Source organism: Diadema antillarum, unplaced genomic scaffold (genome assembly GCF_040938485.1).
Source record: "Diadema antillarum isolate AM-2024a unplaced genomic scaffold, OU_Dant_1.0 seq00000807_RagTag, whole genome shotgun sequence".
Lineage (NCBI taxonomy): Eukaryota > Metazoa > Echinodermata > Echinoidea > Diadematoida > Diadematidae > Diadema > Diadema antillarum.
The window spans coordinates 1,895,866-2,018,167 of record NW_027271688.1 but is presented as its reverse complement, the minus strand read 5'-3'; the positions used below and the strand labels follow the sequence as shown (position 1 = coordinate 2,018,167).

The window sequence follows — 122,302 nt, the reverse complement described above, 5'->3', positions numbered from 1 at the left end:
ATTTTTTTTTCTTTTAATTTCTTTTGTTTTAACCAAAACTAAAGAGGGGGGTGTGCGCCCGGTGCGCCCCCCCTCCTGGATCCGCCACTCTCCCTTACTATTCCTTCCTATCTAAAGTATCCGATCCCACACAATCTTGTCTTCCCTACCTGATCTAGTTTGATCCTATGCTACCCCATCCTATCCACTCCTATGTGATCCTATGTTACGCTATCCACTCTATATCTACCTAATCAATCTGATTCCTATTCCACTCTATTTTATGCATTCCTATCTGATCCTATTTCAGACTATCCACTCTATATCTACCCTAATCCAGTCTGATCCTATCTCACCCCATTCTATCCATTCTACAATGCACAATGTATCTGATCCTATTTCAGGCTATCCACTCAATATCTACCTAACCCAATCTAATCTAATGCCCCCCCCCCCCCCCCCCCATTCTATCCCACCCTATCTGATCCTATTCAAGGTATCCACTCTACATCTACCTAATCCAATCTGATCGTGTTTTACCCAATTTTATGCAATCCTCTCTGATCCTACTTCAGACTATCCACTCTAATCTACCTAATCCAGTCTGATCCTCTGTCACCCCATTCTATCCCATTCTACAATGTACAATGTATCTTATCCTATTTCAGGCTATCCACTCAATATCTACCTAACCCAATCTGATCTAATGCCACCCCATTCTATCCCACCCTATCTGATCCTATTCAAGGCTATCCACTCTATATCTACCTAATCCAATCTGATCGTGTTTTACCCAATTTTATGCAATCCTCTCTGATCCTACTTCAGACTATCCACTCTATATCTACCTAATCCAGTCTGATCCTCTGTCACCCCATTCTATCCCATTCTACAATGTACAATGTATCTTATCCTATTTCAGGCTATCCACTAAATATCTACCTAACCCAATCTGATCTAATGCCACCCCATTCTATCCCACCCTATCTGATCCTATTCAAGGTTATCCACTCTATATCTACCGAATCCAATCTGATCGTGTTTCACCCAATTTTATGCAATCCTCTCTGATCCTACTACACGTCATCCAGCAATGCCTCATCCAATTCTACGGTATGGACCGTACCTTCGCTGAGCCCAAGTAGAGGTGCATGCGGTAGTTGGCTCTGTCCATGAGGTGCAGATCAAAGTTACTCATCCTATTGATCTCCAGCTGGAACGCCAAGGCAGGCTCCAGATGGCGGTAGATCCTGTCCTCGTGGAACTGTAGCAGGGTTGGGGAAAATAGTTTGGCCAGTCAGCAAACACTGGTTCGGACAAAGCAGCTATCAAAATTCTACCAATGGGTAAGGACTATCATACTACGGGCACGGGGAAGCAGTTCACAACATTTTCTTTACCTTAATTCATCGTGAGAGATTAAAAATTTCTGAAACACTTTATTTCTAGCATGGAAGACAAACTCTTTAATGACACTTCTAAGGGGTATTTCACGAAGCATTTTGTCCGTCAACTTTGTCAGACAAAGTTGCTCTCAGCCAATCAGATGAAAGGATTTCAGTAGCTTTTAACAGTTTGTCAGACAAAATATCCGACAAAACGCTTCATGAAATGGCCCCCTGGCCACAACACAATGAGACATACAAGCGCAAATTGACACATCTGAAGAATGTTTGCACAGGTATAAAAATTTGTATATGTTGTTGACCAAATAGAATGGGTGTTCTTTTTCTATCTAATGGAAGAACGTTAACTAATAGTCTAATCTTCAATCTTCCCATCTCGGTTCTGCGATATTTTAAGACTTTCAATCATTTAGATCTAGTTTTGGACTACCACAAATGCTGGAGGAAGTAATGAATATGGATGTTGATGTTTACGGTTTGTTTGCTTTAAGAATCATCAATCGACTATATTTGGCAGATAAGTAGTAATCTTAACTTTTCAAAATTCAGTCAACTTTTAGAGCACATGAAAGTTCTCTCCAGCACAGTGCTGAATTCAATGTTACAAAACAAGGGATTTTGCAGCGTGTATCTTTCATCCCATGTATTATTAAACACAAATCAAGCAAAGCAAATGGACAAGTGAATCTCTGATAAAGAAACCATAGCATACCACTGAAAAATGTGTTTCAACCAAAAATCTTCAAAGGCTACCAAGTTTGAATTTTGACATGGATCTGGTCGGCTGTTACTCACATCCAACCTAGCCCGGTAGGTGAAATACTTGGGGAATTCCCTCCTCTGGAAGATGACGAAGGTGAGACGACGGATGTCTCGCTCAAACAGCTTCCTTTTCTGTAGAGAGAGAAACAGATTGGAAACTAAAATATCAAGGTCTATTCATCTCCTTGATCGATTAACAACTGTTAAAGTGTATAGAAACAGCACTTTTATGCAAGCTGGCCATTTCTAGCACATGATGTACAATTGTATGTTTACAATGCAAAGTAACCGTCCTCTTGCAGTGTCTACATGTATTGAAAGTGTGGTTCTTGACCACAATTTCTTACTTGATACTTTTTTAACAGCTTGAACAAAACTGATCTATTAGGCGACAGAGGTTGATCTGTGAGGAACGCAAAGTCCAGTTTTAAAACAGAAAGCAAGTTTCCTGTGTACACTACCCTTAAAAGAAGTGCAAAGCCAATGAACAAAAATGTTTTCAGAACTACATGTGTAGGGAACAATAATATGATATCTTACAATGTATTCTCTGTCTATTCTGAATATAAATAAAAGTTGGATTTCCTGCAGATATCACTTTCTACAAAGCAAAGCAATGGTTGTTGGTATTGTTTTGAATACTGTATATGCCATATATTTAGCGAGTCTAACTTTTCGTGAATCAAGACTTCGTAACAATTTCGCAAGCGGTTAAATTCGTGATTGTGGAGTACAGTACAGAATGGAGAAATGCATGCATGCACGACACATTCATGCTGGGATCTGAGTTAATATTTTTTTGGCGTGTTTTTGAATTTGCGAATGGCACTCGACTCGCAAAATTCGGGAATATAAAAACCTTAGAAAATATTCAGCATAAACAGCAGTTTGGTTTCTAGCCACGCATTTGATTCTGGACCAGTATTAAAGTAGCATAAAGATTACCTTTTCCTGAACAAAGGCCAGGAACATCTCGGAGAGGTGGGCGTCGCTCTGAAGCTCCTTGTACTGGATGGCCACGTTGACGATGTGGATGGGCTCGTCGATCTCGCAGTTGTTCTCTGGAATGTTGTCGGCATTGCAGCCGGCTGAGAAGTTGAGGTGCATGTCCCTGAAGCGGTCAATGACCTCATCGAATGACCTGAGGACAGATTTGATTTTTTTTTTTTTGCATCAGTATGTACAAGGCATATATTGTCACGATAGAACGAGTCTCTACGCATGTAATAAGATGCAGCATATGCACAGAGCTCATCTCTTTCGGAACTGTATACTCCATTCACAAAATTTTGCAGGAGTATGGACAATTTCTGCCAGAATACATTGTACCTTCAGTAAAATCTTACACTAAACAATGCACAACCTAAACAAAACATGATCATACAGAATGAACAATACAAATCACTTCCTAAAATATAAAATGTAAGCAAGTGCATGGGAAGGGGGGGGGATTAAAACAGGGAATAGAAACGTATAGTGTGGGAAAAAGACTAGAAAAGACTAAAACAGTGAGACATAAAGTTAAAAGGAAGAAATATTTGACAGAGAAGCAAAATATATGCATCATAGGACTATAAATCTGATGGCAAATGAAAAAAACAAAACAAACTCCATCAAAATAAAAACATATAAATAAATGCAAGTAGAGAATTACTTCCCAAGAGGCTCGCTGGTGAGAAACAAGCCTTTATCAGTCCACAGCAATATGCGACAAAATATCCCAAATGCCCGTTTGTTGCTTGGCTCTAAAGGGCATCACCTACAACGCATGACCTGCTCCACTTTATAACCCTATGCTTAAAGTTTACACGCATCACTCTCTTCTCAGATGATGTTAATTATTCCAAAGCTTTGTTTATCTGAAAATGAAACAAGGTTTATTATTCCAAAGGTTTTAAGTATTCTGAAACACATAAATTCCCTATACCCACATGTCCATTAATCTGAAAATAAAAAGGGTTCATTAATCCAAACACTTGTGGTGTTATTCCGAAGGTTTGTTACACCGAAAATGAAATAAGGTTTGTTATTCTGAAGGTTCATTAGTCCGATAAGGAAATAAGGTTCGTGAATGCTCAAATGACAAGAGGGTGCATACTAACAAACCTTCTGAATTACAAACCTTCAGAATAAGGAACCTTTTTTCATATTCAGATTTAACTTTCAGAATAATGAACTTTATTTAATTTTCGGATCAACGAACCATCAGAATAACAAACTGTAACCCTCTTCTCAAACATCGGCCACACGCGTAGAGCAGTGAATGACTTACTTCTCAAAGTCGGCCATACTGGCGAAGGCACACATGAGACCAGTGCGCTGGCAGGGGGGTAGGAAGGCTCCCGACAACTCCTCCCCGAGGCTAGCCACGCGGGGCATGCCGTCAGACCTGGGCGACTTCACGATCCTACCAATGTCAAGATGGAATTGAAACCAATTATAAAAGAGTTTTAAAAACGATGCAATATCCAGTGAACTTTACACATATATTTGTTTACTTTTGTTTGTGCATGATAAATCACAACCAGATTATGCCATGCAGATGGTGCAAAAAAGCGGTCTTACCTGTTTGAAACATGCAATTGTAAGAAAAAAAAAAAGAAATTTGGGTCATTTGTCTGTGCAGAAATATTTGTGCTATTTACAGTGTATGGGAGCAAACATACAAAGGTTCTAACTATGGCCACTATAAATAGCAGTACACATTACATCAACTAGCATGAGGATCTGATAGATGTGTGATTATACCTACAAGTATGCATTACTATTTATCACAGAAGCAAGCAAGCTCATTCATTTGAAAGCAGAAGTTTGACTCCACCTTGTCTTTTTTTTTTAACTCTCTTAATCCCCTTAACAGAGAATATGAACCAATCTGATCCATCACTTCAAGTTGTACATTCTTTTGAGAATTCCTTGCAGATAAAGTTGCTCCAGAAACAAGTAGATTCCCTTATAGCTGTCTGCACCCCCTTTCATTTTTTCATTTTTCCAGTGATAATTAACTTTAGCATTTGGCAAAAAGTTACCTAACCTCGGTTGACATTGTCACAGAAATTCAGTGCTAACCTCTTCTCTTTAATCTTAAAGCCTTTTTAAAGATACTGACTTTTAACAGCTACTGACATAGCAACTTTCAGTCAACCATGTACATGTACTTATACAGTCATGCATGTTGTTCAGATCTGCATTTTAATTGACAAGGTCATTGAACTTTTCAAAATGCCAGATGTACTAAACTCATGATGAAAAGATACAATATACACATGTATGACATCATATTTCATACATCCTGCTCACATGCAGACTAGGATAAATAAATCACAGAGAGTTAAATAGTTGGAATTATTTTCTTATCAGATAAAGTATTAAGTAAAATGAAGTGAAATGCTTAAAGAGATAATTCAAGAGTGAGGCAACATCAATGCATATATTTATGTCACTACATTGAATCAGAGGGAAGCTGCCAACATGCAAAAGCCAGATAAATAGATAAAACAAGGTGCAAAGACATGAAAAAGGTCCTATTTGAAGGTGAATTACTAATTCTCTACAGACCACAGTCTCCAAATATCATAGACACTGTAAAATCAGTTTGCCCATACACAGTGTAATAACATGAGAGTTAAAAGATCAGTGATGTTAAGACGTAGAACAGACTATACGGTTTTAAGTGAGCACATATGCTGATCATAGGTGATCCAGTGATGTGACATAGAACACTTCTGATTCATTTTGGGGCTTGTTTTTCCACTCGAGATGGCTGTGTGAGGAACAATTTCTGCAGACACCCAGGTCAGTAGTTTGAGGAATGAGTGAAAAGTGAAGCATTTACACTTATTAGACGTACAAACACAATTGTATGAAGATGACTTGTAGGATATTCATGATTAAATACACGTAGTATCACCTCCATGTTATAGAATTACTGTTAGTATACTGACTGTTTGGCATTGATTAGTAAAATGTAAAAGGTAATAATAGAATACACATAAGGATATTATTATTCCAAGTAATGTGTAACAACAATTAACACTGCTCACACCACCTGTAATGGTTGGTGAAAGGAAAAAAAAAAAGTGTGAAGTTCCCAAATGCAAATGATGGCTACGAACTCTTTTCCCCTGTTAATATGTTAATTTACTGCTAGAGCTTCATCACATATTTTGAGAAAAGTTAGGGCAGAAAAGACACCAAATTCTCTCCATTCCATACATGTAACTCATGAGACAAGTAAAGTGACGCAGGGAGTTAAACAAGTAGAGCACAATCCTGGTATGTGCATCTTTTAAACATGGTTAATCAATTTTCCCTTTGAAAAAAAAATTAAGAAGAAAGAAGATTTCTCATGTACAAATATTGATAATTATGTCAAATGTTATCACCTAAAACTTTCATATGTCTGCTAATGAAATTATAATATCTCTCTTTTCGATTCTGAATGGCTTCTGTAATGAAATCCATGTGAAGCAAAGTTCTACATAAAGCGCAGTAACTCACTTTAATCAAGCAAACTTTGTTATTGCAGAAAATTATCTCACTCTACGTTTAAGACAGAAAAAGACAAAGAAATGAATCATTACATGAGTTCAACAGTATTAAACTACACATACATGTGATAGCAGAGCAAGACCATATCACCACACCTTGTTACATGTGAACTATTCTGATGAACTCTTATAGGGAAAAAATCTATTTAATCTAAAACCAACAGCATGCCTGCCACTGAAAACAGAAGTGGCCATCAGATCTCCATTGAGGTCTTACTGTCAAAAGTAAAACATAGACACAGGTTGATGTAAATGAACATTACCATGCTTGACATATTTACATGGGAAGCATTGCCACATCATGCAAGGACGTTATCTTGAGACATCTTGTTATCAAAACTATCTATAGTAAAAAATTCGGTGACACGCAACAGCGAGGAAATATCAGTTTAGGAAACTAATCTTAACTAAATCAGAAAAACAAGACCAAACTGTTATAACACACTCATCTACTTGAGAAGAGCATTTGTTAATAATAATGTGTATTTAGAGTCGGGGGAAAAAAGGAAAGGAAATAAAAATATTTGCCAAAAAATTTGGTGATATGATACATCTTTGTAAATTACTCAAACAATCATGGAATGAAGTTAATCTGAAATGGTATTAAGAATATCTGCCAAAAATTGGGCATATGTTATGTCTTCAGAAATGATCAGGATACATGTACATGTTGTGTGAATGATGGTATCATGACTGATGACCAATGTTGACTATACATAAATCCTGGACTTTAATCACAGCCAATGTTTTTATGACCGAAAAAAAAACCCTCACACATGTCTGGATTTTAGCTTGACTGTTTTACATATTGGTATTACAATGACCTAAAAATTGAAACAAAAAATGTAGTAGTACTATTGTAGTAGTAGTATCATTACAAATAATAATATTATGATGATGATGACTGTTATTACTATCATTATTATTATCATTATTATCATTATTATGATTATTATTACTATTATCATTATCATTATTATCATTATTATTATTATTATTATTATTATCATTATTATTATTATCATTGTTGTTGTTGTTGTTTATTTTTGATATCAATACCATCATTACTATTACTATTGCACAATTCCTCAGTCAAAAATAATACAGTGTTATTCTGTGAGACTTTAACGTGTGTTTGTGCTTTAGTCATGAGTTATAGGTCAAGTCATTTGGTGGTCACAGGGTAGATATAACTAAAAAACAGAAAAAAGAAGAAGAGAGGAATGAAAGATTGCAGAGTCGTGCCATGCCATGCTATACCATGCCATGACTTACACACTATGAGTCTTGCCCCTGTGGAAAGAAACAAGCGAGTTTGAAAGTTGTCAGTTAGAGGAGACACTCAATCACTAAGGAACACAGTCTCATGTCGCCTTTGAAATCAAGCAGAAGTTTCAAAGGGAAAGCCATGTAAAACTAGTTTGTAGAATTAATCTTTGTCATTTTCATGTTTGATTTTAGACTGTAGTCTCTTCATGCAACAGACCTCTTACAAGAATGGGAAAATGTGAAAATAAACAGCAAATTTGACTACCGTAGCAAAGGATATTTAACAAATGTCTCAAGCAGCTCTTAACAGGATGAACATAAGAAATCTGTTCACATCTTTTTTAAAGTCTCTAGAGTAATCTCTATCATATCAGTATCTTGTACTTAAAGTAGGGTATGGATCAATGATTTGGATCAGCTGCAATTGTTCTCTTCTCTTTGGCTCTTTACAGTGACCATCTAAGTTCCACTGAATCTTCACTGCTTAATTTTTAGAAGGCCATACATGCCAAAGAATCAGCAAATATAAAATCTATGCAATCCAATCATGTGTTGTTGTTCCTCTGTAGTCACATGAGAAGTCTAAGTCAGCATTAACGCCTACATATTTTGTACTTTGTAGCTCTTCATTTTTGCCATCTCGGCAGAAATAGTCCCATCATGAGCCAAAAGCTTGTATCGTACAGATGAGAATCAGTGAGACATCTCTGCTGAACGTGATTGAAAGAATCTCCTTTCTATCTCTCTCCCTTTCAGCATAATTATATTGTTCTTCATATCCATCTCTAGTGTTAAAATTGTGAGATTGCATATTCTTTGTTTCCTCAAAATTGCTCAAAAATCATGCCATTCATGAACTGCTGCAGCCAAACTCTTTCTTATAGGACACACTTTGTGCATTAAAGGCATAGTGAGGAAAAAAAAAAGAAGATCAGAGTATCTTCCTCAAATATGGCACAAAAGGAAAGTTTTGAAGTCGTGACAGCACTCAGTGCGACTCTATGTATGCAACACCAACATTGCTTTTGAAATCCACACATGAACATGTACTGGAGACTGCATGATCACAAATATGTGATCATTGTGGTGCAATTTGAATCACAATGCCTGAAGTCCTAATGTGCAGCCATGTTGCCTCATTACATCACCAATATCTTTCCGTTTTTCTAAAGATCCAGTGAAATTTGTGGTTATAATTGTCTGAAGAAAGACTGAAAAAAAAAATCATGCCACAAAAAATACCAGAATTACTCTTTTTTTTGTTGCCAGCGACTCTTTACTTTCACTTGGTGTCATTCTAATTATATTTTAATATAAACAGCGAGTATTCAATTTGAGATGGCAGCATCTGTATAGCCTCATTTACTTTTAGATTGATTCTACCGAAAGACACATGATCAATAACTTCTGAGTATATCAGGTGTAGAACTGAATTATATACAAACATTTTCCATTCAGGACATAATACATGATAACACCCAGATTACATTTGAAATGAAGGGAAAGTTGTAAACTGCCATATGGCAGAGAATGTGAAATACTTGTAAATATAAATCAAAAAATAGAGTGCACAAGAAAATTTTAAGCATAGCAGAGATATTGAGCACATACACTGGGTGAGTGGGAAGACGAGGGTTAATGTCAGAAGTACAGAAAGACATCATTTCCTTTTGATGTCACATCACAGATAGAGGAATTGCAAGCTACTCCTTCATATTAACACACTGTGCCAAGGATGTCTAGTCTACAACACAATCAATACAGATGGAGGCAACTGAACGATTTTTTAAACAGAAAATACACCAAATATTTAGAAATAGAAATTAAAACAACTTCTGTGAGGACAGGCAAGAGAAAAAAAAAGAAGAAATCAGAGGTTATAAGACAGAAAATGCAAACATGGAAGACAAAAGTGAGAAACAATGTCTGACAAAATGCTACGTGAATTTCGTACAAATGCAACATGACAAAGACTGAAGTGGTGAGAATAGTGCAGTATAATCAAATGGCCTGCATAAATACTGGTTGGTGATTAGTCATATCAAAATCTTGTGCCTAGTACAGTGAGGATTTAAACAGTTGTATTGCGTGTAGTGGTGTTACGTCAGGTAATATAATTCCAGAATTTGACCCACTGCCTACAGGGTGAGAATGACACGATGCATATTTAAGTAGACCATACAATAAAAATACTGCCTTGTCTACGTTTGTAATATAGCACTTGTCAGTGACTTGGGAGTTATATTTTGCTCTCAAGAAAATGTTTTTCCCTCAGCATTTCACACTTCACGAAAATATAATCTCTTGAGCAAAATACAACTTTCCACAGGGATGTCAAGTGTTGCATATATTACACCTCTAAAATGGCAATGATCTGTGTAATATCCAACCGTTGATAAAAATGATGGAATATACATGTACAGTGTATATATTAGGAAAAATCAAGAGGAATACACGATTTGTGGTTCTGCAATTGACAGGCCAATGTGGCTAAAATTGATCCTTCAGTTTGAAATATGAATCAATCATATTATTGATATGAAGAAAGTAACAATATCTTCAGTAACTGCGCCGAAAACGACATCCTCATTCTGAGGTATGGCATAAGGAACAGCAGAGCCAATTTTTTACAGGGTGAGATAGCCCACAAGGATTTCCACTCCAGAGACAAGGCACCTCATCAACAACCTTGTTTCGAGTGGTGGTACTATATCATTTGAATACAGATGTCAAAACTATGTATAAACAGGGAGCTGCAAAGTTCCTGAAAATTTTTCTAGAGATCTCGATGCAGATCATCAACTTTTGTGGGTTTTCTAACTACTACCAAAACTTCAAAAAAACTTGATGAAAACTGAATGAGCTTTTTATTGACAGCTATCTACTTAAAAAAGAAATGTGCTTTATAAAGACATAAATAGTAGAAAATGAAAAGGAAGGAGATGATCATTCAGTGTAGAGTGGGATGAATACCCTCATGAAATAGCTGAGGTTTAGCATAAAAAAATGGGGGTATTAGGCAAGCGTATCTTCTTCTTTTTTCAAAGTTGAGAGAAAATACAAGCAAAGATAAGTTGAGTGATTCAAAAGTTAAAATGCTTGTTATACAAAATAACTGATGTGCAAATGCACTAATGTCAGTAATAAATAGTATTAAGAGAATTAGCAAGAAAAGCGGATACATTTCTAAATAAAAGCAAGCAAACAAACAAACAAACAAACAAACAAACAGTCCTGATTACTGGGAAAAAAGGTTTGTAGATGTATAGATCAAGTGTAGGGTAGGACCACAAGCCAACAAAGACAAATTGGGTATAACAGAGAACAGCTGAGGTTATGGTGATGTTGTGAAGAAACTACGTGGATAATCTTACAAAACTGTGAATCCACTACACTCAAAAACTTGTGAGGGGATTCGCAGGTTTGCAAAACTATTTTTAGAAGTTGAATCAAACTGCAAGCAGACAAAAGCTTTTTAGTAGTACTGCAATGTCTAATAGAGTGGTACTTGAAGAAGATATAAAGCAAGGATTACACGTGGACAAAAACTCATGCACTTTGAGGTTTTAGTACCGGTGTCACGAGAAGGAAGTGAGAAACAAGCGGGGGATAGGACCACAAACGGGGCTGGCTTGGGGACCAAACTTGTGCCCCGCCCCGTCCGTGGGCATCTCGTCTCTCACCTGGAGCTATTAGACTTTTTCTTTTTGACACTTTTAGTGCCTGGAACATTGTGCCCCCTGTCAGTTATAAGGAACCTTGGGATGCAAAACACAAGACAAAGGGGTACATTCGGTTATCAAATCCAATCCTTCCATCTTGATATCAAGACAGTTGTGACAGTACAAAACCCGTAATAAACCATTTGGTAAACATACATGTACCTTTTTACTGTTGAAGGTCATGGGAAGTACAAAATTGTTCCACAACTATAATTTACATAATGATATTTTTTCTTTTCCCTTTTTTTTTTGGGGGGGGGGGACCCTGTCAGCTACTAGGAACCATAAGATGTACAAAACAATAAAAAGGGTACATCTGGTTATGAGAATCTTCCATCTTGACAAGAGAATTCAAGACAGTTGTGACAGCATAAAGTCATAATATCCCATTTGACAATTTTACCTATTCAACATGTCAGATCTCAAAGGTGTAAAAATTATTGAGAGACTATGCAATCCATATTGATTTCTTTTTTATTCAAGAGTTGATATTACATATTAGATGGATCCACCTCCATAAAGTGTTGACATATTCTTCTGAAGTTGATTGATGTCGCCATATATTAGTAAAATATGTGGGTAGCAGCCGATGCAAAGTTGGTATTTTATAGATATGTGCTGAAATAGATGTTTTATTGTACCACTGGTATCTGAGCATAGCTGAATTATAGATGGCGAGTAAATGAATTAGATGTTTACTCCACAGAGGCAAATACAGTACACATGAGTTCAAATTCATAGGGATATAAATCTTTATCTGTTGGAACAAAGTCTCTAATGGCAGTGAAAAAAAAATATATTGAGATGGAGGGATTAAGGAACGGGTTGAAATGGTAAAAATAAAATCCAGCTGAAGCGATGCTTATAGCAATTGTCCTGCACATCTGTTGCGACTTCAACGACATTCTAAAGCACTGTTATATCTTAACAATGCTTATTTGCCGGAATGGCTCACCAGACTATTCTTACGCTGCTTCCCTTTAAAATATCACACAGCGATAAATTTTGATGTGTAGTTTGTTACCTATGGCGAGTACACCATGTGGCCTGCCTGCAAGAAACATTGCAGGCATTCGTTCTTCAATACTCTTTTGTTGGTGTGTGCTCTCAATATCATTCCCACATGTAGCTTTCTCGCATTGTTATGGAGCCCATTCCCGCTAAGCGCATATCCCTTGAGGCGTAGACAACTAGGTGAGCATGTCTCAGTCATAGATGGGCATATGTACATTTTGGCAGCAGAAAATTGACGCAGAATAAACTAGGCACAATGTGCAATTAAAGCACGGATGAAAGCATATGTACAATGTAGGCTAATTTGTAAATCACACGCATGCAACCAAAGAAGCATTGGCCATATGACTTCAGAGCATGTGTATAGTAGACCCTGCCTCTGTATTTTGAGTATAAGAGTGCATTATTAGATCTCCCTGTGACTATCTGCTTTTAACAGTGTTCCTTCACATGCGACACATCACAACTTCCTTCACTAAATCAAAATAAAGAATTGATATAATTTGGTATGGCTCTACATGTCTAATCACTTATTTGTTTAAATAGTAAGCTGTTTTACTGGTATTCAGTTAAAATCCTAGAAACTCTTAAAGCTTTATTGACCCAACCCTACTTGAGTGTTATGATGTCAAAGCATCATCGGGAGGTATATGTGATACAATAATAGTCAGGAGGATTACATAGCCATTTGCACTACGAACCAATGCAGGATATTTGTGATGATTGGTATTAAATAAAGCTCTTACTCTAATGTTTAATCAACTGAGTATTCCTTTTTAAACAAATACATGAGTACTGGACTTATAACACACCTCAATAACTGTCATGAGACAAACAGTGAACTGTATGTCTCTGTGAAAAAAAAATAGGGGGAAAAATGAGAATGAGTTGAATTTGAAAATACTTGAATCATAAAACTTGCACATCAAATTAAGAGTATCTGAGCAGAAAAAAAAGAAGAAGAAGAAAGGCCAATCTGCATACATTTCTTCAAAACTAATTTCTAGCTGCCTTGGAACATGGTTGAATAATGAGTTTTTTTGGGGGGCATATCATGAGTTCTCTTTTCATGCTATTAGCATCATGACTCTTTAAAACAGGATGGTGGGGAGAAAAATGCACCTCAAACAATCAAATCAAATTGAATGAAACTGGACATCATGAAAAAAAAATAAAACTGAATGATTAAAGAAAATCTTGCGCACACACCAAAGAGGACATAAAATTGTGAGACACTCCTTTTGTGTAGAGCTGTTCATTAATAAGAAGCATTTGCCACAATCATTCAAAAGCAACTAAACCATCAAACAGTGTCATTTTATATCTTGAGTAAATGAGATTCCCCTCCCTCCCCCCCCCCCCCCCCCCCCATAAAATATGCAAGTACACGTACGGTACATGCTTCAGGGATTTATGGTTGCATTTCATTCACTCCTTGGGGATATCATATCCCTGGCTTAATTTCACAAAAATAGGAAAGTGCAATGACTGTACCCAAACTTAATTTACCGGCAGTATTTGCAATATGGCTCTCTGATAAATAGGGAAGTGCAATGACTATACCCTAACTTAATTTGATGGCAGTATTTTCATTGGCTATCTGATACCATGCCAGGCCTCCCCTACGCTCAAAATGGATGAACCCCTCTTGACAGCATGCATCATGATTTCATTACACACAAAAAAACCCTCCGATGCTGGAGCGCTCCATTTACCTGTTCGGGTGAGATGATGGAAGCATGAACTGGAATTCCACCAGACAGAGTCCATTGGACAGCATGGCGTGGTGTAGGCAGTTCAAGTCATAGGCAATGTACGCCCGCCTCACATACACCTGTTGGAAATAGCACGGGCATGATTAGATCAGAGGACTAATATCTGAATTTGGATGTCCCAGTATTTTGCTGATGAACTATGCACACATGTTTTGCATTACAAAGTATTAAGATAGAAAGACAGACAGATCACGGCCCTGTTTTATGAAGAGTTATAATTGATTATATATAGTTTATTTCTGTGGTAAGTCCATAGCAGCCTGTGTGGTAAGGAAATGTATAATCGATTATGTCTTTTTATAAAACATGACCCACATCTTATTAAGTGGTTTCTTTCGTGGTGGTTTTATTTTCGCGCTTTTCGCGCTTTGAGGTTGGACCGCGAATTTAACATCATGCGAAAATATTTTGAACTCACCGCTTGTTACAACGTTATTGCGCACATGCACACACGTAGATTCCGCGCATTGAGTGTATTGATGGTCAACATGCACACAGCGATACCACGCAATGTAGGTACAAGCATGTCATACAGTACTCGAGAGACGGAATTTCAGATAAGCATGCATTTAATTTTGATTTCTATTGAATAAATAAAAGAATAATTGGATTATAGTTTGGGTTTTCATGTGCAAAATAAAGCAGTTTTTGCCGACTGCGAATTCACAGATTTTGCCGGTCGCGAATTTAAACACAGGCGAAAAAGTCGGCACCGATGGAAACCGCGAAAGTATCTGTACACGAAAGAAACCACTTTTACAGTACAACATCTGGAAATAAGCTCCACTTGCATCTGTACGATAGTGAATTGGTATCACAGAACTGTGTGTTGGGGATAGATTCACTGAACAGTAATACCTGATACATGCATCATCAAAAGGTATTAATGATAATTATGGTTTTCAATAAAGCATCATTAACAGAGAGGATAAAAAAAGACAAAGAGAAAGCAAGTGACAGAAACAAACAGACAGACAAACATGGCAAAAAGACAAAGAAGACAGGGAAGGAAAGGAAGGAGGGGGAAAAATATGCAGGAAAATTTAATCACTTTGAACTCTAGCTATGTTCATCAGTCAAACATGATGGTGCAGTTTTAGCTGAAGTCGACACACGAGATTTCACTTGTACAGACAAGCAGTATGCGCCAATGTAGAAACTGTGCACGTATGAGGGCGACAACCCTCAAATATGTTCTGCAAGGAAGCATTTCATTGAATCACTATCTATATATCACATCTTCATATCATATTATGATAAATTACGTGGAGGAACGCACCTCGAGGGCAGCCTGCCTGACCACACTGTTCATGTGGAAGAAGAAGTCGGGCAGCACGTCGAAGATTGTCGTCTCCGACATGATCAATTTCTGAAAGGGAAGCAAACGCAGAGACAAAATAATGTACAACATATCTCAATATTTTTTGCTTGTTACACGTGATATCTGAGAGTGAACCAACAGATCTTCTCCAAGCCTATCAAATAGTGCACCCTGGAACAAACTACTCCTCCGTAATGATGTACTCATTAGAGTCACACATTTTCATATTGTCTTCTATTTGTTGTTTTTTTCTATACAGGGGAAATCAGAAACAATTAGAAGTATAAGAAATTATTGATTAACAGGTGACATACTGTACCTGACAGAGGGAGGAAATCAAACATATGCACATGTGAACAGAGGAGTAAAAGGTTGGAGTGTCTACTACGGGTCACCAACAGAAGAAACTAGAACTATCACTCATTGTGATTAATATACCCCCACCCACAACTGAGGGAATTAGCTCAACCAGGACTAATTTCTTTTTAATTTTTTAATAGCAAAAAATGTTACCATGGCAATGCACTGTTCAAAAGTGAATAAATGTATTGCTCACTGTTAGTCATATGTCCCACATCTCAAGTCAAGTGCTCAAAAACTGAGTGAGCAAGATAAATAAACTGACAATTTGTATGGTTTTCATTAAAAATTGTGTGTTATCATGGCAACACAATGTTGGACATTAAGAAAAAATGAAGTTTGCACAATAGCCGTTACATGTGCAATTTCAAGCCAAATGATAAAAGGCTGAGGGGCTTAGTTGAATTCACAATACTAGTGTATCATTTTCATTCAAAATATATTGTTACCATGGCAACACATTTTCAACACTGACAAAAGATTTTTTGCACATCTACGTAATGTAGAGGTAACATATGCCAAATTTGAAGCCAAAATGCTATAACACAGAGTTAGGAGAATCAAAATGTTTGCATGATTTTCATTCAAAATGCACTGTTACCATGGCAACACATTGTTTCACAATGATGAAATACGAAGTTTGCATATCTCTGTACTATAGTGGTTGCATGTGCCAAATTTCAAGCCAAATGCTCAAAGACTGAGGGAGTTACCTGAATCCACAATATTTTTGTATGATTTTCATTCAAAATATGCTGTTACCATGGAAACGCATTGATCAACATTAACAAATGGTTAAGTTTGAACATCTACGTACTATAGTTGTCACATGTGTCAAATTTCAAGCTAAATGCTCAAAGACTGAGGTAATTACCTGAATCCACAATATTTTTGTATGCATTTTAGTGAAAAGATGCTGTTACCATGGCAACGCATTGTTCACCACTGACGAAAGATTAAGTTTGCACATCTATATGCTATAGTGGTCACATGTGCCAAATTTCAAGCCAAATGCTCAAAGACTGAGGGAGTTACCTGAATCCACAATATTTTTGTATGATTTTCATTCAAAATATGCTGTTACCATGGAAACGCATTGATCAACATTAACAAATGGTTAAGTTTGAACATCTACGTACTATAGTGGTCACATGTGCCAAATTTCAAGCTATATGCTCAAAGACTGAGGTAGTTACCTGAATCCACAATATTTTTGTATGCATTTTAGTGAAAAGATGCTGTTACCATGGCAACACATTGTTCACCACTGACGAAAGATCAAGTTTACACATCTATACACTACAGTGGTCACATGTGCCAAATTTCAAGCCAAATGATTAAAGACTGAGGGAGTTAACTGAATCCACAATATTTTTGTATGATTTTCATTCAAAATATGCCGTTACCATGGCAACACACTGATCACCACTGACGAAAGATTAAGTTTACACATCTACGTACCACAGTGGTTATGTGTGCCAAATTTCAAGCTAAATGCTCACAGACTACGGGAGTTAGCCGAATCCACAATATTTCTGTAAGCTTTTCGGTAAAAAAAACTCGTTACCATGGCAACGCATTGTTCATCACTGACGAATGATTAAGTTTACACATCCATATACTATAGTGGTCACATGTGCCAAATTTCAAGCCAAATGCTCAAAGATTGAGGGAGTTATCTGAATCCACAATATTTTCATTTGATTTTCATTCAAACTATGCCGTTACCATGGCAACACATTGATCACCAATGACGAAAGAGTAAGTACGCACATCTACGTACCACAGTGGTCACATGTGCCAATTTTCGAGCCATATGCTTAAAAACTGAAGGAGTGAGATTTATCTACACATTTTTGTATGATTGGTTAAAAAAAAAACTGCCGTTGCCATGGTAACAGATTTTTTAACGCACACACCAAAGATGTTTTGGCACAACTATATAGTACATTGATCACATATCCCAAATTCAAACTGAATTGTCACAAAACTGAGAGAGTAGTTCGATCCACAACATTTTGTAAGATTTTTATGAAAATCTGCCGTTGCCATGGCAACGCAGTATGAAATACTAATGAAAAAGGTGTCTTGCACATTGGCCTGTGGTAGCAGTCACACATGCCAAATTTGAAATTAATTGCTCAAAAAATGAGAAAGTTGTTCGATCCACAAGATTTTAGGAAAATTTGCCGTTGCCATGGCAACGCATTATGCCATATTAACGAAAAAGGTGTCTTGCACATCTACCTTTGATAGCGGTCACACATGCCAAATTTGGGGTCAATTGCTCAAAAAATGAGAGAGGAGTTCGATCCACAAAATTTTGCAAGATTTCTTTAAAATTTGCCGTTGCCATGGCAACCCATTGTGCAATAGTAACAAAAAAGGTGTCTTGCACATCTTCCTTAGATAGCGGTCACACATGCTAAATTTGGGGTAAATTGGTTTAAAAATGAGAGAGTAGTTCAATCCACAAGTTTTTATGAAAATATGCCGTTGCCATGGCAACGCATTACACGATACTAACGAAAAAGGTGTCTTGCACATCTACCTTCGATAGTGGTCACACATGCCAAATTTGGGGTCAATTGCTCAAAAAATGAGAGAGGAGTTCGATCCACAAGATTTTGCAACGGACCGACCGCCCGACCGCCCGCCCGACCGACCGACCGACCGACCGACCGACGGACCGACCGGCCACCCGACCTCAGAGTGATTCCTATATACCCCCCCTACACACTATGTGTGGGTGGGGGTATTCTTGCGGTCGGCTACACGTCACTTCCGGTTGACTGGAGTGAAAACAAACAGCTTGCAAGCGCTAAGCCTGCATAATGCGCATACTGCATGCTGTGCATGTGCGACGCGTATAATTTATGTGCAACTCTACGCAGACATGGGGACTGTTTTTCATTATTCATTTTGTCATTTGTGCCATCATTCATGAGATACATGCATCATGTCTTGCCAGCAATATTCTAATAATCTGGATCCTGTCGATCGATCGGTCCCGGTATTTTGCCAAGTTGAAGGCAGTCGGACTGGACCTGTGCCCGTATGAAATCGCGGCAGGACTCTGGATCAACGACCCGACAAAATGGCCAGATGTGCAGTAGAACCTCTTTGAGTAGGCCCTACCCCGATATCTACGCTTACTTAGTACCTCATAGAAACTTCAGGTAGGTCTACAGGCCTAACGTTAGTACTGTAGTAGGCTTAGGGTAGGGCCTAATTTAGGGTAGGCCTAGGGCCTAATCCTGCCGCCCGCACAGCTACAGTAGTACAGCTTGCGCTAGCGCTATGCTCGCGGGGCGCCCCGGCAGAAAACACGTACAGCGTTACCACTCCAGGCTCACGCGACTGTTTGTTTTCACTCCACCGCTATCCATGACCCCGTGACAAGCAAAATACCCGGATGTCCGACCATGAGAATAATAATTAACACTGATTTATACAACACTGCCGTAACAATCAACAATACACTTGCAAGTGCTGCACTGGTAAGTGCATGTGCTGCTATCTATTTGTGCTGATACACACATATAGTGATACGATAATATATGATATGCTGATATGTAATCCATTAAGTTGTTTCCATGAAGTAGCAAGTCTTCCACAATGCCAGCGACCATTATGAATATGCAGCAGAAATAATCGATATCATATGAATATTCACATTCAATAACTTCTAGCGTCTGTAGTGGCATTTGTGCATTGGCACACTTAAATGTGTATTGCGCCTTCCACTCTTTTAACAACTACTTCTCTCCGGTTACAGTAGAAAAGGAAGGGAGATGCTGTGTGACATGCCCCCAGTCGACATACTTACTCCTTGTGTGTTAAATGCACACAAGATTTTGGTACAAATTCTTAGTAGATTTTGTTTTTGTTTTGTTTCTGTTTTTTTTTTTATTTGCTGACTCCCAAAGTCAGGGTGCATCTTAAACATGAGTGCACTACATACAAAGGTTCTTACAGAACTTAAACTTTTCTTGTATCAAAATCTTTTACCTTGAGGCTGTCTGGGCAGTACTGGTGGCCGTACATGTCGATGGCCGAGAGGAAGATGGACTCCACCTGGTTGTGCCTGAGTTCGTAGGAGGGCTGGTGGGCAGCGATCAGGGCCTGGCGGGACCGCAGGGCCACCTTGGAGTTGTCCGTCTTATTGAGAGTTGTCAGCTTGCCCAGAATGGGCGTCAGCTCGTCTGTCAGACCCGACTCCCTGCTGCTCAGCCGATCCTGGGTCAGACAGAAAAAGGGAAATGTGAGAAGTTTTCTTTTATACATACTTTGCCCCATTTTCTGACTATTTCTAACTCTCCCATGAGTTGAGTGTTTGTTCATGTCATAATGCCTTGTAAGGGTCTTATTTTGTTGAAAAATATAAAAAATCTGCAACAGGAAAAAAGAAAATAAAACATATTCCTATCAAGAGCATCTGAATTACGATTTTCAGCTAAAACTAAGAGAAGTAAAATCACACGTAATATTCAAGAACTAACAAATTGTGAAAGTCCTCATTTCACTATTCTATCATCATTTGAATCAAAAGCCAGGAGTGTGCACATTTCCTATGAACCCTAGCCTATTAAAGCTGTAAAAAAAAACAATTAAAGTGCATCATCAAGTTATGAGAAAGTAGGGTATTGAAGAATACGAGTACTGAAGATGTGCAGACAAAGCAAGAGACTGCGACAAGCAGTTCTTGAGTTAAAATTTGGAAGGATGGAAATTGAGTCAACTGAAAATGAAGATACAACAAAAGGAGAGATAAAAAGGAGGGGCTGAGAATTGATTCAAGTGCTGCACTCACAATGAGTCCGACCACCAGCTTGTTCTTGCTCTGGACCTTGCAGTGCGAGAAGATGATGTTGAAGACGGAGGTCATGTCACCCTTGAACTCGTCCCGCAGGGCCACGATGCACTTGTCGTAGGGGCCCTGCTGGAAGCGGCGTTCCACCTCCAGGTAGCGCTGCAGCAGCTCCTGGATGATGGACTTCATGTGTCCCCGGATGCCGTTCCGATACCTGGCGGGAATTTGTGTTTTTTCAATTTAATTCTGCCAAAGTGGAAATATTTGCGCATTTCGAAACTAGTGTGCAAATAAAAGTATGTGAATATTTTTGCTTGTTAATGTAACAGCTTTGGATGTTTTCATTCCAAGGAATTAAAAATGGGCAAAATCAACTTTACCCAGCTGAGCACGAAACGTTACTTCAGCAAAAATTTCCGCTTTTACAGTATACCACACTTATTTATACAAACCAGGGTGATGAACTAAGAAGTGTGGTTCTGTGGACCAAACAAATCTGAATATCTTTTTTTCCCCCTTGCTCTCTTTTAATTTGTTACCAGAATGATCACATGATACTTTCATGAAATACTATTCTAAACATGTAGAAATGGGAGTGGATTTGAAACCGTTTGAAATCCTCAAGAAGGGGGAAACCACATGGAACTTTACAGGCAGAGCTTGAGAAACCTCCGCTAGCATCATGCTGTCCCTGATTTTTCATTTCCCCTTTCAGAAGATTCCCCCATGGATGGAAGAGTTCTTCTCACCTCTGAACCAGCTGCACGATGCCCTGAGTGTGCATGAAGAACGTCTCTCTGTCCGCCTTCTTCTGGAGTGTGGCTGCATAGCGATCCAACACGTTGGCGATCTGAAACAGGATGCAGACATCAGTTTCACAAAGCAGCTCAATAAGAATGAGTCAAGCCCAAACCACATAAACATGAATACATCTGTCACCTCTCCTGCAGTAATGGGTAGATCTCTACTCACTGTTGAAACTGCTCTACACTGCCATTACGCTAATGCACCCTATTCTATATATCTGAATTTTGCAGCTGAACTCAGATTTGCAATTTCTTGCTGTAGTCATATCTCAGTAAAAACATAACACCCACATGTAAACGGTATTGCCCAAAAAAAGAAAATAAGAAAAAAAAAAAAGAGTTTGAGAGAGGCTACATTATATTAACCTTCCTTCGATAAGATCCAGACCAAAAATGCTCTGCATATATATACTGCATGAAGAGGGTTTCTACTGGATTACAATTCTATTACATTACTCATCATTAAACCTCAGTTCAACTCAATGTGACAGCCAGGACTGCACACACTATGGACAACCTACTTCCATCTACATAACCAACAGCAATTACAATATGACAAGAATATGTTGACCTTTGGACTGTGACATCCTGCGCAAAATCCCACAAATTGTGCCTATCAACATGGAGAGTATGTTCATCAGGTACGTTAGACAGTCTTGAGTCATGGCAAAGTGTAAATTAAACCCATTTTTTAATAAATTCAGCTGGTGGGATTAAACCAGGGTTTTTATTGTTTGTTGTTGTTCATGTTTATCTGAAGAGCTTTTTCTAAGACGACACAATAAAGAGAGAGAGAGAGAGCTGGGACTAAGCTAGAGTTGATCGACAAAAGTAGTGGATGTGGTGATGGAGGCATGGGTCATAATTTGAACTGAAGCCTGACCTGCTGGCTGGGGAACTGGCAGAGCACGGAGGTGATGTTGCTGCTGTAGTTGTTGAGGAGTCTGCGTATCTCCGACTCCACGCTGGAGGGCACCCGGCCGGAGATGCTGGCTACCATCGCCTGCATCTCCAGGAGGGGCAGGGCGGGGTCTCGCAGGGCGGACATCAGCTTGTCGGTGATATCGGTGCACTGGTGGGGTAATAATGGGAGGAGGAGGGGAGCAAAATCATTATTGGGGTTGGTGGCAAAGACAAATGAAAGAAAACCTTTCAATACAGCAGAAATTCTAACTCCTGTCTTTATATCTTAAATGTAGTTCACTTGGAATTGCACATATTGGTGGTGCAATCTGCCTGCTGACTGTCCAGTTCATCTTTGGCTTCATTTCCTCTTGCATGTAATCTCTCTTGTGTATTAGAGCAAAGACTAAAGTAAAGAATTCATGAGTGATGAATGTTTTACCTAAGTTGGTTTATACACAGCACAGTTTCCTCTCTCAGACACTCACCCAGTTTTATAGAGAAATCTTTCTTTAGTCTGTCATGTGCAAACTTCCTAAAACTTCTTTCAATACTTACAATCATTTTTCAACTGAAACGAGCAATTTCACTGACTTCATTTTCTTTCAGTGATATCACACTTTATAACCGGTATATTTCGTGGTGTTTTCATTTTCACAAATTTCATGAGTCAAATTATATGAACAAAATTAAGCAACTTAACTTCGGAAAATATTGCCTCCTGTAACACAAACGTACTGTATATTGTATTCCCAGGTGGAAAATCACAAATTTTCTCCTGAAAAGGCATAATGATTACTTCTCAATTTCTTATTTTGGTTCTCGACTGTGAATTCAATAATGTGTGAAAATGCCTCGCAAGTCACAATTCACAAAATATCAAACTCATGAAAATATATGGTGTGTACAGTATTATTCTGTGGCAAATTAAGTTATTTAATTCTCTTAAGATTTCATGAATTCTAGTATGCGGTGGCAGTTTCCTACCTTCTTGGTAAAGTGAGGATCAGAAAGACAGTAGCCATTCATGATGTTATCAGCAGCTTCCTTGATTTTGCGGAACTTCTGGTTGAGTTTGTAGCCCACGTTCTGAACGCCGGTGGGATCTGGGAATTTACCAGTGAAGACTTGCGCCTATGGGGAAGGAAAATAAGAAAAAAAAAGAATTGTTTTAACTTATACGCATTTCACTCAGTGATTTTTTTTTTTTTCAGTATTGTTGTCTTTAATTCTATAGTACAATACAAGTTGCTCTTCCAAAGTTTCTCCAGAATAAATCAAGCAGTTTAGGAAGAGCTTCCTCACACAGCACACACACACTTATCCGAAACGAACATCTGCTCAGTGATAACGCAATGTCATAATATAGATGACATGATGAGAAATGATAAAAATCATTGTCAACGAGTATATCAGTCTCTTAATTGAAACTGATAACAGGAACAACTATACTGATGATAAAAAACAGCGTGGTTCGAAACTTTGACAATCATCCTAGAAAGTCAGAATAACATAAACTACCAATATTCAATCATAGTTTTATGGCCAAGCACATCTAATAAACTTGTTGCCATTCAAACTGCTTCTTAATATGATTTCTTGGCTGAAGATGTCCCATTCACAATCACAGCAACAAAGGTGCCAATAAATCTAATATCTTTGAAATCTGTTGATTATGGCGTAAATATGGAGAGACGGGAATAAAAATCTCCATATATGACGTCGTTAAGAATGCCCTATCAGCTGGATCAAGCACATGACTGACAGAAGGCAGTACATATCAGCCAGGAAAGCCCAAAGCTTTAATTACCTTCTGCACTCTGCTGGGGTCGTCCAGGTCCAGTTTGGCCACTACACTGCCTTGGTCAAGCACGGCTCCAGCCCTTTTCACATAGTGGATGCTGTAGGACAACAAAAGAAGCAGAAGAATGAAGCCAAAAGTCATGAAGAGCACACAACTATTGTGGACATCCTGACACTTGGACACCATAAAATCTCTAAATCTATGAGAAAAGGTGAAAGGAAAATCTCATAAAAGATGGCTACTCAATGTTTTTGATGCTCAGAAAATGAAAAGCACAAAAAGAACTATTTTCAAAATCTTTGAAGGCTTCCATGGTGGTAGAACGTTGGGTGGTAGAAGGCTTAACAGTGCACCACGTATTCTTTCTTGGGTACTGTAAAAGTGGAAATTTTCGCGGTGTTGAAATTTTCGCGCATTTCGCGCAACCAGAAACCAGCGCGAAAATAAAAGCACGTGAATATTTTTGCTTGCCATATGTTCCTGTGCGTGATGTCTTGATTCCGCGGAATTAAAAACATGCGAACCTCTTCTTACCCGGCCAATCGCGAAAAATTAGTCGCGCGAAAATATCCACTTTTACAGTATGTGTTTGGGTAGGCCTCTTTCAGGGCCAAACACATACCCTACAAAGAATACATGGTGCACCGTTAAGAACTATTTTTGTGTCTATTTGAGAAAGAGAGAGGGAAAAAAACATGGGGGGGGGGGAAGAGAGAGGGTTGGGAGTGAAGGGAAGGCATCAGTGTATGATGGAATTGTGAGCTGAATAGGCTGACATCTCTACATATACAAGTACAAGTACTATCAAGATGCATTCAAACTTTAAGAAAATGGGAAAGCCAGCCTAGGAAAATTTTCACCACAGATACAGTATCACAATTTCTTCCGAAAACACACACACACACAACTGCACGATTCATCTTATCTATCTATATATGTATCTCTCTCTCTCTATCATGTAAATATGCACACACACATACACACTTCATCTTTCTACCCCTCCTCCCACCCCCCCTTTCTCACATATACACACACACACACACACACACACAAGTATACACACACGCATACTACATTTAACTCCCACTCCATTGCTCATTCTCCCTCGCGCTCCCCCATCCTCCCACTCCAGCATCACTCACCATCCCGACTCGTTGACCCTCAGGCTCATGACCATCTTCATGACTTCGATCTCCGCGTACGGCTGGCCGGCGTACACGTGTCCCCCGTCCTCCACCACGAAGTTGATGAGCTTGCCCGCCGATGGGGACCGGAGCACGGTCGGGTCGTTCTCCTTCTCAAAGATGCAGGTCTGGATGCCGATGGTGATGCGGTAACTGGTGAGAGAAATGAGAGAGGGAAGCATCGTGTGAGCTAATTGCTGATGTAAGGAGCATTACTGGGTCAATATGTTGGTTGTTGTTTTTTTTTCTACTTTGGAAACCATAAGCAGTCTTCTTTTTACTTGTTTCTCACAAACAGTAAAATAAACATGGAGATGTAAATGTTTAAGTCTCATATCAGCTCTTTATTTCACTTATGTTCATTCCAAAATGTTGATTTGACTTCTTGGTCTAAAACCCTCTCTCTGCACCAGTCTAAAGACACAAACAAACATACAAGAAAAAACAAAAACAACAGTTTCCGAACGAGCAAGAAAGACAACTTTTAAGAAACTGTCTGCTGCCAGCATCCATTCACTCTCAGTCCAAACAATGCATACCTTTAACAGAATTCTCAGTGAGTGTGCTCATGTTGCTACACACAACTGCCATCATGACCGACAACTGTTTTGCACATGTCTTGTGAATATCATCCTTTTTGTCCCCTCTCGGCTCTGAAAATCATAATAAACGCAATGAAAGGAATATCGAGAATTACGCGTTGAGGGCTCATTTCAGTATTCAATTATAAGGGGAAGAGCGCCCTCTCAAATTAAAGATCACCCACTTCAGGGAACGAACGAACGACCGCGCCTGCATCTTTGCCCACGTACCTATCAACCTGCTCTTTCATGTAGGTGGCGTAGCTGCTGCCATCATAGGAGATGAGCAGCCCCCCATCGGCCATCCTGAAGATCTCCGCCTCCACGGTGGAGCCGTTCATGCACAGGAAGTAGCTGGTGGGGCCCTGGCGCGTCACCTCCGTCTCGTACTTGTTGCCCTCGTAGATCAGGTCCACGTCGCGGGCGTTGGTCAGGGTGGAGGCGGGTAGGACCTGACCCCTATCGCGGGGAATGTGACGAGGAGTTTAGAAATATGAGACAGGAAGCACTCGCGTGTCGCACTTCAAACTGTCTGCCACGGGCGCTATTTCTCTGTTTCATAACCTACTAGACATGATTGTGAAACTTGCCCCCGGTTTCTCATGTTGGTGAATACTGTACTATCCCAATATCTGTGTTCTGCACCAGCTACCTTAAAGGTGACAATGAAATGTGAATCTAAATTTTACTTTCCTGCTGTCTACTTTAATAGGTTTATTCCAACATCATGGCCAGTTCTCTGAACACCATATAAAATTGGCAACCACTGACGATACACAAGATTTTATTATCATCATCAAATTCATTCATATCGAATCTCGTTCAGTATATATAATGACACTCTCTTTGTTGGCCAAATTGTGTTATATCATACCTCTCTTTCAGCATGAAATAATGATACATATTGCAGACAATGCCCAGGTAACCTGACAGAGCTTTTCTGCATGGTGGTATACAAGACTGGACCACCTTGAAATGAGGTCTGCAAGAGCAAGACGTCAATCTTCAGAGGCTACAGAATACACAGCTTACCTTTCCAGGTTGCTGAGGTAGTTGGAGAAGTTCTCTTGAATGGAGGCATCGGCGATGTGAATAGAACCGATGATGACCCCAAGCACGGGGTCAGGTTTCTCTGCCTGAAAACAGCAAGACAAAAATCATGCAATTTGTCACATTTTTTCTCACAAACAAATTCTAAAAATAACACCATCAAATAACAAGGCACAAGTCTGAAGCATCCCCCTCCCCTCCTCCCCCCCCCAAAAAAAAAGAAGGGCTAATTATTACCAACTTTTAGAAACAAAATATCAAACATGTGCAAAATCAGTACACCATAAGTGGAAATGATAAAACAAATAGCAGGATTTTCAAGGAGGGGCAGAGAAAATAGACAGCCACAAGTGTTGTCACAAGGTTTTCTGTAAACATAAACATATAGTAGTAAGTTGCCATAATGACTTGAGAAGCTAACTTTTTATTTGGCTGCAATATTTACCAGAGAGAAGGGCTATCATCAGCTACTGAGATGGAAATCCCTGATAAAATGATTTTCTCTCTATGTCTTTCTTTTAAAGTGTGACAACCTATTCCTAGCTCCTATCAAAATTAAGGATATGCTTTTGGCTTTGCATTTAAAAAAAAAAATCCTTGCAGAATGCAGCCATCAGACAGACTCTTTGAGGAGTAAAAACAAAAGTCTGGACTACAATTTGTCTTGAGAGAGAGGATGCACTATAGAGGAATGCTTTTGTCATCTTATCCTCAGAAAAATTAAATTGAATTCAGGACTGTTCTTGCATTTTTGAGTCAGACGCTCATGACTAGCTAGACGCGTGGAAACTCTAACACAAGAATATGCCCTTTTCCACCCAATTTTTTCTCGCACATGGAAATGCATTACGGACTACTCTACGACACTCTCATTTTCTTTGATAGGATTCACTTGACCTACCTGGACTTTCTCTGCAATGAGGCGGTCCAGCCAGGCGGTGCTGAAGTCGTTGGTCTGGAAAGATTCGGTTCCCAGCAGCATGATGAGGTACTCCACTGTGGTACGGAAGTCACCACGAATTGACAGCTCCTTCAGGGCTACTATCATGTTCCTTAGATGCAATTTAGAAAAGAAAAAGAATTAAAAAAAAAGGATTTGACTCTGTCAACCATTGCTTTTATCACTTTGAGGGTCAAAGTACAGTTTCATGACAACTCTAGGGTAAAATAATGGCAGGGCCATCTGGTAATCTAAGAGCAGTGGCAACATTACAGAGGCTACCCTGGATAAAGAAGACCATATTATTATTATTGTTATTATCATTATTATTATCATTATATTTATTGATATTGTTATCATTATTATCATTATCATTTTTATCATTTTTATTGTTATTATTATTAGCATTATTATTATTATTATTATTATTATTATTATTATTATTATTATTATTATTATTATTATTATTATTATTATCATTGTTATTATTATTTTCATCATTATTATTATTATCATTACAGTTGTATATCAATGACACCATTTCAGTATGTTGTCTTTTAACACCATTAGTTTTTGGGAGGTTTTTTTTCACTGACATTGTTAGTCTGTGGCCTATCTCAGCAGTTCATAAAACTTTTTGAAGTTCCTCCTCTCTCTGCAATCAACCAATTAGAGGCCATCATTCTGAGAGACAAGGTAAGTAAAATACGAGGTGCGATGGCAAGACAGAGGACTACACTCACTCTCTGGCGTCCTCTCTGTCCTCCCCCCAGGCGAAGCAGTGACCAAACTGGGAGTCGGCAAACTCGTGCAGCCCGCCTGAGGCCGCTACGCTGAAGTAGCCCCACACGTTCTTGTTGCTGCGGAAGTTCAGTTCCGACACCGTTCCGGCGCTTGGCTTGAATCCCTGGTAGTCAATTTGAACAGTCAAGCATAATGGCCGAGTTAAGCGATGTGTAAAGATATGTTTTTCTTTTCTTTTCTTTTTTAAAGGCGAGTTGGAATCTTATATCTAGATACTCGTAAATGTAATGATATGTATCAAGAGGATTCGTATCATTTATTAATGACACACCACGTGAAATTCCAACCCGACATACAGAACTCATACCATTGAAACAGTACATAACTGCACATAGGCTCAATTTTGGACTACGCAATCACACATGCAAACAAAATTGAAGAAAATTGAAGGCTATGATCAAAGACCTCTCTTGAGGCTTGAGAGAGGGTCTTAATGCAAGCTGCTTGTTGGAGTGTCAGTACAACAACCTGAAAATTATCCCCACATTGTTGAAACTAAAAAAAACAAAACAAACACACAATAAACAAACACAATTTCAAAACTACTCTGCTTTCTTTTTGAGCTTTCTTTTCTATCTTCTTTTTGTCTCAACAGAGATTACATCTAAATATACTCTATAAGGCAGGAAGATAATAGGTGAGACCGGACACACAATTAGAAATATCTCAGGGAAAATTGGTGGCTTTGCACATAGTCCTTGTTCATTTTAGTCTTCTTCTTTTTTCTATTTTTCTTTTTTTCTTTTTTCTTTTTTTTTTTTTTGGGGGGGGGAGATCAAATCTTGGCAACTTCTTAGTATCAATAGAAGTATTTCCAAAGTCTGATGAATTCCAAAGAACTTGAAACAGACTACAATGTAGCAATGCTGCTGAAGTTTTGTCTCTGTCAGATAGAACAAAGATAACAGCTTCAATATTTTTTGTCTTGTCCTTGTTCATGATAATGCACAGGCAGTGACTTCACTACTGACTTCATCGCGATGCCACCTCTCATTCTTTGTAAGGGGCAAGACCATACCTTTACAGACTACAAGTTCGCCAATAGGAGCTCATTTACCTCGTCAGGGTTCTCACTGGTGATTCGACAGGCAATCACATGACCTTTGGGAGTTGGCGGCTTCGGAGGACTGAAATGCGAGGAGGGGGGACCGATTGTTACAATCAAAGTCATGAAGCAAGTCAAATAGAAAAAACAAGAACACTGTACGAACAGCTACCTTGCCAAAAATCTCTTTTAATATCTGCACATGACTGTAATCACTGTATGTCTATATGTAATATGTATATTCAAAATGGAAGCTTTCAAGCATTTAATGCCCTGTCTTGTGCACAGAGTCTGGAGTACACAGACAATAACCATAGACTGCTGTCTAAACAATAGTCCATGCCCTTGAACAATTATAAATGCCATTTTAAGAAAAAAGAAAATGCACAACAAAAACAGAATCAGGATATTTACCACATTCTACAGAAAAAGTAGCTGAAAAAGGATTCCCACTTTTCAAAGACACATGGTTAGTGCTTCTTTTTTTTTCAAATGAATAAAGCATTCTTAACATAAATCGTAAACTGTTTTCTCAGTACAAAATTACTCCTAGAAAAAGATGGCATACTATGTTAGTGTTACAGGCAAAGGGCGAGGTTGCTTATCAAAGAGCAATTCCACCACAAAATGATCAGGTTGTTCTTTCATAGTAAAGAGAGCCATGTCAAACAAAGAGAATGGTTATGGATTCATCCATATCGGATCTACAATATCATAAAAGAGAGCAATGGGATGCTAAAGTTTTGCATGTTTTCACTAGACAGTGATATACAAAAGTAGCAACCAACTTGGAATATCACCTCACACAAGTCTCCCATTAATCTGTCCATAAATCTTAATATGAAATATGCTTTTTACATGAACTCAAAAAAGAAAACTGTATCCTTCCAATCAAATCATTGTAGTCTTGAAGCAATGATCACTTTAGGGGGCATGTGTCCTTGCAAGATTGTTGATAAAAACATGCTTTTATAATAGCAACCAACTTGGAATATTACCTCACACAAGTCTCCCATTAATCTGTCCATAAATCTCCATGAAATATCCTTTTTACATGAACTCAAAAAGGAAAACTGTATCCTGCCAATCAAATTATTATAGTCTTGAAGCAATGATCACTTTAGGGGGCATGTGTCCTTGCAAGATTGTTAATAAAACCATGCTTTTATTATATTTATTTCATATAAGCAAATAAGAGTGTTGTGATAAGAAGACATTATCACGTCTCCTCAGTTGCATATTTGCACACGTGCAGAAGTGGCCAACAACACTACTCGAGTAAAACAATGTGGCATTTGGAATAATGCAACTATTACGAGTCCATAGATCCATGGTCTGAAATCCAGCTCGACTCTGTTCCGAAGAATTCAAAAGCTACTCGTCCTTGTCCAGGAAATAATCAATACCATGGGAGCAGCTGAAAGTACTCATCACAGATTGGTTTATATTCCCATGATTCATAGAATTATCTCAGAGCAGAACAGGAAGTGCATTTCTTTTTTCTTTTCTTTTGCTTTCACTGAAAAAGGAGAAGGAAGGACCAAAAAAAAAAAGGGATCTCCACTCACTTGTCGAAGTCGATGGGAGTGTCTTCCCACGGACTCTCGCTGTACAGCACTCGGATGTCCTTAATTCGATGGAGAGGTATTCCCATGGCAACCTGGAACAATCAACGTAATGAAGGTGACCCTCTGGCAATCTATTCATCAGTAGCCTCTGATGAATTGGATCTCTCGACAAACACAAAAAAACAAAGACGCTAGAATCATGCACACCGTGGTGGTATATCTAGAGAAAGAACGGCCTCCTTGTGCATACGATGGCACATCTCATCAAATTTCCCCATCTGCAGTTTTTCTCATCTAGGGCATATACATGTATATGCCATGAAATTCATTATTTAATGCTACTCATATGAAAACATGAATTTCCAACCGAACCTATATATCTTTATCAAAAGAAGAGAAAAAATTCCCATTAGCTCCATTAGCTGTCTGAAATCAACCATTACAGAATCAACATCATTAGTCTCTTAAAGTTGAAATATACCGAAAACACAACCACCATATACTATACACCTACTGTACCTTAAACAACCACACAACTTCTGACAAATGTATAAGACTGGAAACTGTATACACAAATGAATAAAAGCCAAGGTGCTTCGCAAAGAAACTATGCATCAATTTCTTTCTTCCTTTAAAAAAAAAGTATATTATTCTGATTAGTTTCTTTGGTTAACCTGAAGCTGCAGGGCGGGTAGATTGACGCCTGCGACCATCTCCGTGCACGGATGTTCCACTTGCAGTCGGGGGTTCAACTCCAGGAAGGAGAAAGTCCCATCCTCATCGTTGTAGAGATACTCCACTGTCCCGGCGCTGACGTAACCTACCATCTTGGCTAGCTTCACCGCAGCCTATATTACAAAGGAGGCAGACAATGAATCCAACAGAAAAGAAGTCACTAAAATGCAACTCTGTAGTCAAAATGTCTGAAACAGTATGAAAGTATAGCTTGACAACAGACTGATTTCTACAAAGCAAAACCCAGTGTCAAGGCACTTTGACCAATAAATATATGGTAACCATAGTTCAGCTCTTTCATTGTTACATGAGGGAACTTCATGTACGTTTCTAAAACTATAATGTGTCTCATCAAATTTACATCTTTGCTTGCAATAAACACACATTACTCTGCATTATCAGTTGTCTATTCACTTTAACTAAATATCCCATCAGTGTTTGTGTTGTTTGTTTCTTTAAGAGAGAATGAGAGAGAGAGAGTGACGGAGGAGTTCCGAAGGGGGTCGTTAAGTAATTAATCTACCATCTCCATCTGCCGGAAGACATCATCCCTGGCAATGGAGGTGGGTGCCTCCTCTATGATCTTCTGGTGGCGGCGCTGGATGGAACAGTCGCGGCCGAACAATGAGATGGCGTTGCCGTACTTGTCTCCTAGCAACTGAACCTCGAGGTGGCGAGCGCTGGGGGTGGGGAGGAAAGAAAGGAAAGAAAGCAAGGTGGAACACAGTCACTGGCTCCTGGCGGTATGTTCGCATCAAGGCGTCTTCTCATTGTTCGTGCAATTAGCATATCATCATCCTAACATGCCACTACATAATGTAATATGCACAGACAGCCTTGCTTGCATACAATACACTGTGCATTCAAAACGGTACACCCTTACACCAAAGAGTCTGTGTTATCAAACAGACATTACGTCTCACTTCTGCCTGAGACAGGGCTGTAACTACCAAACGCTCAACAGTATCAACAATATCAAAGGATAGAAATCATACTTAAATATTTGAAATATTGCGGTAAGCACTTTGAATGTTGCACTCATGACAATAAGCATTTATCATTTCTGGACATGCTTCCCAATTCATCATCAAAACACTATGCCACACACACACTGCAGCATCATTCTCAAAACTTAAAGGATAAGTTCACCTTCATAAACATAAGGATTGAGAGAATGTAGCAATATTAGTAGAACACATCATTGAAAGTTTGAGGAAAATCAGACAATCCATTCAAAAGTTATGAATTTTTGAAGTTTTTGTGCAGTACCCGCTGGATGAGAAGACTACTGCAGTGTATGAATAACTTAGATGTCACATGCGTACAACAATATAAGGAAAATATAAAGAGAATTTCACAAAATTCCATCTTTTGAAAAAAAGTACACATTCCCCTGACTCGTTACCGACAAATGTTATGGGTAATATTATTCCCCCTGCCTTTAGAAAGAGGCAAGTCAAGTGCTCTTTTATTATGCGAAAAAAGTGAAAATATGTTGAATTTTCTTTTACATTTTCTTTATACTGTTGTACGCATATGACTCACAAGCTGTAGTAGTCTCCTCATCCAGCAGTTCCAACACAAAAATTTAAAAAATTCATAACTTTTGCATCGATTGTCCAATTTTCCTAAAACTTTCACTGATGTGTTCTACTAATATTGTTGCATTTTCTCAATCCTTATGTTTATGAAGGTGAACTTGTCCTTTAACCACATGCTTCAGTCGCTGTTCAGTGTAGGTTTCTCTTCTATCAAATACAAGACAAAAAGTTTTCAATTTTGCTTGCACCTAAAGATACACCACCACAAAGTGCACATCCTTCAGTATCTTGAAGAACAAAGCTGGGGGCTATCATCAACAAGTTCAGCTCACCTCTTGGCCAGTTTCATGACAAAGATGGGCGAGCCGGGGACCTCATTCTGCACCTGACGGAAGGCGCTGGCAAAGTCCTCCTTGTTCTCCACTTTCCTGATGCCTTTTCCTCCACCGCCCTCCGATGCCTTGATCATGATGGGAAATCCGATTCTCTCAGCCGCCTGCAAAACGAAAATCGATGATCAGTCAATCCTTTTTTAAAGTGCCCATACATGTAGCCATTACGTTGACAAAGTATTTTGTACTATTTGGTCAACGCCCCTTTCCAAGAGATGCAGAAATGTAAAACAAACAAACAAACAAACATACAGACAAACATGACCACATCACAAGTTCTGGAAAATCCACACAGGAGTAAGTGGTGGAACAGTCATCCAGGAATTCTACATGATACCATAAAGTTTGACAGGGGTGATTTGATCTTTAGTCACCGATGGCCGGTTCCAGCAGTTGGGGCAAAGGAGTTTGCATTTGGATAAGACAAATCTAAAGAGACATGCGGGAGGATTACTTGTGACATGTGTGAGAAAGCTAATTTAATGAAAGCTCTTCGATAATTCTATTCAATCCTTTAAATATTCACATGACCATGCAAACTTCTAATTTCTTTGGATGAATTGAAATAAAGGGCTAAAACTTTTTTGGGAGGTTTTTGTTCCATCAATACAACATACTCAGTATTTCCACTTTAAACAAATGGCATATACAAGTCTCTCAGAAAGAGTAATACCTGATCCTTCCCAAAATAAGAAGGGCTATCACAACCTCAATGTTACCATGTGACCTTCCTGTAAAGCCCTCGCATAAACACACGACACATGAATATAAGTTACCGCCAAGCTCAAAACCCACAAAAAGTTAAGAGACCAAAATATGTCATTTGGGTTGACCAACTCAAATCTTTTACATTTGTCTAACCTTTATAGAGAATAGTCTTTTTTGTACCCACTGTCAAAATTTTGAAAAATTTGGAAGCTTAAAGTAAAGCCGAAATCAGGATATTTGAATTTTTATGTAGACAATTTTTGTTCCTTTTTTTTCTCCCTTCTGCATAGCACGCCTCAGAAACCCTAATCTTTAGATCCTCTTTTCTTCCCTTTCTATGAAACGGCAACTCCTATCTCTCTCAAATATTTAAATCACTTTTAAATGGGTTAGGATTGTCAAATCTAACAAGTTATATATCATTTTAAAGCTTAGAGCTTACTCTTTCAAACTATGCAGGAAAAGGAATATTCAGTTTGGCCTACTTTTTGTGGGTTTGTTTTTAACCCCTTGAAGACTAGTCACAAGTATATTCGGGCAGGTGTCTATGGGAAGTGTGTGTGATGGTAAAATCAGCTCGTCCTCAATGGGTTAAATACCTGAACTCCCTCGTCGGCATCTGCCACGCATCCTTTCCGGTAGAGGTCGTCCGGGATGTTGATGACCTTTCCCGCCTTGGTGTCATCGTCGGACCACTCGATGGTCAGTCCGTCGCCACTCCACGGGAGAGTGGGCACGCCGGCACTCTGGGCCACGATGGACGACGCAATCTTGTCGCCGAGCGACCACATGGCATTTTCCGGAGGACCTGGTTATCAAATCATTCAAAAGAGAACGTCTGTCTGTGAGTAATCATAAAACTGTGCTAATGCATTGCTTATTCTTTTTTTTTTTCACACGGTGTACTTTAGATTTTGTATATTACATGTCCTGTATGTTTGTAATTTCTTTGCTTGTCAACTGGACTCACTCTATTCTTCTCGCTTTCTTTCATCTTCTTCTCTTCACGCTATGAGAATTTAGAAGAATGGATACCACTCCAACAGAGCTCTACCTGTAATCAACAGAACAATTTACTGCAATATCCAAATTTCCCAGAAGGAATGTATTGTGCAACACACATTACTTTTAAGTAATTCTAGCATGGAAACAGCCCAACACAGGACAAACACTGCAGCACAATCAACTGAACACACTCCTTAAAAGTAAGATATGGGGGATGGTAACAGCTCTGATATCAAGTTTACACACACACACACACACACACACACAACCCAAACAGCCACAGATTATCTGCTTGGGGTCCACAAGATTGCAGCATGATTGATGTTGGACTGAAAACAAAAAACAATGCACCAAAACACGCCGACCTTGAATAACCCTTACAGGGCATGTGCATGTGGACTGCAGTATCTTGCTATTAAAGGGATCCTTTGGGGTTTTTTTATCATCAGGATATATCTCCCTAAATATTGACAACCCAATGAAGTATAACAATACCATTGTCCCCATGAAATGTTCTGGTGATATCACAGGGCTTAACAGAGTTGCGTAATCACTACTCATAGACAGTTTCAGAGCGTTTGTTCTGATCAGTTAAGAAAGCACAGAGGTGCAGTTGGAAGAGCCCATTGGTACACACACACACACATACACACACACACACACACACACACACACACACACACACACACACACACACACACACACACACATACACACACACAGCTTCCTGAGAGTCAGAGGGTTAAGGAGAAATGTTTCCTCACCGATGAAGGCGATGCCACTGGAGTGCAGCATCTCCGGCAGCTTGGGGTTCTCCGAGGCGTGGCCCCACCCCGCCCACACGGCTTCCACCTGCATCCTGATGGCAATGTCCAGGATGAGCTCCACATTAGCATAGTTGTTGTTGTTTGGCCCACCGGGTACTGGGACATAGTGATCAGCCGTCTTGATATATTCTGCAGAGGAAATGTTGGGGAGTTGTATCATCACACACTGCACTATACATCAATTGCCTGTTTAACCCGCTGAGGATGTGTCCTGAGTACACTCGGGCAAGTGTCTATGAAATGATGCGTGTTGTAGCAAAATCAGCCCGCCCTCAAGGGGTTAAGGTTATGACTTATACAACTTCATCATGGGCTAGACCAAGTGAAAGTTTACATTAATTTTGCATTTTACGATTCACACCAGCTAATTTATTTGCAGTTCACACAAGCTGATTCATTTACAGCAACCTACACGTGTAATGATGGATGGAAATACTACATGCATGTAACAAGACGACATCCTTCAACACAACTCAAGGGAACTAGTAGACACTTTCACAAATTTCCAGGAAACAGCTTACACAATCTTTCATGCTGTTTCAATGGTAAACCACTCATATTTCAGCATACCGGAAGCATTTATACGTAACTCTTCAATGACTCTGTAAAAGTAAAGGGGAAGAGTATTCAAACACCATTCCCACCTGCGTTGGCATTGAGATCTTCCGGCGTCACCATGACGACGAATCTGATGGCCCGCTCGTTCCTGAAGACCTCAAAGGCCCACCTTCGGATGGACCTCATGCACTTGACTGCTGCGATGCCATTGTTGGCAATCAGCACCTTGCAGATGGTAGAGAATGAAAGAGTGCACATCACATCACAATACCTGTCAATTATAAACAACTTTCTTTGCACAGATTTGTCAGTTTATGCATAAATGTTTCTATATGTACCATAGCCACTGGCATTCATTTTTTTTGCATCAGCCAGAAGGGAATACTTTGGTATCGGTATCGAGACCACTAGCCATTTTCAAGCTGTCACTAAAAAACTCACTACTTTATTACTAGTTAAACAAGTTGTACTTTAAAATGCAGCAGATCCACACAGGGAATTGAGGACAGTAAATTCTATGAACTGTGATTGATAGCCATATACAATGCACAGCCTACTCATTGGTTCATTGTTATTTTTTGTTCGTCTTTAGTGAAATGCGTCATACAATGTAGCTCCAACAAACAGTGCATTGTGGGTAATTTATCCAATTGTCAGTGAAGCTGATTCAAAATAAGCAAATAGTTATTCTCTATCTATTTTTGTTGTTGTTGTTGTTGTTGTCCAATATTCATCATTTGTACAGCAAACAATCTATAATCCACAGTCATCAAACTGTCAAAAGACAAATACATTCAACACTGACTAGAGAGTGTATGTTATTGAGAATCTCTGTATAAAGGAGAAGGCCAATGCAGCATTCAAATAATTTCTTTCTTCTTTTTCTAAAAATATGGGGTTCATTTACCTTGGTAGGATGTAAAGGTAACAAAAATCTAAAACAACAACAGCATTTGACAGTAACTATGGGGCACATCATCAACCTCTTAATCAACACAAGTATCTCCCTTTAATGGCAGACTGCATTGTACTCTGAAATGTGAAGTACTGTGCAAAGTGCTCTATGAAGCTCTTGGTGTGCTTTCTGTGGCTTTTTATCCATCAAACAATCAGTGCACACCCAGCTGGGGTACCATCATGAAAAGATAACTCCATCCCTTTTATCTTTATCCCTCCCTCTCCCTATATCAGCATTGCCTTCCCAGAGGATGTCACTCCAGTTTACCTTATTGATCACAAAGTTGCCCCCAAACTTCTTGACGAACTCGGCGGACGTCGCCACGGTGAGGTCCTTGCTGTCGCGCCGACCCTGTCGCCACTCGCGGCTCGTCACGATGCGGCGGCTGTCCATCTCAACAAGGTTCATGCCCGACATGCTGTGTCGGAAGCTGCAAAGAAACACATGGAAGATAACATTACTCTTGATTCTCTCAACTAAGGGTGGAACAGCTAAGCAATAATTTTTTTTTTTTCTTAAGTGACAGAGAACAAAAAAAGGAACTAACCTAACAATTCTGAACATAGCTGCCAGAAAGAAAAGAAATATTTGCCTCATATGGTGACATGTTTACTAAATACTTTTTAGAGGATTGTTTTTACTGAAATCCCTGGATGAATTAAGGATAATGCTGAGGCATCATAAGAAAAGCCAATCTCACAAAATCCATTGTAGTATTAATCTCTTGTTCCTCTGAGGTTTTTTAATCCATGCATTTTGCTTGTAGCTTCACAAAATGAATTTTGTTGATTAAAATCTGAGTCAAAGTCTGAAGAACTGCTCAAAGTGGGCATATTCGGATATCAGTATCGTACAAGAAATCAAATAGCCATGTAAATTTCATAGCTTGACCCTTACGACATGACTGTTCCCATTCTGTAACAATGGTGAAGAAGCTTCAAGTGAGGAATTCCCAAACACGATCGTTTCACTTTTCTACAGTCAAGCCATATGACAGGAGTGTACAAAGTAAGGCACAAACTTATCACAGAATTTAATGGCAATACAAAATGAGTGCATCTCCGCTGGTGAAGAAAACAAACACAAATTTTAATGATATCAAATGCACATGCACGCACACAAACACACACACACACACACACATAATGGTTAATATTGCAACCATCTAATATCAAAATGAGCTGAAGCGTGAATTCACACCAGAATTTAACCATATCACCAAAGCAGATGATTTAGTAATAGAACAGTATCTACAAGTAGGAGTAAGAATAAACATGTTGGCAAAAGCATTGACTTCTATCCACCTTTGGCAAAGCTGGGGTTTCTCTGTAGAGAAGCAATTTAAGCATTATGATACTGTAAAGAACGGTGATGCAAACAACTTGTGCATCTTAGTTTTTTTTTTTTAAATTTGAAAAGAAGAAAAAAAAAGTGTGGTATCTTCTCAGAAAGCATCTGCAGTCTAGATAGTCTAAAAGGTCATATAGTGATGAAATAGCATCAGACATATCTTCTATAGTTAAAAACATTTTTCACAGAGTATTAGATTACATTAGTTAAACAAAGAAGCAAGTCGATGGATTCATGACGCGATGACACTTTATTTCCATGGAGCAAGCAAGACATGTCATTTTCTGTTGAACAAATCGTAACTTCATTTGTTGCCCCCAAAAAGCAAAGCAAATGATCAGGTTTCAAGATTCATTTGACAAATAGAATGTATTAAAATTGTTTTTATGACTTTTGTAAGCATGCACAATTTTGTAACTCTGAATGAGAATCACAACATACATGTAGTACGAAAGAAATAAAGTATAGCCAGTCCAAATGGCTAGGATCATGGCTCTGTCCATATAAGATGAGTGGGCAAAGAGACAAAAAACAAAAAACAAAAAAAACTGGAGGGTGCTCTAACACTAATAGGATGACAAATTTGCATTGTTAGTGTACGCATCACAAATTTAATGTAAAACAATCAAATTAACTTGCGGTTCATTCTGGACATTCAGAAGAAACTGTCTGTTTTTTGTAAATATACACAAGAACAGATCAGACCAAATCCATCTTTAAATTAGTAATAAATCTTTATGCATGGTGACTGCAAAGAATCTACCTGGGTATGTATCATTACAAAGTTTCTTTATACAGCAAAATCGCATATAATGTATTGTTTTAAAAAGTCAACATCTGACTAGACATATACACGAAACACATGAACACAGCACAGTGTTAATGCTTCCCACACAATCAAACAATCAAAGAACACTGAAGTTGTTCATTAAAAAAAATACACTTTTCCCCTTGCAACATATGCCAAGTCTACAGCCACCTGTGAAAAAGTCCCAAACATTTGTAAAAACATGAAAGATCTTAAAACTGCTCAGTTTGAGAAAAGTCCAAACTACACTACATGATACAGCTCTGTAAAGAATGCATTGTGCATTGTAGGCCCGTTAGTTTTTTTAGCATACAACTGTAAACGCTAAAAAGTTAGTCCATTCCAAACATCACTGCATACCCAGTGTTTCAAATAGTTACAAAATATGTCCAAAGCAGAGGATGCACCTGACTGTATGTACATGACACTTAATAATACAACGGAAAGAAACACACTTTCAAAGCCTGGTTAATTTTCATAAGCAATGTAAAGTTAATACTCAACAACTCTAAAAAGGCAAGAAAGCACGCAGAATTACCCAGGTCCAATGTCATTGCTGATGGAAGTGTGCGAGGAAAGCCAAAATACAAAAGCAAATAGGTTCTACATTCATTCAAATGCCATTTGTTCCCCCATATCAATTTCAAGTATCCATTAATGTCAAGCATACATATGGTGCCTGATCAATTACAGAGGCTCGCAAATTTTACAAACCGCAACAACTGCAGTTACTGTCACAGCAGCGGGGAAGCCGCATCAAATGCTCAAGTTGCTGAATGAATACTGTTTGGTAATTGATAGCAATTTCTGCAACCTGGCAACTTCAAGAAAAAAATAGAGAAAAAAAAATCAACACAAAAGGCCCCTGATCCACACGATATTTCATTTAAATGTCATAATCTTTATGCATACAGGAAACAAATAAGCCATTATCTATCAAGAGTCCCAAAATGTTGTGGTGTAGTCCAATGCAAGTGCACCAAAAAAATTCATCTTAGAATTAAAGCAAGAACAGTAGTAAAAAGGCTTTTCCCAAACCTTGCTACATTGCTTACAATCAATGTCCCATTGATCTACCTCAATTGGCAGCCATTAAAGAACATACACTTTGAACCTGCATAGTATTTGACTATCATCGTGTTACCCTGAAAAAGCTAGATATCGTGAAAGAAATTGAAACTGTAAGATGATATGACTTGGCCAAAAAAAGGAAAAAAGTTTGAATACCAATCAAAGTTTTGTATCCCAACTACCTCATGCCTGAATTTAGAAATTTCAGAATGCTTGGAATTGTCAAACTTTCCAGATTTCTTGGGGCATGCGACGTATGGTGATTTAATCTGAGCAATGGTGCTTTAAATCCTCCTCTCCTGCTATAGTTAGCTGCATCTAAATATTTTCTATTTTCTAAAACTTTATTCTATACCTACAATCTGACTTCTTTTGAAAGAAATTATGTGGTAGGACAGGCCATAAATCCTCGTCCAACGACTGAAGTCTGGAAAATTTGATGAAACTAAAATCATAAAATCAACATTTGTGTGAATTTATGAGGCATCAGTGTTGATGGGTCATTTTAATGACAATGTACACATTTGTGAACTACATTTTAATCATGGTGTCTTGTGGACCATTGACTTTGTAATTACTGTACACCTAATTCAACAAGCCACACTATCAAAAATATACTAGGCTATTTGTCCAAGTTGTTGGAACACAAATCAAACACAAGAATGGTGCTAGTTCAATAGAAATTAAATGACAATGCAGCTAAAATTAATAGTGGCCTCGTATGGACTACTGAACTTCAGACTTTGCTCATCTGCACTTGTATCAAAATACTCTAAACGACTAGATGAAATACTATATTTCATGTTTACATGAAAATCTGAAGCACCATACATGTTTGGATGACTGAGCACACACACAAACACTCACACATTAACACACATGGACATACAGGCAAAGACATTCTGAGGTTTAATGAAAGGGTTTGGAGAATATATTCTTTATATGCCTTCTGCTTTTTCTATTTATCTAATGACATGGCAATTGATATAAAAAAGAATATGATGCACATCAAACAGAATTCTGCGTATTACATAAAAACTTTTGAACAATTTTGAATCACCACATGCATAATTTAATCATTCACAAATATCATTCAGTAAAACTTGCGAGTCATGCATATTTTTTCGATGATGGCAAGGCATTTCTTTATTTCTTTTTTCTATAAGAGAGCTTTAGTCACAGAATGCAGAAGAGATGAAAACATTTAAAAGACACAATGCACTTTCATATGCAATGCAAATATCCCCTTTCACAAGGGATTGCACAGTTCAAAAATGTTAGTTACACACAAGACAAAACATTCCAAATACCCACTAGCAGTTGGCACAAAGTGTGATTCGTGCAATTTTCTTTGTGTGTGTGTGTGTGTGTGTTTGTGTGAAAAAAGGGGGAAGATTTTGAAATGCTATTTTAAAGGGTGACGTCATTCATACAGCAGACCTCAAAAACACAGACAGGCAATATTGCACTAATGGAAATAATTCATAAAGATTTTTTTTTTTTTTTTTTTGGGGGGGGGGGGTTGTTTTCATAAATCCACATGGATCAAAATGTCAAAAATAACATGTGCACAGTAGCACAGTGAAATAGAATCTTCAGAATATTGATTATTATCATTGATCAAAAGAAATGGTTACCACAAGACTTGATTTCCACAATTGATAAAAGGAAAATGTTATTTCAGAAACCCTATAGATAGTTATATTCAATTTGAAGCTTTGATTTGTACACTGAATAGAAATCGGCGATTAGACAACCACATGGTACGATTAACTACCAGTACCAGTAATGTCTTAATCGAGTATACGTGGGCTTGGTTCACAAAATGCAGGAATATACGGGAAAACATATAACAAGGCGGTGGAAAGTGTTAAGAAAAGTGTGACTGGTGACACAAACTTACACAGCTCAAAGACATCAAGGACAAAACAGATGACAACACACAGGTATAGTAGATGCCAGGAATCATACGGAAGAAGAGCTCTGATTAAAGTTGGCACATTGTATGCAGCAACCTCCCCACAAATAGAGGCAGACGAGAATATAGATTCAATGCGTCAGCTGCTACCCGTACGATTATTTCATCGTGTGTTACAAGTATCACCTGGAACAGTCTGTATCAGAAGCTGTTTCAATATCAAAATGGCTGATGAGCAGAACTACCAATGAATGAAAGTCTCTTTGAGTACAATCTAAAAAAGCTGGATTAGAAAATATACATCTCACTGAAAATGTCACAAATCTTAGGACAATGTGATTGAACTGTCTATCACTTTCGGAGTCAACAGGACTTCCTCTAAGGGCAGAATCTCCTAATCACTCATCATGTGGTTCCATGAATTAACTCGGGAATTACCACAGACTTACATTTAAACTCTATCAATGATGATCATTATACCTTGATCTAGTTACACTTGCTGATATACTTGTATACATGTAGCAAGTTCATGTCAAGGTGTGCCACACATTCTCTCCCTGGATTTCCAATGCAGATGCCAAGAATTTTCAAAATGTTCACAGGTCCTCACTTAAAATGGGCACATCATAGTCCAGGACAAGAGCTCAATGTGTTTTTCCATGCCCTATTGATATTAGAATCATGAAATCAATGAAGAAACATACTTGCATATTTTGTTTTGTTTTTTCTCTCTCCTTTTCTTACCACTAAATGACCTACTCTTCGTCTGAAAGGATAAAAAAGGGGAAAAAGGAGGGTAGTGGGAGGGGATTTCCCTGAAATAGAACATGAATATATAAGATCTACAGAACAATTGACTGCCTGTGGGAATTTCCCAACTCTTTTTCCACACTGACATTGGCTATATGTTTGGTGATACTATCCTATTCTACATGTTCCTCCCCTCCCTTCTGCTATGCTTTTTCTCACCATAATCCATCATCTTTCCCCTAAAACATAAGGCCTGCATACCCCCCCCCCCCCACACACACACACCTGCAAGTTGAACTTCATATATATATATATATATATATATATATATATATATATATATATATATATATATATATATAAAAACTTTGAATAAAGTATAAAGTGTCAGCACTACAATTTTTAATACATAAGACATTTTCTGACATCACACAGTAAAGGTACTTTTTTTTTCCATTTTTTGCTTTGGTTGATGGAGACAAAACATTTAAGCTTTCATTTTCATTTTCCACAAGGTCTTTTCTGAAAATGGGAAGAGCTCATTAGACAGCTGTTGCACACAACGTTTTTAGTGGTATCACAAAAAATTCACCAAAATAGCATTGGAGGGCCTGAAAAGAGCTTGGCTCAGTTGTTTGTGCAAATTCTTAAAGGAGAGAGTGCCCCAAGACTGAGATCATGGTATTCATTATGTCTGATATACTAGTATTTACATTTTAACTGTGAATGTTTTACTTGCAGTATCATTCTTTGAATGGAAACACTGTAAATACTGATGGCGCCAGCGCACAAACTAGATACACACGTTTGTGCGTGCCAACATTTTACCAAAGTGAAGTGGCAATGTGGCTATTCCTTATCACTTAAGACTTTAATAACACCCCGACATAAAGTAAGAAAAATCAAAACATACACAAGTAAATGTATGATGATCTCTCTCTCTCTCTTTCTCTCTCATAACCATGGGTTCCAGGCTTCTCTTTGCTATGTTGGGTTGCTTGTTTTTTCATTTTTTGTCTCTTACAGTTGCTACTGAGTCTAGACATAACACTAGATAAATCTAACTGCAGTCCTTGTATCATCGTTCTAATCAGTTACCTTCCTCCCATGTCAACTGATTCACCCACATAAGAACTGGAAAAGGGGGGGGGGGGGAGGTTGCTGCCCAACAAAGAAAGGTACGGTCAAACTGTCCCTGCTACAGTATAGTGGCCACTCAAGGGAGATGGAAAAAGTGGCTGTTTCAGACAGGTGGCCGCTATAGACAGGTGGTCACTAAGACAGGATGGACTGTGTAAACTTTTGTTATTGTGAAGCTGTGAACAGGACAAAGCAATACCACACAGAAGACGGCACACATTGTAAGGAAAAAAAGACATACAAACACACATACTAAACACATTTAAATGGCATGTGTAGACAGAATAGCGTCGAGCACTATTAAAGCAGTTTTTTTCCACTGAACATTGGGTATACATTTTCCCGTATCTACATGAGAAAAAAATTAGGGTGATGAGAAAAGTGGGGAGCAAGATTATTTGATAATTACAAATTAATAGCATCTACGCCTACAAGCGAAGCATTGTAAGGGTCTGAATGACTTCATGTGGGCTCTCTTTTTTTTAAACTTGCGCTTACATGACATTCTAATACCAAGTTGATCTTGATGAGTATAGCAACAACAAAGAGTCAGAATGGCGCAAAAGCATTATAAGATAGAACTTAGCACAATTTTAATCAAGACTTTAACCAATTTGTTTGATTTTACTCCAAATATTACAGGAAACTTGAACATAAAGAGGTGACTCACTTGTATGTATGTAAGCATTGCATAAACTCTACATCAGCATGATGCACAAAATGCAGCACAACCTCCACTTTTCCTCACTTCACCCTCTCAACTGAGAAGGCATTTAAAACTGGAAACAATGGACTAACAAAGCACAAAATTTAGTAACAGGCTGTGCAAGAGTGAAATACCATGATGCAGCTTTCACATAACAAAAGATTAAAAAGATAAACAAGCAAAAAAAAAAAAAAAAACATTAAGAAGAAAAGGGAACAATAAACACAAGTGGCACAGACCCCTGTAAGGGTCGCGACCCTTACTCATCCAACACCATTGGCAAAACAGGGGGGCCCACAAGGTGGTTAAGATGAGGGGCAGCCAGGACGGAATATCTGCCGTTTACTGACGAACAACCTGCATCTCTCGAAGAGCTAAAACAGAGCAGAACAAGGGTGGGAAATATACAAAGACAGATAGAACGCAATTGGATGCACTATCTGGATTCAAGGTTTCAGTCATGCATTATCATTTTTTTTTTTTAATATCAAACGGTGAGTTCAAATCTGAGGTGTATTGGAACAGACAGTGAATAATATTGTATAGCCTCCTTAAGTACAGAGAAAAGATCTGCATAGCTGCACAGCAAACACACAGGTACTCCACATTCAAAACTTAAATGCATACAGCGCACTCCCATTATAATGAACACGACCATAGCAAAATTTTGTTACAACGAAGTAAAAATTAATGTCCCAAAATTATTATTTATTACATCCTGTATGTATTTGTTGGGCTATGACTATTAAAAATTGTATATATATTTCTAACAAAACAAAATTGCTAATCCGGGGGGCTTCATTATGATAGGACTTGCCTGTACTTTTAACACTGACATATCAAATAAACCAAGCAGGACTATTGCTATGCTGTCATTGTAAACTTGTTGATTAGTATCAAATATTACATAAACACTCAAATTACTGTCAAAGTGGACATTTTTGTGGTGTTGAAATTTTTGTGCATTTCTCACATAAAAATATCTGCTTTTACAGTGTGCAGTTTCAACAATAAAATAAGGATTAGTAAATTGCTAGTTAGGTGAATCTACTAAAATTTTGTAAACTCACAAAAGCATTGGTCAGATCACTAAAAAATGCCACACTGGCCACAACATGAAATAAAACACTTTACTACTGCTGTTGTTGTTTTTTATATCTTTCTTAGATATCTTCTTAGAAACTGTGGGTATTCAACTCACTGCAGCTTTGAAATTATGAATTTAGGGATGGAAATGATTTGCTTTCAATAGACAATTTCCTATGAAACCGGTAATACCAGTTATCATAATTATCCAGGCATACGACAAACTGACTGAACTTACCAATAATTCTACGCTTGTGAAGGTTAGATGGCTGTAGCGCATTACATATGAAGATCAAAGGTCAATGTTGGGGCAAACAATAAAGGGTATTGGCCATTTAAATGTGTCACACTTACATGTATTTGTTTACACATGCAGGTTTAAGAGGGAAAATAATAACTGGTGTCTCTCTTGAGCTATGATCTACTCGACAAGAGGTTTACTCAAACAGGATTGCAGTGCCATTTTACAGTGAGCTACAAGTAGGTAATTATACACGCATTATGCCGCAAATACAGTCACACTACAAGTAGAATGCTACCATCGAGAAACAAACAAAACAACAGCAAAACAAAAACTCAGAAGGTTAAAGGAAAAGGTTTAGAACAGACTGACAGCATGGTACCATATGTGACCCTGCATCACAAAACCAACAAAAAGTCGCCAGACAGGGATTTTTAGTTAAGGGCAGATTCTGAAAGAGCAGACTCTAAGCTTTAAAATGATGTATAGCTCAATCGAAATGGACTCTCCTATTCAACCTATCTAAATATTGGAAAGAAAGCACACAGTATGGAAAAGTGTGAACCGAGGAAAAAGGCTCTGAAGTACTTCGTACAGGGTTTATCTGTCTATTCAAGCTCTACCAAACCGTGCTAGCTGAGCAATGAATGGGACAAAAATCAGGATGTAAACCACTGGAGCAACAACAATGAAGGGATGATCAGATTACGCTAAAATTGTCCATACGCTATTGACTTATTCTGTCCATGATTAATGCCAACTTTCAAAGCAGTAGCATTATCCCTTCAAAAGTTATCAGACTTGAAAGTGAAGAGTGTGCAAAGGATTATCAAGAAATGAAAAGGGGCCTCTAAAGATATAATTGATCTCACTACTCTACAAAAAAGGGTTGTAGAAAAACTGCTGAAAAAGCACTTTCCCACTCATTTCATGATCCCAAACTTCACAAATAATGTAGAAGAAGGATAGCTCTTTCAGAAAATATGAAAAACGTAATATTGACTTGGTTGACCCGTTTTACCTTTTTTTTAGTCCTCACGTAAAATCAAGGGGTGCGACTTTTTGTTCGTTTTCTGGTGCACGGTCACATATATATTTTAAGACGTAATATAAATCTGGTATATTCCTTGGATGGACTGTTGAGAAACTTTCTGCTAATAAGTGCAGGGGGTGGTGGAGAGACAAGTACTGGAACATAGAGTTTATAGAAATTGAATGTGTAAAGGCCTTTTTCTGCTCTGGTTACTTTACCATCTATATTCAATAATAACTGCAGTATTCTCATCATCAAATTCTTACTGCAAAGTTGAAGCTACAAGCTAATTGGTGCCGAGTTGGTTTGATATCTTCTAAAGCTGAATCTATCTCTTTCTCTCTCTTTCAGCAAGTTTATAATTTAAGCAAATGTACGCAAAAGTTGTATGAACTTCTCAGTTTTCAGGGTATTTTCACCTTCACAAACGAACCACAAAACTTAGTTTCTTAGAACAATGATGCAAATATCAAATAGTTCACGTCTACCTTTGACCCGCTTGTTCCAATATGAGTACAAAGTTCTGCACTGGTATGGCCTGCCTAGCATACAGCCATGTATTGCTACTAAGGCAAAACATACAAAATTAGCCTGGAATTGTGGTTTAGAACTACAAATACAGATATAAACAATGCCATATATACATTTTACTTGGCTTGTAGACAAAGCAGTATACTTCTAAATGCACAAAGCAACCATGTGCAGAACTGGTAATTAATATACAGTGTAGATGATGTTTTAAATTATTGCACTTGCTCATACAATGTCTTGTCAGATATGACCTTGTTCAGAAACGAACAAAAATGAAAATACAGATTCATAAGAAAATGTAAAAAGAAATAAATAAAAATTCAATTATGCTTTGAATAATTTTGAGATGTGCAGACACAATATTAGTAAAGTACATACTATGTAAAATGATAGACAGAACTGAACGTAACAACATTAATGTTACGACTTATTAGCCAAAGTGAGAAAAATGTGAAATTTCAAAAAAGAGAGAACTTTTAAGCGGAATTATTCAAAACTCATGAAGTTTGTTCGCTTACCACATTCATCACACACCAGCAGATGTACACATACAAATCTTATGCATTGCAAAGTTTAATTAATGTTCACACATATTATATGTGCAACACTTAATAGACAAAACAGCAACAAAGGAACATCTGATTAGTTTTGGTGAGTATACATGTACATGTTGTGGTCAACTAGAAACCTATGAAACATACAATGTACATGCACCTAATTGTACGGTACCACTGTAAAGTCTTGAACACAAGATAAACTCTCTGGAAATAGGGTGAATAATCAGTTGAGGTTCTATCATGTATTCCACTGTTCACATACAAATCCCTTGAGATTTCCTGGAAGCTAATACCAATCCAGCACTCACTTCACTAGTTACATCTCTGTGCATACCAGAAAGGTTTACACCTGACATACATACTGTAAATTGCTCTTCAGCCATGATCAAAGAAACAAATTAACAAACCAACCAACCAACTAACAAACAAACAAACAAACAAACAAACAAACAGAAAACCTTCCAAACTCGACAATAATTCAAAATGAGTTCTAGTGTGTCAAGACATACAACACGATTATTGATTCTACATACAGTAAATTCACCATGGCTAGGGTCAGTAATATGTCACTGGCATCCATGGTCTCATAAAGGCAGTTAAAGGATACTAGCTCCATTCCTGTAAAACCACGTACAAACTTGTGGGTGAAGTATTATAATGTCAAATGTTCATTCGGGCTAAAAACAGCAATATCTTCATAGTGAATGTGAGAATTTCACGATTATGTATTTCCAAACCTAAGTTCACAAAATTCTACATAATGTACTATCTTGCACATGCTCATGCTTGCCCGTATTAATTAGTTTAATACTCATGTTGACACTAGTCATTAGGTACACCTCTAACATGAACTGTTTTTGATTGAACTCAGAAGGTTAATGTTTAAAATGCATCATATGCAAAAACAGAATCTATTTAATACCCACATGCACTTCATACTTAGAAAGAATAAACAGAAACCGGTTGATTCTTAAACTAATATTAATTCACCAAAATTTAAATACCAACACCTACGGTAAACAGACAAAAATACACACACACACACACATTAGGTTGTTGTTGTTTTTTTAATAGACCTTAAAAAGATGTGTGCATTGTGCAAGTTCATTTCAACACAAAAAGCGAAAACTTCCGTTCACTGTAAAAAGCATTACACAAACAAGTGTATGTATCCCCAATTAAACAGAGAAGGCACAGTATCACCGATTCATAAATACCTTGTAAATTTCTTCTGCTTGGCATCATTGTTTGAATTTGGTCCGTCATTGAAGACGCCGTCTGAGTCTCCCGTGTTGTTGGGTGTCTGCGGCGGAGACTCGTCCATTGTCGAGTCCTCCGAGATCTGGAACAGCACGCGGCGCTTGCCACCGTCCACCGACCCCGTCCTGGAGTGACCGCTCCCATTGGTCACAGCTGGGCTTGGGGGTGGCCCAGAGTCGCTCTTCTCTTTGCTGGACATCTCGGGTGCCTCTTCACTGCTGGCCGGCTCGTACGCAAGGTAGTGGTGGTAGGTAGAGGCCACTAGGTTACCAATCTTGGGCGATTAGAAAGTATAGGCCCTGATGCAAACAGGGAGAGAGAAAAAAAAGGAAAAATTGCAATCATAAGTTTGTCACTTTTGTTAAAGTTGCTATGCTAAATATAGGACAATCCTGCAAAAAATTCAGGTTTTTTTTTCCTTTGATTTAAGGTACTTCGATTTTACACAACGGTGCCACAAAAGATCTCCACAATTCTTAACAAAAATATTTTGATAATGCATCCCATCATAAACAGTATTGTGAACTGAATGACCATCTTCATGTGACTTCACGTAAATCACACACGAACAAATACACACATGCACACACATACAAACATCAGAACAAGAATCAAATCTACACAGAGGAAAAACAACTTCTCCTGCAACTGCTAACGTAACACTCCTCACCTTCCATATCAACAGACATTAAATGATAGCACCATACGGTGTACACATTAATCGGAAGGCAGGACTACACTGCTGTGAAAGTCAGAATACCAGTATGTATATGAAATGGAAACAAAGTGCTCTACCAATGCCTATTAGGATACTCCCCCCCCCCCCCCCCCATGTGTCTAAATCAATTGTATCCAATGCATCTGCACATTATTGTTTCCTATTACACTGGCAAATATAGGGATCACCTGTTGCCACATGCGCTCCAATGAAAACTTTGCACCCTGCTCCTGATCACTTACACCAACAGCACCCCTAAGCCAATGAAAACACAGACTTGGGGTACGAACATGCACCCCGTCATGCGATGAGCAGTGCTTGCTGACACTGTTTACCTACAAATCACTCTGTGTACATACAGCTCTTCGCATGACAGTTTATCTCATTGTTCTCAAGTAGCACAACATTAAAAGTGTAAGAAAAAAAAAATGTATGTAAAATTTGATCTCAAGGGTGACGACAGATTGTGGGTGCCATTATAGTGACAAAACTAAGGTTTGAGAGTTTTGAGACATACCACCGAAACTGTAACACCAGCATACACCGCACACACGCACAATAAGACAAAAACAATTGGTTAATAAGTCATACCGTGTGAAGTGATATTAAGTTTCATGTACAGAACTCAGCCACAGAACTCAGCCACAGCTGCTGAAGTTTGCTTGTTTGTCCAAGTTTTTGATTTTTAGTGTTCACGGCACTTTATCAAGTACACCATTAGCCACCTGGATTCTTGCTCAAAAGGTGACCTGCATACAATTTTTTCCACTTCAAACAATGTAGTGCAGACTCTTGGATCATGACTATTATTCAGTGAAAAAAAAAAAAAAAAAAAGTGTTCCAAAACTGACCGCCCGCCTAAAATTTAGCCTACATCACGTAGCTTACATACATTACAGGACATCATACACCCATACTTTTTTTTTCACTTGTCAGTACTGATATCTCAAGTCTGTATTCAGGCTTTCAAAGATAAATGGAGGAAAACATATTTGCTAACCCTGATCTAACCCATCCCCCATAAGATCCATATACTATACCATATATGTTAAATCAACTATGTCCCTATAGGCAGTAGGTTTATACTTTCACAGTACAAATCTGCAGCGAAGTTAAACCCCACAAATAGAGGAAAGCGTCACGGGGGCATATCACCGTGCCTGCATCACTTCACTTGGTGGTGTTTGGACAAACTATCGAGTGATCCATGAACTCTCTCTCTAAAACTCTCTCTATAGGATATTGCTCACACGTACTTGATTCCAGAGATGGTTCTAACGATAAATCCCATTTCTTATCAAATCAATTCGAGGCAAACTGCTCCCGAATACAAATGTTAGAAACTCTCTTCTTGACTTAAAGATGTACAAGTTACTTAAGCTATTTCCCCCCCCCCCCCCTCATATTTTTCCGAGGAGTTACAGGCCTGTACTGGAATTCAAGCATCACTACCAGGAGAAAGGGAGAAATGGTATTAAATGTGCTGGTATTTTCTGGCATTGGCTGGCCCTCTCACGCTGCGTATTACAGAGGGTATGTACCACTCTTTTTCATCATACAGGAAGAGCTCTTTCCTATTTTAAAGGCACTAAACCCAGCAAAGTGTAATGATGTGGGTATACTTGTAAGTATGTACAAGAGCTGGGTACCTTTCTGTCACATTCGAGCCTTTTGTCACAGCGGGAAAGTGGGGTGGGGGAATGGATTCCAACTTTTGGCAGTTGTTCTGACATAATTTACTTGTCACATTGAACCAGCTAGGAGTATGTTTCTAAAATTTGAAAGTCTGGTTCTTGATTTTTGCTCTTTATGACTGACTACATTGTACATGGCAATGTATTCAAGTTTTATTTCAAGTCAACCTCCCCCCCCCCCCCCACACACACAGCAGTTATTAAATTAACATTAAACACAAAAAAAAACAGACATACATGTACGTTGAATGATCAAATAATGAAGATATCAAATAGCAATGATTTCAAAACAATAATACCAGCTCCTGACATGATAAAACCATATCTTGTATTTTTGTAACCTCATTTGCACACTTTCGCAAAACCATGCCTTGTTCAAGAATGTTTTGACTAGTCATTTTCCAAATTATGTTATTGAAAGTTGTACACAACTTTGATATCGAATCCATTTTGAGAAAATTGAACAGATTTCATTTAAGGGTGGTTGATCATGGAGAAAATCCTTTCCATAAATTCTGAAAATTGAAGGAAAGCACAAAATTACCACGGAATTTCACAATTTTCAAAACAGAGTCTACTATATCATGGATATGGGTCTCTGTGGGACTAGTGTGATTTTGCCTGACACATACAGTATGGAAGTACAATGTATAAAACAAATTTAAAAAAAAGACAGGTCATAAATCTGAATAATTCAAGGGTTTGGGTTATTCTTTTTCCCTGGTGATTTCCTATAATCTTTGTATGGCCTTAAATATTTTCATTTGATACTATCAAACCCTTCATTTCATCTAGTATAAATTACAGTTCAACTAGTTTGTCACAAACTGCCCTTCAAAGTTTCCATTGGTCATTTCTTGTTGGGTATGATATGCCCATGCATCTTCTGCCTATAACCTACTGTAATCCACTTCCACTTCAAAGTCATGTACAGTTGAACCTCTCTTATCCGGCCTCCCTTTATCCGGATCTCTCTATTATACGGACGCAATCTCGCAGTGATTTTTTTAAAAAATAATTACGGGAGGAAAGGGGGATTCCCAACTCCTTGAGAACTCCTACACAAACACACATGAATTACATATTACTTCCAACATGATTAACATACATTACATCAAATTTCCTTCCAAATTGCTTTTCTTCAGACATTTTAACATCCCCAAACATCCCCAAATGTAACAATGAAAAGGTTGCAGCTCGACACATTACTACATGTGGTACTACAATGGGCTACATCAGTACATGTGTATGTATATGTACATGTATAAAGCATTGAGTCTCCCGTAGCCGGCCAAATCCCTTATCCGGATGAGCCCCGGTCCCGACTTGTCCGGATACAAGAGGTTCAACTGTAGTTTGGCTGAACGTTAGAAGTACTGTACCACCAGTGTCCCAACAAAGCACTTTCCCTGTGATAAGTGCACTCACATGATCACATGTTTCTAACCACACATCTTCTCTCTTTTCACTTTCGTTTACTATGTTGCGGTTGCTGGGGAGCAACCAAATAGCGACCATTGTCCGTAGACAATGTTGTCACTTCCATCTATCAAACCCTCTACTTCCTCTCTGGTCAGGATTCCAGCAGCCACACACACACACACACACACACACACACACACACACACACACACACACACACAACTTCTTCAAGTTTTCTCCCACCCAGGCAAATGGTGAAAGTACAACAATCACACACAAGAAGTACTGTGTCCCCTAAAACCATAAATGAAGTGGACTACGTTTGTACCTCCCTAAAAAGAGGTTTTAAGCCTCACAGCTACTATCTATTGGACTTTTTTTGGTTACCTATTTTGTTGGGGGGGGGGGGCTATGGGAGGGGGAAGTATCAATAATACTGTACAAGTGGATATTTTCACATATATTTTTTTTTTTTTTTTTGCACTCAGCTGGGTAGGATCAGTTTCGCATGTTTTTCATTTCGCGGAATCGAGACATTAACTACTGGAACATGTAGCAAGCAAAAATACTCACCTGCTTTGATTTTCGTGCTAGTTTCTGGTTGAGTGAAATGTGCAAAAATTTCAACACCGTGAAAATTTCCACTTTTACATTACCCCTTTACATGCTAGTCATTTGGGGGATCATCTGGAAGATTTAGCGGGGAATCAAACATGAACACCTGCGAAAAATTTCTTTCATATTAGTGAATGAGATCCCAGTTTCGTTCTCTCTCCTGCAGTGCAAGCACACATTATGGCCCATGCACGAAACAGCCCACAAGACACTGTTCGTATGATGCTTTGCTTTTAACCTGGGAGTTTACCGCGTATCCATGGTGCCTTTCATACCACAGCGTCACACATGAGTTTGCAATGACACTAACTAAAATTTGCTAAGTACAAAAGGGGCATCAGTCAGACAGTGTCTGAATTCGCTAAAACTCCTTTAAATCAACCTCTATTAAATGCAGAATAACTGCCTTTTGTTGACACTTGCTAGAACTTACGTGGGAAATCTCTATCAAGGGAAACCTCCTACAAATGCATGTCGACACCGTTGACAAGACTGCCGATTTTACCTCATTTCTCAAAATGTTCCCTTGTTGTAAATGTACAAAAACAAAAGAGACCAGCTACAATTGTAAATAGATTTAATGGGAAATTGGGACCTCCAAATTAATCTTGTAAAAAGTAATATATCATTGTATTTAAAGCCAGCTCAGTATTCATAATAACCAGCGGGGTTTCCCTATACCACATTTCTGTAGGCCTACATCCTTTACTTCCCCTCGAGAAAAAAACAAAACAAACAGAATATGTACTGTACAATCATACACGATTCAAGCACTTCCAGTACTAAAACCTTGCCATACACAAAGGGGCAAACAGAGCAGAAATAATTGGTAGAATCATCTTTCATTATCGACTAATCAGCTATTCACCATGCACTCATGAATGAATCAGGCTGTACGTCTGCTATACGGATTACGACCAAAAATTAAAAAAGAATTATGAAAATTATCACATAGAAAAAAAGACAATCATTTCATCCAATAAAAATATGATAAACTCTGCACTGGAAGCCATGGAGAGATATTCAAACCATACAGCAAGATGTCACACCACAAAACTTCACTTAGAGCCACTTTTTGGAACTCCTTAACACACTAGCACCAATACTCAATCATATTATCAGAGACTCCAACCCCAAGCACCTTCTGATCTGGAGATTCTCCCGCCTGAAACCCCTAGCAAACGGGAGGCTCCAAGTTTATGTGTGCAAAGCGCGAAGTTCCTAGGGTTATAGATGCTCTCTGGTACTATCTAAGGCTTATTTTTGCAACATACGATAGCAATAAGTAAGAAATCCTTTCCAACGGGAGACATTGAGCCAGGGCGGGAGAAATTAAATCTCAAACGGGAGAACGGGAGATTTTGCAAAAATGGGTTTTCGGCGGGAGATCTCCCGTCGAAAACGGGAGAGTTGGAGTCTCTGTATTATATCTACATCATTCCCTTCAGAGTAATTTTTAAAGAAAAAGAAAAAAAACTGGGTGTGTATATTTGTACAGTACTATCATAGCACAAGATGAGAATGAGGACGAACATGACTGAAAAAGAGCGAGAGAGAAAAAAACAACAACTTACTTGTAGCAATTGAGGGCAGAAGAGGAAAAAATGGTTCCACCTGTCTGAATGCGTCCTAGGACCACGACTTACTGCAATTGAAGAACAGAATGCACCTGGGTTTACCCCTACCCCCGCCCCTGCACAGTTGCCAACACATGTGTGTTTAGTGATGTAAATGTACCTGCAAGTTTCAACCTTCTGCTGTCCATAAAACATGTGCTGGTACAAACTCGCTGCATCAGCAGGGTCTCTGTACCCAGAGAGTCGTCTAATTTATACACAAGACTATTTAAAGTGCTCACTGGAACTGCAGTATACAACACTTTGTTTTAATCTTTTACACACACACACACACACACACACACACACGCACACACGCACACACGCACACACACACATTATATGTACACACATACACACAGACAAACACTGATATCATCCAGGTATCTATTCTATTCGTAGATTTGACCATGGGGAGATAAACATCTATTGCTAATCTTGGATGTCTTTAGAAAGACTCATATGTACACTGGCATGAAACCAACCTATTTACAGGATAGAACCTACTGATAGTTCAAGAACTGAGAGAAATGAATAGTACTGTAAAAGTGGAAGTTTTTCACAGTGTGGAAATTTTTTTGGCACATTTCCCATGACCAGAAACTAGAGCAAAAATAAAAGCACTCCTGCATATTTTTGCATGTGGCTACACTAACTAATGATTTGGTTAAATGTAGAATTAAAACACAAAAAAATACATCATACACCTGTGAGCACAGAAAATTACTCTTGCGAAAATATCCACTTTTACAGTACACTAACAGCTACAGTGTACCTCTCCTGAATCACAGAAACTACTAGTCCAGGCGCAGCGACCCAGAAAAAATGACTTCGTTCAACCCACCCCGCAGAAAAGGTTTGACTGCATGGGGTGGTCGGTTGGACCCTCTGGAACACCCCTAGGTAGTATGTGATATCAAATTGTGGTATCAATGAAATTTTACAGGCCATTTTAGTTGCGACATGACCATATTCTTCGAGGAAGCGTCTGCGCACACTAAGACTACTACACGTACCACTAGCACTGCTTCAGGCGCCAATGCCAGTGGTGCGTGTTATAGTCTTAGTGTACAAAGAGTTATTCCGCGACAAACATCGGTTTTTGCCTGCAAACTAACTTTTCACGCTATTAGCTGGAGTCGGTGTAGTGTAGTTTCCAGACGTTTTTATTTCGTCTTTATTTCTCCGAGTGGAAGCAAGCCAAGTGAGAGTGCATACCCAGCGATTGTGACGCCCGAACCGTTTTTTGTGGCAATCATTGAGCATGCACCCTCACTCAGCTTAGCGCAATACAGCGGGCTTCTGCACAATACACAAGCTGTAACTCAGAGAAATAAAGGCGAAATAAAAACAGCTAGAAATTAAGACTAGGGTCGGTAACGCTTGTCGCTATTGGGGCACTGAAAATGACAAAATTATCACAGTTTTTGCATTTATTTTACGAAGGATTCATCGAAACGCCTTAAAACTATATATGTGCATGTTGCTAGAGATGTCAGCAATACAATGGGATACATTGTAAGGTATAATATTGTGCATGGTTACCATGGTAACCGGATGCCTACAGGTGATTGGTAACTCCCAAAAATATCTAGAATTTAGACAGGTTTGTTTCTTTTGCCTTTCGTGCACATCACTCATTGTAGATGAGTTCTACACTGTAAAATTAGTCTGGATAAAAAGGGAAAAGACGCCCAAGATTTTTCCCTCATTCTCTCCTCAGCATTAATTCATTACTGCACGTTATGAATAAAATTTACATATCATGATATTTCATTTTATTCTATATATATATATATATATATATATACATATTACAATAGTTAACGAACACAAAAGTACACTTAATTCTTTGATGGATAATCCAGCGCACGTGTATATTCCTTCTTTAGAAAGGAATTTATCGGTATTCTTGAATAAACTTCCTTTAAGAACATAAACAATCAATTGCTTTCCTCTGCTCTTTTCCAGGATTGTTTTGAATAACCATCGCTCTGTAAATACTCGAAAGAGCTACTATAGAATATTGGATTTGCTTTCTGTATTCATCTTATTTTTATGGGAAATTTGTGTCCATACATTATTAACTAGAAATGTCGCTACAGCGACTGGGTATACCCCCGCCAAACAACATTTCATAAGCTTTGGTCAAAACAACATTTCATAAGCTTTGGTCAAAAAACTGAGGAAGTAGTTAAATCCGCAAGATCTTTCCTTGATCTTCTGCCATTAATATGCCGTTACCATGGCATCGTACTTTCGGGTACTGTCGAAAAATGCGTCTTGCACATCTACAACCAAAGGCACACATCTGTACCAAGTTTCATGGAAATTGGGCAAAAACTGAGGAAGTAGTTTGCAACACAAAATTTTCCATCATTTTGGCTCATAATATGTGAGCTGTTACCATGGCAACATACTTTTTGTCACTGTCAAGAAATGTGTCATGCTGACCTATATCCTAAGACAAACATTCAATATGAATTCCATGAGAATTGGAAGAACACTGATGAAGCAGTTTTGCCATGAAGCAGTTTGCCCTATATTTTACCAATAACATGCCGTTACCATGGCAACGCACTTTTTGCCACTGCGGAAATATGTGTCTTGCACATTAACATATTCAGATGAACATCTGTACCTAATTTCATAAAAATTGATCAAAAACTGTGGGAGGAGTTCGCGACACAAGATTTGTACCCATTTTTGCCCATAATATGCCGTTACCATGGCAACGTACTTTTGGGTACTGTCAAAAAATACGTCTTGCACATCTACAACCCAAGGCACACATCTGTGCCCAGTTTTATGGGAATCGGTTGAAAACTGAGGAAGTAGTTCGCGATGCAAGATTTGCAACGGACCGACCGCCCGACCGACCGCCCGACCGCCCGACCGCCCGACCGTCCGCTGATTCCTATATACTGTAAAACGAGGAATTTTCGCGTGCATTTTAATATCGCGAATTTCGCGAGCGCCAAGATTCGCGAAATTAAAATGCACGCGAAAGTTCTTGTCTACACTATAGGCATTGAATGCCAGTGGCAGTTCGCGAAAATTTCATGCCGCAAAAAAGGCCGTCGGCTCCAATTCGCGAAAAATTCATGCTGCGAATATATCATGTTTTACAGTACCCCCTTCAAACTTCGTTTGGCGGGGGTATAAAAACTATATACATTTGCCTATGCTTTGAAGTCAAATTTGTGTTGAAAGTACGACGGATGCAACTTTTTCATGTATTTTACTATTCGAAAATGATATCTTTCTTTCAATGGCCGTTTATTATGCCTTTGCTTGCAAATTTTGCTGTAACTTGAGAATGCTTCAAAATATTCTTCACATATACCTGATGTCGTACACTTTATGCAGAAGGAAGGACATGCTTATTGAGCTTTTTGAAATTATGGGCTTTAGTTTTCGAGTTATTGACAACTAAATTCTGATTGGATAATACTGGTTGCCATGGCAACAGGGAAAACTTTTTTAACGAAAATCAATTAAAAAATTGTGTTTTTTTTTTGTTGCATCTATAAGATTAAAAAAACAACAACAATGTTTGCAGCAGCAGGAGGCATTTTGGGGGTTACCAGTCACCTTTAGGCATCCGGTTACCATGGTAACCATGCACAATATTATAACTTACAATGAATCCCACTGTATGGATGACATCTCTAGCAACATATACATATATAGTTTTATGCAGTTTTGATGAATTCTTCATGAAATAAATGCAAAAACTGTGTGAGTTTGTCGTTTTCAGTGCCCCAAATAGCGACAAGCGTTTACCGACCCTAGTCTTAATTTCTAGTCGTTTTTTCTTCTTTATTTCTCTGAGTTGCAGTTTGTGTATTATGCAGAAGCCCGCTGTATATATTGCGCTAAGTGGAGTGAGAACACACACCCAGTGATTGCGATTCGGTCGTCACAATCACCGGGTATGCGCTCTCACTCGGCTTGCTTGAACTCTTGAAATAAAGACGAAATAAAAACGGCTAGAAACTACACTACACCGAACCCAGCTTGGCGTGAAAAGTTAGTTTGCTGGCAAAACCCTTGTTTATCGAAGAAAAAGTATATGCACGCTAAGACTACTACACGCAGCACTGGCACTGGCGCCTGCAGCAGTGCTAGTGGTGCGTGTAATAGTCTTGGCGTGCGCAGACTCTTTTACGTTTGTTCCAACAAATCATGATGAAAAGTGGCCAGTAAAATTCTACTGGCACCACAATTTGGAACCACATACTACCTGGGGATGTTCATAGAGGTCCCATCTACCACCTTGTCTGGTCAAACCTTTTCTGCGGGGTGGGTTGAACGAACTCCTTAATTAAGCCTCTTACAGGAATTAGCACCTTGACTATACTGGCTACATATTGAACATCCATTAGTGCAGTAAACATTGACTAATAGTGATCAATCAGGACGATTCAGGAGTTTAAGACCTTTGTACCTTTGTCCCCAAATAAAAGATGTTAAAACTTGAGTCATCCACACAATACACAGGCCTTCATACATGTATCTTACCATTGGGGTATATCACACCACAACTAGCATACACTTGAATATCACAGAAAAGCTCAAACTACATAATACTGTAACTGTATGCATTCACCAAAGACAATACCTCTGCATTACTCACATAATATATTGATTTAATAAACTTGCAAAATACAGATTAAACTGCACAAGTGTCCCCACAAACTACAACATTGTAGGCTTGGCTTGACGTATCAAGTGCGCACCATGTGATTCAGCGTCTAGCAAGATTTGCTGTTGAATACCCCTTTCTACACATAGATTCCACAACTGCTGTCAAAAAGGCTAATCAATATTCACGACGTCATTTTTGTTACAAAATAAATCTACTGGGATTTGTCGAGGAGGTAAGCTGTCCTAGAACCTGCCCTAGATGTGTTGGGGTATATATGTGACCCGCTACAACAAAATGATCCTAAAGTCGGGCGAGGTCGATTATTTGAAAATTGCATGACACAATTCCCTAATCTTTCTGCTTTAAATTGATATATAACACGTCTCATAAAAATAATTGGCTGTGGAGATATCGATGTTTCAAAGAGAGCATGTCAAGACGTCTGGGAAATCACTGTTTCGAGAAAAGCGCCCTAAAAGTTCTTCTTGCGACGCAATCACAATCAAGAGACACGCAAGTCAGTATTCACCTCCGGACAATAGAAGTCAAGCCCTAGCAACCCCCGAAATGCTCATTCAAACACAGCGTCGGCGGTCTCCTCACCGACCAATCAGTGACCAGGATGTCAGGAGAAGCGGCTAGGCATAGCGCAACTCGCCCGCACGCACCAGTCGACTGGGCAGTGTGCGAGCTTCACGCTTCGGTTAGCGGCAAGCAGCAAACTGACCAATGAGATCACTCTGGTCGTTGTTAGGGGCGGAGCCTATGTGTGGGTCTCATCCAAATGTTCGAACCAGTTTCTGCTTCGTTGAAACGCCAAAAAAACATTGCCCAGAAAAATGCTATTTTTTGGTCTTTCCTTTCATCATTTTGCTTCAAAATTTCGACAGATGATAGAAGACATGTCAGACTCTAATAATATGCCAAATTCAGAAAATCGTAAGTTTTGACCAATTTTGATGCTATAACTTCAAACTCGATTTTCACGGCTTCGACCGTGCGCGACTTTAGGACCATTTTGTTGTAGCGGGTCACATATGTCACTGAGACTGTCAGCGAGATCACTGTATAGTCCGTTATCATCTCCCTTGATATGAAAGGAGAGTATTAGATGGTCATACTCAAAGAACAAACGCTTTTATTTAAAAAGTCTAAAAACAACGGTAAAATGTACGTAAAATGAGCTGGGCATCTCTTTGAAAGTATTCCTCAAAGTTCAATTATGTTTGAAGTGATTTGCTGGTATTTAACAATAATGACTTTCTGTGTGCTAATAAAATTTCAGTAAGATTTGTATTTATCTGCAGTTGATTATGTTCATTAAACTGAAATAGGAAAAAAAATCTTTCAAAATCACGCTTCCTTTCCACTGGCCCTGTCACCAATAAATTTGAGACATCACCTTCCTTAACATAAATGTGACTCCATGTGAAAAACATTGACCAAATATTGCATTTAAGCAGTTGCAGTTTCATTTCTGCCAGGTTTTCAAAGAGATGTTTTAATGTCAGATACTGTGCTATTTCTGTTTTTCTACTAAGCTTATTTTGTATTATCCAGTTGTCACTGCCAGTCAATTAAAAAGTGCTCATCTACACTGTGTACATCAATTTTCGCGATAAGACATCAAATATGAACCAGGTTTGAATAACTTTCATCACTGATCAGGCAAGAGATAACAACTCGAGGCAGATTAGAACTTTGTTTTTGTTTTTAATAGAGAGATGTAATGACAATTCTTTCATAATGATGCTTCCACTATGCAGATTTGCATTGTACAAAGATTTAAAATGATATGTACACAGTTTTTGGTCTATCAGAATTATATTAATCAGGTTGTAGGAATTACTTTGATTTGCTTCCTTGAACTACAAGCTAAAGACCCAGTAGTGTGGGGATCCATTGGTGGCCCGATTCATTCGCTGCCCACAGGGGTACATTCGAAAACCATGATTCGCACTGGTCAGCAAACAAAAATGTGCTTCGAAGTGTAGGCTCATCAGTAACGGTCGACTACAATTGAGATTCTTCAGCTGTGTGTGTACATCTGGAGATCAGTGAGAAGGCTATTTAACACAATTTGTATACAAGGACGGTAAGGATTCTTGAATATATCCAAGGAGCTTGAATCTCCCTGATATATTGAAACTGGGCCAGCCTTCTCACTCCGTGGCATACCAACGCCACGAGGAACTCTCAAAAGCTATGCTCACACGTACCCTCATGGTTACGAAACTTTGGGATCGTCGAAGTTTCAACGTCGAAGTTTCGAAACCACGACCCTCAAACAACGACGCGGGTTCACACATATTTATACTACACCGCTAACTTCGAGTGAATCATGATGTCGTGGTTAATACCGTTAAAGTGGTACATGTATACCCTTGGCGTGCGCTTCAGATGAAACTCGCACAGGGAAAAAAAAAAAAAAAACTTTTTTCTTTAAATTTCAGTCAGTCAACATCAGTTATCTTCAAATATTAATGATTATGGACGATGACATATTTATAGTGCAAGCTCAGTGAGTAGTGAGTTTTATACAGCTACAATTGTAAGTTACAGATGTAAGACGGAACTCACTATTATCCCTGAACTTGAGGTACACTAGTTAAAAGAAATAGAATCCATATACTGTTCCCACCCCCCAAGAAAAAGAAAAAAAATAAATAAATAATATTTATTATTGATAAAAATATGATAAAACTAGAGATTGTAATTTGTCATCACTGACAAATTAAGGTGATCCGATTTTTTTTAATCAATGATTCGAGTCCTGATAGTGCAAAGTCTCAGCTACAACATATTAAAATCTGAGAGAAATTCACTTAAGCATAAGTAAGATAGTGCTCGATAAAGAGAGTCATGTCAATTTTCACATCTAAAAAATTCCCTCCCATAGAGATAATACGTCATAGCGAAGATAGAAAAAGAAGTACACATGACCTTTGACCCCACTTTGCACAGACAAGATGGCATCTGAGCAAAAAGTGGTTATTTTATGAAATGATTCCTGTAACATGGTCTTTACATGTGCAAAATATGGGAAAGATAGGACATGTATTCACCAGGATACAGGATGAAACATCTATGACCTATGACCATAATTTACAATGTACATACCCAAGATGGCGTCTGATCAAGTAGTTGTTATTTTATGAAATAATGTTCGTGACATGAACTAAACATGTGCAAAATATGGTGGTGATAGGGTATGTTTTTCTTGAGTTATTGCACATAAAGTTGTAAAAAGAAAGAAATATTACAATACATCGAAGATAAGCCTTAATTTCAACCAAGTTTTTTTCGCGTGATCCCGACAATGTATGAAAAAATGAAGGGCACATTTATGATAGCCCTACGTCTCAGCTACAACATATTAAAATCTTAGAGAAATTCACCGAAGCATAAGTGAGCTAGTGCTCGATAAAGATAGTCATGTCAATTTTCATTTCCATAAAAATTGCACTCCCATAGAGATTACACGTAAACTGGTCAAATTTGACAAGGTTACTGTCAATCCATTTTTTGAGGTGATGTCGTCATCTAATCAAACTTGTGTAATTACATTTATGAAAGAGCATTTCATAAGCTACAACATATTGAAATTTAGGTGAAAATTGGCAAAGGATAAGTGAGATACGATCGAGTAAACTTCAAATTTGATGACGTCATTTTGAAAATTTATTTTTTTAACTTTATTAAGAAATTTGATATCTTTTAATCATTTTGTCAGCATAGCCAGCCCATGAAATGACATGTACAACTCATCAGCTTTCAGAATATGTCAAGAAAATGGGGGGTCACCGTCCATCCTGACGAGTAAAATCGGATTTAAAATTGGCGGTTTTTTGGCATAGTTGCACTGTGTATCCCCATTTACGCACGCGCGGAATTTTGAATTTGACGGGCCCGTATGACGTCATATTGAATCAGATCGACTTGAAACTTGGTAGAAATATTCCTTGACATTTCGGACATCCGATCCGTGTGAAAAAATTGAAAATTTCTATTTCATATTAGCTGTGCGTGCGAATATGTGCGCGCGCGTACGTCCAATTTTTTCAATTTTTCAAAAAATACTCCGAATGGTCTGAAACGTGTGCAAAAAAATTTTGAGCTCGATTTGAGCATACAAATATTTCAACGCGCGCGTACGCGCGCGTTTTGAGATAAAAATGAATTTTGACAATATGAGTAGAATTCGCTTGACTTGAAATATATGTGACGTAAATTTCATTGAAATATTCCATTCCATTAATGAGATATGCATGAAAATGTGTTTTCATATAATGACGTCATAGTGACGTCACGGTCGACTGATCACTATGATTTTACTTGCGCTGTCGTCTTTGCGACATGATACATATATGGTATAAGTTTGACATTGAGAGGCAATGCACTTTCTGAGCTAACCTCTGCACAACTTTTGAGGAGAAATAAAGAAAGAAACAAAGAAAGAAGAAAGATTCAATACAGATACAGAAGGTGATCCGAGAGGATACTCGGATCACCTAAATATGAGAATAAAAAATATGATAAAAATAAAAGAATAAAAAATAAAAAAATAAAAATAAAAAATAAAGTCACTCAAATTTTGAAAGACTGATACCATCTTCAAAGTCATGTGAGGAGATCACAGAACTCAGCGGAAATTCTGTCCACCAACCTAAACCAAACCTACTACAGTAGGATGCAATGCACTATAGAATACAACACTGTGGTTTATCATGGCCCCGATCACACTGAAAAATATATATCCAGCTCTTGTAAAGGACAGACTGTATAAGCATCTAAAACTAGCGATGCATGATCCTATTCAAATGCACTGTAAATTGTTGACAGTAAATTCAAAAGCAATGGGTAGGGTTATGGTGGCACTGTTCAACTGTTCACTATACAAGCTGCCTGCACTTGAAATGAACAGCTCGCATGGTGGGGATAAACTCAATTTAAGTACTGATGTTGGAGTCTGTTGCTTGTTCTGTTGGCATTGAGTAATCACAGTGCTCAGTAAAATGACATCGTACAGCAATGTAACTTAAACTGTTCAAAAACAAAACAAAAACAAAAAAGAGCTCTGGTGGGCAATATGATTTCATGCTCACAACAATACTGGAACAGAAGGCATAATGTCACAATATGGCATTTTCAGCAGAATGGTTTAAATTGCCTGGACATGTTTCCTGGGTGTGAGGGGCTATGAGGGGCTACATGTACATCACAGTTCAGGTAAATTGCCTACAAATGTATAGATTGTCATGCAGTGCCTAAATAGAATCACAGGATAAAAAGATACACAAAGGTTAAACAATTAGAAAAAACAGGTACTGGTTACTGGTACAGTTTTTACATCGTTGCCCTAGGTAAGTACTGCTGCATCACAAATTGCTGAACCATGGTTGGTACAGTAGTCTTAAATCCAGCGATGACGGCATAACAATGGATTTAACCAAGACTTTTTAATAGATCAGTCAGACAGATCAAGGAGGTTCGAGAGATGGAGTTACAACTGACTATAATTATTCAATCATCTGTCAGTTTTCTATGGAGGGACAAAAGAATTTCACAGGTGCATTTGCGCCTTTGATGTTCGATGCTTGAAGCTGCCATCTTTCTGAGCAATCTGAAGATTCATTTTTAACGCTAACATAACATCGGGTATACGCTGCTCGTTTATATATCAAATGCAATGAAATTTCACCTAATGATAGAGCATATAAAACAAAAGTCAATTCCGTTTGAAAATACGTGTATGTGCAAAAGTGTAAATCTGAGCTGTATTTTGTGAAAGTGTTTGAAATTTTACTCTCATGGAAAGCCGGTTTTATCACTTTTCCAATTATTTCCCCCAAATGAAACTAATATGGTATCATCTTCAAGTATAGTTCTTTATAAATTAATATGTCAGATCAGCGTACAGACACGTACAGTCGAGTAATTTTGATATCTATTTCAGCAACATTTGAGCAATTTCTATTCGCGCACCCCCGTGCCTTTACCATTGTCTACCACCCATCGTTTGTAAGTAGGCATAGCGAAAAGTCATTACCATCATAAAGACATATCTTATCTTCCTTAGACAGTGGCTGGTCATTATGCAATGAGACGTGAATTCATTTTCTTCCTATCGGGGGGGCAGATCCAGTTCGACACATTAAATATTTTTGAGTGGCTGCTTCGAGCATGGGATCAAAGCGAATAAGACTGTTGTGACTCCATTTCTCGAACCTCCTTGGACAGATGATCTATCTGATTTCCCTTATACCGGTACTTTACTAAATGTGTACAACTAATACACCACTTCTGTAGAAACGTTCACTGAATTCACATACAATTATATATTTAACATAAATTCCCCTTTAACTGCAAAGCAAATCAACTCACATGATCATCAACTGTAGACCTTTGAAATCTAGTGGTGAGTATTACATGTAGATTGTAATTTACAAGCACCCAACCCTCCATCCAACCCTACAGGACAATGAGGAACAATCATTGGAAAAAACAAATCTTCCTGTACTATGGACAAGAAAACAAGTTTTTATAAGTAACTTTTAACTCGCAAGTCTGAGTGAAAAAAAAATGAATATATCAATGCTGCATGCTTTCTTTGTATGGACGTAAATAAACTCTAGAATCATCACTGAACATTGACTTAATTGGAACAGACCAATTGATTTATAATTCTGAAATTGACTAATATGTGCACCTTTGAACAAAAAAATAAAAAAAAAAATAATCAGAAATACAAAACAAGAGCAATCTCTGCATCTTCCAAGCTTCCTGAAGGCTACTTGGGATGGGAACTCCACTGCTATGGTGCTACTTTTTTCATTTTATAAGCTCAATTTTCATACGTTTCAGATTTAACATGCACTCGAACCAATAACTCCCTACAATTCAAACCAAGGTTCCTACTTGGTCAATAACGGTGAATTTTGAGATATCATGCAATCAAAAGGAATGTTCTTTATCATATAATACTGCCATGCTCTGAGCTGTGTTGCTACAGATATGTAACTGTTTTAACTTGTTTTACCCTCAATGTGCTTTCTTTTGCAATGAGTTCAAGTTGTGTTTCTATACACTCATTCAAAGGCACAAACGTTAAAAATCACATTTTGACTGATCTTTCCGTCAAGGCAGAGGCATAAAAAAAGTTCAGAAGCAATGTCACACCAAGGAGGTATCACACACTCATGCCAATGAACACACATGCTCTTGTTTCGTTTAGTACTCGGTATCTAGTCTCACTTCTTGAAAGGTGCGTTTTACTCAAAGTATGAAAAATATCTTTTTATACTTTTTTTTAAAGCATTTTATATTTGAAACAATCAATTTATAACAGTTCTAATTGTATCTGGTGTAACTGATAGCTTCCTTCGGTTTCCTGTGCTGCAGTGAATTGCTTTAAAATTCAAACTAACTTCAAGCATACAAAATGGTGACCAGTATTCACTAAAATTTCCATGTCTACCATGGTAGAATTACAATGTAGTAGCAATATCGGGTAAGGATAAAACCTGCTAAAACTCTTAAAGCCTCATTCATTTACACATTCTCTTCGATATTCGTGGGTGCAAACTAGGCACACCAAATGCCACTTAAAGTAGACAGAAAAAATTAATCTGTTTGGAGTTTTATAAAATCTAAAAAAAGAATTACTTTACAGGCCCCTTTACAGCGACCATGGTACAGGCAACAGGCCAGGTTTTTTTTTTTTTTTGCTATGGTGCACCAAAAGGAACCATGTCTGGTTCTCTTACAATATAACTTCCCCACTAATAATTTTGCTACAAAATTAATCTTCCACTGTTGATTTTGTTGCTCTTGATTTTGACAAAAGAATAACATTTTGGGTGTTTTTTTACCGAATTTAATACTTACTGGTATTCTTTTTTAACAGAACCAGACATGATCACGTGGTTTCTTTTGGCGCACTATAGCAAAACCCGTCCCGATGCCAGTAGTGCTCGGTGTAAACACACCCTAATAATGGTTCTCCTTTTTATAAAGCTGAGGGATTTCATGACTTCAGCCAGACATAGTCTCCACAGAACATATCCCCAAAAGTTATACAGCTCAGATTATATAACGCCTGAAGAGATCCTTGTCAATTGATTGGTTGTTTTGACATTGATCATTCGGCCCATTTCACTATGAAGTCATCACCCATGCAATTGTGGCTCCATTAACCATGCAATTTTGGATCCATACGATTTGCTCCATTGCACGCTTGCTGAGAGCCCGGCACACTACGCTTGTTAAACGCTTGCGTTTGCAGTGTGTGTATGCGACAGCGCACTAGCGTAACAAGCGCTCAGTGAGCACTCTCGCGATCTCAGATTTTCTCTTGTTTCTAGATTAATAAAACATCAAATGAGAAGGATCTATTTTAGGCGTTATATAAAACAAAAATAAATGTTTTCCATTCGTGCTGTGGACAGAATACTGTAAAACATGATATATTCGCGGCATGAAATTTTCGCGAATTGGAGCCGACAGCCTTTTTCGTGGCATGAAATTTTCGCGAATTGCTACTGGCATTCAACGCATTTAGTGTAGACAAAAGCTTTCGCGTGCATTTTGATTTCGCGAACTTTGGCGCTCGCGAAATTCGCGAAATTAAAATGCACACGAAAATTTCTCATTTTACAGTATTTCATTCAGTGAAAGATGAAGTGTAGATCCATTCAACTCGGCTGCGCCTCGTTGAATGGATCATTCATCTTTCACCTCATGAAATATTCTGTCCATTGCACTCATAAACATTCATTATTTGTATACTGATCCCTCTCTTGGTCTACTACTTTAAAGATAGACCATTCTACTTTTACTTTTTAGAAGAGGAAATGTACTTCAAACGTTTAACATGTGTACAGCACAGATACACACTAACAACTAGACTCGAGAATTTGTCAAGACAGACAAATTAGGTGATTTGATGTACAAATGATTTCTGAGATTCTCATTGAAGAGAAGGGAATCAAACCTTTCATGCCTACAGATTTAAAATGGAAAGGGCATATTATGTTAACAAAGAGACAAAATGAACCATATTTTGATATACAAGATGGCAACTTAGGAAAAAGACATAATCTTATGAAATGATCCTCTTGACAAGGTCCATATCTGTTCAAAATATGGTGCAATATGCTATGTATTTACCAAAATTTAGACAGCCGAGATAGCATCTGATTAGAACGTTGTTATTTCACGAAACGATCCATATGCCATTGGGCTAAATGGTTGCAAAATATTGGAGTGATAGGGCATGTAATTACCAAGATATCATAGAACAAAATACACTTTATATCTTGACCCTTAACCCTATATACCTCGCACAGCCTAGAAGGCGTCCGAGTCAAACGTTGTTGTTATATGAAATGATCTAGGTAACATGGTCCATACAGTTGTACATGTACAAAATCTGGTCCCGATTTCTAAAGAGCATTTAGTAAGCAAGATACAAAATGAAGAATATTTGACCTTTGAACCTCATTTGCACAGCCAAAATGGCGCCCGACCAAAGCATTGTTATTTTACAAAATGATCCATCTATCGAGGCCCATGTGTGTGTAAAACATGGCGGTGAAACCATACGAGGTTACAGAATGAAGTATATTTGACCTTAGATCCCACGTAACACAGCCAAGATGGCATCTGAGCAAAAAAGTTGTTATTTTGTGAAATTATTCTTGCAACATGGTCCTTACATGTGCAAAATGTCGGAAAGATGGGACGTGTATTCATGGAGATACAGGATTAAATACTTTTGACCTTTGACCATAATTTACCTACTCAAGATGATGTCGGAGGAAGTAGTTGTTATTTTATGAAATGATGTACGTGACATGAACTAAACATGTGCAAAATATGGGGTTGATAGGACTTGTTGTTCTTATCTATTACACAGAAAGTGGAATAAAGAAAGAAGAATAAAGAAAAAATTAAGGTATTGTATAGAAATTTGAAGGAGAAGTACAAAGATCAGAAAAAGATAAAGTTAGAAAGGGAAAATAAGACTTACTGAAGAAAAAGAAAAATATAAGGGTTTTACAAAAAGCAAAAAAATTGGCAGGGGCGAGCCTTGAACACAGGACCTTCAGATTAAAAGTCCGATGCGCTATCCACCGACCTATTTCATCCCCCATAGGCTCTATGTAAAAGTGGATATTTTCGTGCGACTAATTTTTCGCGCTTGGCCGGGTGAGAAGAGTTTCGCATGTTTTCAATTCTGCGGAATCAAGACGCCAAGTACAGGAACATACGGCAGCAAAAATATTCGCGTGCTTTTATTTTCGCGCTAGTTTCTGGTCGTGCGAAATGCGCGAAAATTTCAACACCGCGAAAATTGCCACTTTTACAGTATGTATTAAGCAAAATGACCCTACATCCAAGCCAAGTGCCAATTTCAACCAAGTTTTTCGACGTGATCCCGACGTCCAATGAAAAAATGAAGGGCACACTCACGATAGCCCAAAGTCTCAGCTACAACATATTAAAATCTGGGAGAAATTCACCAGAGGGTAAGTGAGCTACATTGTAGTGCTCGATAAAGACAGTCATCTCAATTTTAATTTCCAGAAAAACTGCACTCCCATAGAGCTGATAACACGTAAACTGGTCAAATTTGACAAGGTTACTTTCAATCCATTTTTACGAGGTGATGACGTCGTCCAATCAAAATTTTGATATCACATTACTGAAAGAACATTCAATAAGCTACAACATACTGAAATCTGGGTGAAAATTGACCAAGGATAAGTGAGATACGCTTGAGTGAACTTGAAATTTGATGACGTCATTTTGAAAATTTGCTTTTTTTATTTCATTGAGAAATTTGATATCTTTCAATCATTTTTCCAGCATCGCCAACCCAAGAAATGACATGTAAAACTCATCAGCATTCAGAATAATGTAAAGAAAATGGGGGGTCACCGTCCATCCTGACGAGTAAAATGGGATTTAAAATTGGCGTTTTTTTGGCATAGTTACACTGTATATCGCCATTGACGCGCGTGCAGAAATTCAACTTTGACTGGCCCGTATGACGTCATATTGAGTCAGATTGACTTGAAACTTGGCAGAATTATTCCTAATTTACATTTTAGACATCCGATCCATGTAAAAAAAACAAGGGAATTTCCATTGCATACAATCTGCGCATGGGTATATGCGCGCGCGCCTACGTCCATTTTTGTTTAATTTTTAAAAAAATGCTCCAAATGATCTGAAATGTGTGTAAAAAAATTTTGAACTCCATTGGAGCATGTCAACATTTCATCATGCGCGTACGTTTTAAGTGTAAACATGAATTTTGAGAATATGAATAGAAAGAGCTTGACTTGAGAACTATATAAGACGTAAATTTCATTGAGAAATTCTATTCCATTCATGAGATATGAATGACAATATGATTTCAGATAATGATGTCATAGTGACGTGACGGTCGACTGATCACAATGATTTATTAGATCTGTCGTCTTTGCCTTTATGGGACATGATACATCTATTGGATGGTATAAGTTTGAAATTGATACTAATGATAGTCGAAGAACTTTTTGTGTTAACCTCTGCACAACTTTTGGGGAGAAATAAAGAAAGAAAGAAGAAGAAAGAATCCGTTCAGATACAGAAGGTGATCCGCGATCCGAGAGGATACTCGGATCACCTAATAAACATGTACACTGTAGCATTGCAGAATTGACACTACTACGACGGCTACAGTAAGCTGATACTGATAGTGCTGGGCTGAGCTGAGCCACACATGCACAACACAACAGTCCCACATACCCACATAGATAGCGGTGAACAGTGCAGTGCAGTGGGAAGGAAATACCATACTGTTCCAATGTTCACCATGTGTTCAAGGTCACAAGTAGTAAAATAGTCATGGTGCTCTCATCAGTGCTTAGAAGCACCCTTTATATGCAAACTGCCCTGCCCCTGGCTCACCGTACAATTGCATGGCTAGCTGGGTATAAACGTTCGATTCGTAAAACTGAAAACAAGGCCCGAGCTGTGCCTGTGAGGCTGTGTTAACTGTCTAAACCCACCCATGGCATTAATTTCGTGAAAATTATGTGAACGGGCCTTGCGTGCTTAGCTACTAGATAGACCTATGACCATGTAGCTTTATGATGGCGCAGATACGGCATACCACGAACACTGTCATAGAAAAATATAGACATTACAAAAAAAAAAATAGTGAAAGATTTCCGAGGATTTCTGGGATGTGCTTTGACTTTTCTGGTCAGGCAGGCAGCGCATTGCTTTACCGTCCGACAGCCGACGGCCGACGCGCGACGGGGCAGATGCAGAATGAGCAGATGAGTAGAAAGGTACCGTAAAACAAAAGACGGCAAATTTCAGGTTTTAAGGTAACAATATCGCAAGGGAAACTGTGAGTTATACGCGCTTGATGTAAACCTTACATGCATTTGGTACTGTATGGGGACTTTGGACAATAAGAAGTAATTTGGCCGCAAACTTACTCGTCACGGAGTTTCCACCCATCACACATTCTTCTTCAACTTATCGAATTGTTTACATCCGAAGAGCGCGAGGTTCCTGTGCATGTGTGTTCAGTCTGTGGGTGTGTGGTGCGATTATGCTGCGGTGCTGAAGTCAAGATCAAAAAAGTTCGTAAGTCGAATTAATTTGTAAAATTATTTTGTTATATTTTGTCATTGCAAATACCATCACATAATATACATTATACATAAATATTATTTACAATTACAAAATTAAAACAAAAAATATTTTATATCTCTCAAATAATATATTTACTTGCGCTCTCGATTGTAAAATTGGCATTGCTGAATGGTTCGATATCAGTGATGCCATAGAATTGGATTATTAATACAGCTCTATGGTTGATGCCTCCATGACTTCACAGAAACGGTCCAAATTTTGTATGAACGCTATTGTGATCATATCGAGCCGAATGTTATCGCACTATACACGGTCATGAATTTGGAAAATCACAACAGTGAAACAGGGAGGGGGCACTTTTGGTAAATAGGGTAAGGTGGTTATCCAGGGGCGGATCCAGGAATTCCAGAAAAAAAAGGGCGTAAAATGATGACATAAAAGGGGGGGGGGGGGAGGCGCACGCGCCCCCTTTCATTTTTTTGTTTTACTTATTTTTTTTTACACAGCAACAACAACAAAAAAAAAAGAAAAAAAGGAAAAAAAAGGAAGTAAACACTTTTTCAAGTTTATGTTTCTCATAGAATATTTGGCTGAAAGTTAATGTATTATAACCTATTGAAGGTAATGGAATTGGCTATCGGCCTGGTAGGTCAATAAAAAGGGAAACTTTACGCATGAGTAAACACTTGTTTTTCTCTTCCCAGTAAAAATTGCAAAAATGAACAAATTGTCATTCATGCGTAAGTGTTCTTCAATATAACAATAAGAACAAAAGACAAATCTAACACATTTAGAATTATGAATTAAGTTGCAAAATAAACCTTTGTTCTCTAAAATATCTTTGAAGCCCAAAATATCAATAAAGGCCAAAAGTAAGGGAGAAAAATGAAGAATCGTGGGTCAAATCCAAATTCATATGAAGTAAAAGAAGAAGCAATATTAACAAAAATGGAAGAAATTTCAATTTGCTTTCAAGTTAGGAAAATTGTGAATAATATTTGGTTCTTAAACAATTTGTCTCATGAATCTTTTAATTACTTAATAAAAAGACCCTTTTCTCCCTAGAATGTCGTTTGAAGAAACAAAGCTGACAGAAAATTCTTAGTTTCCCCCTTTAGTTTCCCGCCTTGTTTTTGTTTAAGGTTATAAGGAGATAAAGAGAACAAAAACTTGTTTTTGCTATTTCATTCATGTCTCTCAATGTGTCAAACTGATTTTTTTTTTCTTGGTCATTGTTATCTTGAAGAGCATTGCCAAATGAAAGACAACATGTCAAATTTTGCAATTTTTACTTTTGTGCCTTGGAGGGCAAAAATGAATGTATTCACTCATGGGTAAAGTTTCACTTTGTATTAACCTACTAGCTTAATATCCAATTAAATTACCTTTGATATGGTATATGATACATTGATTTTTAACAAATCTTCAATGAAAAATACGGACTCGAAAAAGTGTTTACTTTCTTTCTTTTTTTTTCTTCTGAGTGTATGTCTCTTATTTGAAACAAACACACACACACACACACACACACACACACACACACACGAATAAATAAAATAAAGGGAGGCGCCCCTCGGCGCCCCTCCTGGATCCGCCACTGGAATGAAAGTCGATAAGAGCAATCTATATCATTAGTGCTGGGATTGTTATCCACAGCGCGAAATGGATAAAAATAGCAACATTTACCCATACATGAAGAAAGCGATTAATTTTTTATTCTGCGCGTTTCTATTGTATATATTTTCATATTCTGGGATTGATTCTCTATTTCTGTCGTTTATATCTGATCATTTTCGGATGCTCTCAAGAGTTGTTGTTGGATAGTTTCTGGCGATCCAGGTGATTCAACACGATGATTCTCTTCACTCCCCCCCCCCCCTTCCCTCTATCTCTATCCTTCTCTTTCTTACTGTAGACATCTCACATCCAAAATACAAATAAGCCTTTGTTTCCAGATTAAACGCCATGTAAGTACATGTTTTATGTGTATTGCAGTAATATCTTGCAAATCAACATTAATATACCCTTTCATCACTTGCATATTTGCGTCATGCAGAAGAATGAATAAGATAACCAATTTTATTTGAAGGCATCAAACCACGTTCTTATATTCGGTATGGTACCATTTCATCTACATAATAGTTTACTTATATTGATTGGTAACTATATACTATGAGCTGGCATGTTTTAGTTTTCAAAGTAATTGAGGAGAAAGTAGAAAACGAGTGAAAAAGAGTTATATTTGAATGTCGTATAGGACAATAGTCTTACACATTTTGCTGATATCATCTTTTGTCATATTATAATACGTATACAAAATATTTTGGCTTTTAAATTGAGTATAGAATATAATTTACTAAAAATAATTGGAACAAAATCAAGATTCCAGGCGAGAACAAATCAGTTTCTTTAGTAGGCCTATACTGTATTCTCCCCCTCCCCTTTTTTTTTCCACAGACCAATTAGCTAAGAACATATCGACTCAACTCCTATTCGGATGCTATATTATGGGAATCAGTTCCGAAATTAATTGGCATATCATAAAGTGACAACTATTTGTAGTATAAGAATCACGGAATATAACATTACTACTCATTAATAGTCATATTGCAAAGTTTTTGAATGAAGCATTTAGAAGGTGATTTCCACCGAAACGTTCGATAACAATGAATGTTAGCAGAATCAAATGAAATAGACAATGGGAATCAATGTGTATGAAATCAGAGATTTTAGAAAAAAGGTGAATCTACGGACGGAGGTGGAATATGAAAAAGTGCCTGCAACAAATTTTGGTTTAAAAAAAAAGAAAACAGAAGGTCGAAAAAACAATAAAATACATAAGAAATAAAAAAACACTAAAAAACGAAAAAGAAAAAAAAAACACCTCCCTGGATGGAGTATTAGGAGTTAATTTATCAATCTAACCGAAGAAATAATTATGGCAAATAAATTGAGATTTGTGGATGACTCATAAAGAAGTCGTAAAAGTCAAAACTGCGTGGCATAATGTCACACTTGTATTATTCTTTTTATTTTCTTGCATAGGCCTCTAAGTTTTCTAAAGAAATATAACCAAAAAAATTGTTTCAGCTTTTCTCGTTTCTATACGAAAACTTGTGGGTGAGGCAAGAAAACACCCCTAATCTAAACTCATAGACGTCTAGACGCTAACTGCTTTGGAATATTTTAAAAAGAAAATGAAAAAGACAAAAACAAAAACTTGTACGCTGCAGTTTCATAGCCCCAGTGGCACATTGTGCAGCCATGATTTCGTAATTGTGAGTATATGTATTCAAGTCACAACTTATTCATTTTCTTCTTAAATAATTGTTTTGGTTTGTTAAGAACCGGGACTTGGGCCCTACAACGAAATAACAGTGAAGGTGTATAATTTATGCTGGTTTTTAAATAAAGAAGAGTATTATTATACAAAAACTAGGAATCTCATAAAATTGGACATTATTATGACACTTCCCATTTTTAAAACAAGCATGTGTACTTATGTTGATAATAATAATTATTATGTACTAGGCAAGATAAGTGAAGGGCCATTTGAACAGTAGGGCCTACTGTAAAAGTAGGCCTATTTCCGCGGTGTGGCAGTTTTCGTGCATTTTCGCACGACCTGAAACTAGAGCGAAAATAAAAATACACGTATACTTTAACTTGTTTTTACTTTTTTTACATGTTATAATTATCTCAATGTTCCATTTATTTAATGTCTTGATTCTGCGGAATTAAAATGTCGCGAAATTCATCTTACTCGGCCGAGCGCAAAGAATCTTCTCGCGCGAAAAATATCCACTTTCACAGAATGATCAAAATAGGAAAAAAAATGATAGATATCATGGAGTGATCTTCCTGGGAATTGTTGATCAAGATACAACTGTACTAGCCTACATTATCATCGACCACGTACAACGAATCTTGTCTTCTGTAACAATATGGCTTACAAGTCATGACCTATAGTCAGATTTAAGAACATTACATGTATTTCTGTCTCTTCATTTGAATTGCGTTTCCGTAGAATTGCCCAATTACATGTACATGTACTTCAGACTTAATCATGTATGTACACGTATTCGCAAGTATTCGCAGTTCATATGAAAAGTAATTTTTCTTTCATGATACCAGAATACACCCGGGTGATTCCAAAGGCTTATTTGAAAGCGAATCTTGTAATATCGTCCGGTTGACGCTCTAGTGACTTGTCAGTGGATCGAGTGTACTGGCTACAAATCACTAGCTCTTTGTCAGATAGGCGGCTGATAAAAGTGCGTATACAGTGGACTCCCGTTATAACGAAGTTTTCGAGACCGGCATTTTCCTTTCATTATAATTGCTATATAGAAATTTCGTTATAACCGAAAAAAATAAACAATAAAAAACATGAAACGGATAATATTGCGGCCTGAATTTTTATTTCGTTGTAACCAGAATTTCGTTATAACTGTGTTCATTATAACAGGAGTGCACTGTATCGAAATTTCGTTATAACCGAACAAATAAACAATAAAAACAACGGCTAATATTGCGGCTTGAATTTTTATTTTGTTGTAGCCGGAATTTCGTTGTAACCGTGTTCGTTATAGCGGGAGTGCACTGTACACTGTACTGAGTGCAAATATATGTTGATCATCTATGCATTTGTCAATGCATAGGTTTATTCACAATCTTTTTAAAAAGAAATTATCTGAATTGCGTTGAAAATCTCAATGTTATACACATTTCGAAAAGTTGATATCTTCAGTGAAAGAGGGCAATTTTTCTCATCTTAGATATTATGACTAATTTTCTGAATATGCTCCGTATGCCTATCTCTCCCTCTCTCCCTCTCTCGCTCTCTCACTGTCCTTCGCTCTCTTTCTTTCTGTCAACAAGACACAAAGTAGTCTGATGAGTTAAACTTCTCTCCAAATATCATTTTCCAGTATAAAAATAATCTCAAGACAACTACATGTAATCACAAAATGACATGTAATAGCTTTTTGAACAATTATTTTATATGAATATTTACACGCCAGTTTCAATGAACAAAGCATATTCCGTCAACATTCCTTACATTTTAGATGATTACACACAAAAATTGGAACACAAAAGGAGAATTTACATTGAATAATATGACAAAGTGGGAAAATTTATACAAACCTTTCTTCAGAGATACAATAGTCATGATGTCAAGTAATCAACAATGCTATTAATACATTGTAATATTAAAAAAAAAAATGAATCCCTGCAAATTTCAGGCATCATGAAAATTAGATACGATTCTCAAACAAGGAGAATTCCAGTCCAGATGAAAGGTGTCTGAAAAAAGGAACAAAATTTGCTAAGCACAATGAAAATTTGATCAAAATCAGATAAAAAACAAGGAAGTTATGACATTTTGAAGTTTTTCTACTTTTCCAGTTTTTGAACAGTTGATAGGAACATTCAAATTCAGTAGTGAAATGATGATGACACACCCTCAACTTGAACATGTTGTTTAATTTGTACATCAAATTTTGAAATTTCCAGTTTGTCATTAAAATGCAGTTACGCCCAGTCTAAAATACTGATTACATTGTATATCTGATCACTATTCTGACGTCATTCAACCAGGAATATCATGTTTTGACACTTTAATTACAGAAACATTGAATTTTCATCATTTTTTTTTTTTACACAAGCAATGGAAAATTGTGAGGTTATGACATCATCAGCTCACACATTTTCATATCAACTGTTTGAGAACTGTTCTGCAGATATGAGTGACACTTCACAGTTTTAGAAATTCCCTTATTTTTATCCAATTTTGACTGAAATTGTCACTATTGTACTCATTAGATTTTACTCTTTCTTCTCAGGCAACTTTAAAGGACAAGTTCACCTTCATAAACATAAGGATTGAGAAAATGCAACAATATTAGTAGAACACATCAGTGAAAGTTTGAGGAAAATTGGAGAATCGATGCAAAAGTTATGAATTTTTTAAATTTTTGTGTTGGAACCGCTGGATGAGGAGACTACTACAGCTTGTGAGTCATATGCGTACAACAGTATAAAGAAAATATAAAAGAAAATTCAACATATTTTCACTTTTTTCGCATAATAAAAGAGCAATTGACTTGCCTCTTTCTAAAGGCAGGGGGAATAATATTACCCATAACATTTATCGGTGACGAGTCAGGGGAATGTGTACTTTTTTCAAAAGATGGAATTTTGTGAAATTCTCTTTATATTTTCCTTATATTGTTGTACGCATGTGACATCTAAGTTATTCATACACTGCAGTAGTCTTCTCATCCAGCGGGTACTGCACAAAAACTCCAAAAATTCATAACTTTTGAACGGATTGTCTGATTTTCCTCAAACTTTCAATGATGTGTTCTACTAATATTGCTACATTCTCTCAATCCTTATGTTTATGAAGGTGAACTTGTCCTTTAACTGGACTGGAATTGTTCTTTAACCCTATTCTAAGTGGGCTATTTGAGACCAAGTTTTTACTGGGGGGGGGGGGGGGGGGGGGTCAATTTGACCCCCTTCAGATCTTGGCCACCGATGGCGCAATCGCCGCAAAATTTTGCCTGAACATAGAGCCGGATGTCAACTACAAGATTACACGGTCATACAGTAGAAAAATATTGATTTTCTATTTTTAGTAAATCAATTATGTAAATTTATGCATGGAATCATATTTTCACCTGTAATTCATTAAAAAGACTGAAGCATTGTTAAATTCTTGTGTCAGAATTCCTTAAGACACATCAAACAATTTTCCTGTAAAAAAAATGCACAATCAAAGTCAATTTCTTTTTTTTTTCGTTTTTTAGTGTTTTTTTAATTTCTTATGTATTTTCTTGTTTTTTCGACCTTTTGTTTTCTATTGTTTTTTTAACCAAAATTTGTTGTCTACATTAGAATTTATTAATTTCAATGATTAAAAGTGGAAATAATCTATTTTAATCACTTTAACAAAAAAAAAAACGCAATTTGCATTGGACTTGCACACGATATCGTGAATTTTGGCTGTTTTCGGGTTGACATGCATATGCAATTATGGTATGTAACTTCAGAATAGTGTACCCGGACGGCGCAAATTTGGTCTCAAAATATGCAGGACGCTTCAATGAAAAAAGTCATGAAATGACGCGGCACCATCTTTGTGTGTCACGGAATCACGGTGTGAAATGTTGGGGGGGGGGTCAATTTGACACCCCCCCCCCCCCCGTTAAGATAGGGTTAAAATACTCACTTTATGCATCTTAGCGAAATGAAATACGCATTGACCATGACATGGCAAATTGATACATGCAAAGATCTCACAGTGAACCTCAGCTCACTTTCAGCTGACAAAACACATCCTTGAAATCATCAAAAATAATGATACAGTGTATAACATTATATACTGAACTATTACCCCAGGACCTACAATGTCATGATCTGGAACTGTGGGTGAAAATGTTGTACGTACATATTCACACTTTCTGGATTCTGTTTGAATGTTCTTTCTGGTTAAAGACTTCTTTTTTCTTTGAATTCTGGGTGGAAACAAGATGACAATTATTTCTGGCTACAGCAGGAGTGCAATGTATTAATCCTTGACATAAAGGGCATTACATATATGCATAACTATTGTGTTTTTATCTGCACCTGTGCTTACAATAATGCCAAAAGATACCACACAATAATCAAAGAAATCTGTGAGTAGTTGCTCAAATATAGAATATCAGAATAAAACATAGCTGTTCAAACCAAAAATGAAAGCCATAAAGAAGCAATTCAGTGATGCTTTATACACATATTGCAAGTGACTCCCGTTATATAATAAAGTCCTCGGGACCAGCAATTTTCTTTTGTTGTATCAAAATGTCATTATAACCAAAGGGATACTTGCACCATACGGTAGACTCCACTGATAATCATGTTGGGACCTGAATTTTTCACTTTGACGTGAAGAAACATCATTATAACCGTGTTCATGGTAACAAGAGTACCCTGTACAGTTATTATCTCTTCCAACTTGCAAAATTGGATGACGCCAAAATGATGTAATATTGTCTTCATCTCATTCTCATTGTGATGTCAATTTTAAGAATCTCACAAATACTTCCATCACACTTGTGTTAATACATTGTATTTATGCAAGTATTTGCTGAAAAAACAACAACAACATGCATTTACTCTGTAAATAACACTGGTTATGGTATGCTGTACATGACTCTTTATGTTCAGTTTGATGAATCACTGCAGACTGATGGATACTGTATACTTTTGAGCTTACACCTACATTTAATACAGATTGACAAGTCATTACCATCACTACAGCCTGACAATGAAAAAAAAAAATCATTCAGTGACTCTACGATAATCTAGAGCCACCCAGTTTGTTAATTTCTCATCATACCAAATAGATTTAGTTATCAGCTGTAGTGAATAACTCACATTTCTAGAGTTCATGATCAAATCTCTGCAAAGAACAGCGATGTTTAAAACGACACATTCACACAAACATTTCAGATATTTTCTCCACCATACAAACTTACATCATACTGGACTCAAACATGCTGTAGAATCACCGATGAATACACAAACTCTGAGTATTTTGTAAATGTTGCTGAAAGAAACAAAGAAACTTGACCATGCAAAGCAGGTTACAACATACTGGGCATCATTTAAAACATCTATTTAAGATGCACTTTGCATTTCCATATTCTGGGTTATTCAGGGCATACTACAGGCAGAAAATGATACTATGGGCCCGAATTCACGAAGGCGGTACATACGAAATCATGGTTTAAACCATGGACAGAAAACCATGGAGCGCCAAGTGTAGCACGGAATATTTCGTTACGAAATTGGTCATTTCGTCGACAAAATGACCGTTTCATTAACGAAATTATAATTTCGTGGACGAAATGTTCATTTAGGTACAAAATGTTGTTATTTCGTTACAAAACAATCATTTCATCAACGAAAAAGCTGATTTCGTAACAAAATATTCCATGCGACACTTGGCGCTCCATGGTTTTTGTCCATGGTTTAAACCATGGTTTCATTTGTACCACCTTCGTGAATTGGGGCCTATGCGTACAAATCACAACGCAACTGTGTCTTTGCCATGACTTAGAATCCCACCACAACAAGCCTTCAGGTACATTAAAAATGAAAAAAGTCAGGATTTCTCTACATCTATTCACATCTTGAATGGCTTTGCTTTAGTTTTGAAGGTACAAAGGTCTATGAATGGATACATGTATTTGAATAACTAATACTTTTAATGGCTGTTTACAGTGTTGAAGGTAGGAAGGTCTTTGTATGAATACAGTGCACTCCCGTTGTAATGAAGTCCTCCGTATCGTTGGTTTTCTTTCATTATATTGAAATTTCGTTATAGCCGAAGAGTAAAGTAAAAATAGAGATATAGGTGATAATCTTGGGACCTGAACTTTTACTTTGTCGTAGTAAGAATTTCATTATAACCGTGTTCATTACAATGGGAGTGCACTGTACTTTGAATATCAGATCACAATGCCACAGCACTGACATACTTGCACATCTATCTGCGAGAGTGTAGGACATTTTGCCCAGAGATATGTGTGGTGTCAATGAATTCAGATCTACCAAGGGGACCAATAACCAAAAGCATGAAAGTTCAAAAGAAGTTCAAATCATTCCTCATTTGGAACTCCCAAAGTTTGCAAAACTGTACCATCTCACGCCATAAGTACTGTGCATAAGGTAAGGAAAGACTCAATTTTACAACAAATAAATAATACTATACAATTAATATCCTTTGAAAATCTTATTTGTACTGAGCCTTAACATAGCTCAAAGTTTCTGCATGCTTCTCTGAAAGAATAAAATCATTACATAATTGTACCAAGAGTCAAAAGAATACAATTTTGTGGTTATCAGGGTGAAAAGGTCATGGAACTTTGTGGACCTGAAAAATCACAGGTCCTGTAAGTTGGACTAATTATACACACATACACAAACAAACTGGAATGGCATGTAAAAATACCCTGCAATATACATCTTTCCAAAGAGTATATCCTTTAAAAATAATAATAATAATAATAAACAGCAAAATGAAAATTTCTCGAGAATAAGTACAGGGAACTCTCAGCTTTCCAGGACACTGTTATATACAATTTACAACGTACATTGCACATTAATACCAGATTAAACATACATGACTAGTAGTTCCTGTTTCTACACATTTCTTATTACGAGTTTCATTTATAAGTGGGATCAAACAGAAGAACTTACAAAAGCATGATTACACCATGTCATTTTCAAGATTCAAAATGAAACACAGTTTCCAGTAGTGAAGCAGGGACCTCACCTCCCTGAACAGAAATATATTTTATGCCCATTGTTCAAGAACAAATCCACCTTTTATAAAGATTGAGAGAATGCAGCAATGGATTTGTCCTTTAACAATGGGCATAAAATATATTTCTATTCAGGGAGGTGAGGTCCCTGCTTCATTACTTGCAATGATTAAGAAGGTGGACTTGTCCTTTAACCCATCAGCTCTCAAGAGAACTTTTGTCAAGAGCACAAGCTGGACCTTTGAAACAGCATGACAGGTATTTTGTCTTCAACACAACAATCTATGGAAGATCTCAATGCAAACTAATGTTCTCACGGGATGTACTACCACTACTTCTGGGTCCTATTTCATAAAACTTGTTTAATATCAGTGACAACTGCCACATTTCTGTGACAAATTTGCTCTCAGCCTAACAGATGCAAGGATTTAAGTAGCTTACAACAACTACAATGTATTACAACTTGTCACTGATAACAAGTTTTATGAAATGGGGCCCAGAGCTGAATTGTACTCGTATGTTACGAATAAAATGCTGTGTTGATGTCCATTCAGGGGTCTGCAGATCATTTCATTATGCATTTATTAATTATATCTTATTACACTAATTTTTGAAGGGAAGTGGGAGGAGCTAGGGCATCCATAGGCCCATCTTGCTGCTTCTTTTGTTTTTGAATCCAAAATATTTCTTTCTCCTTTTTTTTTTAAATTCTAGCCAAAAGTTTGTGGGGGGGATGTACCTGAAGCACATGAAAACAAGAAACTGTGACTTTGAAGCATTTTAACTCTGCAGAGAAGAAAGTAGTGGCAGTAGTACTTCTATACACAAGAATATATGGGTATCCTTTTCATTGCAATTACAGTGGTACTTCTTTTTTTGTAAAGACTTGTCAAGTTTTGACTCCAATTTATCTGAGAGTGCTTTTCAAAAAAAAATGCCTCAGAGCCAATCTCTTATTGTCAGTTGCTTTTTTTCTTCTTGTCAAAGTTTTTGTTTCTTTTCTTTTTCATCTTTGTTTCTTATCATTTCCCCCCCCCCTTTTTTTTTTTTCTTGGTGTAGATGACCGTGAGAACTTGTGCAGGGTTTCCTGCCCTTTTTCGCAGGAGCTGAAGGGGAATCATTGACATCGCTGCTTGTCTAACAGGTTCCGTCTGACAGGAAGGATCATACTTTGGCTGATGTGCGGCGGAGACGCCCTCTGGCAGATTGTGCGCTCACGAAGCACTTTGGACTCCAGCTCGTGGAGGAGTTGAATTTCAGCGGGTCGTTTCATACGCTAATGGAAGTGGTAGCTGCGTGCCGGCTTCAGGTTGATGTAAGTCTTTTTAATCTCCTCGGTTACCGGTTTTTTGATCTCGATGAATTTTTCACCCTTTGTTGTGCACACCTGACCATTTAAGTACCTGACCATTTTCTTTTTATCCTAATGTGCAGAGAGAGAAAAGAGTGTGAGAGGGAAAGAGGAAAGAATATACATGTATACATATCATAAGAGAAAAAGAGACATGAATTCAGTACACAATATGGACAAAAATGTAGAGAGTGTTTTTGATTAACTACACTGGTCTGTAATGTCAAAACAATGGAGATTGGATGCATCTCAAGTTGCATGAAATGACGGATGGAGAAGACTTGATTAGGGAAAATTATGGAAGGTGGATAGTGAACCTTATCAATGCTCCCTGGCATTAAGAATAGCTCAAAACATCGATGGCTCCCAAGGGAGTATAAAATATATGATTGGGATACACACTATTTATATATTTCTTAGTCATGATTTCAAGGTCAAACTACGACAATCAAAACAAATTTCGGCATGAAAAAAAGTCCATGGGATAGTAAGAAAATATTAGAATGTATCACAAGTAAAGTCAGCAAAAAGCATTTGAATGCAAAGATATAACACATTCAAGAGATTAAAGATACAAGTGTAGTTCTACTTAATGTGTTCTTTCTAATCCATTGAGAGTAATCTTTTATCATTCTCTGGTTGTATATCTCAGCAGCATCAGCGGCCTAAACGCTTCAAATGCCATTTACATTTATGTCAAAGTTTTATGTATTTATCTTTAATATGCTAAACTGCATCATCAGTGAATGAAGACTGACATGCATACAACAGAATTACAACAGAAATTCTCAATACAAAATTAAACAGGAACAACGATATAAAAATACACTTAAAGGACAAGTTCACCTTTAATATACAGGTGGATTGAGAGAATGCAGCAATATTAATAGAACACGTCCATGAAAGTTTAAGGAAAATCAGACAATCTGTTCACAAGTTATGAATTTTTTAAGTTTTAGTGTTGCCATTGCTGAATGAGAAGACTTCTACAGCTTGTGATATCACATGTGTAGAACAATTTAAAGAACTATACAGAAAATTCAATATGTTTTCACTTTTCTTGCATATTAAGAGTTAGGGGGAATAATACTACCCTTTATACATCACTAACAAGTCGAGGGAATGTGTACTTTGTTCAAAAATGAAATTTTGTGGAATTCTCTTTATATTTTGCTTATGTTGTTCTACGTATGTGACATCTTAACCTGGAGTAGTCTTCTCATCCAGCAGTGACTTAGCAGAAACTTTAAAAATTCATAACTTTGGAACGGATTATCCAATTTTCCTCAAACTTTCACTGATATGTTCTGTTGATAATTGCTGCAATCACTCAGTCCACATGTATATTAAAGTTCAACTTGTCCTCTAAGCAAGCATGTTTTATTCATCAACCATTAACACTTGCACACTGTCACTAGAAACAATTACAGAAAAAAAAAAAAATGCTGAGTAATAAGTTTTGATCGGACCCTGCTTCACAAAACCTCAGAAAGCTACATAGCTTAATTTTCCTTTAGGTATTTTGGGTTTAATCAGGTTATTTGGAGTTTTGTCTTTTCTAACAGTTACCCTATGTTATTCCACATCCATAATGCTTTTAATTAATTTAGTAGAATAACTTTTTTAATCTCCAGAAATTGGTCATCTCAATCTTTTTCACCTATGGAGTTTGTTAAGGTGTGCATGACACAGTGTTAGCCTATGAAATTTGAAATCCCCTTTTTGCTCCACACACAAAATAACCCTAACTTTAAAGCCTACTTAGCAGCATTCCTACATATTTATTTTCAAATATTCACATTTGTGGTTTAGGAGGATCCAGTTACAATGAGTTGTACCAGTTTCTCATTTTGCAATTCATTGTAACCTCAAAAATCTTCTCATCAACTTTCTGTGGGATTACTGATGGAGGGTCACTTATGTTTTTGATTTGGTCACTTTTTTAGTTATTATTGCCAATCCAAATGCAAGGATGTTTCACTTGAATATTCTTTCATACCAGTCTTTCTGTTACCTATTCAATGAACCATTGGCAACCACTTCCAAACAAAGTCAACAAAACCCACATGCGATTGAACCCTCAGTTCACATGTGTCACACCTACCCAAACAATCTCAATACATTTTACGTCCATGCTATTTGGGCAGAAGCGCATTTTTTTTTTTTTTCACAAAATGGAGCACACTGCTTGTGAAGACACCTCAGACATTTGGTGCAAAAATATTTTTGAAGTAACTCTCTGCAGTATGTTCTATGCTGCAAAGAGAATTTATAGATGACGCACCCAATCTCTCCGATTCAGTCCTTAGGCAACATTCTACGTCGCAAATCACATAGTGCACTCTCGGTTGAAAGCAAACCATTCTCAAAGCCTACAAAGCCAGAGAGACCAGCAGACAAAGTGTGTCATGATTCGACGCGAGGTAAAAAAGTTATCGAGGTAAAAAAGTTATCGTTTATCAATCAGTCGCGGTGTTACTTTGGGCACCGTGGGCCCCCCCGAAGGAGGGAATCTCGGAGGGGTTGAAGGAGATAAAGGCTGGCTGGATCTGCCTCCTATCGCCTGCGAACGAGGGCTTGAAGGCGACAAGCCCTCCACGTGTGTGGGAGGAGGTTGATGAGTGGGAGGGGCAGAGGTAAGGCACTGATGATTTGTCAACTGAATGTGGAAACGTTAGACAAGAAAACATCACCAAATTGATGAGATTCTTTTGTCTCAGTGCATTAAAGGATCCACAGCTGAGTGCCACGCTGGACCTACAAATATCATGCGAGTGGTATCACAGAAAGACAACAACGGTGCATTCCTGTTTCAATTGGCAAAACCATTCTAGAACGATGATTTGAGAAGAAGGGCTAACACTACAGTTGCCTTGGTACACCTGTGGAGATATATAACTTTGGGTGATTTCAGGTTTGGTGCTAGTGCTCGTGCTGGTGTTTTCTGCCAAATTGCCTTAAATCAAGCTCCAACACTGTTGGTCATATTAATGCAAATAATATCAATCATAATTACTGACTCCCCAAAATTACTGTTATCTTCACACCACCATGAAGTCATGCAGGAATTTCACAATGACAAAAGTGATCGCACTTTGGTTAAATTCAAACATAAAAAGATGCAACAATGAATGTTTTGTCTATTAAAATTACGTGATGTTAGGAAGGATTTAGGTGTCACAAATTTCTGAGCATCTCCATAATACAATAATCTTAATAATTTTGCTCCCACGCAGATTTATGTGGCCATGTCTAGAGTGCTTGTGTACTTTAAATGTGTCACTATTGCATAAGCATAGGCTATGCACATACTTGGTGAGGGGAGATGACATGCATCAGTGAATGTGAAAGTGGGTCTTGTACGTATACAAGCATTGCTAACACTAACACCGACTTGAAATTTGATAATCCCTACGGGCTGGTGTTATCCAATACTTTAGAAAAAGCACAGACATTGCCGACAAGAATAGACAACCTAAGTTCAGCAGACCATTGTCATCAGTGCGCTCAACACTAGCTACTGGAACTACATGTACGTCATACTTTGAAGGTCAATCTGCTCACATCGGAAAGACTGCAAATTTGAGATTATTGTTTGTGCTGGTGTTGAGATAGCACTAGTACCGAATTTGAAATTACCCATTGTGCAAAACACTGTTCCGACCAAGTAATTTTGCATGTTGTGATATTTGGCATCTTTTCACTTTGCTTTATGCTCAAATGATATTTCCCTAAACAAAACATCATGGTCTTTCTCATTCACAAAATATTATTCAGCTCTTATCGGTTTTTCTTTTGAACTAATGTGTTGCAGCAGGTTTTAAATATTTCAATAACATAAAAATTCCCATTCGATAATCCAATCCTTAAGAGGTCCTAAAATTCCCACAGACATTGTGCACAACCCATCCAGCCAAAGGTAAAGTGGAGGTACCTGCTTGGGTGCCAGTGGTTTGTGGGTGACCGTGTCATCATGTAGGTCCACGTAGCCGTATTTCTGCAGAATTGAGTCTCTGACCTTCTTGTCATCATGCGTCTTCTTTCTTGAGGACCACTGCACAAAGTAAAGAAAAAAAAATTGTAGAGTGAAAACCCACTCCATGCTTAAGTTGATGTTACCTAACAGAGTACAGTCAAACAAACAGAATAGAAGGATGAGTCTTCCAAATCAGACCAAAAAAAAAAAAAAAAAATTACAAGGTGCAGCCAGGCACGAACTTCATTTTCGTTATATGACAGATACACCCCTCATACTTTACAACAAAATGTGTATGTGGTTATTAAGTTTTGCCTCTACTGTTGGTGCGGTAGGTTGTATGAGCACGATAGCTATTTAAACTCTGCACCCTACTGCACGTCCATCCTGAAATAAACGCTCTTTTAACAGTATTGATTCATTGGGCTTAATCATTTAGAGGCAATAAGCGCTGGAAGCATGCATATTATAAAAACGCACAGACAAAAGTCACACATGAAATTTAAAAACTTGATCAATTCTGCTAAGGCCATCATTGATTGTTTTCCTCTTCACAGAAATTGTAGCAATGCTAAAGATACATGTATTTCATTGGCATGACTTTCTATAGCAAAACCAGATACACAAAACTCTTCCTTAGTCTTGAGGTCCCCCTTTAAGAAAATTATGGAATTTAAGAATTTCACAGGCTAAAGCAGAACAATTATACTGGTCACAGTCACATCTGCATACAAATGAGATGAGCTCATCATGTCTCGAGTCTCCCAATCATCTGCATAAAAAATCTTAAGGATATACCTTTCTTTTCTTCTTTAAAAAAGATTGATTCAAGAAGAAATTGTAGCCTTTGGGTGAAATTGTTCAAGTTTCTTAACAATTTAGCAATGTTTAACTTTAAGGGGATCATAGTTGTAGAATTATGAACAAAACAAATGACTTAACCACTCTATGCACCCACCAATGGAAGATTTGTGGGGTAATGACATCATTACTTGTCTTATTTGCTTATGAAATTTGATGATGACTGATAGAACTGTATTGTGGTAAATTCATTCTTAATCCAATTTCAAGGAAACTTCTATTTTAATACTGTCAGACTCAACCTGAACACGCGGAGGGGTCTTCTAAACCTGCGCTTCTAAGCCAGTGGGCTGCGATGTTGACCAAAAATGATATAAATAAGAGGCATATTGATCTAACTGAGCCTCGAAAAAATGTTTGCGGGTTGAAAATGTTTGAAAAGTGCTCCTCTAAACTATGCATAATCACTATTCAAATGTGATACTACAAGTTGTGTCGTCTAACGAATTCATAAACAAATACATTGAACTAGAAGAAGATTTACTTGCAAGTACATTTGTGACCCTGCATCACAAACTCAAATGCAAGAATTTTTTTTTTAAAATTCAGATTTTAAAGAAAATTCTCAGCATTACAGTGAGATACTGTATTAAAAAGTGGAAATGTTTGCATGAGTAATTTTTTGCACTTCACTGAGTAAGATGAATTTCACATGTTTTTAATTCCACAGAATCAAAATTTAAATTAGCATCAGTATTCACATAATAACAAGCAATTTGCATACTTTTACTTTTGCACTAACGGTAGTTTTCACACTGGAAAGATTTCCACTTTTACAGTTTAACTCATCAGGGGTTGATGTTCCTGACCCTCCACAATAAAAATATTATGAAATCTTGAACACGTTGAAGTGCTACTTCCAAACAGATTCCATTTTTATCACGTGGAGAACAAAAAGGGCAATTCCACGGTAACTCGCGTTACAAATAATGGGTACATTTTTGGGATAATGTGCCAATATCTTTGTAATTGGAAGGATCTACAAGTTACTTTTTTTCATCATGGGTTAAGTAGACATACACCAACTAAATGAATCCAAAAAGAAAAATAAAGGACAAACATGTTGGGATTCTTGAATCATTTAATTTCGGTAACTCGCGTTACACAAAAAGGACATGGTCAATTCTATGAAGACCTCTTTTTGGAAAGTCTCCTCATACTAGACAATCTTGATAAAAGTTTTCCTACCTTGAATTGATAGTGGGTTAGGACTCATAAATTAACAATATCAAAGTTGAGTAACAATGACCTGGAAAAATGTAGGGAGCCTTTATGTCGGTAACTCGCGTTACATTATGTCCACTAACACAGGGTGACACAAATTGATGACATACAATTGTTCTGATGGCACTGAATTTTGTGTTGAATAATCTGAGAGATGCTTATTTGTGTAGATAGTAAAACGAATAAATGTTAAACAAATATTTTACTAATAAACCCAATAGAAGAGTGTGTTTAAGACTAATAAGAGCTTCACTCCTCATAGAGACCTTGAATATGTTTGTATATACTAGATGATATAGGTGTATTATTACATTGTAAGTTTCAGAGTGTAAAGATGAAAAATGTTGAAAGTCTTTTTAAAACAAAACATAAAAGTATCAAACCCTATCTACAAGTTTACGAAACAGCTTACAATCTTTCAAAAATTCAAATCCTATCTTTGTGAGGAGTGAAAACTAGTACATTTCTTTGCAACTGATTGACAAAAAGACCAGTTCGTAATTCCACTTTGTGCATGAACAAAAAAAGATCATTTGTACGAACAGGCATTTTGGTTTGTAAATTCACTGACATAAGCATCTGTGATGCGATGATTATTCATGCGATCCTTATCTAAATGATGCTTGCCAGCACATCCACCTGACAGCAAGAATGGTATTTTGCAATATAAACGGAAATAAAAGCTGTTACTGCATTCAATACAAAACAATGAAATGGATGCCTGCTAAATTATAAACTGATGGGAGTATTCTGATCCCCTGATCTAAATGCAAGTTCATTCTTTTTTTGAACAGAAGTTCCATAAATTGTTATGTCATGCAAGCTTATGCATTATGCTGCTTTGAAAACAAGTGAAGTGCCGAACCAACTGAGAAAAAAGAAAGGTCATTTGTACCAATGTGTACATGAGCTACAGTGTATACGAACTGGCTTATTACCCTGTATCGACGTAAATAAGCACTGAATTGATCAGTGTTTTAGTAGTAGCCATGATAAAAAAGTCATGGGCGTACATACTCAAGCAGTATTCAAACTTACGACCTCCTGATCACCGGACAGGTGTCATCTCCACTAGACCACCGTGCTTTCGCCCGACAGCAAGTGCTGGTTCTAATCCTTATAACATGCAGTGGGTACTGCGTAATTATTCAAATTCATGAAATTCTTCCGTTGAGATGTTTTCATTGCAACTGATTGACAAATTGCCCTACATCAACGTTAATAAGCTCACTGAATTTATCAGTGTTTTATTAGTAGCCATGATAAAAAATCATGGGCATACATACTTGAGCAGGATTCGAACCCACAACCTCTTGATCTCCGGACAGGTGTCATCTTCAGTAGACCACCGAACAAGGATTAGAACCAACACTTGCTGTGCTTTATAGCATTCTGTAATAAAAATTCTGTAATACTGATGCAGGAAATTCAACAGATAAATCTTATGGTCTCATTCACTGCTGGATACATGTACAGTATGCAGTGAAAGCCAGGCTAGACTCTTCAATGTGGCATGTAATCAGTGGCCTTGATGCTAATCACAGTTTATTAGGCTGCCCTCCTTTGTTTCAGTCCAGCATAGTGTGTATAGCACTGCATTTGATTGTTTTCACCACAATCTAGCTCAATTAAGTGCTAAAATTTGCTTATGTTGGGGGAAACTTGTGTTTATAGTTGGTAACTCGCGTTACATGCCGGTAACTCGCGTTACATGGTAACTCGCGTTACACTTTTCATTGACATTTTTTAATGTGATAACAGTGTTTATTCAAGTCAACATCCTGTGTACAGTATCAGGGTGTGATGAATTTAGAAAATTATGATTCCCAACAAATTACCTCCACTGCTTCCTTCAGAATGAAAAATATTTCTTGTTTCGGTAACTCGCGTTACATGGCTCAAGGGCTGAACTTTTATGTGGTGATTAGAATTTTGTGAAGGTGGCATAAAAATTTCCTCATGGAAGACTGAAGTAGAACCAATTTGCTTCTTTAAAATAAATTGATTGAAGTGCTAGCAGAATTTTTCTATTAAAACAAATTATATCAAGTTAAGCATGCATTTTAGCAATTTCGATGACTGAAAATTGTCTTCAACATTTGTAGCTGTTTCTCGGGAAATATTTGACCGATTGATATAATTCTTTGAGTTTCTTTAACTTCAATATATGGGTAATACATAATGAGTAATTCTTTTGCAATATGATAAAGTTGAAATTTTAGTGCCATGTCCACATTCCCATGGAATTGCCCAAAAGAGGATTAAAAGCTTAATAATTAGTAATGAAGTTTCACATTGATATGCTAAAAACATCGAAAAAACCCCCACATAATTTAATAAAATTTCCAATGTATATGGTTGGACGTGTCAATGGTGAACATTCAATTGTTAGAACATGTAATACCAGTGAGATATCAGTCTTCAAATCACAAGCACACAGTAGTTCCCCAGCAAGGTTGTTATCATTCATTTTTATAAAGTACAGTCTGACCTCCCTTATCCGGCCTCCCTTCATCCAGATTTCTCTATTATGCGAGCGCCATCTCAAAGTGATTTTTTTTTTTCAGTCTAATAATTACATGGAAAAGGGGGATTTCAAACTCAATCAATATTCCTACACAAACTCACATGAAGTACATATCATTCCCAACATAATTAACATACATTCACATCAAATCTTTATCTAAATAACGTGCATTCAGACATTAACTACAACAAGAGACCCGGGGGGTCATGCGCTCACCTGAGTATCGCAAGTTCACCTTCCATGCATTCTTGCAGATTCTTACCTGAGAACATTGGAAACTTATGGTGGGGGTAGCTTTCAGAGGTGGGGGTATGGTGTCCATTTACACATTTCATCACACTGGTAAAAATACCTGCCAAGTACACTGTACTTTATAGAATGTTGGATTGTGCAGCTTGCAGAAAAGAAAAAAAAAAAAGACTTAAAGCCCTATCACTTTTGATTAGAACTAGAGAAAAATATTATTGAATATTCATTAATTTAGGTTTGGACCTTCTGGGGCCTCCAAGGAAAGCATGGTGCCCATTCAAACATTTTGAGATCTTATCCCCATAAAAATGCTTCTTGCCAAGTTTGGTGAAAATCCATTATGTTGTTTTCAGCAAGAAGATGAAAATTCAGGCCCGCATTTGGACCGCCCCCCCCCCCCCATCCCATCCCACTTCCTTGGGTCCCAAGGGGGTGGGGGGGGGGGAGGGCACCCCTGATTCTCCCATGAACAAACTTGAAACAACAGTCATCGATATACTGACTCATTGTATTAACTTAGCTCAATCACTTCTGATTCTAGAGAAAATCTGTAAAGATTCCTTACAGGAGGGGGGGGGGGGAAGCAGGACCCCTGGGGCCCCCCAGGTTGGGCATGGTGCCCATTTGATGGAATTGAGATTCTATCCAACTAGGGATGCTACCTGCCAAGTTTGGTGAAAATTTGTGATAGGGTTTTCAAGAAAGAGATAGAAATTTACAATTTCGGTCCAAATTTAGGCCCCCTGGGGACCCCAGATGGGGCATGGTGACAATTTGATGGGAATGAGATCCTTTCTCCCTTGGGATGCTACCTGCCAACTTTGGTGAAAATTCATCAAGGCATTTTCAGGAAAAAGATGAAAATGTACAATTTGGGCCCCACCAGGACCCCTCCCCTGGGTCCCAAGGGGGGCACCCCTGATTCTGCCATGAACAAACTTGAAACTACAGTCATCGATGTACTAATTCATAGTATTAACTTAGCTCTATCACTTCTGATTCTAGAGAAAATCTGTAAAGATTCCTTACAGGAGGGGGGGGGGGGAAGCAGGACCCCTGGGGCCCCCCAGGTTGGGCATGGTGCCCATTTGATGGAATTGAGATTCTATCCAACTAGGGATGCTACCTGCCAAGTTTGGTGAAAATTTGTGATAGGGTTTTCAAGAAAAAGATAGAAATTTACAATTTCGGTCCAAATTTAGGCCCCCTGGGGCCTCCAGATGGGGCATGGTGCCCATTTGATGGGAATGAGATTCTTTCCCCCTTGGGATGCTACCTGCCAACTTTGGTGAAAATTCATCAAGGCATTTTAAAGAAAAAGATGAAAATGTACAATTTGGGCCCCACCAGGACCCCTCCCCTGGGTCCCAAGGGGGGCACCCCTGATTCTGCCATGAACAAACTTGAAACTACAGTCATCGATGTACTAATTCATAGTATTAACTTAGCTCTATCACTTCTGGTTGTAGAGAAGAAGAGTTTTTAAGATTCCTTCATTTTAGGGGGTTTGGGCCCCTCTGGGGGGCCCCCCCCCCCCCCCCCCAGGTGGGCTATGGTGCCCACTTGAACAAAATTGAGATCCTATCCCCCTAGGGATGCTACCTGCCAAGTTTGGTGAAAATCTGTCAAGGGGTTCTCCGGAAGAAGATGAAAATGTAAAAAGTTTACGCACGACGGACGACGCACGACGGACGAAGAGTGATCGCAATAGCTCACTTGAGCCTTCGGCTCAGGTGAGCTAACAAAATCATTGCCAGAACATGAACAGAAAACTTTTCATTAAATCAGGGCACCATACAGGCTGTTGTTCATTGAGCAAATTATCAGAGAATTCTGAATGCAGACCAGCTGATGAGGACGTGACATGTTCACACAATACGTGCCCCTCTCGCTCTCATTGCCACATGTAGGTCACATGCACAGCCGTCAATATGACTAGACTCGCAATGGTTCGAGTTCATTGGCTGGGCGATGAATGACATTAACACTCACTATTTGTACCATTGGGTAAGCAGCTGCATGTATCAAACACTGAGTCTCCCATATCTGGCCAAATCCCTTATCTGGACGAGCGCCGGTCCCGACATGTCCAGACATTAAGAGAGGTCAGACTGTATGACAATTTGACAGTGACGGAAGTGCAGCAAAAGTTCTTCTGTAATGTGAGATTTTACCGTTGGCCTCTGACGTACTGTGACGTGATGGCAAGGACGTATGTGTGGGTGTTACATATCTCACAAATTATGTCTCATCAAGGACAACTTCATCAATCAGCCCAAAGCACACAATTGGTGAAATTTTTAAGAAAAAAACAATGCAATGTTGACCTTTACCGAACCTTGTGTCCCACACAGTACCATTTCAAATGGGTCCTTTTTTTCTTCTCTCTCTCCCTCTTAAGTTACAACATAAGCACAAAATTTGAAAAACAAAAAACCAAAAAACAGAACAAAACAAGACATAAAACAGAGAAATCAACATTCAGTACACTTGGCCCTACTTTTATTATCATCTCGAAGGTGCTAGACTTGTTTTGACTAGAAAACAAAACAGGCACAAAATATATTCATCTTGTGAATCATAGCTTCAGGATTTTCAAAATCAGATGGCCATTGAGTGTAGTCGATTCGGACCTCTTGGGGTCTTGAATGCCAAACATGGAGGAAAGTCAACAACACTCCAGCGCCTTCATAAGTTTCCTCCTACCTCATCTTTTGTCACCACTGGGACGTCGTCATCACTCTCTACCCTCAACAACATCAACTGAACAGCCTCTTCCAGCTGACCATTGGCGGTTGCCAGGCAACGGCGGGCATCCAATGCGCAGGATGCGGGGAACATCTCGAGGAGCTGTCTGATTTGCATATCGGCATCCTCATCACTGGAATCCTTGAAGAAAGTGGATAACAATCATAGCATAAGAATGGCAGTCTGCAAAAAAAAATGTAAGTCAAATAATGACTGGCTACATTGACTAGACAAAAGATGAAAGCATGTTATGCAATGACTCTCAACCTGCTAGATTTTGTGGGGAAACTCAGCAATAAAAAAAAACATCTGTCTGAAAACAATTAGTCTCTGATGTGATATGAATAGAAAAACAAATGAAAGCCTCTTGGGCTAGACGAGTGTTTGGTTGTTTGTTTGTTTGTTTGCATAATGTAAAATGTAAGTCAAATAATGACTGGCTACGTTGACTAGACAAAAGATGAAAGCATGTTATGCAATGACTCTCAACCTGCTAGATTTTGTGGGGAAACTCAGCAATTAAAAAAAAATCTGTCTGAAAACAATTAGTCTCTGATGTGATATGAATAGAAAAACAAATGAAAGCCTCTTGGGCTAGATGAGTGTTTGGTTGTTTGTGTGCTTGTTTGTCTGTTGTTTGTTTGTTTGTTTGTTTCATAATGTACAATGTAAGTCAAATAATGACTGGCTACGTTGATTAGACAAAAGTCGACAGCATTTCATACAATGACTCTCAACCTGCTAGATTTTGTGTGGAAACTCACCAATGAAAACACATCTCAGTCTGAAAAAAAAATAGTCTCTGATGTGATATTAATAGAACAAATAAAAGTTTTTTGCGCTAGATGAGTGTTTGGTTGTTAGTTTGCTCACTTGTCTGTTTGTCTATTTGTTTGTTTGTTTGTATGTTTGTTTGTTTAAGGTTAAGAAAGGCAACAAACTTCTGTTACTGTGGGAATTGCTTTGTTTATTTATTTGCATTGATCTGCATGAAGTAGAAAAAATTGTGCATTGCAAGGATGATATGGCCACATGAACTTTTGACTCAAATTTATCACGGTTTCGCCTAACAGTCTAAAAAAAGGCAAATGTCCTGCAATATCCAACTCTGGCACCAGGTTCGATGGACATCTGATGGACATGTAAAAGTTTATACATTGAAAGTAAACCAATTCCCATTGCAAGAATAGTGCTAGCACATAATAATTAATCCATTGCCTGTGAGACATTGTTATTTCCCATAGGTTTAGTAGTAGTATATCACGCATTTCATTGTTACAATTTTGTGATTGATATTCGCAAAATAATATCGGAACACCAAAGTACAGGCAATTACCATTATAACAAAGTCCTTGGGGCCAGTAGTTTTCTTTTGTTAAATAAAAAAATGTTTCCAACCAAACAATAATGTAAATAAAGATATTTAGATGACAATTTTGGGACCTGAATTTTTACTTCATTGAAATGAGATTTATTTTCATTAAAACTGTGCTTGTTATAACAGGAATGCACTGTATCATCTCCCATCACAAACATACTATGTATGTTATCTCCAAGGTGGATAATCTACAAGTTTGCTTCTTGAGAAAAGATGATGCTCATATCCCATTCTGTTGCTGTGGTTCTCAATCACAGATGTGGCTACATGTACTCGCACAATTTTCTCATGTCTTGATTCGTGGTCTGAACTTCACACTGTAATGATTTAATTGATTGAAAAACAGCATATTGACCACAATGGGCTAGCAAAAGCAGGGATAATCTTGCACTCACATAAGATTGCTCTAAATTTCAAAGACTGTGTGATGCATTAGTGTCACAACCACACAAAAATCCCCCCCCCCCTCCACCACCACCACCACCCTTATAATAACAGACAACAAAACAAATCCTCAACTATAAGATTGAAGCAAAATCACATTTTGGAGATGTACCTACCTTTGGTACTTGGCCCTTGCCACTGTTTCTCTCTGGGCTGGAAGTGATCTCAATCAATGTGGACCTGGTCTTCCCGGGGACAGGTAGGCATTCAGGCTGATCCCCGATGGGGGACATACAAGGAGAAACAGATCCGGGTGGAGTGTTCTCTGCAGGGACATACAGTGTATGATGCAGAATGACATATAATATGCCTTTTAAAACCAAATAGGCTAGCTTTGCTCTGTGACACAAGTATAGTACAGCTGTATATCATTCACACACACACACCACACACACAGACATACAGACACACACATACATTATACATACACATTATACATATACACATATTTGTAGATATTCAAAACAGATCCCATCATTTACGTTGACACTAATTCCACACTTGCTACCAACACACAGGTTCTGTAACTCTCAGTCTATTCAATTGGTCTCTGAAAATTGCTAATGCGAGTCTACATTAGGCATGAGCAATAATAACATTATTTTTTTTCAATATCCTATAAAAAACAACAACAAGCTGTCTGAGGATGTACAGTTTCAATCTACTGCCGATACAAAAACCGATCTTACTTGGACGCAGTACTCTTTTGTCAAGAAAAATAGAAACCATACACTCTTCTTTTGTATTTTCTGCACGCAAGGCCTGCCAGAACACAAACTTTGCTAAACCAAATTATATTACATCTTAGCAGATAAGGTATTTACTACATGGGCTATATTTTGTTGTACTAGGAGAAACAGATTGTGTTTTTTTTTCTTCTAGTAATGTGACACTAGCAATCTTTACTCTTTCCTTTTCCTCTCCTCTCCGGAGGCTACAAGCTAGGGTGTTCAACATCAATGTCTTACATCAGAACTGAGCTCGCTGTCAGCATCAAAGGTACTCTTTACCATTGGGAGTAGTGATTTCAAAAATGTTAGAGATATCACATTTGATGCACATTGTATGTATAGGTCAGCTGTATCACAAAACATCCTACCATATAAGAATTTTGTAAAAAAGCCGACAATATACAAGGAGATATCACTATTTTCCACACTAAACCATATCTGTGTACAGTTTAGTCTAGAAATATCTTTATCATTAACTATTGTTCTCATTTTGTATATTTAACAATTAATATATATCATCTATCTACTGATTTAACTTTTCACATTGGTTGTTTCTATCCCTAACTCATATTTTAGAACTATTTTGAAACACTAAAGCTGGGGTTTTGTTTCATCTGCAAATGGTAAATAATGCCTTTAAGGCCAACAACATTCAACAAACAATTCCAGAGAGATCAAAAGGCAATAGAACATTATTTGCTCATCTTGTGAAAGAGGTAATTTCACATGTAACACATGACAAGTATTCGAGTTATAAAGCAAAATTGCAAGAGATCTGAAACACCCACTTTCACCATCAAACACAATTTTCCTTCTAACCCTTGTAAGACCACCACCACCACAGAATACCTTTAAATTTGCATTTAGATGAACTGCAAATGGTTGTGACAATGTTAAGGTGACAATAAAGCATAATTTACCTTTTTCTTTCTGATGTGTGACATCATCGGCAAGCTTGAAGATCCAATCACAAATCTTCTCACTGCAAATTAAACCGGATACTGCCAAGTGGTACTTTAATGCAGCAACAAGAAGTGCTCTACCAAATCCATTTTGTGTAGAACAATCTCAGAATTACAGAGTTTTTAAGATCAAACCAGACTAAGCCTTCAAAGCAGTTATACTCCCTCTAAATTGGTCATGTCTTGCATTACAAATATGATGGAGTCTAAAAGACATCTTCTAGATATCTCCAAATAAACATGCACAAATACATGTATCATAATGCACAATCTCAACTACATCCTGGTAACAATAATAAAAATGATAATAATGATAATGAAAAAATTGTAAAAACATCTATATAGAGAGTTTTAATGCAAGAATAGATATAATCATTTTTATCAGCTTAAGATACGTTTAACTCTGCTGAAAAACAAAATAAAATGTGATATTCTTAATAACATCTTCAAAAAGGTTCTTGTTATGTACAGTATAAGAGTGCAGTTTCATCAAAAAGAGGTTATTTTCTTTTATTTGATGATGACCTTCCTTGGAAGAAAAAAAATGAAGATGGCATTTATCTGTTTTTCCATTGAAAGTCTTCATGTTCACATCTTTAAAAAATGGTAGAAATAAAGAAATAAAAGAAATGATGCACTCTTCTCATGAAATCTTGTATGCCCACTGAATGACTCCTCTGGACGTAGAGCATCATACCTGCTAACGGCTTCAAATCCTGGAATGTAGGCCTGCATCATCTCCACAAAACTCTCAACCTCAAACCCATCATCGCTTCCAAGATCCTCCAGGACGCCCAGCATGTAGGAGAGGACAATTTCATCTATGCCGCTGGTCGGGACAGAAACGCAGAAAAGTTTGCCGAATTGGAACCACTTGGTATCTCATCTTGACAGCTCAAATCTCTTAACATGACTAGATACCTTAAACAGATGACAGCCCAGCCATGAAAATCGAAATTTAAAGAAAAAAAAAAAAAGAACATTCTAGAAGAACCTATTTGCTACTTAGCAAGTGGGAGAGGTTTCCAGCCCATTTACAACAATTTGGTTTTTCAGAACAACCATCAATGAAATAAAGTAAAAGGCAGTTCATTTGTTGTTTTCTATCATATCTTTAGAATATAGTTAGCAACAAAGATAATGACCAGTTCTTTTCAATATGTATGGCAAAATACAAAGCAGTAACAGGATATTAAAACAAACTGAACACGTAATGGTAGTTTCCTCTCAATTTTCATTGCACATGTGACCTTGCATCACAAAACTAGCAAACAGTTGTCTGAAAAGAATTCAAGTTTGGGTCAAATAAAAGATGCACTGATTTAGAATGATACTTAATTCATTACAGTTTCCTGTCCACAACAATGAGCATTTATATCCAACCTGAAAGTAAACTGTGAGAAGAAAAAAGAACTTTGACACTGAGTGCGCTGAATCATGCCTTAATAAGCCTGAGACAACCAAAAACCAAGACAAAACAACAGGATTTAAAACTATGAACAACTTCTACAAAGATATAATCTGATTATATTTCACATACATTTAAGGACATTCTATTCATGAATCATGGATGCCATCTTTAAACTGCATTGTAGTATTCTGAGGGCTGAAAGGGAGGGAAACAGAATTTTTACCTTTCCTGCAATAGACATACCCATGTGTAGTATTATAATTGGGGGAAAAAGAAGTTTCCATGAAACCTGCAATATTTTGAGTAAAAAAAAAAGTATAAAATACTTGTACTGCCAAAATGTAAAAGTTTACATCTCTGATTATTATTTTATTCTAAAGGAATCTGACTGATCTACAAGTAACTGCTTTAATGCATGCTTCCATGCTCCACTTTGGTAGAAACTGGAGAAAAAAAAAGAGTCTAGGATAACTTTGGTTCATAAAAATGATAAACACCAAAAAAAAACAACAACAAAAAACAAACATATATCTACATATATCATGCCAGGATTTCTGTCAAGGTGCAGATTTCTAAAGAAAAAGATATTATAATGCTATCTAAAGTGTTTTTACTATGGCCACAACTGCTATTGCCAGCAGACTCAAACTAGAAATGTCGCTACAGCGACTGGTTATACCCCCGTCAAACAACATTTGATAAGCTTTGGTCAAAACAACATTTGATAAGCTTTGGTCAAAAAACTGAGGAAGTAGTTAAATCCGCAAGATCTTTCCTTGATCTTCTGCCATTAATATGCCGTTACCATGGCAACGTACTTTCGGGTACTGTCGAAAAATGCGTCTTGCACATCTACAACCAAAGGCACACGTCTGTACCAAGTTTCATGGAAATTGGGCAAAAACTGAGGAAGTAGTTTGCAACACAAAATTTTCCATCATTTTGGCTCATAATATGTGAGCTGTTACCATGGCAACATACTTTTTGTCACTGTCAAGAAATGTGTCATGCTGACCTATATCCTAAGACAAACATTCAATATGAATTCCATGAGAATTGGAAGAACACTGATGAAGCAGTTTTGCCATGAAGCATTTTGCCCTATATTTTACCAATAACATGCCGTTACCATGGCAACGCACTTTTTGCCACTGCAGAAATATGTGTCTTGCACATTAACATATTCAGATGAACATCTGTACCTAATTTCATAAAAATTGATCAAAAACTGTGGGAGGAGTTTGCGACGCAAGATTTGTACCCATTTTTGCCCATAATATGCCGTTACCATGGCAACGTACTTTTGGGTACTGTCAAAAAATACGTCTTACACATCTACAACCCAAGGCACACATCTGTGCCAAGTTTTATGGGAATCGGTTGAAAACTGAGGAAGTAGTTCGCGACGCAAGATTTGTACCCATTTTTGCCCATAATATGCCGTTACCATGGCAACGTACTTTTGGGTACTGTCAAAAAATACGTCTTGCACATCTACAACCCAAGGCACACATCTGTGCCAAGTTTTATGGGAATCGGTTGAAAACTGAGGAAGTAGTTCGCGACGCAAGATTTGCAACGGACCGACCGCCCGACCGACCGCCCGACCGCCCGACCGCCCGACCGCCCGACCGCCCGACCGACCGCCCGACCGACCGCCCGACCGACCGTCCGCTGATTCCTATATACCCCCTTTAAACTTCGTTTGGCGGGGGTATAACCAGGCAATTCAGGATTGATTATCTATGGCCTTATCCACTAAAAGCAAATATAGCCAGGGCAATGCACTTTCCGTTTCCATCACTACCTCAAGACCAACACGTTAAAGGACAAGTCCACCTTCATACACGTAAGGATTGAGAGAATGCAGCAATATTAGTAGAACACATCATTGAAAGGTTGAGGAAAATTGGACAATCCATTCAAAAGTTACGAATATTTTAAGCATCTGCGCAGTCACTGCTGGAAGAGAAGACTACTGTACTACATTGTATGATGTCACATGCGTACAACTATAAGGAAAATAAAAAGAGAATTTCACAAAACTTTACTTTTTGAATAAAGTGCACGGTTCTTCGACTTGCTACTGACGTATGTTAAGGGTAATATTATTCCCCCTGCCTTCTGAAAGAGAGAAGTCGAGTGTTCTTTTGTTATGCCAGAAAAATGGAAATATGTTGAATTTTCTTTATTCTTTCTTTATATCATTGTACTCATGTGACATCACAAGCAATAGTAGTCTTTTCATCCAGCCGTGACTGAGCAGAAACTTCAAAAATTCATAACTTTTTAACGGATTGTCCGATTTTGCTCAAACTCTCACTGAAGTGTTCTACTAATATTGCTGCATTCACTCAACCCACATGTCTGTGAAGGTGAACTTGTCCTTTTACTCTGCAAACTTTTGCACTGGACCAACAAACCACATGCTGGTTTCTTGATCTCCATTGGACCTCTCTTGGAGAGGATGACAGAATGTTTTTTTAATATTGGATTGTATTGAACTGAATATTTTTCTTTTGTCCACAAATAAAACTGGAAAAATATTCTTTCGACCAGCATTACATACAAGAAAAACACTTGTAGAACAACTGTTCAAAAAACACAGAAGGGAAAGGTCAGAGTGAAAACAAAAACCCACACTCATTCCTGTTGGTAGAAATATCATGCACACAACACCAATCCATTTAAACTAAGTTAACCAATAATACAAGTTCTTTTAAACAAGTGACTAACACAAAACTTCATATAGTTATCTTCCATTACATAGTCTGACCAGACTCCAGTCATTTGAAACGTATAAATGTTTTATGCAAAAAAGAGAAAGAAATGTGAACGCTACATTGCCATTGTCATTTTGTCACATTACTGTTGTCATTATTTTCATCTTAAACACTAGTATCAACATATTTGTCACTATCACCATTACCACCTGTCAACAATTTATCAGGTTGGTAAACTACTTGAAATTTTAGCATGTCAGCAATGTTGCATGGAGGGGGGGGGGGGGGGGACTCATGAAAGTGTATACTGTAAAAGTGGTTTCTTTCGCGTACAGAAACTTTCGCGGTTTCCATCGGTGCCGACTTTTTCGCGTGTGTTTAAATTCGCGGTCGGTAATGATAGCGTTGTAACAAGCCACGAGTTCAAAACATTTTCGCGTGATGTTAAATTCGCGGTTCAACCTCAAAGCGCAAAAATAAAACCACCGCGAAAGAAACCACTTGTACAGTACTGCCTAGAAACACATTGTCATTCCATGTGGCAAAGGGTCCTGGGAAGAATTCTCTGGACACTCTCCGGTGCCATCTTACAAATTTATGTAGAGTATCTTTTAAAATTTGACCTCTGTGAATGAGATGCAACTGAGGATAAAATCTTGTAGTTTTCAAGTTTGTGGATACATTTGAGTTTCTTTGTGTCAGCACATTATCAATTTTAGGCACTTGATGCTCTGCCTCTGAATGATGAAAATTTCTTGGGATGGCTGGCAAAAATAAATCAAGCATGCTGCTGCAAGCCAACAACATGTTAAAAGCCCCTTGTGGACCATCCTGCATTATCACTGTGACTTACTCAAGAGATGCATCTGGGATGTGTTCAGCAACAAACTCCGAGAGAGAGGTCTGTATCAACACATGGCCAGCATCACAACTCTCAGCAGATGCCATTGTGGTGGGCAAACATCTAGACGTCTAGAATGTTCAAAAGAAAAGATTTGGTTCATCATAGGTGGAATTCTTTTTATTATCTTGTATTTTTAGCAAAGCAAATACCATGATTATAAGATACGTTGGTTCTTGCATTCATCTACAGAGCGGATCTTAGAAGCATATTGCACCATTCACTTTCAAGAGAAGGTTCAGGGTTTGAATAGTGCCACAGCACTTGTCTTTTGGAACTTAAATCAGCTAAATACTTTGTCGACATGGAATGGTGATCCTTTTTGCGCTGGTGTATAGTGAATGCCTGGTAGTGGTAAGAATCAAAACATTATACAGTGCACTCCCGTTACAACGAACACGGTTATGCACTTGTCAATGTAATGACGCACCCCACTACCCCCGGACATGGGTGCGTCATGGTCATTTTTTGACTGACCACACGGGGTTTTTGACGGACACCACAGTCACTTTTTTGATGGACATAACGCTGCAAGTGACGAACACCACAGTCACTTTTATGACGGACAACACGTTGAAAGTGACGCACACCTCGGTCACTTTTTTGACGGACATCCTCGGTACATTTGACGCACCCCCGTAAATACTGAAACGATTTTTGCATACGTTTTATTCAAGCAATTTCATTTTCTTTTGGTTCGTACACATAATTTGTAAAAGTTTCGGCAAGTTTTCCTTACCATGTAAGCACCGTATTGTCATTCACCGTACATCACGCTGCTGCTACCATATTCCGTACAGTAGTATGTATTCTGTGCATGCAATCCATACATGACAATCACATGTTGTGTGCAGAATGCGCTGAGTGTGCGCGGCCATTGCTAGTGCGGTGGATGCATACTGCTGCAACGCAGGTAGGTACACACCACGCCACGGCATTCATATTCCCGCTCGAGTACTGCGTAACTACAGCCTAGTCGCGGTACGTAGAGATTCGCACAGCTAGCTAACAGCGTCGCGCGCGCGTCTGGTCAGCTGGTCGGGCTATCCCGCGAGCAGAAAATGGCATGCGGCAGGTAGTTCTTCTGCTGCCGTTTCGACAGGAAAGATTGAACTATAAAGTTCTTACATCGCTGAACAGTCCCTGGTTTGAGATTGAGTATGCATGATTTCATGGGTTTGTTGGAGGGAAAATGTAAGGAGAAAGGGTGGCTTTTAAATTCTTTGCTTGCCAGATTCTGGCAAGCATTTTTTCCTCTTATTCCAAAACGCTTCCCGACTTTGATTTTCACTTGCCGCGGGAAAGCGCTCAATGTAATTTCACTCGCGTTACGTGTATCCGGGACCGGTAGCGTGCAAAAATGCGTGCAGTTTTCCATAGCCAAGTAACGTACCATGACCCACCCCTCGGTTCAAAATAATGCGTGTTATTTTCCATAGCCAAGTGACGTACCATGACGCACCCCTCGGTCAGAATTTTGACCAACAATGATGGGATTTTGACGCACCCCTCGGTCAAAAATTTGACGGACAAAGCTGGTAAAATGACGAACACCTGGGTCACAAATTTGACGGACCAAACGAGGAAATGACGCACCCATGTCCGGGGGTAGTGGTGTGAGTCATTACATTGACAAGTGCATTATAACGAAATTTCGTTATAACGAAGTAAATCTTCTGGTCCCAAAATTATCACCATTAAAATCTATGGTACAAAATTCGCTTATAACGAACACGGTTATAGCGAAATTTCTGTTATAACGAAGTCTTTTCCGAGCACCACAGAGAAAGAAAAACAAAAGAAATGTATTCCGTTATAACGAAATGCGAATTGCTTTCGAAAATACGTAGCGGAACAAGCATGGGTGAACGCTTCACACCACTGTGTGTTTGCTCCTTGTGTCACGCACAGTTTCTGAGGGGAACTTGCGTTTATTATTGTAATACAGTTATTCCATCACATTTCACATAGCTTTCCAGTGTATGATGAGTATTCAACAAACAGAATATGATATATACATATACGTGGTTTCCTTGTTTTCGTTATATATTGTATTTGTTCGGTTATAACGAAATTTCGTTATAACGAAAGAAAACTGCCGGTCCTGAGCATTTCGTTATAACGGGAGTGCACTGTAGTACGGCTGGATTTAGGTAGGGTGTGTGCTCCATTTGACCGAAAAATCGGTCTGTATCTTGTCATCAGGGATATGTTCTACGGACACTACAACTGGCTTTACGGAATGAATCCCTCCACCCTCAAGAGGAGAGCCGTAAAAGCAAGAAAAAAATGATTAAAGACTCCTCCAGACAGACAGATTTTTATGTCTAGTGCTCCATAACAATAAACATAGCACTTTGCAGACAATTATAGCTGGACTACAAGTTACGTACATGTAGACATTGATGACATTCCATATTCTATTTCTATTTTAATGACACAGATTTAATCATCTAGCATGAGAAGTACAAGAGGCCAGGTGTTGGATTCTGTACAGTGCCACTCAGTGCATGCAGTGTCAGTGCTCACACTGTCACAGGGTTTATGCCGTATAGATCTAGACTAGACTAGACTAAATTAATATAGAATCTATATGGTTTTGGTGTCACTCCCTTCCCACCCCACGTAAATTTATCTCAGTAATCAAAATTCATAAATCTATAGCTTCACTAGCACCATTATCTTGAATGGTATTTGTTAACATGGTATCATAACATATAGTTATCGTCGCTTGGATAACTCAAACCCGAAAGGCAAAACGTTTATCATACATAGTCAATGTGAATAGGTCTAGATCACTCGGTCTTTCAGTAGCAGTGTTTACACTAACACGATTATGAATACATGGGACTGAATCGTGATCTTGTCAGTTGCAAATTCAGCCCCATGAATAAAACTTGTTCGATAGTCCTTGACATCGCAATAACCTTAATCATGGCACGGAATCTTTGCATAACCTGAATGCCTACCTTTTCTCGCGCCTTTGTCGTATATGTGTACTGCTAAGGTGCAGAATAGAGGTCCAAAACACGTAGCACGTCTCTACCCACACAACAACAACGATTAACGTCACAACTGGCGCTATTTATGCCAATCATTACATTACAGTCAATTCGACCGCGCAAATGCCGATGCCCAATGCCCACCTAGTAGTCCCTGTACCATAACATGTTGTTGTTCCCTGGCCTCTTTGCTCTTCAGTCTTCCCCGCCCTCAATCGTTCGTGACCCCACTACCAATCCAGTAAGGGGGTACGAAGGCATTGCAAGAAAGTTGCAATTAATTGCAAGCACCCTTCTTGCAACAGCAACTAGCGATCGATTACAAGTTGCAGTTGATCTATCTATTACAAAGTTTGCGATAGATATTTTGCAATTGATTGCACTTCGACTTTCTTGCAACACACCCCCCCCCCGATAATTCCAACAGCATCCAGAGTCAAATGCTGTGGGAGTCATTTCCACAAGACGAAAATATGCATTATGCTGTGTTTGATGAATAAATTTTATAAGTGGTCATTCAGCTTTGAAGAAAACTTGAGAATTTCACGTAACAGCAGTACTATTTTATTGGCTCAAGATGATATTTTGGCCTGTAGTAAGACTTCGAATATATATTTCAGAAGATAATATTCGCTGGTTTTATGATCAGTCGAAAAATATGTGTGTTGGTAGCAGATGAGGAAAGAACAACATCAGTGGAAAACAATGGCAAAACATGCCATTCAATGGTAGGTTGCAATTATCATAGCTGAATTTCAATAATGGGCTTTATAAAGTGGGGGGCTATAGTGGCACTAACATTATCTTAGGCCTATAATTATTTTGTTGTACAGCTAGCATCAGAAGGGCCCCGTAACACAGCAGACATTCTTTACAGTTCCTGAAAAAAAAAATCAATTCAATTTGCTAAATTCAATTCGATTTAATTCAATTCAGTTACACTTTATTTCCACCAATGAAAAAGAAACACATGATACAAGAACGCATGGTTCCCTGACATTTTTTTTTTCTTTTGCTCCTGCGACAACTAGGGTAGGCCTACATCCTCCCTTGAAATAGAGAGCGCTATGCCAAACATAAATTATACCTACAAACATATCCCTGACCCAAATCCTAATCTTATCATGATCAAACTAAGCCTAAAACTCTATCACAACCCCAGTGATGGATCCAGGAGGGGAGCGCACAGGGCGCGCGCCCCCTCCCCCTTTGTGTACAGTTCTGGTCGAGGTGAGGATTTAGCTTTTAACGTTTTGCGAGATATTCAGAAACCACTCTATGAGATGTCAAAGAGCATGCAATTCTAAGGGGTATCAAAAGTTTGTTTGATGAAAATCGGTTTTGAAATGGCTGAGATATCCAAAAGCAAGGTGAAACAAAGAGATCCTAATAAAAGGCGTGGCACGTCACCTTTATCACTTTTTTGGATATCTCAGCCATTTGAAAACCAATGTTCATCAAATAAACGTTGAATCCTTCTTAAAATTACATGCTCTTTCATATTTCATTAGAGGTTTCTCATTATCTCACTTAGGAATGTTCAAAACATGAATCCCCACCTCCACCAGTACTGTACAGTCACTTTTTAAAGCTAAAGAATTAAAAAGAAAAAAAAAATCGAGGGGGGGGGGGGGGGCGTTATAGCTCCCCCTTTCATTTTGTAAAGGCGCCCCCCCCCCCCCGCCTTTATGTCATGTTTGAGGGAGTGGACTGAATGCTCTATGAAGAAGCACGACACGATACGTCTAAGTGCCTGCGTGGGCAGATAAAGGGTTAAAGAAGAGAAGTGAAAATATTCCTGTAAAACAATGACTTGAAATCCGTTCTTCGTGTGTTAATGCTCCTTGAAAACCATCGTGTAATTTAGATTGTGATTGTCTGCGTTTAGTTGATATTCTACGGATGATTAAGGGTCAGAGGCAGTACCGTCTCGAAATTGACTCCTTGCTTGAGCACAGCAAAGCCTATAAACAAAGTTTAAAGTAGATCCTCTGATTGTCAAGCGATTATAACGGTCGGCACCTTATAACGGTCGGCACCTTAACTACATACGAGTCCATGCAATGAAGGATTTTTTCCTTACAGGTGACAAGAACATGTAAATCTATATGACTAACTCTATAAAAACAAGAAAAAAAGTTCCATAGATGCAGACCATGCAGTAATATCGGCTTCCCGCATGTTAAAAGTAACAAGAGGCATACAGCATTAGTCTCCAGCGGAGACGCACCGGACCCCCTTTATTTTTTTATTTTCATTTTTTTTAGATGAAAGAAATAAAAAGAAGGGAAATGAAAGGCTTGTCAGCTGATTAAACCCGGAAGTGGCACCAGAAATGTTTGTCTATAATTTACTAATTCATTAATTTACGGAATTTCTGGATCCGCCCCTGGCATATAAAAAACATCCAAGATACTATTAAAGAGTAATGAAGATGTAAACCACCACTCACACACTCACACACATACATACACACACACAAATACACAATGATATTAATCCGTATCTGATACAATTATGAAGAATGGAATTATATTTTGTATGTATGCACGTATGTATGTATGTATGTATGTATGCATCTATGTATGTATGTATGTGAGTGTATACATGTTATCAGTATTATCATTTACCATTATCATCATTATGTATACACTTTATTTTTCTGCAGGCAATTATGTAATGAGTCAAATCTGTTTGTAAGCGATGAATATTTTAATGAAATAGCAACTTCAAAGGTCATTGCAAATGGTTTCAATAGTTCCCAAAGCGAATATCGTCAATTACATTGGTTTTTGTGAAGAAACATGTTTTACGTTAAGTACTAACTTTCACTAGATTAGATGTCAAGACACATTGTGACACGATGTTACACTATTCCGTCTGTAAGTAAAATAGTCATAATAGTAGACATATTATTTAGAGTGTGACATCCTTCCTTGTAATTCAACCTGATATCATTAGTTAGACCTGCGTAATATAATTGATTGCTTTCATTTTACCCAAGAAGTTGCGCTGAGGTTATTGTTCTATGTCCCAGTTAATTTTTGACGGGAAGGGATGTAGGGCCTACATGGTATGATCGATGTGATGAAAATGCAGTACAAATTACGTTTATCCGTTTCAGGTAATACCTGGTGTTTATTCATAACTTCTTATTTCAATACGTGATCCCTCAGAAGAACTTGTCCTTGTCCTTCTTGCAACTAGTCGACAATAATGCGCAACAGAACTAAAGTAGATCTGCAGTTTGATACAAATTACTAAAATTTGCATGCTAATGGAAATGGAAATAGAATACTAGTACCACACCCAGTTTGTGCACAATTATATTTTATGTCAATAACCAACGAACGATTTATTGGCAAAGGCAATACCAAACCATCATGACAGTAGTGGACCAATCATGCTGCTTTTTTAGAAATAAACGCCCGAAATTTATGCATTTTTACATACCATGCTACTTTCCAACAGTATAAGAGCGGGCTCATTGTTTTTTTTTTACTTCTTATATAATGTCCTTCAACTCAATGCCTCAGTGTGAAGAAGAAATGTCCTGCATTCTATTGTATCATTAGGTACAATGTCAGTATATACGTCAGATGCTATTATAATTTTTTTTTTACAATGATACAATGGGGGTGCCTGCCCCTAAAGATTTTCAGCATGCGAAAATATTCCCTTTTTTTAATAGTGAATTGAGCCCTTTTCGGTTTGTACCCCTCACTAAATGAATTGCACATTTCGGACCCTCACATATTGTGCCCGCTCTAAATTTTCCGCATTCCCCATTTTTCCTGCAGTGTCCCATTCTTATGTTGTTGTTTTTTTCTGGTTTGAGTCCGCAGGGGCGTCGATCCTGGGGGGGGGGGGGAGGGGGCAGTCGCCCCTCCAATGAAATTATTGGGGGCAAACATATCATTTTGTCCCCCCCCCCATAATTCCAGAAGTGAGAAGATTTTCTTCTTCTTTTTTTTATAGAAAACTGTCCAAATATTTCACCAAAAGTGTGCACCAGATAGCTGAATTTCTATTCTGAAAATGCAAAATCTCTCTCTCTCTCGGGGATACCCCCTCCCACACTCTCCCCGTTAGGTCCCCTTCCATACACGTAGTACATTTGGGGACTGACAGATTTCAGAATGTTTCATCTAAAAGTGTTCATCATATCTGTCACTTCTATATTCAAATGTATTCAAAAGTTCCCTCATCCTCTTTTACTCGACCTTTAAGCCATTCAGTTCCTATCCATAGATTTAGACTTGCACACTTCGGGGATTGACAATTTTCCGAATATTTCACACACACACACACACACACACACACTAACACACACATGTGCATCAGATCGTTCTATTTCAATTTTGAAAATGCAAAAGCTCTGTCGTGTGGGAGGTGTACCCCCTCCCACACCCCCGTCAACTTCCATGTATCGGCCTACACAGTGATGTCGCACACGCGGAACAAGAGATGAGATACCGCGAGCTAGTCGTTCAGTTTCTGTGAATGTTTATTTTTCTTACTTTTTTTGAGAGGAAAAAATCATTAAAAGTGTGCACCAGATCGCTGAATTTCAGGTATGAAAATGCAGAATCTTCCTGGTGTGGGAGGGGGATACCCCCCATGGCCGGCGGAGCCGTGGGGGCTGTGGGGGCGCGGGCCCCCATGCACACTTTTTGTGCATCATCAAAGGAATACATAAGGTGTCATCACTTTGGGCCCCCACGCTTTTTTTTAACCCGGAAGTACGTAAGTGGTACTAAATAGAAACATACCTTTTTTTGTCAGCTAGAAAAAAAAGTGGAAATGGAAGGGGAGAGATGAGCTGAGTACCTTGTTTGTTTTTGTTTTTCTTGTTTTTCTTTTCTTTTTTTTTTTGCTTGTCAGCTGAAAAAAATGTTTGCTTGTTAGCTCATGAAACCCGGAAGTGGAAGGGAGACATAAGCTAGGGAACTTTTTTTATTAGTTTTTTTTTTCTTTTTTTGCTTGTTAGCTCATGAAACCCGGAAGTGGGCCCCAGGCCCCCACACTTTTGAAAACGCTCCGCCGGCCCTGCCCCCCTATGTTTTGGAAGGATCCTACAATGATCGATACAAATCATCGCGTGATGTCATAACTACTTTGTCATGTCACAAGTAAATGCTTTGTTTCATTTCATATATAATAGGAATCATATACAAAAGCATTGCGCGATGTCGAAATTGCTTTGTGATGTTACTATGCGATTGTGACATCATTTCACCAATAGCGCACTATTTGAAAAATGCCGTCATAAACGATGACGTCATTAATTTTTCCAAATGATATACCCTGGAGTTTCAAGTAGGGCAACATTCCGAAATAGTTGAAAACACATGAAATAACACGAAACTCTTTCATCCAGTCCCTAAAGGATTAATTTTTGATCCAAAATATAATGAAAGAATGTGAAGAGTTACCCTGGTGGGCGCCACCAGGGTCTACCGGGACACATTTTTTTTTTCGGAAAGATGCCAAGATTAATGCTTGTTTTGTTTTGTTTTTAAGTTCCAATATTGCACAAATAGAACTGGTAGGTCATTGTACAAACATCATTTTTTCTTTTTTTCTTTTTTTGCAATCTGTCTTGACACACTCGCAATGGATTATATCATTATAAAGAAAACAATCAAGTGGTCAAATGTAATACAAAGGTCTTTCTAAAATTATAATCAGGTCTTCTCGATATTCCGGTAACTGTGAGCTTCTTATCAATTCTAACTCATCTCTCCTCTGTGCAGTTCCTTCATGTCAGTTTGTTATGCAACGGATATCATTATACATCTATATAGTGCAGGCCTACATCAGTAGCGACCGAAAGACATGCATAAAAAACGGTACTCCTTTGAGGGCATAATATTCCTTGATGAAAAGGGAAACTATTTTTGAAATATATGCACAGAGCAATATCAATGTTAGAGGAATAATAACAACAACACGATTCTTCTTGTTTAACCTTATAACAGAGCGTAAACATACCAGGACTCTAACGTTATTATTGCACGTGACCTTTCATTTCCCCCTCCGGTCGAGCCAAATTTACCAGACTGTATTTTTAGATTTAAATGGTATTGGAGTATAGTAGTCTGCACTATTATTTGACTCCACGTGACATATCTTGGCGATGTTCTGTTGTTCGTTATACAATTCCAATCATTTTCGAACTTTCTTTGAGGATAACAAAATTTAAAAAAACATAAGAGTGCAAGTTCAAGCTCACACAAACACACACACACACACACACGCACACACACACACACACACACACACAATTATTGTATATATACGGGCACAATGTCTCCCTGTCTCTGTACTATCTTCCCTATTTCTCTCCCTCTATCTTTTAAGTTCAATTTCTTGCAAGTATTAAGCCAAACACACACATAAACACACAAATACACCCACGGATTCCTTCCCTGTCACTCCTTTCTTCTCTTTCTCTCTCTTTCTTTGTGTGTGTGTGTGTGTGTGTGTGTGTGTGTGTGTGTGTGTGTGTGTGTGAGTGTGTGTCTGTGTCTGCGTGTGTACCTCAATCTCTGAGTTCATTAACGTTCAACGCACGAACAGGCACTCAACCGGTCAAGACTGGACCGAGTTTGACGACTTCCCGTTTTAGTCTCACAGCAGGTAGAGATAGGGTTTGATTCATTTCTGTTGACGGGTCACGGTCGTTTATCTCGGACCGAATCGTCATTGGTGATTAGGAACGAAGCGGCCACGAAATGTCCTTCTATATACGCACATTCTCGCAAAAGAGAGACGTGCGAGAAATTTCTTGACAAAGAATGTTGTAACGAATTTAGCAAACATCAGGACCTACCGATGAAAAAAAAAAAACACCAAAATATCTGAAAACAAGCTCGATTACATTTAGTGCTTTCACAAATATATGCCAGCAAAGTATCAATCGTATAGTACTGACTATCGGTACAGCTTGTATGGATTGAGGAATTCAGTTTATCCATGAGCAATAAAAATAATACTGCAAGGTAGAACATCATCGTGAAGGTTCTTCTCCATGTAATAAGGTGATATAACGCACAGGATACATTAATCTAAATTTTAAAAACAAATGATGGCTGGAGCTAACTCTGTAAAAGCAAGGGACAACTGTAATGAAAGTTATTCTAAAATACATAATCACTTATTATTCGTGTAACTGACAGAAATGATATTCCACCGATCCAGGGGGGCATTTCATGAACGAACTTGTCGGATGAAATGTCCGACAAGTTCCTTCATGAAACGCCCTCCTGAACTATAGTATAGTTACTTCCTTCTATCATCATTGATTTATTCGAGCAAAATATGCAGCATGCTGGTGAAAATTGCATTGTCAGTATAATACTAGTATTATGTAAGGTTGCATATGACAAGTTGTACAGTATATTCATACCTTATATGCATACAGGCAAACACACATTCACACAGATAATTTGTGAGCATGAAACGAATAATTGTCAGAAACATAATTATGATTCAAGAGGATTACTGTTGATGATCGCATATTGGCTTTAAAGAAGACGTAGATGCATACGTCAAAAATTTAGCATTGATAAATATGACTGTTTGATTTGAAAATGCATTCCTTCGATATACTTGGTCACGTCTTTACGTCTATATCGGTATATATCGGTATATATATATATATATATGCATAATATTGACGTTCCTTTTTCTCGTACTGTCCACTTTCGGAAATTAAATCCTTTGTACATAAGATTCACACAGAAAGAAATACATAAAAGCATCATATTGTTATTCTCATCAGCGATTTGCGTTTGCGTGAATGCTTGTGGGAATTTGAATGGATCTAATTGGTAGATGTTGCGGGGGTGTTTCAACAATGTGGTGTTTCCCCCCTTTATACTTCTCAGAATAATTCTGTTTTATTATGTCCACAGAATAATAATCATCTCCGAACCTTTTAATTGGCAGCGGATTGCCTGCAACATCCTTTTCGTCTATACGTTTCTTTTGCCCAGTTACTAATGAATGCCGAAAGCAACATTCAACGAGTTATATTTTCGAAGACGTAAACACCATGTAATCTGCCAGAAATCACACGTAATTGAACAAACATGCTGAAGGAAAAAGCGTCTTCTCATTTCAAAATTTGTATCAGCTTGAGAGACACCCTGTCATTGTTAAAGAACCAGTAAAAATACGTACAAAGCCTTTCAAGGTATAGGAGGAGTTTATTTTGAGTTCAATCCCTACAGCTCATAGAAGTGAATGAAATACTATCTATAGAGAGAACAGTCGCTTTGAGACATAAAAGCGTTCTCGTGATTATCTTTGACGGTCTTTGACTTTATGATATAATCTTTCACAGAGTCTAGCTTAACGCTCGTAGATATGAAACAAGCCATGTCTCTATAATGTGTAAAAAATAACGTGCAGCTCATTTCCCTACTCTATCAAATGCTCTCTTTGCACTGAAGACTGTTAATCCTTTTTTGTAGAGAGTAATTTGATCTACATTCAAGTTGAGCGCCGTAAATAGAGCAAAATCAGGCAAACATGATTATAGAAGTTTCTTCGCAATCAAACGTAAATTATCAAAGTCATACATAATATTCAGAGTTTCAAATGCATGTTTCACAACTTTCGCAACGACGTGTGCATTCTAGATAAAGTTATCATAATCACCACCTTACAAAAACTCACATCGACCTGAACATATATTCATGTAATTATAGACTATAACATCTTTAAATGATACGTTGGGTCCTCAGCGGCAAGGTATTGTAGCATTCCAGTGACGTAACAGGATGACTTTTTTTAATAGTGGAAAGGATGTGCACTGCTGACTTTATAGGGACCAAAATAGGATCCATACAGTTTCATTTCATTGTATTTCTTTTTTGTGCAAAAACCGATGGAGATTTTGAAGTGATGACATCTTCACCTCTTTTCTTATGTTTGAGGTTGCAACTATTAATGCAGTTGTTTCTAGAAAACAAGGGGAACTCGAGAATGCCATGACTAGTGAATCCTGCACCAATTCAAGTGACTCTAGTTCTTTTCTCTTTGTTTTCCCTTTGTATCAGAGTCAACATAGAGCGAATTAAACTGTATTGCGGATTTAATCTGGACAATATCATTTACTGCTACATGTATATGCAACCTGCTGCAGATAATCATTCTGTCGATGATCGCGAGGCCCATGGACGCACGCCCACTTTAATGATCACAGGCGTTGGGTTGATGGACGAGCTTCCTCTGGCTGGCTCTGCAGACGCTGATGACCTTCGACCAGTATGGGGAAAAGGGCTGTTTGCGGTCGGTCTTCCCTCCCTCTTCGCTCGAGCACTGGACACTTATTTGATGTACTACGGGTCAGTGGGATTCGCTTAGGTATTATATTGAACCTGTATTCCTCATTGACCGTTACCTCTTTATACATGTAATCATCAAACCCGTTGTCACGTTCTGGAAGGTCACCAACGTCGCCTATATACGACCGACAATTAAGCATTTCGAAGGATTCGAATTTACAAGTTCCGACGTATGCCAGCTTTCTTTATAGATATCCCGTGTGTGGATATTGATATGAAGAAGAGTAATAGAACGTGTATAGTACAAAGTAAAACCCGATGGGACACACACCTAGAAGTTCAGAAGAAAAGGACAGGAAGTTGATATTTCCTTCTTCAGTTTCACGAGGGAAAAAGAAAGGGTATATTAAATAGCTGCAAATATGACTCTAATGCCTCGTCTTTTTCTTCTTCTTTTTGAGGCCCTCCATTATGGCTTGAAGGAAATGGGTTTAAAATTCTTTAAAATCATCCATATTAGTTCTATGAAATAAATAATTATTATTTTGTTCGTTGTCTCATGGTAGCGATTTGTTGAGTTTGGGTTTTTTTGGGGTTTTTTTTTGTTTGTTTTTGTTGTTGTTGTTGTTTTTGGGTTTTTTTTTTTTTTGGGGGGGGGGGTTATTTTGAATGTTAAAAGTGTACAGTTATGACCGTGATTCAAGAGAATGGGAGTATTGTTCGTTCAAATGAAATCGATTTTTATTGACATCTGTGAATGCTACGTATATGTGAAGGATTACATTTCGTTATTCCGAAGGTTCATTAATCCGAAAATGAAATAAGGTTCCTTTTACGAAGATTCGTCCATCCGAATCTGAAAATCCTTGATCCCAAACGAAATAAGATCTGTTATTCCTAAGGTTAGTGATCTTTTTTTTTCATTTTCAGATTAATGTACCTAACTTCATTTTTGATTAACGAACCTTCGGAACAACGAGCGCTTGGAATAAAGACACAAATGTTCGGATTAACGAACATCTAGGTAAAGGGAACGTGTGTTTTTCGGGATAACGAACCCTCGGAATGATGAATATCATCCTATATGTGTACTGGATATTCAAAGTGTGCATTGAATTGATGTCCTCAAAGAAAACTGGGAGCATTCGTTGCTTTCATACTAAAATTTTGTTTCATTTTCTCTTTTGTCGGTGTGAATGCTTATCACTAATTTTTTTTTTTTTTTTTAATTGGAGATCTAAATATGCTGAACGTTAGTGGTGAAAAATAAAAGCGTCGTAAATCATTCCCCACTTCACTCACCTTGACTATGCCTGGCTATATGGAATATTTGATAATTATGCAACAGCGTATCACAAAATCACTTATCACTCACATCATATATAACATAACATCGATTTCTTTGAAGCCTCAATCACTTGGTTTCAACAATTTCCATAGGCTCTGAAGTTCATTCTGCTTTAGCAGTATAGGAATATGTATCTTCACAAATGAAAGGAAAGATTGTTCAGTTCAGGTCAGTTCAGTTCAGTTTTATTCACCGTGATTTCAGGAGTATGCAATAAATTGACGCATAAAGATACATAATTATATACAAAGTAAACACAAACAAAACAAAACAATTAAACTTGGTGGTGGGAACCCCAGGAGAAGCGGTGCTTACAGATACGGCCCTAATAATGCTTAGAGATTAATATACACGTAAAACAACCAAACAAACAAAATAATATACATTTCAAGTTTGTTTACGCAATTAATACAATTGCATTGTAATAATTTCAGAGATTACATTTTGTGGCATTCTGTGAATACGTTCCCAAGTGGGAAGACATATGCAAAGAATAAATATATCAAATCAAAATAAGTAAGTGTTATAGTCACAACTGATAGATAAAGTGGGTATAAAATACAGGTTATTGTTGGAAAGCACCTTACACTATACAGGGCCGGGGCTACGTTTTTAAAAATGAGGGTCCCAGAGTATGGGAACAGGAACGTCGATTCATTTTGAGGATGGGGGGAGAAAGACATTTTGAATAACGTATTTCTGGTGCTACTTTCGAGGTTAATCGGCTGACAAGCAAAAGAAAAAAAAAAGGCTTAACAGCACTTTTTTGGTGCCACTTCCGGGGTAAAAAAAGTGAGGGACCAAGTGGTAAGACCCTTCGTATTCCTGTGTATTACAGGGGCGGATCCAGGAATTCCGTAAAGAGGGGGCGCGTTTACAAAATTAAAGGGGGGCGCACGCACCCCTCCCCCATTTTTTCTTTTTATTTCTTTTGTTTCAACAAAAATAAAGGGGGGGGGGGGCGTTCGCCGGTTGCGGTCCTCCCTGGATCCGCCACTGGTATTATGCAAACAAGTGTATGTTTGTGTGTGTGTGTGGGGGGGGGGGGGGAAGGGGGCGCTCCCCGGTTACACATGCCATGCCATATCAATTATATGCACGTGAAGCGGAGCGCACAAGGGCACGTATCGAAACTATATTTGGAAGAGTCGATATCAAACAGCAGAGAAAAATCATCTCTAGTATGAATGAGTTCAGATCTACTGACGATAGCAACCTTTCGTTTTTAGCTCAAATGCACGGAAACACAGTGAAACGTCGAGCAAATTGAAATGTTGAATTCCAGCTCTCATCCAGTGACTACTCTTGCTTAATGATACCCGTCATAATTTGATTGCATATTACCCCCAATTATTTCGAAATGGGGGAGGGGGCGCCAGCGGCGAGGGAGCGACAGAGGGGAACACAAAGGCCATGACAAGTTGCAATATGATTTTGATTAGCCTTTCTTGAAATCGACTACTAAGTATGCATGTAACAATCCAGCGAAAATATCCATCAAAAAAAAAAGTCCGGAGAAAATGGGGAGGGGGCGCCCGTGCACCCCCCCCCCCCCCCATCCGCCACTGAGTCACTTCATTATTGGCCTATACAGGAACGCGTTGTCTTCAAAATTCTCTGCCTTGTCCACAAAGCTATCCATAACCAAGACCATTCATACCTACAGAACCTAATCTTCATCGACTTCTTCTGCATCCCACCTTCAACTACTGCCCGGAAGTTGCACCAATACACGTTACAGAAAACGGTCACTCGCTGTTATTGCACTAGAGGTTATGTATGGAATGACATACTCATTCATTTTTACGAAAAGCCCTATCAGTAGAATCATTTAAGTCACTTCTGAAAACTTTTTTTTTTGCATAATTGGTAACCTCCCCCAAGTCAATGTACTATAAGCATAAACCTAATCATTTTATGTGCTCATTATATACTGATATTGTTCTTGTGACGTGTACTTTTAATATGTTTGTCATCTCTTATTTTTCATTTTTCCTGTCCTTTATTTTCGATTTTTTAACCTTGCGTTTGGACACATTGTATTAAGCGCGTTAATGTAATGCAGTATTACTATTATCAATTTTATCATTATCATCATTATGCTTATAATGATAACAATAATAATGATGATGATGATTATTATTATTATTATTATTATTATTATTATTATCATTATTATTATTATTATTACTATCATTATCGTTAGTGTTATTATCATTATATCTTAGAATATACACGAAATCATTGTATCACATGTTTATATATACGAATAGGAGTCAAATCTCGAATCTTTAATTGGACTTTCCTCTGAGCAACCAGGACAACCTGGTTACCATCTACACGCAGCTATACCTCTGAATATCAACAAGTTGTATGCCGTCCCGCTTGCATCAAGACCGGTCACGCTTCATACCACCCATGCACAGCGGACATGTGTGGAATTCAAGTTTGTTTGCTTGGGTTGATTTTTTTTTTTGTTCATCTTGAATTACGAGCTTGATTTGTTTACGTGAATCAGCTTCCAGTAATCCAAACAGTGTACTTTTTATGGACTGATGTCAAATCAAAGTTAGAGTGCAATGCAGCAGATTGAAGCTTATTGAATACAGCACACAACTGAATACAAAAGACAATCTGACGGTGAAG

General features: G+C 38.0%; 2 protein-coding genes across 2 annotated transcripts; both read right to left on the bottom strand.

Annotated features, from left to right (window-relative positions):
- Window positions 1-1,105: 1,105 nt before the first annotated feature.
- On the bottom strand, window positions 1,106-74,126 carry LOC139739595 (acetyl-CoA carboxylase-like; the record flags this gene model as incomplete). Its single annotated transcript, XM_071650199.1, has 30 exons — window positions 74,045-74,126; window positions 50,789-51,130; window positions 46,387-46,497; window positions 38,648-38,810; window positions 37,509-37,647; window positions 36,802-36,993; window positions 35,632-35,840; window positions 34,265-34,428; window positions 32,915-33,071; window positions 32,331-32,504; window positions 31,657-31,748; window positions 30,101-30,170; window positions 28,983-29,146; window positions 28,201-28,351; window positions 27,282-27,385; window positions 26,481-26,708; window positions 25,627-25,821; window positions 24,491-24,581; window positions 23,668-23,814; window positions 22,661-22,849; window positions 21,721-21,821; window positions 20,972-21,185; window positions 20,170-20,397; window positions 15,757-15,846; window positions 14,418-14,536; window positions 11,650-11,724; window positions 4,420-4,554; window positions 3,093-3,288; window positions 2,181-2,279; window positions 1,106-1,243 (listed from the first exon to the last, which is right to left on the bottom strand). Coding segments are annotated over exons 2-30 (4,377 nt in total), but the record flags the coding sequence as incomplete, so codon positions are not given.
- Window positions 74,127-85,642: 11,516 nt separating this feature from the next.
- Window positions 85,643-109,079, bottom strand: LOC139739576 (CUE domain-containing protein 2-A-like). The gene is made up of 8 exons (XM_071650180.1): window positions 108,980-109,079; window positions 105,963-106,081; window positions 101,673-101,804; window positions 100,934-100,995; window positions 99,399-99,547; window positions 97,419-97,601; window positions 89,810-89,929; window positions 85,643-85,947 (listed from the first exon to the last, which is right to left on the bottom strand). Exons 2-8 carry the CDS (start codon window positions 106,055-106,057, stop codon window positions 85,801-85,803), a joined length of 888 nt encoding a protein of 295 aa, XP_071506281.1. The 5' UTR covers window positions 106,058-106,081; window positions 108,980-109,079; the 3' UTR covers window positions 85,643-85,800.
- Between the last annotated feature and the right edge of the window lie 13,223 nt (window positions 109,080-122,302).

Coding starts and splice junctions, on each gene's coding strand:
- LOC139739576 (XM_071650180.1), bottom strand. CDS start 106,057: ATGGCATCTGCTGAGAGTTGTGATGCTGGCCATGTGTTGATACAGACC. Junction 101,805..105,962: donor ATCCCAGATGCATCTCTTGA/GTAAGTCACAGT, acceptor TGTCCCGACCAG/CGGCATAGATGAAATTGTCC. Junction 89,930..97,418: donor CAGTGGTGACAAAAGATGAG/GTAGGAGGAAAC, acceptor TACTTTGTGCAG/TGGTCCTCAAGAAAGAAGAC.